General features: G+C 38.5%; 1 protein-coding gene and 1 pseudogene across 9 annotated transcripts; one reads left to right on the top strand and one right to left on the bottom strand.

Moving 5' to 3' along the window:
* Positions 1-36,503: 36,503 nt before the first annotated feature.
* Positions 36,504-133,262, bottom strand: TAB2 (TGF-beta activated kinase 1 (MAP3K7) binding protein 2). Of its 9 annotated transcripts, XM_078370281.1 has the most exons (10): positions 132,123-132,587; positions 107,917-108,065; positions 85,348-85,445; positions 84,344-84,486; positions 82,101-82,291; positions 72,323-73,823; positions 49,693-49,853; positions 49,388-49,481; positions 48,274-48,354; positions 36,504-38,534 (listed from the first exon to the last, which is right to left on the bottom strand). In XM_078370281.1, the coding sequence occupies exons 5-10, from the start codon at positions 82,200-82,202 to the stop codon at positions 38,392-38,394; spliced, it is 2,082 nt and encodes a 693-aa protein (XP_078226407.1). In that variant the 5' UTR covers positions 82,203-82,291; positions 84,344-84,486; positions 85,348-85,445; positions 107,917-108,065; positions 132,123-132,587; the 3' UTR covers positions 36,504-38,391. The 9 variants fall into 9 exon arrangements, with proteins under 9 accessions (XP_078226407.1, XP_078226408.1, XP_035152822.1 ...); XM_078370282.1 differs by lacking the exon at positions 84,344-84,486; XM_035296931.3 differs by lacking the exons at positions 84,344-84,486; positions 85,348-85,445; positions 132,123-132,587 and adding an exon at positions 132,790-133,262.
* On the top strand, positions 52,255-53,797 carry LOC118153015 (GA-binding protein alpha chain pseudogene; annotated as a pseudogene).
* Positions 133,263-144,179: the final 10,917 nt, after the last annotated feature.

Below are 144,179 nucleotides of genomic sequence, written 5' to 3'. Positions count from 1 at the left end.
AAACAAAATTAACCTCCAATTCCACCCCCCATCCAGCTTGAATCAGGAAGAAATAGAAATCCTGAACAGTTCAACCACAAGCAATGAGATCAAATCAGTAATAAAAAATCTCCCAACATTAAGAAGCCCAGGACCCAATGGAATCACAGCCGAATCCTACTAGACATTCAAAGAAGAATTACTACTAATCCTACTGGAATGATTCCAAAAGATTAAGGAGGAAACCCTCCCTAACTCATTCTACGAAGTCAGTATCACCCAGGTAACAAAGCCAGGAAAGAACATAAACTACAGACCAATATTTTTGATGAACACAGATACAAGAATCCTCAACAAAATACTAGCAAAGTGAATCCAACAGCACATCAAAGGCTAATTTACCATGATTGGGTGGGTTCCATCCCAGGGACGCAGGGATAGTTCAACACATGCAAGTCAATAAGTGTGATTCACCACATAAACAGAGTTAAAAACAAAACCGTATGACTATCTCGATAGACGCAGAAAGAGCATTTCATAAAATTCAGCATCACTTTATGATAAAAACCCTCAAAAACTAGGCATAGAAGGAACATAGCTCAAAATAATAAATGCCATATACAACAAACCCACAGCCAACATCATTCTGAATGGGGAAAAGTTGAAATCATTCCCCTGATGAACTGGAACAAGACCTGGATGCCCACTTTCACAACTTCTATTCAACGTAGTACTGAAGATCCTAGCTAGAGTAATCAGGCAAGAGAATGAAATAAAGGGCATCCAGATTGGAAAAGAGGAAGTCAAACAATCTGTTTGCCATAATATGAGCTTATGCCTAGAAAATCCCAAAGACTCATCCAAAAGTCACCTAGATTTGATAAATGAATTCAGAAGAGTCTCAGGTTACAAAATCAATGTACTGAAATGAGTAGCACTGCTATACACCAACAATACCAAGCTGAGAGTCAAATCAAGAATGCAATTCCTGAACATGATGGGGAGTGGGGGAGGATGGCGTGGTAGGAGCAACTCAGGATTGCAGCTCTCAGTGAAGGTGCAGAGGGTGAGTGCAAGCTGCATTTCCAGACGGATCTTTGTTGCCCACAGAATGGGGAAATTCCCAGGTGTAGGAGAGACATGGGACGCCAGTGCAGCTGTTTCAGCTGGCGCGGCCGTTTTGTCCAGTGCCGCAGTGCAGTGGCACTCCACACAAACTGCACTGGTCTGGGTGCCCTGTTAAACCGGCAATTTGAGATTTGGGAGGGCAGATTAGCATATCTATCTGAATAAATGGGACTTGGACAGTGAACCAGGCCAGAAGATTCCCGGGAAGTGATGTTTGAGCCGGTGCAGTGGGTCGCTGCATGGGAAATCACACAGGTCCCAGTGCCCTATCAGCAGGCGACTGAAACACCAGGGAGAGAGTCAACCGTTCAACTTAAAAAAAAAAAAGGGCTTTGAGGCAGGGAGCCAGGTTATCAGGCTTGGCGGGTCCCACCCCCACAGGGACAAACAAAATAGTGATTCGAAACGCTCGGGGTTGAGAGTTTCACTGCAGGCACAGCTGAACCCAGGATGGTGCAGCTTGGTGGGGGAGGGGCGTCCGCCATTACCGAGGCATACCGCCCCTACTGAGATACACTCCCATTGCTGACGCAGCCTGCCTTTGCCAAGGCAACCCGCCATAACAGAGAGAGTCCCCCAATACAGAGGCAGGCCACCATAACCACAGCAGTTTTAGCCACACCCATATAAACAGGACTACAGGGAATTACACTTGGCAGCAGGGCAGAGCCCATGGCAACAGGGCAGAGCCTGCGACAGCAGGGCGGAGCCCATGGCAGCAGGGCAGAGCCCATGGCAACAGGGCGGACCCCATGGCAACCCGGCGGAGGCTCAGCAGGCAAATAGTGACTAGACTGCCTCCTAGCTGAGCAGGACAGTGCAATGGATACTCATAAATAAAGCCCTAACTCCCTGAGACAGAGCACCTGAGGAAAAAAAGGGGTTTTATGAGTTCTGCTGCAGCAGACTTAAATGTACCTGCCTAACAGCCCTGAATGAACAACAGAGCTCACAGCTCAGCACTTGAGCTCCTATAAAGTACAGACCATCTCTTCAAGCAGCTTCCTGACCCCTGTATATCCAAAGAGTCACCTCAAAAAGGACTGATCAGACTGACATTTGGCGGGCATCATTCTGGGACAAAGATAGCAGAAGAAGAAACTGGAAGCATCCCTCACTGTTCCGTAGCTGCTACAGGTGTACCCCAGACAAGCAGGGCCTGGAGTGGACCTCAGCAGTCTTACAGCAGAGGCGCCAGACTGTTAGAAGGAAAACTAAGAAACAGAAATACTTCATCATCAACACTCTGGGCGTCCACTCAGAGACCCAATCGAAAAGTCAGCAACTACTCAGATGACAGGTGGATAAATCCACAAAGATGGGAAGAAACCAGTGCAAAAAGGAGGAAAACACCCGAAACCAGAACACCTCACCTCCTGGACCAAAACTTCTCACCAGCAAGGGAACAAAGCTGGACGGAGAATGAGTGTGATGAAATGATGGAATCAGACTTCAGAAGGTGGGAAATGAGAAACTTCCATGAGCTAAAAGAACATATTCTAAATCAATGCAAAGAAACTAAGAACCTTGAAAAAAGATTTGAAGAAAGATTCGAGGAAATGATAACAAGAATGGACAACTTAGAGAGGAATATGAATGAATTAAAGGAGCTGAAAAACACAACACGAGAACTTCATGAAGCATGCACAAGTTTCAACAGCTGAATTGACCAAGCAGAATAAAGAATATCAGAAGTTGATCAACTCAATGAAATAAAATGAGAAACCAAGATTAGAGAAAAAAACCGCAAAAAGGAATGAACAAAGTCTCCAAGAAATGTGGGCCTATGTGAGGAGACCTAATCTACGTTTGGTAGGTGTACCAGAATGTGATGAAGAGAATGAATCCAAGCTGGAAAATACTCTTCAGGATATTATCCAGGAAAATTTCCCCAACCTCGCAAGGCAGGCCAATATCCAAGTCCAGGAAATACAGAGAACACCACAAATATATTCCACAAGAAGAGCAACCCCAAGGCACATAATCGTCAGATTCAACAGGGTTGAAATGAAGGAGAAAATGCTAAGGGCAGCCAGAGAAAAAGGTCGGGTCACCCACAAAGGGAAGCCCATCAGACTCACAGCAGATCTCTCGGCAGAAACTCTACAAGTCAGAAGAGAGTGGGGGCCAATATTCAACATCCTTAAAGAAAAGAACTTTCAACCCAGAATTTCATATCCAGCCAAACTGAGCTTCATGAGTGAAGAAAAAATAAAATCCTTTGCAAACAAGCAAGTACTCAGAGATTTTTGTCACCAACAGGCCTGCTTTACAAGAGCTCCTGAAAGAGGCACTACACATAGAAAGGAACAACTAGTACCAGCCATTCCAAAAACATACCAAATGGTAAAGAGCATCAACAAAATGAAGAATCTGCATCAACTAACGGGAAAAACAGCCAGCTAGCATCAAAATGGCAGTATCAAATTCACACATAACAATATTAACCCTAAATGTAAATGGGCTAAATGCACCAATCAAAAGACACAGACTGGCAAATTGGATAAAAAACCAAAACCCATCAGTGTGCTGTATCCAGGAAACCCATCTCACATGCAAGGATACACAAAGGCTCAAAATAAAGGGATGGAGGAAGATTTACCAAGCAAATGGAGAGCAAAAAAAAAGCAGGAGTTGCAATTCTCATCTCTGATAAAATAGACTTTAAAGAAACAAAGATCAAAAGAGACAAAGAAGATCATTACATAATGGTAAAAGGATAGATATAACAAGAAGAGCTAACGATCCTAAATATATATGGACCCAATGCAGGAGCACCCAAATATATGACGCAAGTTCTTAATGACTTACAAGGAGACTTAGACTCCCACACAATAATAGTGGGAGACTTTAACACTCCACTGTCAATATTAGACAGATCAACCAGACAGAAAATTAACAAGGATATCCAGGACTTGAACTCAGACCTGGAACAAGCAAACCTGATAGACATTTACAGAACTCTCCACCCCAAAGCCACAGAATATACATTCTTCTCAGCACCACATCACACCTACTCTAAAATTGACCACGTAATTGGAAGTAAATCACTCCTCAGCAAATGCAAAACAACTGAAATCATAACAAACAGTCTCTCAGACCATAGTGCAATCAAGTTAGAACTCAGAATTCAGAAACTAACTCAGAACCACACAGCTTCATGTAAACTGAACAACTGGCTCTTGAATGTTGATTAGATAAACAATGAAATGAAGGCAGAAATAAAGAAGTTCTTCGAAACCAACGAGAATGAAGACACAGCATATCAGAATCTCTGGGACACATTTAAAGCAGTCTCTAGAGGAAAATATATAGCAATAAGTGCCCACACGAGAAGAGTGGAGAGATCCAAAATTGACACCCTATCGTCAAAATTGAAAGAGTTAGAGGAGCAAGATCAAAAAAACTCAAAACCTAGCAGAAGACAAGAAATAACTAAGATCAGAGCAGAACTGAAGGAGATAGAGACATAAAAAACCCTTCAATAAATCAATAAATCCAAGAACTGGTTTTTTGAAAATAGACAGAACACTAGCAAGAGTGATAAAAAAGAAAAGAGAGAACAACCAAATCGATGCAATTAAAAATGATAAAGGGGAAATCACCACAGATTCCACAGAAATTTAAACCATCATCAGAGAATATTACAAACAACTCTATGCACATAAACTACTAAACCTGGAAGAAATGGATAAGTTCCTGGACACCTGTGTCCTCCCAAGCCTAAACCAGGAGGAAGTCGAAACTATGAATAGACCAATAACAAGGTCTAAAGTTGAGGCAGCAATGAAGAGCCTACCACGCAAAAAAAAGCCCAGGTCCAGATGGGTTCACAGCCGAATTCTACCAGACACACAAAGAGGAGCTAGTACCACTCCTTCTGAAACTATTCCAAATAATCCAAAAAGAGGGAATCCTTCCCAAATCATTTTATGAGACCAACATCATCCTGATACCAAAACCCGGCAGAGACTCAACAAGAAAAGAAAACTTCAGGCCAATATCCATGATGAACATAGATGCAAAAATCTTCAATAAAATACTGGCAAGCCGATTGCAACAGCACATCAAAAAGCTTATCCATCATGATCAAGTAGGATTCATCCCGGGGATGCAAGGCTGGTTCAACCTACGCAAGCCTATAAATGTAATTCACCACATAAACAGAACCAAAAACAAAAACCACATGATTATCTCAATTGACGCAGAGAAGGCCTTTGACAAAATTCAACAGCCCTTTATGCTAAAAACCCTCAATAAACTCGGTATTGATGGAACGTATCTCAAAGTAATAAAGGCTATTTACGACAAACCAACAGCCAATATCATACTGAATGGGCAAAAACTGGAAGCATTTCCTTTGAAATCTGGCACTAGACAAGGATGCCCTCTCTCACCCCTCCTGTTCAATATAGTACTGGAAGTTCTAGCCAGAGCAATCAGGCAAGAAAAAGAAATAAAGGGTATTCAAATAGGAAAGAAGGAAGCCAAATTGTCTCTATTTGCAGACGACATGATAGTATACCTGGAAGACCCCATCGCCTCAGCCCAAAAATTCCTGAAACTGATAAGCAACTTCAGCAAAATCTCAGGATATAAAATCAATGTGCAAAAATCACAAGCATTCCTATACACCAATAACAGACTTAAAGAGAGCCAAATCAAGAACGAACTGCCATTCACAATTGCTGCAAAGAGAATAAAATACCTAGGAATACAACTTACAAGGAACGTAAGGGACCTCTTCAAGAAGAACTACAAACCACTGCTCAACGAAATAAGAGAGGAAACAAACAGATGGAGAAACATTCCATGCTCATGGTTAGGAAGAATCAATATCGTGAAAATGGCTATACTGTCCAAAGTAATTTACAGAATCAATGCTATCCCCATCAAGCTACCATTGACTTTCTTCACAGAACTGGAAAAAACCACCATGAACTTCATATGGAACCAAAAGAGAGCCCACATAGCCAAGTCAATTCTAAGCAAAAAGAACACAGCAGGAGGCATCACACTACCGGACTTCAAACTATACTACAAGGCTACAGTAATCAAAACAGCATGGTACTGGTACCCAAACAGAGATATAGACCAATGGAACAGAACAGAGGCATTGGAGGCAACACAACATATCTACAACCATACGATCTTTGATAAACCTGACAAAAACAAGCAATGGGGAAAGGATTCCCTGTTTAATAAATGGTGTTGGGAAAACTGGCTAGCCATGTGCAGAAAGCAGAAACTGGACCTGTTCCTGACACCTTACACTAAAGTTAACTCCAGATGGATTAAAGACTTAAACATAAGACCTAACATCATAAAAACCCTAGAAGAAAATCTCGGCAAAACCATTCAGGACATAAGAGTAGGCAAGGACTTCATGACCAAAACACCAAAAGCATTGGCAACAAAAGCCAAAATAGACAAATGGGACCTAATGAAACTCCACAGCTTCTGCACGGCAAAAGAAACAGTCACTAGAGTGAATCAGCAACCAACAGAATGGGAAAAAATTTTTGCAGTTTACCCATCTGACAAAGGGCTGATATCCAGAATTTACAAAGAACTCAAACAGATTTACAGGAAAAAGCAAACAAACCCATTCAAAAATGGGCAAAGGATATGAACAAACACTTTTCAAAAGAAGACATACATGAGGCCAACAAACATATGAAAAATGCTCATCATCACTGGTCATTAGAAAGATGCAAATCAAAACCACATTGAGATACCATTTCACGCCAGTTAGAATGGCGATCATTATAAAATCTGGAGACAACAGATGCTAGAGAGGATGTGGAGAAATAGGAAGACTTTTACACTGCTGGTGGGGGTGTAAATTAGTTCAACCATTGAAGTTGAACTAATGGTTCACTTCATTAGTTCAACTTCATTAGGGGAAGACAGTGTGGCGATTCCTCAAGGCCTTAGAAATAGAAATTCCATTTGACCCAGCAATCCCATTACTGGGTATATACCCAAAGGACTATAAATCGTTCTACTATAAGGACACATGCACACAAATGTTCATTGCAGCACTGTTTACAATAGCAAAGACCTGGAACCAACCCAAATGCCCATTGATGGTAGACTGGACTGGGAAAATGTGGCACATATACACCATGGAATATTATGCAGCCATAAGAAATGATGAGTTCATATCCTTTGTAGGGACATGGATGAATCTGGAGAACATCATTCTCAGCAAACTGACACAAGAACAGAAAATGAAATACCACATATTCTCACTCATAGGCGGGTGATGAACAATGAGAACACATGGACACAGGGAAGGGAGTACTACACACTGGGGTCAATTGGGGGGAATAGGGGAGGGACAGTGGAGGGGGAGCTGGGGAGGGATAGCCTGGGGAGAAATGCCAGATGTGGGTGAAGGGGAGGAAGGCAGCAAAACACACTGCTGTGTGTGTACCTATGCAACTATCTTGCATGTTCTGCATTTGTACCCCAAAACCTAAAATGCAATAAAAAAAAAGAACGCAATTCTTTTCATAATAGCTGCCAATTGAAAAAAAATAACCTAGGAATGTACTTAACCAAGAAGATGAAAGGTCTCTACAAGGAGAACTATGAAAGAAAGCAGATGGAATAAATCATAGATGACATAAACAAATGGAAAAACATCCCATGCTTATGGATTAGAAGAATCAATATTGTGAAAATGGCCCTACTGCCCAAAGCAATCTACAGATTCAATCCAATTCCTATCAAAATATCAAGGCCATTTTTCACAGAATCAGAAAAATCCTCAACCTAAAACTCACATGGAACCAAAAAAGAGCCCATATAGCCAAAGCAATCCTAATCGAAAAGAGCAAATCTGGAGGCATTACATTACCCAACTTCAAATTATATATTACAAGACTATCATAGCCAAAATAGCATGGTACTGATACAGAAATAGATACATAGACCAATGCAACAGAATAGAGAACCCAGAAATAAAGCCAAATGTTTATATCCAGCTAATCTTCAAAAAGCACACAAAAACACACACTGGGGAAGGAATATTCTGTTCAATAAATGCTGGTGGGAAAATTGGATTGCTACCTGTAGAGAATGAAACTGGATTCCCATCTCTCACTGTATACAGAAATCAACTCAAGATGGATAAAAGACTTGATCCTAAGACCTGAAACCATAAAAGTTCTAGAAGAAAACCTAGGAAAAACTCTTCTGGACAGGCCTAGGCAAAGAATTTATGACTAAGACCCCAAAGGCAAATGTAACAACAACCGCAATAAAAATAAATGGGACTTAATTAAACTAAAACGCTGCAAAGAAATAATCCAAAGAGTAAACAGACAACAGAATGAGAGAAACTATTTGCATACTATGCCTCTGACAAAGCACTAATATCCAGAATCTACAAGGAACTAAAACAAATCATCAAGAAAAAAACCCCTGAGTAATCACATTAAATAGTGGGCAAATAGCATGAACAGACATTTCTCAAAAACGACATGCAAGTGGCCAACAAATGCATGAAAAAATGTTCAACATCACTAATCATCAGATAAATGCAAATTAAAATCACAGTGAAATACCACTTTACCCCGGTCAGAACAGCCACTACCAAAACGTCAAAAAGCAATAGATGTTGGCACAGATGTGGTAAAAAAGGAATGGCCATCCCCTGCTGGTGGGAATGTAAATTAACACAGCCGCTAAGGAAAGCAGTATAGAGATTCTCAAATAACTGAAAGTAGATCTACATTCAATCCAGCAGTTCCACTACTGGGGATCTTCTCAAAGGAAAAGCAGTCATTAAAAAAAAAAAAAAAAAAAAAGACACCTGCACGTTTTTATGTTTATTGCAGCACAATTTGCAATTGCAAACACATGTAGTCAACCTAAGTGCCCAACAACTGATGAGTGGATTTAAAAAATGTGGTGTCTGGCTGGGAGTGGTAGCTCAGTGGTGGCTCACACCTGTAATCCCAGCACTTTGGGAGGCCGAGGTGGGTGGATCACTTGAGGCCAGGAGTTCAAGACCAGCCTGGGCAACATGGTGAAACCCTGTCTCTACTAACAATGCAAAAATTAGCTGGGCGTGGTAGCATGCACCTGTAATCCCAGCTCCCCTACTCTAGCCTGGGTAACAGAGTGAGACTGTTTAAAAAAAAAAAGTGGGTGTATAGTCCATGGAATACTACTTTGCCACAAAAAAGAATGAAATAACGTCTTTTGCAGCAACTTGGATGGAGGTGGAGGCCATTATTCTAAGTGAAGTAACAAAGGAAGGAAAAACCAAATACCATATGTTCTCACGCAAAAGTGAGAGCTAAGCTATAGGTATGCAAAGGCATGCAGAGTGGTATAATGGACGTTGGAGAAAGGGGGAAGGTGGGAGGAGGATGAGGGATTAAACATCACCTAGTGGGTACAATGTACCGTTCGGGTGATGGGTACAATCAAAGCCCAGACTTCACCACTATACAGTTCATCCACGTAACCAAAAACCACTGTATCCCTAAAGCTATCCAAATAAAACAGTTAAAAAAAAAATATTTTCAAGAGTACCCCCATCACAAAACCCCCAAATCCCATTTTTGCTTCTTTCTCAACTCCCTTTCCCTACTGCAACATGAATAAAGTGGCCACAGCCCAGCACTGCAGGGTCTCCACAGCCCGAAAGTGTGCTGAGCACACAGCTGCCTCCGAAGCTGCTTCTGTTAACCCATTTCTGGGAATGAGTAGAAGGTCCGACCCCCGAGCCAGGTGCATTGGGTCACGCCTGTAATCCTAGCACTTTGGGAGGCCAAAGCAGGCAGATCGCCTGAGGTCAGGAGTTCGAGACCAGCCTGACCAATGTGGGGAACCTCCATCTGTACCAAAATTACAAAATTAGCTGGGTGTGGTGACACATGCCCTGTGATCCCAGCTACTTGGAAGGCTGAGGCAGGAGAATCTTGAACCTGGGAGGCAGAGGTTACAGTGAGCTGAGATTGGGCCATTGCACTCCAGCCTGGGCCACAAGAATGAAACTAACTCTGTCTCAAAAAAAAGAAGACGGTTTGACCGCCTCCCCCACCCCCAACCCTCCAGCCACCCTTTCTGCTTCCACTGGAGCTTGGGTGTGGGGAAGGGAGGGGAAAAATTTAGGAAAGCCCAAGAGAAAAATAAAAGCAGATCATTAGTCATGTCTGCTCTAGTTCATTTTTATTTGCTGTTCTGACACCCCCCCTTACCCTCTCGAAGTCCAGGAGAGGGGGCAGACGAGGTAACAATACAGCACCAAAGTAGGAGCGTCTGGGTCCCTATTTATCCTTATTTTTTTTTTTTGTCCCTTTTCATAGAGCACAAGTGCTTGTTTTTGTTTTTTGTTTTTCAGACAAAGTTTCACTCTTGTCACCGAGGCTGGAGTGCAGTGGTGTGATCTCGGCTCACTTCAACCTCCACCTCTTGGGTTCAAGTGAGTCTCCTGCCTTGACCTCCTGAGTAGCTGAAATTACAGGTGTGTACCACCACACCCAGCTAATTTTTGTATTTTTAGTAGAGATAGGGTTTCACCATGTTGGCCAGGCTGTACTCGAACTCCTGACCTCAAGTGATCCACCTGCCTTGGCCTCTCAAAGTGCTGGGATTATGGGTGTGAGCCCTTGCGCCCAGCTTTTAGCACAGGTTTTTAAATTTATTTTATTTATTTATTTTTAAGATGGGGTTTCACCATGTTGGTCAGGCTGGTCTTGAACTCCCCACCTCAGGTGATCCACCCGACTTGGCCTCCAAAGTGCTTGGATCACAGGCATGAGCCACCACGCCCGGCCTAGCACAGGTTTTTAACCTTTATTTTTATTTTTGGGCACTGGTGATCTGTGGACGCACTCAAAGATTGCAAACAACTCTAATTAAATTGAAACCCAGTTATCGAAATGTTAAAATGACAAATTTTGGATCTCGTACTGTATTTGTTTTGTTGTTGGCACATTAAGTAACGAGATCTCGTAGGTGGTAATATCTCCTCATTATCAATGCCACATATAACTCCTCATGTAATTTCAAAGAGTTGATGAACATAAGTGACATGTGAGATGTATGCACCAACTATAATGTGATATGAAAGTATTTGTGATTTGGCAACAAAGCCACAGGCACTGCTAATAAATATCATGGTGGTTTGTTACCTACATTTATAATGGAAGAAAATGCTAAATTTCAGTTAGAAGCTCAAGTTTCTGAACTGTCACTGGCCAGGGGAAGGGAACGAGCGTGGCCGAGACCAAGTAACACCTGTCTTAGTGGGGATGTGGTCAGCTCCCCTGAGCCATGTGACAGCAAGCAGGAGAGAGGGATTTCTGAGGCGAGATTTGGGGGCAAGAAGACCTTTCCCGGGACCACGCCTGGGAATGGGGAGGCAGTTCTGTCTTCTCTGTCTCTATTCCCCGGGGCTGAGGTTCGAGCGCCTCGTGGGCTCCCCATCCCCTGCTCCCCACCCGCGTCCAGAGGACCTTCAGCAGCCCCAGTCATGACAAGAGGCCGGGCACAGTGGCTCACACCTGTCATCCCAGCACTTTGGGAGGCCAAGATGGGCGATCACCTGAGGTCAGGAGTTTGACCAGCCTGGCCAACATAGTGAAACCCCTATCTCTACCAAAAATACACACACACACGCACACAATTAGACAGGTATGGTGGTAGCTGTAGTCCTCCCTACTCAGGGGCAGAGGTAGGAGAATCACTTGAACCTGGGAGGTGGAGGTTGCAGTGAGCCAAGACTGCACCACTGCACTCCAGCCTTGGCAACAGAGTGAGATCCCAACTCAAAAAAACCAAAAACCAAAAAAACCCACAAGAGTACATGTCTTGCTTTTGTTTTACACTATGTCAGTTACAAAAATTCTATTACTTCACCTGTCATTTTTGTTACATACACTTTCCATAGTCACAGCCTCCTAGTGGGCCAGTATCATCATTTTATTCAGTTAAGGAGCTACTTAACCTTTTGTAAAGTTACAAGAAAAGACGATTGAATGTTAACGGAAAAGGTATGAAATAAACACCCAAATCTTTTCCATTAATTCCCCCTTCTTAATCTATCTAGATCCACATCATGGCACCCATTCAGAATGGCTCATAAAATCGAGATTCAGGACAAATCTTTTTTTTTTAACATTATATTTGGTAAAAATTAATTAAGAATGACTGACTTTTTTTTTTTGAGACAGAGTTTCACTCTTGTTGCCCAGGCTGGAGAGTAATGGCGCGATCTCGGCTTACTGTAACTTCTGCCTCCCAGGTTCAAGCAATTCTCCTGCCTCAGCGTCCAGAGTAGCTGGGATTACAGGCACACACCACCACACCTGGCTAATTTTGAATTTTTAGTAGAGACACGGTTTCTCCATGTTGGTCAGGCTGGTCTTGAAGTCCTGACCTCAGGTGATCTTGATCAGGCCCGCCTTGGCCTCTCGAAGTGCAGGGATTATAGGTGTGAGCCACCACAACTCAGTAGAATGGCTGATTTTGTATTTATTTATTTAATTTAAAATTGTAGATTTGGGGGCTCACGTGCCGCTTTGGTCCATGGATATATTGTGCGCTGCTGAGGTTTGGGCTTCAGTTAAATCATCCAAAGAGTGAACACAGCACACAAAACGTAGTTTTCAACCCTTGCCCATCTCTCTCCCTCCCTTCTTTCGGAAACCCCAGTGTCTATTGTTTCCATCTTTGTTTTTCGCTTTTTTGGAGACAGGGTCTTGCTCTGTTGACCAGGCTGGAGTGTCGTGGTGTGATCATAGCTGCCCGTGTACCCTTGAACTCCTGGGCTCAAGCAAACCTCCTTCTTCAGCCTCTTACGTAGCTAAGGCTACAGGTACATGCCACTATGTCTGGCTACATTTTTTGTTTTTATTTTTTGTAGGGACAGTGTCTCACTATGTTGCCCAGGCTGGTCTCAAACTCCTGGCCTCAAGCCATCCTCCCACCTCAGCTTCCCAAAGTGCTGGGATTGCAGGCATGAGCCACGTTGCCTGGCCTATTGTTTGCATCTTTTTTTTTTTTTAGATGGAGTTTCAGTCTGTCACTCAGGCTGGAGTGCAGTGGTGTGATCTTGGCTCACAGCAACCTCTGCCTCCTGGGTTCAAGCAATTCTCTGCCTCAGCCTTCTGAGTAGCTGGAATTACATGCATGTGCCACCACGCCTGGCTGATTTTGCATTTTTAGTAGAGACAGGGTTTTTCCATGTTGGTCAGGCTGGTCTCGAACTCCCAACCTCAGGTGATCCACCCACTTCGGCCTCCCAAAGTGCTGGGATTACAGGTGTGAGCTATGGTGCCCGGCCCATTATTTGCATCTTTAGGTCTGTGTGTGCCTATTGCTTTACTCCTGCTTGTAAGCGGTGTTCTGTTTCTGTGATAATTCTCTTAGGATAATGGTCTGCAGCCGCATCCATGTTGCTGCAAAGGGAAACCCCATTTCTCTATCCAGTCCTCCACTGACAGACACGGTGGATGCCGTGGCTCTGCTGTTGTGAATAGTGCTGCTATGAACATGTGAGTGCAGGTGTCTTTTTGGTAAAGCAATGTCTTTTCCTTTGGGTATATACCCAGGAGTGGGATTGCTGGGGTGAATGGTAGTTTTTAGTTCTTTGAGAAATCTCCAAACTGCTTCCCACAGGGCTGAGTAATTTACATTCCCACCAAGAATGTATGGGCATTCTCTGTTCTCTGCCATGTTGCCAACATCTTTTATTTTTTGACTTTTAAATAGTATCTAAGAATGACTGACTTTTTAGATGATCACACAGTGTGCACACAAACATTTCACAAGACCATAAATAAGCAACACTTCAGAAGCTTTTCTAAGTAAAGATAGTTATTGCTAAAAACAAGCTCCCAAAACTGGTGAACTAAAACTAGGAGGAAAATATGCTGCAGTACGGACAACTTGCATTTGTGCAGCAGGTTGGCCTGCACAAGCACATTTCCACCTACCGTATTCTGTGCTTTCCATATTAGTTCCTGGTGCTGTGAGGTAGGTTATAAGTCTCATTTTGTGGATAAACTCACGGGGTGACTTGCCCAGGGCCATTCAGCTGGTTAACATTGGGTTCCAACTGTGAAGGCCAGGGACCAATCCAGGGATGTCTCCATTACACCTGTGAGCATTGGTGGGACAGGGCTTTTTTGCTACCTGCCGCTCTGCTGCTAAGTGAACCCGCCTTGGCCTCAGGTAGCCTAGTGCTGATCTCAGCTCTACCTCCAGCCATCTGCTGCGTGTCCTTAGGAAAGTAACTTAGCTTCTGAACCTTAATTTTCTCATCAGTAAAAAGGATGCAAAGAGTATCTGACATATTGGATCATCAAGGAGACTAGACGAGGTGCTGTAAATAGAGCCCCAATACAGTGCTTGGCAGAACTACTGCACACAATGTTGGCAGTTATTATATTGTTATCCAAGTGAATGATAAAACCGATTGAAGGAAGTGAGGAGGGGATGCTCTGCAGCTTCTGCGACACAACTCTTGCTCCATGAAGATACTGATTTTCAGTAACTGATTTTAATTTTTATTATTTATTTTGTTTTATTTTATTTTTTGAGACTGAATCTCACTCTGTCTCCCAGGCTGGAGTATAGTGGTGCGATCTTGGCTTACTGCAACCTCTGTCTTCCAGGTTCATGTGATTTTCCTGCCTTAGCTTCCCGAGTAGCTGGGATTACAAGCATGTGCCACCACACCTGGCTGATTTTTGTATTTTTAGTATAGACGAGGTTTTGCCATGTTGCCCAGGCTGGTCTTGAACACTTGACCACAGGTGATCCTCCCACCTCGGCTTCCCAAAGTGCTGAAGTTACAGGTGTGAGCCACTGTGCCTGGTCTGATTTTCAGTAATTATGAAGCACAAAGTATTCAGGCTGTTGATGATTTCACCGTCAATACAAGTAAGCAGTCAGCTTCATTAGCGGTCTGTTGTGCAGATTTAGAGAACTAATAAATGGCGTGGGAGGAGAAAGGTATGCCTCATCGCATGCTGTGGTAACGTGTGTAGGGTTAGAAATACTAGTATTATTGGGTCAGTTTTGTTCTTAGTCACATGTACATTCTTGGACATTTCGACATTCAAATGCCTCTTGGGGAATTAGTAAAATATCTCTAAAGTCTTGTCCAGCCCTAACATTCCATGATTTCCAAAAACCACCCCAACACATTTACATAGCATCACTGACCGACTTGCTTTGAAATGGAAAAAAGTATGTTCCCACTCCGTGAGGTTTTTTCCTATCCAACGACAGAAATAGTTCTCGCCCTCAAATCTCACTTCCAATGTGGGTTTGAGACATTATTTTTAAGGAACTTCAAAGACTGCCTTAGTGTTGGCAAGGACACCGGGAGGGAGCCCTCCAGAACACAGGACTCCACTCCCTTAACTTCTGGAAGGCGGGGGGGGAAAGCACAGTGTAAATTCTCTGGCGTGGAAGGCGTTGGTCTGCTTCGCTCTTGGAGAAAGGAGCTAATCAACTGTAATCCGCTCCTTTATTCTCTTTACACAGAGTCGCTAGAAACAGGCTGCCCAACCCAACCGGTGTCCCTTCAGACCCAGGGACGCATGTCAGAACCTGAACCGACCATTAGGTGGCGCTGTTGTAGCACAACAGGCATTGACCTGGGTTGGCGACAATTCTGACCCGGCTCCCGGAGGAACTGCACTGGGTCGCCCCGCCGTCATGGGGTGTCCACAAGCCTAGCAGCTCGAAACCCCAGGCCAGTAACCAGTAAACAGCTGACTATGATGATTGATGATGATAAAATACAGGAAAAAACACCTACACTTGCACTCTGGCAGTCACGGCTCTTTGTGATGGAAGATGTAACAGCTGAGGCAAATTATATTTTTATTTAAAATTCATAATAAACTATTTCTAACATACATAACGTTTTATGTATGTATGAATGTTGTAACAAATGCCCAATTTATTATTTTATTATTTTTTATTTTAGACAGGTTCGTACTCTGTTGACCAGGCTGGAGTGCTGTGGCATGATTTTTGCTCACTGCAGCCTCCACTTCCTGGGTTCAAGTGATTCTCCTGCCTCAGCCTCTGAGTAGCTAGGACCACAGGCATGCACCATCACACATAATTTTTTGTATTTTTGGCCATGCTGCCCAGGCCTGTTTCAAACTCCTGAGCTCAAGTGATCCTCCTGCCTTGGCCTCCCAAAGTGGCTGGCTGCCTGACTTGAATTTTTTCTTTTGTTTTGAGACAGAGTTTCACTCTGTTGCCCAGGCTGGAGTGCAGTGACATGATCTTGGCTCACTGCAAGCTCCGCCTCCCGAGTTTGAGCAATTCTCCTGCCTCGGCCTCCTGAGTAGCTGGGACTACAGGTGTGTGCCCCCACGCCCAGCCAAGTTTTGTATTTTTAGTAGACACAGGGTTTTACCATGTTGGCCAGGATGGTCTGGATCTTCTGACCGCGTGATCCACCCACCTCGGCCTCCCAAAGTGCTGGGATTACAGGTGTGAGTCACCACACCTGTCCTCCTGACTCGAATTTTAACACCTTGCCATGTTTGCATTAGTGCTTTGCTCCTTTTAATAATGATTTGTAATTTTCTTTACAAATGTATGGGTGCATAGTTTATTAAAATTATTTCTGAGTGCCATGTAGATTTCTTACCACTATTGTTATTATGAATGGGTTCTTTTTTCTTCACAGTCTGTTACTGGTGTATTTATTTTTGTGTGAATAAACTTTGAGTTTCCCAAATGCTTTATCTACATCTGTTGATATCATTACATTTTTCTCTTTTATCTTTGCATATGGGATAAGCCAGATGATTTTCTCCTTTAGCGCTGACCAAAAAAATTCTGTTTTAAAAAATAATATTATGGCCGGACACGGTGGCTCATGCCAGTAATCCCAGCACTTTGGGAGGTCAAGGCAGGTGGATCACTTGAGGACAGAAGTTTGAGACCAGCCTGGTCGACATGGCAAAATTCTGTCTCTACTAAAAATACAAAAATTAGCTGGGCATGGTGGCAGGTGCCTATAATCCAAGCTACTTGGGAGGCTGAGGCAGGAGAATTACTTGAACCAGGAGGGCGGAGGTTGCAGTGAGCCGAGATTGCACCACTTCACTCCTGCCTGGGCAAAAGAGCGAAACTCTGTCTCAAAAAGAAAAATGTGTATATGCCCATCTATATATATGTGTATACACACACACACACACACACACACACACACACACACATACATATATATAAATAACATGAGCATTTCCTCATCTTCTTATAAACTCTGTAAGGATGATCTGTTGAAAGTACATTTTCCCCAGTGGAGAGGCTATACTTAACTTATTGCACATGATGTCTCTCTTTTTTTTTTTGCTATTATAAACAAAAATACCTTTGGCATAAATTGACCCATTCGGTGCAAGTAAAGTATGTGATATTTTAAGGCCTCTGATGCCTGTTCCCAGGCTGCTTTCGTGAAAGCTGTGCAAATGTGCACCATCGCCAGCAAGACTTCCGTCAAAACAATCCCCAAACCACTGTCATCAGCACACACCAGCAATGTGATAGGTGAAAGGCTTCAAGCTCATTTCTTCAACTCTTGTGCCCCACAGGATTGTTAACACGTTTAATTCCTCTTTGGAGAATCATCTATTCAAGTATTTTTCCTACTTGGTAGTCACATTCTTGGTGTGTTAAATTTACTCATGGCACGAACACCATACCTATTAAGAACAGCAATCTTTTGTCTGTTTTATTTGTTGTGAATGTTTTCCAATGTTCGCTTTTTAAAATTTGGCTGTTTTGATGCGGTGATGCTTCCATGGTCCCTTTTCCAGCGCTTTCTCCTGCTCTGCCTGGTTGTGAGTGCTGGTGCGGGCGCTTCTTGTCTGGCTCCCTCCCACTGGCCATTTCACTCTGTTGCTTGAACCATCATTGATGGGTGGCTGCCTCACCCTGGAACCACACCTCAGGGGCCCGCTGCCCCCGACGGCTCTATTGGATGTCCCCCTGGCATGTGCTGCTCCCATGTATTCACTGCTCTCTCTCTGTGTTCCCTAAACCCACAAATCATCAAGTGGGGCTTGAGATGAAAACACGAGGTCAGACAGGGGTAAATGACTTGCCCCAAACTCTCTTCCTTTTCAGACATCTACTTTTACTGCTTTCTCTGGATCCAGAACATTCCTAGGAATAGCCATCCAGCCAATGCTCTCCTGTGCCCTTATGAAGCCCTTTCTTCCTACTGCCCAGGCAGAATACAATTTAGGGCATGATCAGGCTATGGAGCTACTTGAAAGGCATGGGGACACAGCAGCTGCAGGGAGAGTGGAGCTGCTGTGACTGCTGAGCTGTACTGAACCGCGGGAGGGATAACAGAATGAATGAGCGATTTGAGGCTAGGTATGAGAACTGGGGGCCTCTCTGTAGCTTCCAAGGAGGCTTTTGTCTCCTGTAGTGAAGAGCTGACACAGCTGACCAGAGGACTGAGGATCTGGTGGTCACAGAACTTCGGGGATGTTTAAATATTCAGTCAAGGCTGCCCTGTTGTGCTGAGGTCATTCTTCTGGCTGGGAAAACATGGACTACAAGGAGGGGATGGGAGCATATACATGGATGCCTCAGAGGACCTGGGGTCTGCAGAGGCCTGGAGCCCTCAGAGCTTGCTGAGTTGGCCTGCCCTTCCCTCACAACAGGTGCCCTGTGCTGAGAGACACTGCAGAGGCCCCTGCTCTGCCACAGGTGCAGAGTTCGAGCTCATTTCTTCAACTCTTTTGCCCCACAGGATTGTTAACACGTTTAATTCCTGCTCTGCCACAGGTGCCTCCTCAGGCGCTGCACTCACATCCTCTCCTGGCTGCCAAGCTGCAGACAGTCATCAATCCCGGCACACACCTGCACCTGCACCTGCACCTGCACCTGCCCAGGGAGGACAGCAGCCGTCCTCTAAAGGGGCTGAAGGGTTAGCCAACCTTGCCTGTCTGCAGGAGCCAGGACCACCTCAGATTGCATTTCGAGGGGGCTTGATCAAGGAGGCCAGAATACAGGATTGGATAAGCAAGATTTCATTGATTTGGGGGTGTATGTGGAGAATATGGGATTTAACACCCTGGCAAGGACTGCAGAGCATGGGGCAAACTCCTGCTACAGTTGGTGCTGTTGGAAGCCTGGAAGTGTGACCGGTAACACAGAGCGAAGTGACAGTGCCTGAGTGGCTCTGACAGATGGACAGGAAGGAACAAAGAGCCTGAGGGGTCCACGCCTGCAATCCCAACACTTAGGAAGGCTGAGGTGGGAGGATTATTTGAGCCTGGGAATTTGAAGCTGCAGCAAGCTATGATTGTGCCATGACACTCCAGCCTGGGTGACAGAGTAATGCAGTCTCAAAAAAAAAAAAAAAAAGAGCCTGAGGGGAGTGGCCATGCTGGAAATCATCTTACTGAGGCCAGAAGACCCCTAGCTGTGTTCCAGAGAGGGCCTGGGGCACACTGAGGATGTCAGGAATACCCTGATGAGAGCGACACTGCTGTCACTAGGGTGATCTGTGGTGGCTTCCTCTGCAGCCCAGGGTGGGTGGTGGAGGGATGGTCGCAGAGCTGGGCTTGTTCGTGGTCAGGCCCCACCCTACGGCATAAATGAGCTGTGGCGGCCCAACACCAGGCTGCGGTGGCTCTGGCGGGCAGCCAGGCAGGAGTGGCGGAGGAGGTTATCAGAGCATGACGACTTTAGAGCCACACGGACGGGGGCCAGTGGGACGCTGCTTAACACCTACAACCAGAAAAAGGCAAGAGAGGAGGCACAGACAGCTCAGGGCAGCGGCAGCTGCCCAAATAAAGTCAGGAGCCTTTCCTTGGTCATGGACCAGCATCTCTTCTCAGATCTGGGACCAATTAACTGAGGAGGTGGCCACATTCCTAGGAAGGAGGATCCCGTAACACTGTGTTGCATGTGTCCCGTACTGATCCCGCAGTCCTTCCCCAAAGGGACCTAGGGCCATTGACTCAGGTGGCTGGATGCTGGGAAGGGGAAATGCCCAGACATTTTGAGGACTGGTGGACACACGGTCTCACTGACACTAACATGCATGGTCTCGAGTATCTTTGGGACCCTGTTGTTAGAGGCGACTTGCCGGGGTCGGGGTAGTAGGTGGAATCCCGGCTACAATTTGGCTCTCAGTAGCCCGCTGAGTCCTGGTGCCACCTGTGACCATCTCTGCGGTCCTTGAGTGTGCACTTGGAATGGATATATTTGGCAGTTGGTGTCACCACTACATGGGGTCCTTGGCCTGTGGGGCTCTTCGTTCCCACTCTCCCCAACCCCCAACCCCTGCCGAAAACATACATCAAAAACACCACTGCACCCCAGGAGAAATGGTGGAGATTAGCGACCCAGGGAAGATGGAGAGTAAAGAGGCGGTGCTCCTACCGTATCTCCCTCCGTTTAGCTGACCGGCCTGGCCCCTGTGGAAACTGGATAGATCCTGGCGAGACAGCCTGGACTCTGCAGGCTCAACCCACGAGTAGCCTGGGCTTCAACTGTAGTGGCAGGTACAGTATTGTTGAAGCAAAACAAGAAGGCCTGAGGGACATGGTATGTAGCCTTCGAGTTGGCAAAGGTTTCATTTCCTGTTCTAATTGGAAGAGAGGATCAGAAAGTTTGCATTCACGTTGGATGGACAACAATATTCATCTACAGTTTCGCCTCAGGGCCATGTGAACTCTCCTGCCCTCCGCCATCAACTAAGCCAGAGAAGTCTGAACTGCCTGGCCTTCCTGGAACAGCGCAGGGCCCAGGGCCCCGATGACTTCACGCATGCCCATCAGGTGGGAAGAGTTAAAGGCGAGTAAGCGAAGTGTAGGTAAGACGCAGGCCCACTGGCAGGTGGGGGGCAAACCCTGCGAAGATTCAAGGACCTGCCCCTTCAGGGAGCTGTTCGGAGGCCCAGCGGTCGGGGCATGCCCACATAGCTGCTCCCCACATTTAAAGACAAATTGTTGTATCCTGCATCAATGATCACACAGAAGAAAACAAAGTGCCTGGTTGGCCTCTTTGGGTTCTGGAGGCAACACATTCCACACCCAGGAACACTTCTGTGCACACATACCAGGTGACATGAAAGGCTGTCAGCCTCACGTGGGGTTAGGAGCAGAAGCGGGCTCCCTCACAGGCCCAGGCTCCCACTAAGCAGCCCGGCCAACCCTGTGGTGGTGGAAGGAGATGCTGGGTAGAGCTTACAGCACGCTCATGGGAGGATCCCAGCACAGAACTCTGAACTTTGGGGAAGGTAGTGCCAGCCACAGCCAAGAATTAGCCTCCTTTTGAAAAGTAGCTCCTGGCATGTTATGGGCCCTTCATCACAGGCTACCAAGTGTCCAGGCATCCAGAGTGTCTACTGTGAGCTGGGTTCTGCCAGATTCACAAATCATAAAGTTGAATGGCCCCATCAGTCTGCCTCAGGGTGGGGATGGTCCAGGCAGGGTCAAGCCCAGCAGAATCAGATGGCACAAGGCTGCATGAGTGGGGGGCCCCAACCCCGTCACTCCCAGCATCCCTTCCTCAGCTCACACCTGTGGCCGCTAAGAGGGTCCTCTATACAACCAGCCCAGGAGAGGGACAGAGCCCAAACCTGATTTAGGGGTGGGTCAGATCAGCATGTGGGTGCAAGCTGAAAATTCATGGTGACTACATTCCAGTGACATCCAGGGGTGGCTGTGTCAGTGGAGGGAACACCTTCTCTCTGGGTGGAACAGTGTGAGCAGTGCCCCTGGCCAGAAATAAATGGTCTGGCAGATGGAAGACGAGGAGGTGTCGGGTGGGTGCACATCATGGGCACAGGGGGGTGGGTAAGAATATGCCTATCAGAAAGCTTCTGGCACCGAAGAGCATGGAACAGCCAAGCTGATGAAATGCCGTGACATTTGTCACACTGGGCTACTGACCCCCTGGAACTGGCATGGAGGAGGGTGTGGCCCTGGGGGCAATGGCGGAGGTGACATCTATACCCAGCACGGACCCCTACTCACCAAGGCCAACTGAGCTACTCCTGCCTCTGACTTTCCAGTCCACCAGCACTAATGCCAAGCCTCTTGGTGGGACAGCTCTGCAAGGACAGCCACCTGAGACTCCATTTGGTTCACTCTGCCCTGCAAGGCCAGGAACCATTCCTTGGAAGGATCTATTTATTCTTGGGATGGATTTGTCTTTCCTGCCCATTCCCTGGGGCCTCCTGAGCGCCCTATCCATAGGCATGGACACCCTCACTGCCCAGCAAGGAACCACATCCCCTTCACTGTGACCTCAAAGGAGTGGGTGGTTCGTGGACCCCGGGACCCACTGGTCCTGTCCCATACTGCCCTGCCCAGCAGCAGAGATAGACGCAGAAGGGGCGTCTACAGCACAGCTGAAGCCCCGTATAGCAGTCGCATTCTGGAAAGACAGGCCGTCACCCTTCAAGCAGCCTGGGTGTTCATTCAGAAGCCTCCACAGGGCACTGTCTCCAGCAGGAATCCTGGGTCTAGGAGACAAGGGGTGGCCCTGAAGTGGCTCTCCTTCCTATGGCCACCAATGACCAAGGGCAAATGCACCTCTCGTCCTCCCAGCTCTGGGCTCTGCAGGTCCTGGCCAGAGGAAGGCTGTGCTCTGGCCAGAGTACACGGCGGGGCTGCATGGAGTCCAGGGCACAGAGGTGGCAGACTCTTTGACATCTCAGCCCCAGTGACCAGAAGGTGGAGCGGGAGACACTGTTATTATTGGTGGGAGGAGACAAGGCTGCTTTTAAAAATGAGGTCAAGAAGGAATGCCTGGAGCTCAGGTGACGCACCCGGCCACCCTGGTGCCTCACTGTTACTGCAAACGGATACTGGCAGGCAGCCTGTAGAGGCAGATTGCCAAGGGTTCAGACACCCCAGGAAAATTTGGGGAACATCACCAGATGCACCCTGAAGACCAGCTGAGGTGCAGGCTGAGGGTAAGCAGAATTTTGGACAGATAACAGGAGGAACAGGACTTGGACCTGCATGGCCCTGAGGCAACCTGTGCCACCAACCTCCCTCCTCTGGGGCCATGGAGGAACTGCTGCCCAAACCTAGGCGAGGAGATAAAGTAGACCTGGGAGCTTGAGGCTGGGTGGTGCCAGTTGTGAGAGTCACCGCTCAGGTGTCCTGCTGGGGGAGGACCCAGCACCATGTTTGTGCCCAGGCTTCCTGCAGGCTGCTTCTGGTCACGGACCAGCACAGTGGGTGCTGACACAGGCCACCCACGAAGACACTGGCCTCCTCTGACAGGCAGCTGTGGCTCGAGGGCTCCCACAGCCCTTTTTCATCCTGGCACAGCAGCCGGGAGTCTGTCTGCCTGGCCCTTCCCTCTCCCACTCGCCACGCATCCCTTCTCTCTTTGTCTCTAACCAGGCCTCGGTGGCTGCTGCAGCTGAGCTGCTCTTCAGATGTAAAAGGGCCACTGCCAGGCCATTTTTCAAGGGGTGTGGGTCTATAACAAAATTTGAAAATGTTAGAATAAAGGCAGCCTTAAAAAAGATCAATTTAGCTAGCTGGGTGTGGTGGCTCACACTTATAATCCCAGCAATTTGGGAGGCTGAGGCAGGAGAATTACCTGAGGTCAGGAGTTCAAGACCAGCCTGGCCAACCTGATGAAACCCCGCCTCTATTAAAAATACAAAAAAAATTAGCCTGGTATGGTGGCATGGGACTGTAATCCTAGCTACTTGGGAGGCCAAGGCAGGAGAATCGCTTGAACTGGGGAGGCGGGGATTGCAGTGAGCCGAGATCACACCATTGCACTCTAGCTTGGGCAACAAGAGCAAAACTCTGTCTCAAAAAAAAAAAAAAATCAATTTAGCTTTGTGAGAATTTGGTATATTGTTCTTTTTTTTTTTTTTTTTAATTTTGCTACAGATCACTGAAAAAAAATCAGTTCTGGATTGGGGATGATTTGAAGTCTGGCCTCTGAGAGCTGCAGGTATAAAACCTCCTGGGCACTCCTGGTTTCCCCAGCACACGTGGAAGTTTGCGCTTATGGGCACACGTAAGTGTAAATGCTCCTGCGCAGCGAACCGAGGTGGTGGGGAACTGCCTATTGTAGGCAGAGCTTCATTCTCATGCAGCGAGAGTGATGGCTTTGCTCTGGTTTTCAAACTGCCTCTTCTGAGACAGAGTTGGGAGAGGACAGAGGATGGCAGGAGGGCTTGGACCCCGACCGGTCCCTGCGGGGGCCCAGACGCCCCACTGTGAGCTGTTGCTTCCTCTGCTTGAGGAAGCGACTCATTTCCTATGATCAATAATCAGGCGCTTTGAAGTTGGCTGGACCTCGTTTGTGCTGTCTTTTAGAATTAATTGAAACCTTAGTCCTCTGCTCTAATAGTTCCTTTTGAACTATGGAAATAGCAACCCTGTAAGAAAATATTTCAGAAGGGACTGCTGCAAATAGCTTAACTTTTCTCTGTAGAGTTTTCCCCGGTGAGCAATGTTTTCAACTTAAAATGTTCCCTTGTAATTATGCCTCTGTCTGTATTTGTGCTTTTCTTTAGCTTGACTTCCATTCTGTTTATTCAGCAGTTAAGGGCCATGCCGCAGTGATCAGCTGACCGAAAGACAGCCTCGTGATGTGCTTAGAAAGCAAGAAAGTGGAGCCCAAATAAAGAAACCAGACGCGAGGCTTCCCTCCCCAACACAGCAGTTAACGTGGAGAGGAACGATCTTTTTGAGATGCCCTTCACTCTTCCTTCCCTATTAAAGATGGTAGACACACACACACACACACACACACACACACACACACACCGCGGGGGGAGGAGAGAGAGAGAGAGAGAGAGAGAGAGAGGAGAGAGAGAAAGTGATGTCAGATTTAGGAATCCATCCAACCTAAAAAAAACAGAAAATTATCAGATGCGGCTGAGGTGCCACAGTTGCAAGATGCCGCTAGTGCAGTATCTGGAGCAGAAGCCACCGGCCTTCAGGGAGTTGTGGCCCAAAGCTGTTACTTCCCATTTCCCTTTCCACCCACCTAACAACAGCAGCAACATCACAGGCAAAATCAGTACTGACTGCTTAAAAGCTATTTTTTTTTTTTCTTTTGCATTTAGCAACATCTCTTGACTAATGAGGTTTTTTTTTTTTTTTTTTTTTTTTTTTTTGAGACAGAGTCTCACTGTTGCCCAGGCTGGAGTGCACTGGCGTGATCTCGGCTCACTGCTGCAACTTTGGTCTCCCAGGTTCAATCCATTCTCCTGCCTCAGCCTCCTGAGTAGCTGGGACTATGGGTGCGTGCCACCACGCCCAGCTAATGTTTTGTAATTTTAGTAGACATGGGATTTCACCACGTTAGCCAGGATGGTCTGACTCCTGACCTCATGATCTGCCTGCCGTGGATTCCCAAAGTGCTGGGATTACAGATGTGAGCCACCGTGCCCAGCCCGAGTTTCTTTATTATATAATATCACAAAAAGCAGAAGCCAGGAAGGCATTAAGGTTTTATAGTTTTCTAGTAACATTCCCTTGCATATGGTTTTTATTTGTTTATTATTAAGATAGAGTCTCAGTCTGTCACTCAGGCTGGAGTGCAGTGGTGTGACCATGGCTCACTGCAACCTCAAACTCCCAGGCTCAAGGGATTGTCCCATGTTCCACCTCCTGAGCAGCTGGGGTGACAGGTGTATCACCACACCTGGCTAATATTTTTTTTTGTAGGGACAGGGTGCTGCCCAGGCTGGTCTCAAACTCCTGGCCTCAAGCCTCCCTCCTTGGCCTCTCAGTGTTGGGGTTATAGGTATGAGCCACCACAACTGCCTCCCTCACATTTCAGAATTTTCTTCTTCTGGATTTGAGCACATGCTACTACAGAGGGAATCTAAAATGAAAATAAAGAAGACCACTCTCAAAGCACATGGCAGCATGGGGAGCGGGGGCTTTGGTGTGCAGAGGGGCTGACTGCCAGTCCAGGCCGGGGAGCCGGGATGGTAGGTGAGCACGGGGGTCTTTGTGTCTTGTTCACTGTGATATCCCTAGAACGCAGGTCATGCTTGGCACATGGGATGGCACTCTGAGTGAAGCAAATAGGAAGATTTCTAAATCCAGGATTAACTCTGGAAAGCAGAGGTGTCTGATAGTTGTCTGGGATTTGTTAGGCAGCGTAAGATGCTGCATAGTGAATGTGACTAGAGTTAGTTTTATATACAAAAGAATCACTGGACATACAATCAGTCAACCTTCTGGATCTGCGGGTTCTGTATCCATGGATTCAAACAACTGTGGATCAAACATATTAGAAAAACAAACATATTAGGGAAAAAATACAATAATAAAAAATATGCCAGGTGTGGTGACTCACGCCTGTAATCCCAGCACTCTGGGGGAGGCTGAGGTGGGAGGATTGTTTGAGGCCGGGAGTTGGAGACCAGCCAGGGCAGCACAGGGAGACTACACCATTGCAAAAAAAAAAAAAAAGACATTAGCCGGTGTGGTAGCACGCACCTGTGGTCCCAGGTACCTGAGAGGCTGAGGAGGGAGGATCACTTGAGATGGGGAGGTTGAGGTTGCAGAGGCACGATCATGCTATTGCACTGCAGCCCGGGTGACACAGCAAGACCCCATCTCAAAAAAAAAAAAAAAAAAGAAAACAAATAAAGACCAATACAGTATAACAACTATTTACATTGGATTAGGTATTATAGGTAACCTAGAGCTGATTTAGGGCACAGGGGAGGATGTGCATAGATTACATGCAAATACAACACCAGTTTATATCAGGAACTTGCGCATCCGGAGGTCCTGGAGTAAAACCTCTATGGATTCCGAGGGATGAGCGAATATTTTGATGGAAAAGATACTTGAAAATAGAACTAGAGGTGGGCAGCTCCTTGGAGAACACTTCTTTGTAATTCAAGCTGTGAGGAGGCCAGAGGCCATGCCTGCAGGACGTCCTTCCCCGACACTGGCGTCCCTTTATCGACCATCAGATGGGGGTTGCACGGGTGTGGGCACCACTAGCACAAGGGAGCTGTTTCCTCCCTCAGAAGAGTGATCCTCAGCAAGGACCAGAAGACCAAAGTACCAGGATGGCATGGATCTTGGAGCACATATGGCAGCATTCACTTGGACGCTTCCAGTGGGAAGAAAATAACAGCAACCTGTTTACGTAAAGAAGTCACTCTCATACCTGTCTACTGTGTGGATTTCGGGTAAGTGGCCTGCATCAGTTTTCCAGGATTGTTCTTTTGTTTCTGGTTGCTTTTCTCCCTTCCTCCCCCTATTTTCTCTTCATAGGATACGAGACCTCACAACCTGTTAAAAATGAACTTTCCTAATAACTCAGGACCTATCTGTCTAGGAATAAACAATCCCAGGCATGAGAGATCACAAGAAACCTGAAACCAGAGACTCCAAAAGATTTTTTAAAAGAAGGGAGGGAAATGTGAAAGAAAAATAAATCTTGGGGCCCCAAAATCATTCAAGCTGGTAGCTCTTAGGGCAAACCTGCCTCTCATTCTATTCAGGCACCTTCTACTCACTGAGATAAATACATACCTGACTGCCTCTTTTGGAGAGGCTAACCAGAAACTCAAAAGAATGCAACCATTACCTCTTATCTACCTCTGACCTGGAAGCTCCCTTCCCACTTCAAGTCTTCCCACCTTTCCAGACCGAACTAATGTGCATCTTGCATATGTTGATTGATGTCTCATGTCTCCCTAAAATGTACAAAACCGAACTGTGCTCTGACTACTTTGGGCACATGCCGTCAGGACCTCCTAAGGTGTGTCACAGGCGCGTGTCCTCAACTTTGGCAAAATAAACTTTCTAAATTACCTGAGACCTGTCTCACATTTTGGGGGTTCACAAAATCTACTATTACTCTAAATTCCTCCCTCCCCCATCTCTCTACAACACAGTGCTCCGAGCAACACCGGGTGACCACAAGTAGTCATCTTTCTTAGCATTAATTCCGTAGTGTTATGGTTGGAGAAGAAAACCATGCAGATATGTGGTGATACATTATAGAGGAATTGGCATATATAGTACTAGTGTAAAGTGAGTTTTGAATAAAACTGAAGTTAGCAACAGTATGGGTAATGGCAACTATCACTCAGGAGGGTGTCTGTTAGCTTTGGCTTTAGATATGACGAGGTTGTTTCATATCTGATCATCACTAAGGGAGTACCTGGTGGGTAGCTTGTTTTGTGTTCTGCTTTTCCCCTTGTTTGCCTTTCTCATGGATGTAAACATAGTAAATGTTTCTTCTCCTAAAGATTTTAAAAAACATTATTTTTATTAATTCTCTTGAAACAGGATCTTACTCTGTCACCCAGGCTGGAGTGCAGTGGTGCAATCTCAGCTCACTGCAGCCTTGACCCCCCAGGCTTAAGCAATCCTCCTGCCTCAGCCTCCTGAGTAGTTGGGACTACAGGTGTGCACCATCATGCCTGGCTAATTTTTTAAATTTTTATTTTTTTGTAGAGATGAGGTTTCAACTTCAAATGCCAATTTCTGAATTTTCTAGAATATCCACAAAGATCTCTACTTCTTCATCCCCCTCTGGCACCACACAGAAAATACCAGAAACATTATTTCTTGTTACATTTTTTACAGTTTAACATTACTTACTGCTACATTTATCTATCCCAATAGTATGCTATGCCTTATTTCAGTTTTTCAAATGCAAAGCATTCCAGCTAATTAGTGGGCTGGTCTGAGAACCTACTGCTTGTAATACTAGTTCTAGTATTACTAGTTCTGTGTTAAAAATGGCTGTACCCATTGGTTAACTTGAATAAATGTTATAAATTAACGTGGCCTTCATGTTAAGAGTCGTCGTCATCAAGGCTGGGTGCAGTGGGGAGCATCTGTAGGCTGAGGCAGGAGGATAGTTTGAGCCCAGGAGTTCAAGTCCAGGCTGGGCAACATAGTGATACCCTATCTTTAGAACAAAATAAAATAAAAAAATCATCATCATCATCAACTACTGACCCTTTGCCATGCATGAAGGTATTTACCACGGGGAGACAAACACACACCTGCACTGACAGCCATACCCTGGAGATATTGCAGGTTTGGTTCCAGACCACCATAATCACAATACAGTGTGTCACATGAATTTTTTAGTTTCCCAGTATACATAAAATTATATTTATATCACACTGCAGCCTATTAAGTGTGCAATAGCATATCTAAAACCAAAAATGTACATTACTTAATTAAAAATACTTTATTGTTAAGAAATGTTAACAATCATCTGAGCCTTCAGCAAGTCATAATCTTGCTGGTGTAGGATCTTGATGGATGCTGACCAATCAGGGTGGTGGTTGCTGAAGGATGGGGTGATTGGGGCAGTTTTTATAAATAAGACAACAATGAAGCTTGCTGCATTGACTGACCCTTCCTTTCATGAAAGATTTCTCTGTAGAATGTGATGCTGTTCAGTAGCATTTTACCCACAGCAAATTGGAGTCAGTTCTGTCAAACCCTGTGGCTGCTTATCAACTAAGTTTATGTAATATTCTAAATCCTTTGTTGTCATGTCAACAATGTTTACAGCATCTTCACCAGGAGGAGATTCCATCTCAAGATACCACCTTCTTTGCTCACCAGTAAGCAGCAACTCCTTATTTGTTCAAGTTTGATCATGAGATTGCAGCAATTCAGTCCCATCTTCAGGCTCCAGTTAATTCTAGTAGTTTTGCTATTTCCACATCTGCAGTGACTTCCTCCACTGAAGTCTTGAAACCCTCAAAGTCATCATGAGGGTTGAAATCAACTTCTTTCAAACTCCTATTAGTGTTGATATTTTGACCTCCTCCCATGAATCACGAATGTTCTTAATGTCATCTAGAATGGTGAATTCTTTCCAGGTTTTCAGTTTACTCTCCCCATATCCTTTAGAAGAATCACTATCAATGACAGTGATTAGTGTCTAGCTAATCACTTTGTGGATTATGAAATGTATTTCTTAAGGGATAAGCTTTATGAAATGTATTTCTTAAGGGATAAGACTTGAAAGTCTAAATTATTCCTTCATCCACAGGCTACAACATGGATATATTAGTAGGCATGAAAACAGTAATTTCCTTGTACATCTCCATCAGAGCTCCTGGGTGACTGAGGATACTGTCAATGAACAGTAATATTTTGAAAGAAATATTTTTTTCTGAGCAGTAAGTCTCAACAGTGGGCTTAAAATATTCAGCAAACTGTGCTATAAACAGATGTGCTGCCAACCAGGCTCTGTTCTTCCATTTCTAGGGCACAGACAGCATATATTTAGCATAATTCTTAAGCGCCCTAGGATTTTTGGAATGGTCAGTGAGCACTGGCTTCAACTTCAAGTCACCATTTGCATTAGCCCCTAACAAGAGAGTCAGACTGTCCTTTGATGCCAGTCATTGATTTCCCTCTTTTAAAAAAATTATACTTTAAGTTCTGGGGTACATGTGCAGCTCATGCAGGATTGTTATGTAGGTATACACATTACCATGCTGGTTTGCTGCATCCATCCACCTGTCATCTACATTAGGCATTTCTCCTAATGTTATCCCATCCCCTGCTATCCCTCCCTTAGCCCCCCCAACAAACAGGCCCCAATGTGTGATGTTCATCTCCCTGTGCCCATGTATTCTCATTGTTTAACACCCACTTATAAGTAAGAACACACAGTGTTTGGGTTTTTGTGTCAGTTTGCTGAGAACGATGGTTTCCAGCTTCATCCATCCATGTCCCTGCAAAGGACACGAACTCATCCTTTTTTATGGCTGCAGAGCATTCCATGGTGTATATGTGCCACATTTTCTTTATCCAGTCTATCATTGATGGGCATTTGGGTTGGTTCCAAGTCTTTGCTATTGTTAACAGTGCTGCAATGAACAACATACATGTGCATGTGTCTTTATAATAGAATGATTTATCATCCTTTGGGTATATACCCAGTAATGAAATTGCTGGGTCAAATGGTATTTCTATTTCTAGATCCTTGAGGAATCACCACACTGTCTTCCACAATGGTTGAACTAATTTAAACTCCCACCAACAGTGTAAAAGCATTCCTATTTCTCCATATTCTCTCCAGCATCTGTTATCTCCAGATTTTTTAATGATCGCCATTCTAACTGGCATGAGATGGTATCTCAATGTGGTTTTGATTTACATTTCTCTAATGACCAGTGATGATGAGCTTTTTTTCACGTTTGTTGGCTGCATAAATGTATTCTTTTGAAAAGTGTCTGTTCATATCTTTTGCCCACTTTTTGATGGGGTTTTTTTTCTTGTAAATTTCAGTTCTCTGTAGATTCTGGATATTAGCCCTATGTCAGATGGGTAGACTGCAAATTTTTTCCCCTATTCTATTGGTTCACTCTAATGATAGTTTCTTTTGCTGTGCAGAAGCTCTTAAGTTTAGATCCCTTTTGTCTATTTTGGCTTTTGTTGCCATTGCTTTGGTGTTTTAATCATGAAGTCCGTGCCTATGCCTATGTTCTGAATCTTATTGGATAGGTTTTCTTCTAGTGTTTTTATGGTGTTAGGTGTTATATTTAAATCTATAATCCATCTGGAATTAATTTTTGTATAAGGGGTATACAAAATTATACATCTTATGAAATTGGAAGAGATCCACTTTCAGCTTTCTGCATATGCCTAGCCAGTTTTCCTAACGCCACTTATTAAATAGGGAATCCTTTTCCTATTGCTTGTTTTTGTCCAGTTTGTCAAAGATCAGATGATTGTAGATGTGTGGTGTTACTTCTGAGGCCTCTGTTCGGTTCCATTGGTCTATATCTCTGTTTTGGTACCAGTACCACACTGTTTTGATTACTGTAGCCTTGTAGTATACTTTGAGGTCAGGTAGTGTGATGCCTCCAGCTTTGTGTTTTTTTTGCAGGATTGTCTTAGCTATGCAAGCTTTTTGGTTCCATATGAAGTTTAAGGTGTTTTTTTTCCAGTTCTGTGAAGAAAGTCAAGGGTAGCCTGATGGGGATAGCATTGAATCTATAAATTACTTTGGGCAGTATGGCCATTTTCATGATATTGATTCTTCCTAACCATGAGCATGGACTGTTTTTCCATCTGTTTGTGTTCTCTCTTACCTCTTTGAGCAGTGGTTTGTAGTTCTCCTTGGAGAGGTCCTTCACATCCCTTGTCAGTTGTATTCCTAGGTATTTTATTCTCTTAGTAGCAATTGTGAATGGGATTTCACTTATGATTTGGCTGTTTGTCTTTTGTTGGTGTATAGAAATGCTTGTGATTTTTGCACAATGATTTTGTATCCTGAGACTTTGCTGAAATTGCTTATCAGCTTAAGGAGATTTTGGGCGGAGACAATGGGGTCTTCTAAATACACAATCATGTCGTCTGTAAATAGAGACAATTTGACTTCCTTTTTCCCTAACTGAATATCCTTTATTTCTTTTTCTTGCCTAATTGCTCTGGCCAGAACTTCCAATACTATGTTGAATAGGAGTGGCGATAGAGAGCACCCCTGTCTTGTGCCAGTTTTCAAAGGGAATGCTTCCAGTTTTTGCCCATTCAGTATATTCGCTGTGGGTTTGTCATAAATAGCTTTATTTTGAGATATGTTTTTGGTTGGTAGGCTATTAATTGCTGCCTCAACTTCAGACCTTGTTATTCGTCTATTCAGGGATTCAATTTCTTCCTGGTTTAGTCTTGGGAGGGTGTTAAGTGTCCAAGAATTTATCCATTTCTTTGAGATTTACTGGATTATGTGCATAGAGGTGTTTGTAGTAATCTCTGATGGTCGTTTGTATTTCTGTGGAATCAGTGGATATCTCCTTTACCATTTTTTATTGCATCTATTCAATTCTCTCTTTTTTATTAGTCTGGCTGTCTTATCTGTTTTATCTTCTCAAAAAACAAGTGCCTGGATTTATTTTTTGAAGGGTTTTTTGTGTCTCTATCTCCTTTAGTTCTGCTCTGATCTTAGTTCTATTTCTTGTCTTCTGCTAGCCTTTGAATGTTTGATCTTGCTCCTCTAGTTCTTTTGTGACTGATTTTTCTAGCTATGAAAGTCCTAGATGGTATCTCAACACCTTCTTCCACTTGAAGGCTATTTCATCCACATGGAAAATCTGCTGTTTCATGTAGCCACCTTCTTAGTTTGATCTTTGGGATAACTTGCTGCAGGTCTGTATTGGCACTTACTGCTTCACCTGGCACTTTTATGTTATGAAGATGGCTTCTTTCCTTGAATCTCATGAACCAACTTCTGTTATGGTCAAACTTTTCTTCTGCAGCTTCCTCATTTATGTCAGAACTGAAGAGAGTTAGGGCCTTTCTCTGGATTAAGCTTTGGCCTAAGGTAACGTGGCTGGTTTGACTTTCTACCAGACTGTTAAAACTCTCCATATCAGCAATAGGCTGTTTTTCTTATCAATTGTGTTCACTGAAGTAGCACTACTAGTTTCCTTTGAGAACATTTCCTTTGCATTCACAACTTGGCTGTTGGGTGCCAGAGGCCTAGCTTTCAGCCTATCTTGGCTTCATGCCTTCCTCACTAAGCTTAATAATTTCCAGTTTTTGATTTAGCATGAGAGATGTGACTTTTCCTTTCACTTAAAATTAGAAACCACTGTAGGGTTATTAATTGGCCTAATTTCAATGTTGTTGTGTCTCAGATTAGGCCCAAGGAGAGGGAGAAAGACAGGGGAATGACTGGTTGGCAAACAGAACCCACATATTATCAAGTATCAGTGTAAGTCTCACACAGACATGGTTCACGTATCAATTTAAGACTTACATGGACATGCTTTGTGGTGCCACAGAACAATTACAATTGTAATATCAAAGATCACTGATCACCAATCATAACAGATTTAACAGTAATGAAAGAGTTTGAAATATTGTGAGACTCACCAAAACGTAATACAAAAGACACAAAGAGGTACATGCTGTTGAAACAAATGGCATCAGTAACTTGCTCAATGCAGGGTTACCACAAATCTTGTTTGTAAAAAACACATCTGTGAATTGTAATAAAGTGACACACAATGAAACAGTCTATGTCTGCATATAAGTGGAGAGGTCAAGGTAGCAATGAATGCCAAGTAAGCAGAAAATATAGCAAGTGCTACTAAAAAAGGTAGTTTGTTAAGTTCTCATGATGGTGACCCTTGATCTGATTGATGAAAGGTTAAATTTAAGTACAGAGACAGAACAAATGGCATGGACAAAAGTACACTGGTGGGGATGTGCAAGGCCTATTAACGGAAGTGATGAGACCAAGACCAGTTTAGTTGTAAGAGGACTCTGTTGGAAAGTAATGATCCTGAAGAGACGGGTAAGGAACAAACAACAGTCTCACAAGTAGGACCAGCGAACGATGGGGAAATAATAAAGATTTCTGAACAGGAGCGTGTGGGTGTAGTATTTCTGTAATATGCTGTAATCCAGCTGCAGTGTGCAAGGAAAGGGTAAGAACTTGGAATTGATTAGGTCACAGTGTGAAAGGGAGGAGTCTATCAACAATCCATGGATGAGTTCAAAGGTGAAAATTATAAAAGAAAACAACATCTGGAGCCAGGTGCAGTGGCATGCATCTGTAGTCCCAGCTAGTTGGAAGGCCAAGGCGGGAGGATAGCTTGAACCCAGGAAGAGGCCAGTCCAGGTAACACAGCAAGACCTTGTCTCTAAACAAAACCGAAAACCACTGGAAAGCATTTCTATGGTGAAGATGCTGCAGTCTTTGTTCATGGTTATGAGGATCAATAAACACTTCTTGAGTAAGATCAGTAAGTTATAATGGTTCCACATCATGTCAGAGGAAGGCTGCCCTCAGAAGAGGAAGAAGAGGGTAAAGAAGGAGATCCATCACGAGGGAGGCGCTAGAGAAGTGTGCTTTGGATCCATTTTAGGCTTAAAACACATATGCAGACATGCAAACACTAAACTCTTTAAGTGTTTTCTTTGAGAAATAATTTGTTATATTGTCATAAAATGTACATTCTTAAGACAGTTGAACATATAATAGAAATATAAACATACCTGATCTTCAGGTCAGCCTTTGAAAGTTTTATAATCTTTGCAAAGCTACCAACCTTTGACATTAAGAGGGAAAAATTCAATCTCAGTGATTGACACATCAAATTCTGATCCATTGAGATATCCCTAGACCAATTCAGATAAATAGCAGACTCATCTGTTAATACTGTTGAGAGAAAAATACAAAGCCCATTCCTGTAAAAACATGACCCACTTTTAGGAAAATGCAGTTCCCAGTGACAGAGAAGGGGCTGGCTCAGATGAGTTTCACATTAATCCTGGCAACGCCTCTGTGAGGTGGGTTTAGCATTAATTACCTTCATTCAACAAGGAGAGGCAAAAAAAAGCAAGGAACTGTCCCAGGATTACAGAATAAATCTATAGACATCTAAAATCACAGCATTTTGGGAGGCTGAAGTGGGCATATCACTTGAGGTCACGAGTTGGAGGCCAGCCTGGCCAATATGGTGAAACCCTGTCTCTACTAAAAATACAAAAAAATTTAGCCAGGCATGGTGGCACGCACCTGTAATCCCAGCTACTGAAGAGGCTAAGGCAGGAGAATCACTTGAATCTGGGAGGTGGAGGTTGCAGTGAGCCGAGATTGTGCCACTGCACTCCAGCCTGGAGACAGAGCAAGACTGTCTTTTTAAAAAAAAAAAAAAAAAAAAAAAAAAAAAGATACTGGCTGATATTTTGTTAATATAAAAATTTTCTTGAGAAATCTAGTTTACATGAACTGCCAATTCCTCCACCCCTGACCTGAACCCCTTTAAACATACAAAGGATAATGTGTGTCAAAATAGTACTTTAAAGTCCATCTTTCCATTGGAGGTTCTTAAACCCGTAATTCTTAAAGTTCCCAAAGGTGGTCTCCAGATGACCAACATGTCCAGTCCTCATATTCACTGGCAAAGAGTATTTCCTTCCTACTAGGTTTAAAGGACCACTATAGGCAGACCTTTCTACAATTGCATCATGGGGAGATCAGCAAATGCTACTTTGTTCTTTTCAAGCTCAGAAAAACACCTGAGTTTTCATATTTTTTTAAAAACTGTAAATATAAAAGTTTTTTCAAGACAAGCACCACCATCCTCAGTACCTTCATTACATATCAAGGGATAGAGCAAATATTAATTAAATGTCTACTTCAGGTTAAATGGCCCAGTAACTCATATTTGTCTTTAACAATGGGGAAAATTCTGAAAAATCCAAAGGAAATAAAAGGGAAAGCTATCATAACCTATGAAAAAGAAGTCTAGGGAAATGGATAAAAATAGTCTAAGAAATGCAGCTGGATGTCATAATGTCACAAGGAGACTCTAGAGAATAAGTTTTCTCTGATTTCCATTAATGCTTAAATGATCCGCTGATGTATAAATTATCTCCTGTCCCACAAACTGAAAACAAGTCACAAAATCCACATTAGAATATAAGTTTTTTAATTTTTATAAATAACTTATCTGTTACAAAGAGTTTACCCAGCTAAATCACAAAACCATCAACTCAAGATATCCAAATTACGTTTTATTAATAAAACAAGTAAAAACTGATTTATCAATCTTCACATAGAACTGCAGATGAAGCTGAAAAACAAGGCCTATTTTTAAAACAAAATGCATCAAACATAAGGGCTTTGGGTCTATGGTTTAATTATCTAGGATTGTCATATTTCTTCCCATATACAAAATGCAAAGCCTGAAAGTTAAGGCTCTGACATTCATAGAGATCAACTGTAATAATCCTGTTTAAAACACAGCCACTGGCAAACATTTACAGTGGGTGATAGTCTATATTATCTTCCATCTTTTGCTCTATATCAGCACTTCTCTTAGCCCCATTCTAAGCACTCATATAATTTCTTAATTCTGTCTTTTTAAATGCATACTGTTATTTCTTTTTCTTGATTTATATACATTCCTGATCATCTGAATATTTATTTTCTTTACAAAAATATATCATCAAAATAAAGAGATGCTTGAGGTTGCTTCAGTGTTCAAGTTTGCTTTTCTTTTTTTCCAGCTTTTCTTCAGTTGTCCTACATATGACTAGCCTTGTTTTATAAATACACATGATACTGTCACCAAGTCAGGCTTAGAAATGGACTGCGCAACAGTAAAGCATTTAAAATTCTCTCAAAAAAAAAAGGGCTGTAGGTACTGCTGCAGTTGCTGGTTTTGAAACTGTACTTTCCCAATAACAATCACTTGTGAAAGTTCTGTGGGACACCAGGCAGATGAAGCAAGCTTAACTTTGTTGTTCTGTCAGTGGGTTAAAAATATCTTTTGTTTTAAGCTTCCCTGTGGAAGAAAAAACACTCTTGTGTCACTCGCTGCTCAAGTCAGTATTTACTGTGCCCTACAGACATCACTTCTGCAGTATCATCTGCAATTCACTGTGCAGCATCTGTCTTCACACAACATTGGAACTCATGAGGGCAAAGTACAGAAAAAGTAGAGGAAAGTCATTCTGTGCATAGTTTCATCTCATTAATGCTTTTTTATTTTAAGGCATTGTTCCTCTCAGGTAAGGCTTAAAAAGGGACATGATCGTGCTTAATTACTAAAAGGAAAAAAGAAAATTAGTTAACAAAAGGCTATTACACTATACATATAGAAATATAAGAAAATAATCAAGAAGAAAAGAAATCACTTAAAGCAGACTCGAGAGATCTGTACAGTAGGAAAAGCTTTGGGGTATTTCACTGCACATTTGTACAGACAATGCATGCTGCTTTCCTTTGCATCTTTAGCCCCTAGATGCTGGCTTCACAGAGTGGAGACATGTTTAGGGAAGACAAAGACAAGGCCAAGAGTACCACAGATTTCTGAAGTTCTTCCCCTATCCAATGGCACTATGTGGCAGCAAACAGTTTTTAAATAGTTAAACCTTGTTCCTTTTCTTCATGTATGTAGTGTTTCACTGAAAGCTTTACAAATAAAAGAAGCTATCATTCTATTCCTTCCTCCTGTCAAAATTCAGTAGTGACATGAGGGGAAAAAGGTATTGGGAACACCTAGGCATTAACATATGAGAATTATCCATAATGGGATACTGGTAACACTGTACACAGTTAGGCAGTGGGCAACCAAGTCTTTCAGCAGATTACTTTTCATGTGATGAATTTCAACTGCTCATGACATTATACTGAGGTATTATTAGCTCTGTAGGCTGACATTTAACATTAGCACAACACATCTTGTCACACCTTCAATTTGACAAAATCTTATGTAGCAGTGAAACTTTTTCCCGATGGCAGACTAGTTTCTGGAACTTTAGATGTGGTTTTAGAGAAGACACAGGGCCATTTGGCTCAGAAATGCCTTGGCATCTCACACTGTTCACAGCGAATTAAGGCTGGATGGTTCAAAAAAGTACAGGCAGTACAATTCCACTGAGCTCCCTCATCATCTTCTGTGTCTTGAGTCTTTGGTGTTTTGATGATGGACCTTTGATCTGTAAGAAAGAAAAAAAATTATTTTTTAAGTAAAAAAAAATCACAAAGTCTAAAAAATTACAGGCAACTTTAAACACCATTTGTACTGCACAGCCTGAAACAGTTTGCTCCCCAAATGAAGCATCTAGTGGGAACTGACACACATGCTTGATCACTACCAACCTCTATCTAGTTGGCACTTCTCCCTCTGGGAAATACAACATGAATATGATGTAATCACCTCTGTACCTCCTTAAAGGAGAAAACAGCATCATTTTCTCCAATTTACAGTAGAATAAATGGAATCTAATAGCAAAGATTCCCATAATAGCACTCAAGATTGTAAAAAGGTGTCCTACTGCAAAACAGTACTGTCAGTGCATGTAAGTCTCATTGAAGTTAGAGTTTCATTTCCCACTGGAGTAGAGTATTATTTGTTCTACCGGAAAGGGAAGTTTTTCTGTTAGTTCATGTTCTCTACCTCCCAAAAATGGAAGCCTTGGATGACACAAATAAAATATAAACTAATTTCTAACATCTTACCAACAGACTCTGGAAAAGTAAATCTGTACAAATTTTACCATATTATATTTAAAAATCACATTTAGTATGGTAGGGTAGAAAGAACATTAGAATTCAGAGTTGTGAGAATGAAGTTTTGTTTCAGGCTCTGCTACTAATTCCTGATTACTCTGCTCTGTAATCTCAGATAAATAATATACATTCTAGGTCTCATGCTTCTTACTTATAACATAAAGGTCACTGTAACTCTAAAAGACCAATGTTCTAAAATGTTTAAATGAATAGTGGTATCTTAAATACAGAGAATAATTATATTCCTCAAAGGTTATCTCTATTAAACAATTACACTTATGAAACTACTTTTAAAAATATGGGTCCCATAATGAAATTAGAACAGCATTCCTAAAAATTAATTTTGGGAGGTTTAAAGTAAAAGGTGCTTGCATGGCTGAATTTTTCCAGTGAAGGTTATTAACTTGAAGAATCAAAGCTATGTTAAAACAGTGTATATTAATATGCAAATTCTACCTACCCTACTAATACCTTTTCTGCTCTTTTAAAAGACAGACTATTATAACAAGTAGATGAAAATACAGTAGTCAAATTTTATGACAAATTTTAAATAATTAAGTGGTATCTGGTACTCTGTTCCCTTTTAGCAGTACCTTACTTATTCATCATATACAAATGTTCTTACTAAGTCCTCAACTTTAGGTGTTGGCTTTCCATTGTCATAATTTTTGCCACATGCATAACTTGAATAGTATTTATATAGTATTTCCCCCAAATTAAATAATTTTAAAACAAACACACTGAATAAGTCTTATCCCAAGTAAAAATATCTAAAAAAAATCAAGGATCTGACAGTACTAGTTACTATGCTCTGAGACACATGAAAAGAAATACAGTTAGAAAAAGTTTGACCTTTTATCATGTAAAATCATTTCACATTCCCTATCTGGGAAATACTTTATAGAATAATTGTTTTAATCTGGGGATCCATCCTACTTACTAGAATTTTGGTGTTAGGCATTAGAAAACATTTTCACCTGGAGCGTTTAGTAACACTTTGTTGACTATTTCTGCTTAACTGCAAAGGTTAAACTTTTAGGGAGAGTGACCATAAGGAAGTATCTTTTTACACTTCAACATATTATTAAATGTCAGCATATTTTTCATTATTTAAGTAAGGCAATCAATAAGGGATCTATAAATATTTTTAAATGAAAAATCTCCAGTGGTTTTCTTATAATCTCACTTGGTATTTAGAATTAGGAATTTTTTTCTTATTAGAGATATTTGTAACTAAACCAAAATTAGAAAAAAAAAGAAATCAGATCATAAAGAATTATCCAAATATATTTAACTTTAGCCATTAGAAAACTCTCTATATTGTGAAGCAGAATTGATTTCAAGGACTAAATACACTTCTATTCATGAAGTTAATGTGTATTTTAGCCTTACTGCAAAAGATTATTGATTCCTTATTTCTCCTAAAACAGCCAGCATACAAACTTCTATCTTTGATGTAAAAACTTTTAAGTAAAGGATTTTTTTCTTGGACCTTTCTTATTTTTTTATTATGGAAAATTTCAAACATATATAAAAGGAGAGAGGATAGCAAAACGAACCTTCAGGTACTCATCCTGCTACAACAACTGTCAAGACCAATTTAATCTCACTTACACAAAATAACAGGTTATTATTAATCTGAAGTAAAGGATTACGTTGAAGCAAAACAGAAATCTATTCATAAGAAAAAAGTCTTATTTTTCAAAAAGAGTAGGAAGATTATTTTAAGGAAACTCTTTCAGTGTCTGAAATACTCATCTTGCATATTTTAAAGAGTTGGTGCTTATACTGCTGTCATCTCTATTCCTTTATTCAATTACCATCCAAATAGCATCTAGTCTCTGAACACTTGCTTATTGGGCCAAATGCCTCAATCTCACTATGATCCTCTGTAATAACTGTTCATTGTATTCCAACTATGTTTAAAAATATTTAAATGAAATATGAGGACAGAGCGACACCTAATTATATATAAAAATGAAGGAGCAAAGAGAACACAATACTAAATGAGAATGTGAAAATTCTTGTAATCAACTGAAGAACCAGTAATATACTAGTTTCTTTCTTATTCTCATTTTTTTTTCAATAAAACTTTATTGACAAAAACAGATGGAAGGCTGAATTTGGCCCATGGGTCGCTGTTTGCCAGCTGCTAGTCTAAAACCCAATCTAACATGGTATTCCTACCAGTACGTAAGCATATGAAAAACTGCCTGATTCATAAAATGTTTTAATTTTTTCTTAACCTCTCTTTTTCCTCCCCTGTGTTAGGCACTGAATTTCTCAATAATAGTAACCATACATTTTTTTAGGGTGTCCTCAGCTTCACAGGAAGAACGTACGTTTTCCTACCCACAATTCGTACTTTCATATTTCTAAAAACCTTAATGTTTCTTATGAAGGAAGAAGTAACACAAATAATTTTTATCTCTGAAGACATTTGAAAATACAAACATGTGGAACAAATTTTAAGTTTTGAGCATTTGTTGCAGCACAACTGTGAGGAAGATATAACCCCAGGAGTGCTGACCTGATTCACCACGTGTGTTGACTTAATCAGAATCTGTATGAATGAAAACTGTTATTCTGCTGTCTTTGTTTTGTTCCCCCCATAACTTTATTGATATATAGTTGACAGATAAAATTGGAAGCTGTACAACTTGATGATTTATGTATACACTGTGAAATACTTATTACAATCAAGTTAATTAACATATTCAGCACCTCCTATAGCTTATCTTCCCCCCACCCCACTGTGGTGAGAACACTTAAGATCTCCTTTAGCAAATTTCAGTTATATGATAAACTACTGTTAACTATAGTCACATTGTTGTACACTAGATCTCCACAGTTTATCTTATATAGCTGAAACTCTGTACCCCTTTGACCACAATCTTCCATACCCTCTTCTCCCAGAACCACTGTTCTACTCTCTGTTTCTATAAGTTTGACATTTTTGAATTCTACCTGTAGGTGAGATCACGTAGTGTTTGTCCTTCTTTGTCTGGCTTATGTCTTTTAGCATGACATCCTCCTGGTTTACTCTTGTTATTGCAATCGACAGGATTTCCTTCTTTCTTAAGGCTGAGTAATATTCCACTGGGTGGTATGTATGAGTATGTATGTATGTACCTCTCATGTTTTCATTATCCATATACAGACATTTAGGCTGTTTTCATATTTTGGCTATTGTGAATAATGCTGAAAGCAACATGAGTGTAGATTAACTTTTTGAGATACTTATTTCACATTTCTTTTGGGTATATGCTCAGAATTGGGATTGCTAGACCATAAAATTTTAAATTATTTGAACCTCTTTTCATAATAGCTGCACCAACCTACATTCCCATGAAAGTGTATAAGGATCCTCTTTTCTCTATGTCTTCAACAATGCTCGTAATCTTTCACCTTTCTCATAATAACCATTCTCATAGGTTTGTAAGGTGGGATCTCACTGGGTTTTAATTTGCATTTCCCTGATGATTAGTGAGGTTGAGCATCTTTCAACAAACCTGTTGGCTATCTGCAGACCTTCTTTTCGGAAATGCCTATTCAGGTCCTTTGCCCATTTTAAAATCTGGTTATTGGTTTCTATGATTATTGATTTGCATGAGTTCCTTATACTTTTTGAATATAAACCCTTTAGAGGTTACATAGTTTGTGAATATTTTCTCGCTTTCTGTAGGCTGCCTTTTCACTGCTGATTATTTCCTTTGCTGTGTAGATGCGTTTTAGTTTGATGTAATCTCACTTGCCTATTTTTGCTTTTGCTACCTGTGCTTTTGGTGTCATATCCAAAATATCAACGCCCAGACCAGGTCAAGAAGCTTTTTACCTATGTTTTCTTCTAGGAGTTTTATGGTTTCAGGTCTTATGCTTACATTTTTAATCCATTTCGAGTTTATTTTTGTACACAGTGTGAGGTAATGTTTCAATTTCATTCATCTGCATGTGGATATCTATTTACTGAAGAGACTATCCTTTTCCCATTGTGTGTTCTTGGCACCCTTGTCAAAGATAAGTTAATCATAGATGCATGGATTTATTTCTTGGCTCTCTATTCTGTTCCATTGGTTAATATGTCTGTTTTTATGTTGGCACCATACTGTTTTGATCACTATAACTTTCTAGTATTATGTCGATACCACACTGTTTTGATCACTGTAACTTTGGCACCCTTGTCAAAGATAAGTTGGCCATGTGTGCACGGATTTATTTCTCAGCTCTCTACTCTATTCCATTGGTTAATGTGTCTATTTTTACATCAGCACCACACTGTTCTAATCACTGTAACTGTAATATTTTAAAAAAATTAGGAAATGTAATGTCTCCAGCTCTGTTGTTCTTATTCAAGACTGCTTTGGCTATTCAGGGTCTTTTCTGGTTCCACATAATTTTAGGATTTTTTTTTCTGTTTCTGTAAAGAATGCCATTGGTATTTTGATAGAGATTACACTGAATATGTAGAGTACTCTGGGTAGTAAGGGTGTTTTAATAACATTAATTCTTCCAATCCATGAACATGGCCTGTGTTTCTATTTATCTATTCTTTAATTTCCTTCATCAATGTTTTATCATTTTCAGTTATTCCTAAGTATTCTTTCTCTTGCTATTGTGAATGAGATTGTTATCTTGATCTACTTTTTTGATAGTTGCTTGTGTGTAGAGATACAATGGACTTTTGTAAATTGTTTTTGTGTCTTGCAGTTTTGCTAAATTCATTTATTAGTTTTAACAGTTAATTTTGGTTGAGTCTTTAAGGGTTTTCAACATATATGATCATGTCACTTGCAAACAGAGATAATTTTACTCCCTCCTTTCTGATTGGGATACCTTTATTTTTCTTGTCTAATTGCTCTGGCTAGGTGACATAGTTCAGATGTTTGTCCTCTCCAAATTGCATATTGAAATGTAAATCCCTAATGTTAGACGTAGGATTTGGTGGGAGGTGTCTAGGTTGTGGGGGTGGATCCAGCACCCATGCTTTTGTAGAGTTTTCACAATAATGACTGAGAGACTGCTCTGAGTTCATGCAATATCTAGTTGTTTGAAAGGTGAGGCACCTCCCACCTTCTTGCTCACAATGTGATATGCCTCTGCTTGCTTGCTTCACCTTCTGCCATGAGTAAAAGTTCCCTGAAGCCTCTTCAGAAGCTGAGCAGATGTTGGTGCCATGTTTCCTGTACAATCTGCAGAACTGTGAGCCAATTAAACTTTTTTTCTTTATAAATTACCCAGCTTTGGGTATTCCTTTATAGCAACACAAAAATGGATACCACAATAGGACTTCTAGTACTGTGTTGAAATAAGTGCAAAAATGGCTCCCTTGCTTGTGCCAAATCTTAGAGAGAAAGCTTTCAGTTTTCTCCATTGATTACATTACCTATGGGGTTTTTATACATGGCTTTTATTGTGTTAAGTTCTTTCTATACATATTTTGTTCAGAGTTTTAATTAAAACTGAACTTTTTCAAATGCTTTTTATACATCTATTAAGATGACTACATGGTTATTCCTTTCATTTCACTTCAGTGTTTGCTGTATCACATTAATTGATTCGTGTATGTTGAACCATCCTTAAGTCCCAGGGATAAACTCCACTTAGTCATGGTGTATGGTCCTTTTAATGCACCGAGTTCGGTTTGCCAGTATTTTACTGAGGATTTTTTGCATCTATGTTCATCAGGAATATTGGCCTGTAGTTTTCTTTATTTGTAGTGTCTTTGTCTGGTACCCGGGTGAGGCTGGCCTCAATGAATTTGGAAGTGTTCCCTCTTCTAATTTTTGGAAGAGCTTAAGAAGGGTTGGTATTAATTCTTGATGGAAATGTTTGACAGAATTCATTCATGAAGCCATCTGGTTCTGGGCTTTTCTTTGTTGGGAGTTTTAAAAAAAATTTCTAAATCTATGCTGGCTATTTGTTGGGAGATTTTTGATTACTGATTCAATCCGCTTGTTTGTTATTGGCCTAGTCAGGCTTTCTAATTCTTCTTGATTCAGCTTTAACAGGTGGTATGTTTCTAGGAATTAATCAACTTTTTCTAGGTTATCTAGTCTGTTGGCATAAAACTGTTCCTAATATTCCCTTATGATCCTTTTATTTCTACGGCATCTGTTGTAATGTTTCCATTTTTAGTTCTGATTTTGTCTTCTCTCTTTTTCTCCCAATTTATCTAGCTAAGGGTTTGTCAATCTTGTTGATTTAAAAACCTTAGTTTTGCTTTTTTTGTGTGTTGTTTTTTAATTCTCTGATTTATTTTTGCTCTAATCCTTATTATTTCCTTCATTATGCCAACATCAGGCTTAGCTTGTTGTTCTTCTACTAGTTCCTTAAGGTGTAATTGTTTGAGATTGCTCTTCTTTTTTAATGTACCTTTCATTTATTTCATAAACTTATCTTTTAGTACTGCTTCAGCTGTGTTCCCATAGATTCTGGTATGCTGTGTTTTCATTTTTGTCTGAAGATACTGTTACTGTTAAGACTCCCTTTTGATTTCCTTCTTGACTCAGTGATCGTTCGAGAGTGTAAGTTTCCACAATTTTTCCAGTTTTCTTGCTGTTACTGATTTCTAGTTTCATTCCACTGTGGTTAGAAAAAATAGCTGGTATGATTTCTCATCTTCTTTAGTTTGTTTAGACTTGTTTTGTGAACAACATATGATTTATCCTACAGAATGTTCTGTGTGTGCCTGAGAAGAATGTATATTTTTTTGCTGTTGGCAGAAAGTTCTGTGTTTGCTATATCTGCTTGGTTTAACATTATGTTGAAATTGGCTGTTTCTTTACTGATTTTCTGTCTGGATATTCTATTGTAAGGGGGGTACTGAAGTCTCCCATTGCTGTTAATTTCTGTCTTCGGATCTGTCAATATTTGCTTTACATATTAATGTAGTCTGCTGTGGGCTGTGCATTTATAATTTTTATATTTTCCTGAGGAATTGATCCTTTTACCATTATATAATAATCTTCTTTGTCTCAACAGTTTTAGACTTAAAAATCTATTGTGTCTGATATAAATATAGCCACTTTTGATTTCTTTTAGCTACCATTTATATAAAATCTTTTTTTACCCCTTCACTTTCTATGTGTGTCTTTAAATATAAAATGAGTCTCTCGTAGATAGTATATTATTGGGTCCTATTTTTATTTCTTATTTCATTTTAAATCAGAAGTTTATTTAAACAAGAAGCTTGACTTGAAGGGAAAACTATATAGAATTCTTTCTTTTTTTAAAAGTAATTTATCCCTACTTAAAGACAGATTGCCCTACATGTGACAGCTAAGTATAAAAAAGTTATAAAATTTTCCTCGGTTTCACGATGATAATGAAAAACATTAAAATCCTCCAATTGAACAAGGTAAGAGAGAATTTTTTTTTTTGTTAATAGTGAGAGCAAAATAACTTACTGGAATATAAAGATAAGAGCTGAATGAGCATGCCACAAATAGAGAACGGGGGTATTTTCACAGACTCAGTATTTTTCCCCATCCTGTCTCTACTTGATATAAATCAAAACATACCATTGGCTGTTTAGTTTGAAGAAAAAAATCAATATGCTTATGCACATATACCAGTAACTTAATGTATAATAAAGGAATGTGGAAGGGGGAAATGAAAGAGTAAACTATACTGTAGTAGTCAGGATGTGGTGGAACCAAATTGCAGTTTTCTAACGGAGAAAGTAATAATCCTGGTCTTTAAAGCGGCATTCTGGAGTAAAGAAGGTTTCCTTTTCAGTAGACACTTCCTGTCTGCTGTTAAAACACATCAATTGTATCTTCATCTTCTATTGACTGGCTGCCCGTCAAATCAGAATCTGATCTGCCTCACTGACAATCCCTGTTGCTCACAATAGGCTTTCATTAGTTTACTAAGTGGGGTATGCCACTTAATCTTAAACTGCACCACAAGAATCATCCTGTTCCACCACCTTCAAATTAATATGATCTTGTTCTCAGTCTTGACTCCTTCCATGGGCTTTTCAACGGCCATGGCGAGCACCGGAATCTCCTCAGCTGCCACTTCACAAAAAAGGTGGCAGGTCCACACCTAACGAGCACACAAGTAGCAGCAGGAGGTGGCAGTGGTGGATGAGGGAGAGGGTGTGTACACATCATGTGCTCCCCGCCACCCACTGTGTGCATGAGCATGAGCCACTGGGGCCTCCCATTGGCTGCTGTCAGATCCCGTTTTTAAAATCCATGCATACAACTCCTTGTGAGTGGTGAGTTTAATCCATTTACAGTTAAGGTAATTACTGATAAGTGAGGACTTACAATTGCCAGTTTGTTGCTTCCTATTTGACAACTGTTTTGCTCCTATTATCTTCGTTTGTTATTTGATTTTTAATCATGATCACTTCGATATTTGGTTATACTTTTCTAAGTTGATAACAACTTAACTTCAGTTGCATACAAAAATACTACCATATCTTTACAACCTCCACCTTTCCACACTTTTGGGTTCTTGCAGTTTGCTTCTTTTAATATTATGTATGCATTAATAAATTTTTACCTTTTAACCTTCTTATTAGAGTTGAAAGTAAATTATATACCACAATTAGTGTTAATCTGCATATATATCTATATCTTTACCTTTAGCAGTGATACTTAGGTACCTATTTCCATTTCTATATACATTTTGATGCCTGGATCAAAACACACAGATATATTTTGACATGTCTTAGTTTGTTGTGCATATATTCTGAGAATATCAATAATGTAAAATGATAGTAGGTAGAAAACCATTCATCTGGAATTTAGGGTATTTTGATTACTTAAAGTTATATATAAATTAAACAGAATATTCATGGGGGGAAAAAACACCTCCCTAAGGTATCTTCCTTATCAACTGGTCTAGTTTTAAATAATACAAATTTTTGTACTAATTTTCTTTTTAACCAAGACTTGCTATGATTGGTTGGGAGTATATAGTGATTCCTAAGCTCGTGCATATTACTCTTAAAAAGCTAAGTATATTACATTTTTGCATCCTCCCCAACCCCAAGCATGCAAATGAAAATAAATAAACATCTTCTTAGTGAATTCATTTAAGAATGCCAAAGTTTGAAGCAATTCTAGAGAGGGAGGTTGCTGAACAGGAAAAATTTTCTAAAATTTTGCTTTTCAAATTCTAGCAGTTTTCACACTTAATAGATACACTAACCTTTGGGTTTTGGTGGCACAGGACCTACAAATCCAATATTGTCATAAAAGTTATGAATAGCGCTGGGATTAAAATGTGGTCCTGAAATATATAAAAAGTAAATATATCAATGCTTATAGCTCAAAAACAACTTTACTTTTTAAAACAAGCATTTCTTTCTAAAAATAAAAATCATGCTATAAGAAATGCTTTTCATTTATTTTGCCCCTCTAATCTCAAATTACGTGTAAGATTTCAAAACATATTTCAAATATATTATATTGGGTATAATGTAGTATCATAAACACAGGTAAGTGGCAAATTGTGAAAGAAGTCAAATTAATGCTGGCAAGACATTAACAGAGGTATAAGTAGACCTTCTATGTGGCAAGTTAAAATAACTTAAATTTCACAATTTAAAATGTAATTTTAAATGTTCCAACATGGATTTAAGCAACTAAATAGCTCTACCTCAGTAAATATACAAATCTTGCACTAATGTAATAGAATGGTTAAAATTTTACACAAAAAGAGTAAGTTCCAGGATTGTGGTTTCTAGAACAGCACTGACCTTTTCTCTCCAGAGTTAAAATATGGTATTTTTCTATGAATGTTTAAAGATAAAACAGCTTAACCAACATTAAAAAAAATAAGATAAAAATAATCATCTTCCAGTTTAGTAGATTCTGAAACACAGTCCACAGTGTGATTAAAGACTTCTCTTATGGTTAGATTCCTTCCCCTTCCTGTCTTTTCCATTTTATATCTTTTTATTATTTATCCAACTTCAGAATTAGGTTTAAGTGACAAAATTCTTTTAGTTCTCTATGGAACTGAATTAAATTGTAAACACTATTTACTATAAGAAATCATTGCTTGTCATTAATAAATCAAGTATAAAAAACTATCATTGTCCAAGAATGTCTAAACCTTATTTTTATTATCTACTCTACTTTATCAATTAACACAGTGCCATTGAGATGGGTAACTTTTAAAATATATTCTTAAAAGTCTGGCTCCAAAGCCACATGTTCTGAGACAGTAAGATTATGACTGATGAGTCTGTTTTTAGCCACAAGAAAACTGCTGGTGAATTAATAAAATGAATTTCAGCTACGTATGTACTGAACTTTACCTCGGGCTTGAAAAAGATCAATTTCTTTGGTTAAGCAGTCAATGTCAATCTGGAGTTGTCTATTACAACTTCTCAACTGCTGCATTTCTTCGAGCTGAAAAATAATTCTATGTAAGTACGATTTGCACTGAATTCTTAGGCCATTAGTTAATCAAGAATGGAGTTTGGCAAGGGTAAGAAAGGACAGAAAAACAAATAAGAGTTAAGAACATCTGAAGAAAACTAGATCAAGACATTACACTTATGTTAGATGGCCTACTCTCATGTTCAAGCACAGAGATCACAACGGTTACATAAAGACTTACAGAAGGTATCTGGGATATAGAATTTGATCTTTTCAGGCGCCTTCGAGTTAGATTATTTTCCATTTCATTGACCTCAGATTTTAACTTATCCAACTTTTTCTTTTGAATCTCAAGTTCTCTTTGAAGTCGTTCCATTCTGGCCTTCTGGTGTACCAACAGAGCTGCAATACATATTAGTAAACATGAGGACTCACCCATTTTAATTAATTAACCTTTAAGCAGACTTGAAAAAACAAAATAAACAGGAATTTGTCAAAAATCCCAAAGCCACATTAAAACAAAATATTGTAAATTTAAGCATTTAAAATTTTAATTTTTTTTTGGTGGGGGGATGGATTATCACTCTTATTGCCCAGGCTGGTGTGCAGTGGCATGATCTCGGCTCACTACAACCTCCGCCTCCTGGATTCGAGTGATTCTCCTGCCTCAGCCTCCTAAGTAGCTGGGATTACAGGCAACCACCACCACACCTAGCTAATTTTGTTATTTTGTTGTTGTTACAGAAAGATGATTTTATTTAGGTAGAGAAAAGAGAAGGAAAGGAAAAGAAGAGAAAGACTTCCAGGAAGAGTGTGGAAGGGGATTCCAGAGAGTTGGAAATTCTCTAAATTTGCATTTTTAGTAGAGACAAGATTTCACCATCTTGGTTAGGCTGGTCTCAAACTCCTGACCTGCCTGCTTTGGCCTCCCAAAGTGCTGGGATTACAGGTGTGAGCCACTGTGCCTAGCCAAATTTTAAAAATTTTAACTTAAAAATCGTTTCAGTTATTTAAGCAAATGCCACTTTTAAAAAGTTTTTTAGGATTTGGAGAAATTCACTTTATGAATGAAGACAGCATTTTTAGGCTACAACTTCTCTACCGATTCTAGTCTTTTCAATTAACCTACTTAGTGTATCTAATTCACATCTAACACTTGGAAAGGACAAGCTCTCTTACTTCAGTGTCATGTTTTGGTCTGTGAATGATGCATTCTAATATGAAAATGTTACAGATACTCTAGAAGAGAATGTGGAATGGGTTGAATCCATTTTGATGTATGCAACAAATTAGATAGGCAGACTGACTGATTTCATACCACATCAATGTTAGCATTAAATTATCCCAACCACCACTTATATTTTTGTATATTCTGATTATATTTTGTGAAGAAATTTTCCAAGATTTAAAAAAAAACAAAATAAGCAATCAGTCTTGCAGCATGAATGATCTATTTGGGAAGCCATATTAAACTACAAATACTGTTATATGTTTTTGTGATCTATCCCTGGATACATCTTTGCCAATGGACCAAATATAGCCCACTGCCTGTTTCGTGAATCAAGTTTTACTGGAATACAGTCTTGCTCATTTGTTTACTTGCTGTCTATGGCTGTTTTCATTTTACAACAGCAGAATTAAATAGCTGTGACAGAGATTATGTGACCTACAAAATCCTAAATGATTTACTATCTGGACCTCTCCCAGATCATGTAGAGCCTTGCTGGCCGTATTAAGGATTCTGAATAAAATGGGGATTCATCATAGCACAGAAGAGTTTAAAATAAAAGGACCCAAGTAAAATAAATATCTTGCACTTCAGGCACCACTCTAAGAGGCATAAAGTAATAGCAGTCAATTGCGGAAAATATCTGAAGACTGTGGTACAGGCAACAACAAAACCCAAACCCAGCTCCACTTCTGACTAAATTGATGCAATGCCTCATAATAACAACCTGACGGAAAAAAGAGATGTCCTCATTTCTGGGTGTAAATACTATTTACTTCAGTCTCCTCTGTTCCTTTACACACAATGTATGACATTCAATAAAAAATTATGAAACGTATAGAAAAGCAAGAGAAAAATGAAATTCATCATCAAGAGATAAAGCAATCAATAGAACTATACTCAAAGATGATGCAGCTGGAATTACCTGACAAAAAACTTAAAAATAACTATGATGAATATGTTAAAGGATCTAGTTTAAAAGGTGGACAGCAAGCAGAAAAAGATTCACAATCTGAGGAGAGAGGTGAAAATCATGAAAGGGTCAAATGCCAGAAATAAAACATATGGCTAGAAATAAAAAAATTCTTTATCAGAGATAAAGAATTCCCTGGACACACTGAGCACACTGGACACAGAAGCATCAGTGAACTTGATGACAGAAATTACCCAAATGGGACATGCCAAGAAACAAGTTGAAAAAAGAACAAAAAAACTTAAGAGTTGCAGAACAATATCAAACAGTCTATGTGTAATTGGCAAAAGAGGAGAAAAAAAAAAAAGGCAGGAGAAATACCTGAGGTGATAAAGACCAAACATTTTCCAACATTAATGAAATACAACAGATTACAGATCTAAGAAGCCCACAGATTTGCCAAATAATGCTAAAACAAAACACCTAGACACATTATAGTCAAAGTGCTGAAAACCAAAGACAGAAAATCTTGAGGGCAGCTTCATATATCTATTTCAGAAAAAAATCTGACTTTAGGTCAAAATATAAGAGGTAAAGATGCACTTTACTTTATGATAAAAGGAAAAAATGCTAGTATACAACTCTCTGTATGGAAAGTCATAAAAATAATCTAGTTTATGGTCATCTGACGCTCACCAGACAGGAAGCGTCTCAGAGACAGTCTGCGATCAGATGGCTCTAGGTGAGACAGAAGCCAAACAGGAGGAGGAAGTGGAGGGACAGATCCTTTGAAATACTTCAGCCATGACTAAAAGAAAAGCAGAGGAGCTGACAGAAATTGAGATTAATGGAACAGAGAAACAAGAGTACACAGAAGAAGGCACTGTAGAACAAACCTACATACCAGCTGAATTGTGTAAGCCAGGTCACAGACATCAATGAACCAATAGGCGACTTAAAGAAACTGCTAGAACCAAGACTACAGTGTTCTCTGGATGCTCACGACATTTGCCTGCAAGATGCCTAGCTGGATCCAGAACAAAGTTTATTTGACCAAGGAATGAAGACAGATGGAACTGTACAGCTTAGTGTATGGGTAATTTCTTACCAAGGAATTGAACCAAAGTTAAACATCCTTGAAACTGTTAAACCTGTGGACACTGTTGAAGGTGTTACTGATCCAGATGCTCACCATGCTGAATCAGAAGCACACCTTGTTGAAGAAGCTCAAGTGATAACTCTTGATGGCACAGAACACATCACAAACATTTCAGATGAAACTTCAGAACAAGTAAAGAAGATGGGCTGCTGCACTGGAAGGCTATAGAAAAGAACAAGAATGCCTTGGGATATCCTATGATCCCATACAGTGGTCCACAGACCAAGTCCTGCATTGGATGGCTTGGGTAATGAAGGAATTCAGTATAACTGATATAGACCTCATCACACTCAACCTTTCCAGAAGAGAATTATGTAGTCTCAACCAAGATTTTTTTCAGTGGGTTCCTCTGGGAGAAATTCTCTGGAGTCATCTGTAACTTCTCTGAAAATATGTATTGACAAGAACAACAGATGAATGAAATAGTTACAACTGATCAACCTGTGCAAATTAATCCATCATCAGTGCAATTCACCACACCTACTACTGTTAAAAGTTATAAACAGTAGTGCAAAGGCAGCTAAAGTACAAAGAGCTCTGAGGATTTCAGGAGAAGACAGAAGTTCACCTGGGAACAGAACAGGAAAAAATGGTCAAATTCAACTATGGCAGTTTTTGCTAGAACTTCTTACTGATAAAAGATGCTGGAGACTCTTATTTCTTGGGTTGGTGATGAAGGTGAATTTAAGCTAAATCAGCCTGAACTGGTTGCACAAAAATGGGGACAATGTAAAAATAAGCCTATTATGAGCTATGAGAAACTCAGTCATGCATTAAGGTATTACTACAATGGGGGCATGATTTGTAAAGTTCAAGGCAAGAGATTTGTGTACACGTTTGTCTTTTACTTGAAGACTCTTACTGGATACAGTGTAGCAGAATGGTGAATAGAAGAAACTTGGAAAGATGCAGCTCCATGGAATTGCCCAGCCAGTCACAGCAGTAGCTCTGGCTGCTGCTTCTCTGCAAACGGAGAAGGATAATTGAGCCCCAGGACATTCTGGGACTCTAAAGTCTTTCTTAAAATGTTAAGAGAAAATAGTTCTTTTAGTACCGAATTTGAATCTTCTTTTATTTCTAGACTGTACAATCTGATGCATGATTTTTTAAATAAATACTTCATACTCTTGTGAATTTGGATCTTTTTACTTTGAGCATGTATTTTAGAATACGTATATGTTAAAGGATCTCCACAATGTCTGCAGTGTGAAGGAAGGTTCATTGTGGAAGTCTGTTAACAGTCAGGAAAGCTAAACTGGACAGTAGTAATGTGTAGCCCTACCAAAAAGAGCCAGCAGTATCTGAAAATGAAAAACAAATGAAATATCTCCAGGAAATAGTCTGGCTTAACTATTTTTGAAAATGTAACTGTTTTCCCTCTCTGCTGCTTTAGATGCTGCTTTATATAGAACCAGAAAATGGAATTTCTCGGCTAAAGCATGTGTGCCTGTTTCATCTAATCAAGCGGAGCTAAAATGTTCATATTGAATAAAATTATTTTGATAAATTACTAAACTAGGAGTAGGCTATTTATATACTTGCAAGCAAAGGACAGTAAGAAGTTGACTGGCAAAAGAGCAGTGCTGAAGGAGGAGATCCAGGTTTAAATCTGGCTTATTAACTCAAGCCAGTTTTAAGGATTTTCTGTACCAATTATTCATGTCAGACCAAGAATTTAAATTATTTTGAGAGAGGCATTTAATTCTAATTGCAAAAATTCTAAAATGATCTGTTTCTCCTGTCAGAGATTTAAAAAACTGAAAAGGTATATACTCAACCAAAAAATAAAGGTTTGGTTTGTTATAGCTTCCTTTTTTTAAAAAAATTATCCTATGGTGCCAATTTATTATGCAAAGCAGCTTATATTCCTGTGTTTCTGATTAGTAAAGACTTTAAATCAGTCAGCAGTACTTTACCTTTCAAGGAACTGCAAATTACTTGCAAACAGTTTTAAAAGGAAAATGTGACCTCTGTCATAGGCAGTCTTCTCTTTAAAACAATACTTTTCCACTTGTTTTTTCTCTTGTATATGTGTGTGTATATAGATATATATATCTATATACATATATAATTGATCATTTTATAATAAACATATATGAAGGCACAAATATATGCAGAAGAAAAATTATTAAATAACTCATGTTAAGGTTCAAATTAAATAATTTTTGCATATATGACATTGCTTACATAAGCTAACACTAAACGAAAATGGCTAGAAATGTGTTTTTCTTTACTCTTTTTGTTGTTTAAGGTATTAAGCACGAATTATTATATGAGACTAGCAGATAGCTATTAATCCTCTTACAGATTTGAGAAGGTTGATTCTCAAATATTTATGCACCTCCTTCACTGTTTTCTTTAAATCTGTCCCCTTAAAAAACGTGGTGGCTCATGCCTGTAATCCTAGCACTTTGGGAGGCCGAGGTTGGGGGCGGATCACAAGGTCAGGAGATGGAGACCATCCTAACACGGTAAATCCTGTCTCTACAAAAAATACAAAAATTAGCCAGGCATAGTGGTGTGCACCTGTAGTCCCAGGTACTCAGGAGGCTGAGGCAGGAGAATTGCTTGAACCTGGGAGGTGGAGGTTCCAGTGAGCTGAGATCACACCATTGCACTCCAGCCTGGGTGACAAAGGGCATGGTAATACAGGCAAGATGAACTTGTTAGTCATTCTGGTACTGGTTTGGAATGCATCATAAGAGACAGAAATCTTAAGGACAAGGAAGAGAGGAGAGAGAGAGAGAGGAGGGATCTTTGATCTCTTTCTCCCGTGATCTTAAAGCATAATTTTACTACAACACGTTCTTTTAATTCATTTATATTATTATATTAAGTCCTTTCTGCAATGAATATCTGAGCAGAGTAAAATTTATGTTCCCATTTTTACTTTTTTGAAAGTGAATATAGTGACAAATTATTAGTACAATTTGAACACTGTGGCTATAAGGGTAGCTGAGTAAAATAACAATATAAAATAATATACAGAAGCTCTAGCTTCAGATGACCAATAGCTAGGAAGGTTCTGCACCATTCTTTTATGGCCTAGGAAGTTGACAAGATGCTTGTAGTTTTAAAAATATAATAAAGTATACCCTTCTGGTATATCATCAAGAGCTGAGGAATCTTGGCTTTCATATTTAAAATGCTTTTAGGAAAATATATGTTAAAGTTTTAGCCAAGACGACAGATGTGTGTGTGGGTGTGTTTTTAAACCTAGAAACACATTTGTTTTAGATCCCTAGAATGAAAATGTTTTCTCATCTATGCGATTCCCATATGCTTTTAAAAAAATCATTTTATTCATTTTCTTTGGTAATTTTCATTTTATTTCTCATCATAATTTGAATAGAGACAGCCCTCATACATGATCAGATACTTTTTCTTTTATCTTCACTTATTATCATCATTTATGCATGACATAGGTAAAGTAATATGACTTTTTCCAGTTGATTCAAGAAACTCATTACTTTGCCTCAAATTATATATAAAATATTTGTTTTATTTACTGAGGTTACAGTTATCAGAAAGCCGGGTAGTTTTTTTCTTCTATTAAAAAAAACTTATATTGTAAAAGAAAATAAAATTCATGTTATTCATTCTTTGTTGTATTTTTACAAATGAATTTTTCATAGAATTTACAGTATTTTCAAAGGAAGAAATATAAAATTATTGGTCATCATTTGTACCTTAGAAGTTTAATGTTCCTTTTTGTTTTAAAACTTGTTTTCCATGTGAAGTTTCTATTGAGCCAACTTTCATACATATCTCGCTAGCCTAAAGTCTAAATATTTGTGTTGGCATCAGAAAATCAAACACATCAGGCAGAACTGCTATGTGTGGTTGATCTTCAGATACTGACTGATCACATTCATTTTTTATCAATCTATGCCATTTAATTAGGAAAAAATAATTTAGTTCTTTTCTCCCCTGATTAATGGTGATATGCAAGTATGATACAAAAAGAATTATACCACCAAATATTTTTATGAGGTCTGCTGTTTTCCATGTTCATGATTTCATGCTACTGCCTTTAAGTAAGAACTTGAAATAGCACAAAATGTTTTAAAATTCATAACTGCAAAACAAATCTGTGCCTAACTTAATGTCTTCAGATCTAAAGAGTGTAAAAATATTAGTACTTCAATATTTCACTTGCTGCCAGGAAAAAAAAATTCTCAATCTTTTGTAAAAGGGAGGAGGAATTTTGCATACATTTTTACTCTTTAAATAACGACATCGACGCTTATACTGTCGTAATGACAACCATGCATTTCTTTGTAGTTTTAATTTTATATAAAACTGTTATTTTCTATTTTCACACAGATAAAGAATATTTGTCCATAAAATGTAAAAATAGTAAAGTGAGAAAAATAAAACTATTATACAGTTTTAAAAAATCTAATTTATTTTCCAACTAATACATCATCAAGCATACATTCCAGGGTAAGGTTGAACATTCTCCCAGTCACAGCTTCACCAGCAATCCCCAATCCTATATTCCTAACGTTTCTATCAAAACAAGAAACTAAATCACAGAGTTTGAGAGATACACAGAAGGCCAATATCAGTAGGAGACCGACTTTAACAGCAGGCAGAAATCTGATTCAAAGATGATTTAGGAGACTTGAAGGAGCCACAGTTGCTACACATATGATTGTGAGGTGTTTTGAGGTTAAAGAGTAAATTCTTCAGAATATTTCCGAAATAAGTATTGCATCCTTAGAAATTCACAAAGAAAGGGGTTTTAGCAATGGCTGAAGATGTGGCTTACCTTTGGGAGTAAAGGCAAGGTATCTCTTATGATCAGTCTGAAAATCTAAAGTAAAATATTGCAAATCCACTTACAATTACTTACAACTTATTTCCAGTTTAAACAAAATTTTAGAGTTATAATGACTATTAGAAATGACATACCTAGTAGCTTGATCTGTCTAGGTATGACTGTTATAAACAAGCTAAAAATGCTATGAATATGCTAGCAAAGTAGTTCTCTATTTCTTAGCAATTTTTTCTTCTAAGTGGCTGAATTTTTATGTGTTTAGTTCACTTTTCATTTGCAGTTTGAGATTTTTAGATACGAATCTGAGAAAGATGAATTACACAGAAAAAAAGGGTCAAAGTCAATTTCTAAAAATCACTATAAAAATTCAGCTAAGTCTAAACTCTTCTGAGTTTTATCTGCAAATTTAACCTTGACTGTACAAAATAATACCTAATACCCATTATGAAACAACGTTATTAGACACATACTGAAGAAGGATAATTAAACAGCAAAGACAACTTTTGCTCTAATTAGCCTCGACTAAATTAAAAACTGTTTAGTGCTGATTAGAGAGAAAGAAAAGTGACAATTATACTTCAAGGGCCCAAAAGAAGATAGGTTGGAAAGAGAGGCAGGCTTACAAAGTAAGGGCCACTGTTATTAGGTGAAACTAGAAATTCATATCTAAGTTATAAAGAATGATTGTAAATAGTGAAGAGATAATCACTTATATTGGCTTTTTGGTTTTTGTTTGTATTGGCATGTAAAGAAAAAGTTATAAACAAAATCATACAAACCACACATATAGATGAACTAGGCTCATGCACAATCTAGTAACAGATACTCAGAGAGAGGGATGATTTGTTACACAGATTTCAATAAAAGAAAAAAAAATTCTCTAACTCTGTGATTTATTTACACATAGATAAATACTGACTTAATTACATTAGCCAGGCCTTTCATTTAAACATGGCTGACTGAGCATTATAGTGACAGAAACTTCTGTCTCCTGAAACCCCATAAAAATGAGGTATGCATGAAAAAGGTACAATCTACCAACAATTAAGAAGGCAATTAATTGACAACACATGTCAACAAGTTTCTGGAAGGCTAGAAGTAGATGAAGTGACAGCCAAATGAAGGAGTGGAGAAAGCTGAAGTCTCATGGACAAGGAGGGTGCTGCACACTAAATGGCAGCCCATCTGCCCTGCAGAAACCTAAAAAGGCTCTTGACTTTGGAAAGCGCAGGTAACAACAGAAGGCAGGAGTCAGGCCCGGGCCAGAACACAGACGCGTAATCAGCTATCTGTCTGGAACAGTCAACTTCTGCCAATCCTAAGGGGCCGGAAGCTGCAGGTTTATTTTTAAGTCTCTCCTCCACCCCCACACTTCCCACCCTGACCCCCTATACACAGAACACTAGGTGGTGATGAGGGAGTGTTCTTTTGTTGTAGCTGAGTCTTCACTTTCACACGCAGGGCTTTCAGCCAGCCTTCATAGTACTTCATCCTTAAAATATAAACTAACAGCCAAGGATCACCTCATACTTGAAGAAAATATGATATGAACGTGAAAGGGCTGCATAAACAAAGAAAAAAAAACTAAACCCAGATTAAGTGAAGACAATACAGTAGAGAGATGAGAACTTAAATTCTGATTAATACCATTAAGAGATTTAAGACATGATTGCACCCATAAAACAACAATCTTCTTTGAAAAAGAATCAAATTAGCTCTCGGAAATTAAAAACATCACTGCTAAAACGAAAATTTCATATGTGAGTTGGAAAAAATGTAAGGAAATCTCCTAAAATGTAGAATGGAAAGACAAAGAGGGGCCAGATATGGTGGCTCATGCCTGTAATGCCAGCACTTTGGGGAGGCCTAAGAGGGAGAGTCATTTGAGCCTAGGAGTTTCACCAGCCTGGGCAACAAAAGGAGATACTTTCTCTACAAAAAAATTAAAAAATTAGCCAGGCATGGTGGTACATGCCCGAAGTCCCAGTTACTTGAGAGGCCGAGGTGCAAGGATCACTTGAGCCTGGGAAGTCGAGGCTGCAGTGAGACGAGATAGCACCACTGTACTCCAGCTTGGGCAACAGTGACACCCTGTCCCAGACACCCTAAGAAAGACAAAGACATGAAATATACTGAAGATGTAATGAGAAACTGATAGCATTAAATAGCTGAACAAGAGAAGATCTAGAAAGAGACAATGGAAAAACCACAGCGGGGACCAGAAAAGAATTTCCCCAGGGCTGAAGGGAGATACTAGCCTCTAAAATGGAAGAGTCCACTAAATGTAGGACAGGATGATTAAAAAAAAGAAAACAACCTACACCATTGTAAAATTTCAGACTACTAAAGACAAAGAAAGATCTTAAAAATTTTCAGAAAGAAAAAAAGTAGATCACATACAAAGGTACAAGAATCGTACTGACATCAGATTTCCTCAGGGATAAAGAAATCACAACATTTTTCTGAGGAGAAATGATATTCAACCAAGAATTCTATATCAAGCTAAAAATATGAAGGGATTTCCAGATACTTAAAAACTTAAGAGAATTTATCTCCCAAGTCTCTACCAAAATGAAGGCAAAAACCAAGAAGGATGAAACTAAGATCCAAGAATGGTGACTCTAATTTATAACAGGGAAGAAAGGACTCCAGGAAAAAGGAATCTTGGATGTGCCGAAAGGATATGATAAAGGCAGAAAACAAGAACAACAAAAATTAAAAATTCCAAGGAAAACAGATAAATGACTGGGCTCTGCCGTGAACATTTAATAGTCCGACATACACACACGTATGTATGTATGTATGTGTATACACACACACCTCTATGCACCATTTATTAAGTTTCAGCTTTTATAATCAACCTACAAACCAAGCACAATATATAACTGCTATGGTCTAGGTGTTTGTGTTCCTCTGAAATTTGCATGTTGAAACATAACCCCCACTGTGATGGTGTTAAGAAGTTAAGGCCTTTGGGAAGTCATTAAGTAGGGAGGGCTCTGTGCCCTGGAAGGGGATTAGTGCCCTTATCAAAGAGGCCTGGGGTGGCCTGTTCTCCCCCTCTCCCCTTTCTGCCATAGGAGGACAGAGAGAAAATACCAACTATGAGGAAAGGGCCCTCACCAGACACCAAATCTGCTGGTGCCTTGATCTTGGACTTCCCAGCATCTGGAATTGTGAACAATACATTTCTGTTCATAAATTAGTGCTTTGTTACAACAGCCTGAACAGACTGAGACAAAAATTACAAACAAAATGTAAACATTATCTACTATGAATACATATTATGGAATTAAAAATAAAGATGACACAAGTTGGGAAGAGAAGTGAAGAGAAAATAAGAAGTGTTGGTAGTCTACGTGTTGTCAGTGAAAGCCTTATTTATCAAGCAAGAAGTTAGCAGAAAACAATTTAAAGGCGATAAAACAGCACAAATATATTTAAAAAGCTACACTGAAGCTTGATATAGATCTCTATATAATATGTTTTATAATACATATATAATTACATGCAGAAATATACTACAATATATATTGAGTATATATAAATGTATGTATAAAATATGTATACCCTGTTAAAATTAAAATATCTAATTATATACAAGTAGTTAAACAATAATAATAAGGCACAAAGGCTTGCTGCAATTTCATCTGTGATATTTACACTGTAATGATGTTTTAGTTATTCAGCCAAATATACATTAAGTTTTCACTATTCTGAAATTGAAGATAATTTGAAAAGTAATGAAGTTAAATTTTGTACCTTTTCAAAAGGCATTAAATAAAATTATTATGAGTGAAGTGTGAAGGACAGAAATAAAGTTAAGGAAACAATTTCAAGAGGTCACATATTATTACTTGTATTTATAAATCATCACCACATTAAAAGATAATCTTTTTTTGTTAGACTAGTTCATTTCATCTTGTGATCGGAAAAATTGAGCATTTCAGATTTTTCATTATCAAATATATTTTTCATTATCAAACATATTTTTCAATTAAACCTAAAGCTCTGAGGATAAAAATGGAATTCAACTTTATGCCACTTAACATCTAGTCTTACACCTTGAAAACTGTAGGCACTAAAGATCTATTAAATGTAAAATAATGACAATTTGGTTTTTAATGAACAGAGCAAAATATAAATTTTAAGTCCAAGAAATAGAAACTGATAAAACAAAAACTTGACATTTATTTTGAGGTCTCTTTAGCTTTACTGTTTTTCACTTAACAAGATTTAATGCATTACAAAATATGGCAAGACTTTTAAGATGCTGATGCTGCAGATAGGTGGCTTTTTATACAATGCTGGTTCTACCAAGGAAATAAAGTAAGTGGTGTATTTAATACCTTGATTATATTTTGCAGGTAAAGAAAAAAATATTCAGTATCTTTTAAATCTTTCAAAGTTAAATTTTAATGGATAAAGGTAATTCAAGCATGTAACGCTCTCTTGTGGTTGTTAAAATAAGTGAGTACTAAGCGAATTCAAGCACCAGGGCTCTTAAACCGCTGCTGCAAGCATTCAAAATGTTTTATACAGAAAGCTCAGTACTTACCCAACTTTTGTCAGCTCATGAACAATGGAGAAAATTTCTTACTGAATTTATTTGAAATTTAAAAAACACACTTGAAGTTCTAGATGGTGTTAGTTTTATTAATTTTATTCTTTACTGTAAATATCAAATTTCTCCAAAAGTTTTGAAAAACCTAATAGGTACTTACTTCTAGTATCTTTTTGTTTTTTGTCTGTGATGACAATTTTACATTATCTAAGTCAGACACAAGCCTAAGTCACGCCTAAGTCAGTGCACCTAGGAAAGTACAAAGTCAGCTTCTAAAATAAATTAAGATTTTTCTAGGCTGTAACTTCGTTGACAACAGGAATCATATCTGTTTTATATATCACTGTATTACCATAGTTACTTATTTGGTAATTGAGTCATAAAAGATTCAAAGATGGCAATTATAACTTTAAAGCAATCTGTTTTAATCTATTTTGTCTTTTTTTTTTGAGACGGAGTTTCACTCTTGTTACCCAGGCTGGAGTGCAATGGCGCCATCTCGGCTCACTGCAACCTCCGCCTCCTGGGTTCAGGCAATTCTCCTGCATCAGCTTCCAGAGTAGCTGGGATTACAGGCACGCGCCACCATGCCCAGCTAATTTTTTGTATTTTTAGTAGAGATGGGGTTTCACCATGTGGACCAGGATGGTCTCGATCTCTTGACCTCATGATCCACCCGCCTCGGCCTCCCAAAGTGCTGGGATTACAGGCTTGAGCCACCGCGCCCGGCCCTATTTTGTCATTTTTGAAGGCAGTTTGAAGTCAGATCTTGTTAACAGTGCTGCAACTAGGCCTGTAATTTGGGCAACAGATGTAAAACAAAAGTAAGAGGAATGATGCTTCATCTCTGCAATTATTTTTAAGAAACTTAAATTACAAAAAGGTATTAATAAGAGATGAATTTTTGTCATTTTAACATAACTGGTGAGATCTCTTGCTAATTAATAATTTGCTGGCCTTTATTTTACATAATTAAGACTGTGCATGTAATCTTACAGCATTAAGATATAGATAGTATCTAAAACTTTTGTTTTAGACAGAATGAAAACAGGATAGAGGTATCAGGAGCCTCAAAACAATGCAACAGGATGAACCATATGGAAAGTGGGAGTGTTTATGGCTGAGAAAGGGTTATGCTTTAAAAGAAGATACGGTAGCTGTTTCCAAGTTTCTGAAGGGATGCCATGAGACTGGTTCAATATGGTTTCAAGGTAATACTAAAGAGAAAGCATACCATAAGATTGGTATTCTTTTTTCAAAATCTTGGAATAGGGAAAGGCTTTCTAAACAGCACTCAAAACCCAGAAGCCATTAGAGTAAAAGACTGAGAAGACTGAATATGTAAAAGTAAAAAATTTATATGGCAGAAAAATTTTAGTGACTAAGTAAAAAGTAGTAACAAAGTAGAAAGAATAGACTAACCATTTGACAAAAATAGGCAAGTTCCCAAGATGAGAAATACAAATCATTGGAAAAAGAACACATGAAAAGATGTTCAACCTCAATCATATTTAAAGATGAAAATTTTATTTAAGCTCCCCCAAAAAAGATAAAAATTAAAAAAAAAACCCAAAGCAACAATACATTTTTATCTATTAAACTGACATATTTTTTTCAATCACCTTACAAACATGATGAGTGGGGAAGGGAAGGAGGAAAGAATATCCTTATATATATTACCAAAAATGTTCCCCATTTATAAGTACGGGAGCATAAACTGGTAAAATCTATAGAGAGCATCAACACTGAAATTGGCAACATTTATTGGCAGTTGTTAGTGTCCTTCCCCACATTGTTCTGGCTCTCTGTCTCCCAGGTATGTGGTAGAACTGTGCCTCCCTGTTTCCACTGAATTACGTGTGTGGCTATGTGCTTTGTTTTATCTACAGAGTAACATGCGTTGAAGCAGAGGCTTCCAGAGCCACTGCTTACCTGCTATGTTTCCTTGGTCATGGAAGTGCAGAGATGGAGCTTCCCTTAACCTGAGTCACTGGGTGAGAATGATGAAGAACAGAGGCCACCAGCTAATCTATATTGGACAAGAAATGGGAGCTAGAAATAAACCTTTGTTGTTTTTAAGACATGGCTTGCTACTGTAACATAACCAAGCCTAAATTATACATCTATCAAAATTAAAAAAACATATATCCTTGGACACAGCAGTTTCACTCCTAGTAATCTCACAGTCTGCCAAGATACTTGGATATGGGTAAAAATATGTATACACAAGGATTTTTATTGCAGCACTGTTTGTAAAAACAAGATTAGCAACTACTTAAGGCATATAGAACAATGGAAAAGAACTGAGAGTCCAGAAATGAACTCACATTTTTATGTTCAACTGTTTTTTTTCTTTTTCCTTTTTTTTTTGGGATGGAGTTTTGCTCTTTCGCCCTGGCTGGAGTGCAGTGGCATGATCTCGGCTCACTGTAACCTCCACCTTCTGGATTCAAGTGATTAACCTGCCTTAGCCTCCTGAGAAGCTGGGTAACAGGTGCCTGCCACCATGCCTGGCTAACTTTTATATTTTTAGTAGAGACTGTCTTTCACCATGTTGGCCAGGCTGGTCTCGAACTCCTGACCTCGTGATCCGCCTGCCTTGGCCTCCTAAAGTGCTAGGATTAGGGCGTAAGCCATTGCACCCAGCCCAATCAACTGGTTTTTAACAGGGGTGCCAAGATCACTCAATGAGGAGAAAAAGTCTTCAACAAATGGTGGATAGCCACATGCAAAAGAATGAATTTGGATCCTTACACCTCATGCCATGATATAGAAGTACATCAGAATGGATGAAAAATCAAAGACCAGAATATAAGAATTAAAACTATGTAACTCTTAGGAGAGAAAATAGGGGTAGAGATTTACCCTACTTTCCCTTCATGATCTTAGATTTAGAAACTGATTCTTAGGACACCAAAAGCAAGAGCAATAAAAGAAAAAAATGCATAGAGTTTGTACTTCAGCCAAAGAAAAAACTTGTGCTTAAAAGACACTATCAAGAAAGTGAGAAGACAACATACAGAATGGTAGAAAATTGCAAATCATTTAAGGTACTTAATTCTAGAATATATAAAAAATCATAGAAATTAACAATAAAGACAGAACTTAATAATAAAGAAAACCTAATTTAAAAATAGGCAAAAGCTATGAATAGGCATTTCTCCAAAGAAAATATGCAAATAGCCAATAAGCAGCACATGAAATGATGCCTGACATCATTAGCCAATAGGAAAATGCAAATCAACACCGTAATGAAATGCTTTGCAGCCACAAGGATGGCAAGTAACACAAAGTCAGATAAAAGTGGTGGTGAAAATGTAGAGAAATCAAAACCCTCATACACAGCTGGTGAGAACGCAAAATGATACAGTCACTTTGGAAAACAGTATGACAACAATTCCACTGCTGAAAAGGTGGAAGAAAAAAATGTCTGTCAACTGATGAATGAATAAACACAATGCAGTATATTTACATAATGGCATATTTGGCCATAGAAAAGGAACGAACATGCTGCTACACCATGGATGAGTCACAAAAGATCAGATTCCATTTTATATCAAGTGTACAGAATATGCAAATTTATAGAGACAGAAAGTAGATTATGGTTGCCTAGTGCTGAGGGTGGGGGGCAATGGGATAGGGAGGTTATAAGGTTTCCTTTGAGGAGATGGAGGTGTTCTACTGGCTTGGTGATGGAGATACATACCCGTGAATAAAAACTGACGTATACTGTAAGTCAACCGCACTGTATATTAACTATATCTCAATAAAGCTGTTAATGACTAAACATTTAAAAAATTAAAGAATAAAATAGATTTAAATATCTTAATATATTAAGCAAAATGTGTATTGTTCTCAAATTTGGTGAATGTCTGTCAGACATGTTGTAGAATATGTATAAAATGTATAATCCCACATGCTCACAGACCCATGGGCATAGTATGTTCCTGCTTTAAAAACTGTCTGTGTATACACATACATACATACACATACATATGTGTATGTGAATATAAGGGGAATGAATGCAACGGAAAGGAGAATATAACGGGAAGAGGACTGAGCGAATATAATGGGAAGGGGATAAACAACTGCCAATGGAGAAAACCTCTAATAGTTAAATAATGGAAAAGCTAGTGGAAGTAACAGGTCAAAGGTTGAAAGGAGACACATTTTTATTGTATTTCTGTTTTTAAAAATTTCTTTTACTATGTGTGTTATTTTCATAACATTTTTTAAAGGTATTGGTTTAATATAAGAAATAACTAGCTAGTAGGTAGAGCTCTCCAAACACAGAATATGCTACCTTAAGAGGCAGCTTGTGTCTCACAGGAATTAAAATATAGAATGGATTTACACTTGATAGGCTGCATGGGTACATGGAATGGATAAGCTCTGGACCAGAATTCTTCATGCCCTTTAAAGTCTCTTCCAGCCCTGACTTTTATCCCAAATTAAAAAGGTATTTAGTCTTAAGACTGGAAAGAACTTACAAGTACTAGGGATAATTTGAAAAAAAATATTCTGTAAGTGGTCCAATATCAACTAGTCTTAATTATTGAGTTTATTATTTTAGAGACAAAAGCTTGCTACATTGCCTCGGCTGGTCTTGAACTCATGTACTCAAGCAGTCTTCCTGCCTCAGACTCCTGAGTAGCTGGAATTACAGGCACATGCTTTTGAACCAGGCTGTTATTTAATAATGTGATTTCAGTGTCAACACAGAACAAAAAGGCATTTCCAATTGACAGATACATAAAGTATATGTTTTAGAATCTGAACTAAGTAAAATTCTTTTGAAAAGAGTATCTTGCTCACTGACTTTGTGCCATAATGAGCATTTTTTATTAAATCTCATTAAAAAAGAAACGTGTTGTGATTTGGAGAGATGTACTAGTGAAAAATAGTAAGGAAAGAGAAACACGAAGTCCAAGAAGCTAATTTTCAACTCATAATTTTTCTTACTTGTATTTGTAATTTAGGTTCAAAGTCAAGGCTACTGCTTAACACTATATGGTAGGACCTTAAACATAGCTAGGAAAAAAAATTAAAGTATCATTAAAAATATTTTTAATTTTATATATGTAATTTTTTTCTTTAAATAATAAAAACAGTTTACCAGCTAAGTCAATACCACAGATGGATATCTGTGGAAATCGTATTTGGCAGTAATGTTAGTTTTTTTAAGAGTTCCTGGCTCCTACAGCAAAATAAGAAAGTAGGCCTTTTTTCTCTCCACCATGAAAATTTGTTGAAATGCATAATGCACTTTGTCCTCCATACCTATAAAAGTTGCCAGTGTTATAACAGACATATCACTATGAAGAGATGATACTAGAATGTCTCAGAATATGCTGAATGATGGTTTTCAATATTTTTTAGAAGCTAGAGTTGGGGGTTATGACTCAAGGGGGGGAAAATGTAGCTATATGTGCCCACTGACTACCAGTAAGAAAATTTCACTTATATTTATGTTCTTAATGCATAAAATAAGAATTTTCTTCATATCTACAAACTTTAAACTGAAAATTTCTCTTTAACCTTAATGGTACTAATTTTTGTTTGATTTCTGTAGTACTCAATCCTTAAGGAATCAAGTTTAATTTATTTCCTTTAGGAGGGATAGTGGTGCTGATAGTCAGGCTTAGTGCTGAGATGAGTGGGATCTTGATGTTTCATTAATTTACTTTTTTTCCTTAGGCTCCCTCTATAGCAGAGGGTGTATCAAACTATTTCTTTCACCAACAGAAATTTTCATTTTTAACAATTTTTATCATAGTATTTTTATATTTCAAATGGTGGATTAAAAGAAAAAGAATGCATTTTGGTTACTAAATTTATGTATGTATGTTCCCTCCTCAATTTGGAAAAAATATTTTCCTATGATTCTACTACCTGGCTCAACTTATTTTTCTATTCTAAAACAGTATTTCCAGGAGAATTAGAAAGATCAGTTTCACTGCAGGAGACAGAGATACTTCTTTTCTCTTTCTTACCCATACCACTCAGAGTTTAGAAAAGATCCTTGCTTAAAGATCAGGATTATTCAGCCCACCCAATTTAATAACTGCTGAGAGTGTTTGTGAACTATGTAGGGTAAAAGCAGAAAAGACGTATTTTCCAGCGAAGGCCTCTTTTGTCTTGAATTAAGTGAATGAAACACTAGATCAAGACTGTGTCACTAAACCGGGCGAGTGGCTCACGCCTGTAATCCCAGCACTTTGGGAGGCTGAGGCAGGTGGATCACCTGAGGTCAGGAGTTTGAGACCAGCCTGGCCAACATGGCAAAACCCTGTCTCTACTAAAAATACAAAAACTAGCTGGGCGTGGTAGTGTGCGCCTGTAATCTCAGCTACTCAGGAGACTGAGGCAGGAGAATTGAACCTGGGAGGCAGAAGTTGCAGTGAGCCAAGATTGTGCCACTGTACTCCAGCCTGGGCAACAGTGAGGCTCCTTATAAAAAAAAAAAAAAAGATTTTTGTCACTGGGTGATAGGTCGATCTGGATCAATACCAGTTCCATAGTAAACAGAAACAAGGGGAAGAAAAATTGGAGAACAGCACCAACCCAAAACAGTGTGCACACACACAGATAACACAAGACTATGTAGTCATATAAATGTTATAAAATTCTGTATGTACGTTTAAAGAAGGTGATTATCAAGGTTTAGAGCTGTCTGAAGGCTGTTAGTTAAGAGAAGCAATTTGAGCGGCAGACTCTGGAGAAACCTGCTTTCTCGGTAGGCTTTAGGCTCTCAAACCAGAAACTTCTCTCAACAGAAAGTTTTCCTAATCTTTCCTTTCAAGTACCTTCTGAAGGTGCTCTCTAGTTCTATCCAGGTGTTACTTTACCGTTTCAAGTTATTTCTATTTGTTGTTAACTATTTACTGCCATATCTTTCCCTATGGTTGCCTGTTTTGTTTTCTTTTAATTAATGGATCTTTAGCTTTCAAATTGAGGCACATGTGGCCCCCACAGTGTTTGTTGTACATTGGCTATGCATGAAGCTACAAGATATACTTGAAGTATCTTTCCAGAGGGTGTATTTTGCAAATCGGTAAAGAAAGACATTATATTATAGTGGTTAAGGTTGTGGGCTTTGCTAACCTCCTAGTTAGAATTTTGACTATGCCACTTGTTCTTTGACAAGTTACTTAACATATCTGTTCTTCAATGTTTTAATCTAAAAAATAATACTAGTGCAAGTAAAAGAGCCCTAAGGTTTGCCTTCTATGTTTAAGAAAGAGAGTAACAAGGCCAGGAGGGTTGGAACACAGTGAGCAGGTGATGAGCAAAAGGAAAAGAGATGGGGAGAGAAGCCACTGATCCTGTAAGGCTTCATAGCTTTTACTCTGAATGAAATAGAAAGTGATTATGTGCAGAAAAGTGATATGATCTGATGCATGTTTTTAATAATATCTCCCTGGATGCTGAGTTGAAAGAAAACCACAGCAGGCAAGGGTGAGACCAGGTAGGTCACGGCAATAATCCATTTGAAAGGTGACGATGGCTCAGACCAGAGTAGTAATGATGTGTGTGGTAAGAAATCACAGACCAGGTATGGAGGTCACACCTCTAATCCTGGCACTTTGGAAGACTAAGGCAGGCACATCACTTGAGCCCAGGAGTTCAAGACCAGCCTGGGCAACATAGGGAAACACTGTCTCTGCAAAAAAATACAAAAAGTTAGTTGGATGTGGTGGTGTGCACCTGTAGTCCAGCCACTAGGGAGGCTAAGGTAAGAGGATCACTTGAGCCCCCGAGGCTGAGGCTGCAGGGAGCTGCGAACACATCACTGAATTCCAGTTTGGAAGTCAGAGCGAGACCCTGTCTCAAAAAAAAAAAAAAAAAAAAAAAAAAAAAAATAGGAATAGGAGGAGGGGAATTGGAGATAGGAAGTTTAAGAAACATTATACTTTCACATTCTAGTTAAATATGAATATCTTTTTAATATTATTAAATGTGAATGCCTACTTTACTTGAAAAATTTCCTTACCAAATTATCTTCATAAAAAAATTGCTACTTAAAAATCAGCAACTATCCAAACATAGGAAAACTGATGTTTTGATGGAAGGAGAGGAAGACGACTTTGGGAGAAGAGGAGAAATAAGTTATCGGTGAAAAAAACAATAGTATATTACATTTATAAACTGCTGAAACTACACAAAAATGTTCGTAGTTAATCACAGATATATGGAAAATGAAAGTTTTTTTTTTTTTTTTTTTTTTTTTTTTTGAGAGGAGTCTCACTCTGTCACCAGGCTGGAGTGCAACAACATGATCTTGGCTCACTGCAACCTCCGCCTCCCAGGTTCAAGCAATTCTCCTGCCTCAGCCTCTGGAGTAGCTGGGACTGCAGCCATGTGCCACCATGCCTGGCTAATTTTTGTATTTTTAGTAGAGATGGGGTTTCATCATGTTGCCCAGGCTAGTCTCTATCTCTTGACCTCATGATCCACCTGCCTTGGCCTCCCAAAGTGCTGGCAAGACAGGCGTGAGCCACTGTGCCTGGCCAGGAAAATGAAAGTTTTAACACAATTTCCAGAGCAATTCTGCCCATTGGCTATGGGCAGAAGACTATGGTATCACTCATGTACCCCTAACACGCGCACACACAAATAACATGCACATGCATACCTAGGCTTCACTTTAGTTAAGTTTGGGCTGAGCCCTGGTACTTTATTTTTGAGAGGGGGGGGTCTTAGTATGTTGCCCAGGCTGGAGTGCAGTGATGGCCTGCAACCTCAAACCTCTGGGCTCAAGCAGTCCTCTCACCTCAGCTTCCTGAGACGTAGGGACTACAGAGGGGGTATCACTGTACCCAGCTAATTTTTGTAAAGCTCCATGAATAATAATGGAATTTGAAAGCACCACAACAGAGCCTGGATTAACAATATATTTAAAACATAAAATAAGCTAAAACAATCAGGACCCCCTAAGAGACTCAGCAGTAAAATCACTGTATCAGAAATGTAAAAAAGGATGAGGATACTAGTGATAGTAGGGGCTGCATGCTGCCTGAGGGTGATGTGTTTTCCAACTTACATCTGATATATCAAACGATTCACTGCAGACACATAGATGACTAAGATATGCCCTTACTCTAAAAGACTGTTTATCTTCAGACTGACATAAATATTCAAAAAAATGAACAACTTCCACCTTCTCATCTAAATGAATTAAACAGTCCTACTGAAAATCATGTAACTTAAGAAGTCAGATAAAACACAAAGCAGAAATTTCTCTATTTGAATTAATATAGATATAATTTAATATTATGCCAATATCAACTAGTCTATTTCAGAAAAGGATAATCAATCAAAACAGATTTAAAAGTAATGTCCTTGTAATGCCAAATAAAAAGAAATATCTTAACCAGCATTTAAGGGAGGATGAAAGGGACAAATACAAGGAACAAGATTCAAATTTCTCTTTGAGGTAAATTATTCTAAGACTTAGCAGCAATAGACTTTAATAAAAAATAAGACTAAAATGTTGTATTAGAAAAATGAAAAATTCCCCACCCCCACCCCAGAAAAAGGGTCTCACTCTGTTGCCCAGGCTGGAGCACAGTGGTATGGTCTTGGCTCAACCTTTGAACTCCTGGGCTGAAGCTATCCTCCTACCTAAGTCTACTGAGTAACTGGGACTACAGGTGCGTGCCACCATGTCTGGCTAATTTCAAAACTTTTTTGTAGAGACAGAGTCTCCCTATGTTGCCCCAGTTGGTTTCAAATTCCTGGGCTCAAATGATCCTTCCATCTCGGCCTCCCAAAGTACTGGAATTACAGGTGTGAGCCACCATGGCCAGCCAAGAATTACTTATTCTTCAAATATCTGGTCAAAGAAGGCAAGTTTACCATACTAGTCAAGAGAGTTAACTAGTTGCTTATTAAAATGTGTTTCCAGAAATTTTTACAGAAAATTTAAAGGGAAAGTCAGCACTACCACAGGTATAAGATTAACTGAAAAGTGTTATAAATATTAACAAACCAACCAACCAGAGCTGATTACTCTGAAGAGCTGATAAGCCAATTATTCAAACTTCCAGTTTTATAATAAAACAAAATTAAAATGTACATGAATACTCTCAAATATTAAGAGAACATTATTTGGGGCAATATTTAAACAATGCAATAATAATGCTAATACCCATTTCTGCTGTGAAAAATGTACACCAACAAGCCCAGCATGGAAAACTATCCCACCTTCAGTATTTGTATTACCTTGTGTGTAGGCAGCATCATCAGATCCCATACTCAGTTTCCGTGTTTCACTTATTCTATCCACATGTGCTAATGTCGGGTCTGTGAGGTGCTGAATATTCTCTGTTTCTACATAATGATCAGGATGGTTTAGAAGATTTGTAAGTTCAAAGGTAGGGGACACCACCCCTGGTGAAACTGCAGGGGGTTTATTGGGAGAAACTGTAATTTTGAAAGTGTATTTCGTATTGGGCTGAGTGACTACCACTCGAGGAGAGGTTGCAGAGTTATTGCCTATTGCTCGACTTTTGGGAGGGTGGTGGTGAATAAAGGCAGGCCCCATGCTCACTTGCCCAGACATGTTCCTGGCAGCAGCAGATGCTCCAGAGTTTGTGGATATGAAGAGTGTGGGCTGATTCCGTATGACCTGTTCATCTCCTGTGGTGGCATTAGCTGAAATATAGACCTTAGGTTGACTACGGGACATCAGCTCATCCGTATTTGGGGGGCTGGCAGCTATGTAAACAGTGGGCTGATTTCTATTTAAGGTCTGGCTGTTGACTGAAGAGGAACTGCTAGAAGTTCGAGGTCCGGAAGAACGCAGTTTTGAAGAATTGTTTCTTTGTGGGGGTTCAAGTTTGATTTCAATCTGGTTTTTTCGAGGTCCTGTTGAAATATTCTGAATGTTATATTGGCTATGGGAAGAAGACTGTGAGCTACCAGATGAATGAATGGTTGGTGGTTGTGAAGTAGTAGGTGAACTGATTGGCATGTAGACATGAGAGGTCTGGTGGCCTTGCTGATTTGGCTGTTGAGATGAGGTATGTGACAGAGGATTAGATGCAGGACAAGTAGTCCAGGGACCAGGCTGCGAAGGTTGATAAACTTGCTGAGGGTTCATGGGGTTAAACTGAGATACCCAGCCAGAATGCTGTTGTGTCTGTCGAGTTGTACCACCAGGAGTTGTAATGTAAGGCCTAATATAGATAGAATTTCCCTGTGGACTGTTAAGTACAGGTGGAGGTACACCATGTATGTGCAAAGATGTAGGAGTATTACGACCAGTCTGGATATTTGGGGCTAATGTTACCATAATGGGATTAAATCTGGGAGTTTGTTGAGAAAGGCTAGATGTTCCTTTGCTGCCTAAGTGAAATCCAAGATGTGGTGCTGAATTTGAGGCACCAGAAGAACTGGACATTCCAAAAACATTAAAGCCTTGAGGAACTTGAGCTGGTGCTGTCTGTGGCTCCTGCTGAAATAGTTCACTATTGGACTGGCCACCTTGAAGTTGTCCATCACTAATGCTGTGCGTTAGAGTCCTACTTCCATTCATTCTATTTCCTTCTCTTCCATGGTGGTAAATGTTCTGTGATTGCAAGTCCAAGTTGAGAGAAGTCATGTGATTGCGTAGACCAGAAATTCCAGAATCATCCGAAAAATTCAAGTCTCCTTCACCATAAAGATATCTTGTACTCTCCTGAGAGAGAACAGCACAGCAGGCATCCAGGTTATTATTATTCTATGAAAACAAAATAAAAACAACCTTTACAATCAGGCATTAACAATCAGAAGCGAATGCTTACATTTGCATCTCTACAAATGTATGATTAATAAGTAACTGGCTAATACAATTATAACATATTTTTGGATATTTAAATTTGAGAAGTATTTTTATGTAAATAATTGAATTAAAAATTCTCACTACTAATGTAATAGAAAAGCTCTAACAAAATGAATCAAATCATGGTTCCTAAGCTACAAGGGATAAAAAGAGTAAAATGGTTTCAGACAGATAGAGTAAAATTATAACCTAACTAAAAAGGCGATTTTAATGTTGAACAAAATATAATCATTCAACTTAAGTATATAATACTATATAAACATTTTAAAAAGCTAAATGGAAAAAATAGTCTAATAATGCTTGCACATTCAAATGCTATACAAATTTGTTTAAACTAATAAATGTTTAAAGTTACATTTGTAACATTTAAAGTTCTGAAACTCATACAAAAGTCATCTCAATTCCTCACATGCTTCCTCTTAACCTGTGCAAACTCACTCTCACTCTGTCTCTGGAGGCTTAAGGTAGCCTCCAGAAGAACTAGTTCCTTTCTCTGCCTTTAGATAACATCATAAAAATCTACTCCAGAGAAATTTTAAAAACCCCAAAACTCAGATTGTTTTTAAAGAATTCTCAAAAGACATTGACTAACCAGTAGTCATAAATTATCCATGAAAATGTTTGCCAAACACCTACTATATGCATAGCACTGTGAGCCTGTGGAAAAATCAAAGACATATAAAACCAAACTTTTCCCCTAGAAGAGTCTGTAACTCAGGGAGACAAACCACAGATTTCTGAAAAGGTAACATGAGTACATTCCAAATATTAAGTGGTACTGAAGTTCAACAGAGAATTCATATTGTAGGCTACTAAAGAAGGGACTGGGTTAATGAGGAAGGTGTGGCCTGATGGTTTTCATAAAATATATAGAACTTGAACAACAAAAGCAACAACAACAATTCTTGGTGAAGAGAATGGCACAAGTAAACAAGAACATAAATGTGAGAGTTAGGTAAAAGCATGTTCCACACAAGGTGGCTGGAACAGATCTGGCTGGAGCTAAAGATTTGTACTGAAAATGTTGAACAAATTGTTACAAAAGCAGATTGGAAGTGAATAATGACAGAGTTTTGACAAATAAGTCACACTAGAGTTTGGACTGTATTATAAGCAATGAGGAGAGCTACTGAAAGTAGATGAACAGAGGAGTAAACACAAACGGTATTCAGGGAAGAGAAGCCTACTGATACCTATGATGAATAAAAAGATGAAAAATCTTTTGACAAAACGGCCAGTTAGGAGACATGAAGTAACGAGAGTTTGATGATGGAAATAAATTTTTAAAAAATATAAATTGTCAACATAATTTGGTCACAACAGATAAAGAATTCAAATAAGCCTGGAAGATTAAGAACCTGACAGAAAGGGGAGTTTTCGACTTAAGAGGAATAATCAAGTTAAAATGTTCAGAGGCAGTTTGATATGAGATAAAATCATATTAGGAAAGAAGCGGACAAAAAGACATCTTGATGCCTTGTTAAGGAAGTGACAGTTCACATTGTTTGAACAGGTAATAAAAAAGAAAAGGATAGTGAGCAAGGTTTGACTTCCTCCTTCCAAAACCAACAATTTAAATCTCACATGCTATTAAAAAATCCATTTATCCTACTCATAACTCTGAACTGATATTATACTAATTTTTCAAATAAAGTTGAAAAGCTAATCGCAATCTTTATTGACTAATGATTCCTTATTATATTTAGACCTTATCTTTTGCCAAACCTGATTGGTGCTTTTGCTTTAAGTTAAATTTATTGCCATTCCAAGTAAATTCTTCTTCCTTCTAAGCCAAAGCCTGGAGACTTTATCTTCCTCTCACCTCCTCTCTGTCATAATTCTCAGAATAAAATTTATATTCCCTATTAAATCCAATTCCACACTTCCTTTGTAAAAGCTTGATACTCATATTTAGTCTTCCTCTTTAATTCTCTTGAGCTCTCAAAAATCCCTTTAATCCTTTATAATCTCTGTAATTATTCAATATGTTCATATTAAAAAGCAATATTCTAGTTCTGCTATACGATAATTTATGTGCACTCACGTTATTTATGCTCTACAGATACTACTTATCAGCGAAACATAAAAGAACTTGCAGGGGAAGATTAAAATAGGACAAGAGGAAATGTATTTTTTAATTACAATTTTTATTTTAGAAAATTTTAAACATATATAAAAATAGAGAGGAAATACGATAAACTCCCACACACTTATCACCCATCTTTAACAATATCAACATATGGTGCGTCTTTTTTCATTCGATGTATATGCCTGAGGTACTCCCCCTACCAAACTAGATCAAGTCTCAGACTCATCTTTTCATCTGTAAATACTTCAATATGTACTGTAAGAGACAGGGACTTAAAAACCTAACCACAATGCCATGATCATACCTTAAAATAATTAATAGTTCTTAGTATCACCCAATACTCAAATAGTGTTAAATTTCCTGTCTCAAAAATGTCTTTGTACAGTTAGCTTCAATCAGGATCTAAATAAGGCCCACATATTTCATTTGGCTGATAAGCCTTTTAGGTTTCTTCTAATAATCCACCCCTTCCCTCTTTTAAAATTTTTTCTAGCCATTTGTTTGTTGAGAAAACTTGATATTTGTATAGAATCCCTATTCTTGACTGCACCCTGTGGTCAATCAATTTCCCCTGCATTTCACTGTAAGCAAGTTGATGTTTGAAGTTTTGGTAAGACCATTCATAGACGTCCACTGTCATATCACTCAAGGAGACACATCAATGTCTGCCTTTTTGTTATTTTAAAACTGACTGATAGATTCAGATGTTGTCAGCTTGGTCCAACTAATGATTTTTAGCAGCTATTGATGATCACTGCTTAGAAACACTATTTTATTAGGGGTGCTAAACAGTAATATTGGAATGTCCCAATTATAAGATTTTGGCCAGGCACAGTGGCTCACACCTGTAATCTCAGCACTTTGGGAGGCCAAGGTGGGACAATCACTGGGCCTGGAGTTTGACACCATCCTGGGCAACATAGTGAGATCCTGTCTCTAAAAAAATTGTGTTTTTAATTAGCTAGGCAGGGCAACAGACCTGCAGCCGCAGCTACTTGAAGCTGAGGCTGTCGTGAGCCACGATCATCCCATTGCTGCATTCCAGCCTGGGTGACAGTGAGACCCAGTCTCCTAAATAAATAAATAAATAAAAAGGATTTCATCTTCAATTCCTAGCAGCAGTTCCTCCTTAAACACTTGCCCTCTTCAACTATTTGGTTACATTCTGCACAGAAGAGGCAGGATAAAAAAATTCTTTTCTCCAGTTTTCAGAATAATAAATTTGGTCCCCAGCAATCTCCAAAGATGACTATGATTTATTTTTAGTACCATTATAAACTCATGTATTTTTAATATTTTGATATGTTTCAGTCAGTTTTGGTCATTATGATCCCTCTTTATGTTACTGGGAACAGCTTCAAGTTGGCTCCTGGGTATATAACATGAATCCAGTAGTTTTTCAAAGCTTCTCTGCTTTCTGATATGACAAGATGTTCCAGCTCATCATGTGCATCTACTCCAGACTTGGAATCAGCCATTTCTCAAAAGAGCCCTGGTTACTTTTAGTGAGAAAGGGTAGAGGACTCTCTTGAAGTATATCAAAAGGGATGGGATATGAGTTTTTAAAAGGTGGAAAAATCACTGCTTTTTGGCATACAGCCACAAATCTTCATTCTCTTCAAAGCTATAAAATGACTGCATCATTATTTCCAGTTCCTCTTTCATTTTTCTCCAAACTTCTGCACAGACACAGAAATTACAGATGGTATCAAAGTATATACCCCATATTGAGGGAATGTGTTCTCTTTCAGGGTCCACAAGGGGGCGTAGTTTTAAGAGCAAGAACTTCCTAGCGCCATGCCCCCTTCCCATCTCTCTTCATCTGGGAGATTTAACTGTTTATGTTTAGAAAGAGTCAAATCACTCCAGCGGAAGTTCTAAGGAACTCCTATCATTGGCCTGGGGTCTTAGAGAAGGTGGGGGTTCCTCCTAGGTTAAAAGTCCCCTTCTCCCACAGCCCTTTGGACTCCATGTTTGGGTCCCCTTCCACCAACACTCCCTTCGTGGAAGCCATCTTTCTCTCTCCTGGATTTCCCTCTGGAGTCCCCTTCCACACTCTCTCGTGGAAGCCTGTCTTCCCCTCCTAAACTCCACCTCCCTCTATTCCCTTCCACTCAGTGTGGAAGCTGCTTTCCTTACCTGGATTTCATCTTTCCACATTCTCTCTTTCAGTGTGAGAGTTAGCTGTTTCTCTCTCCTCCTCTGGTTTTTTTCTCTCTCTCTCTCTAAATAAATCACTTTCTATCCTCCTCTGGTTTTTTTTCTCTCTCTCTCTCTAAATAAATCACTTTCTACAAACATTTTTGAGTCCAGCATTTACTGCACACTGCGCCACGGTCCCCTCTCTCATTCTTGAGAGGACAGGAGACCAAAAACCTAGAGAAACGTCCTCTCAGGGGAGCTGCATCCAATAGGCAAGTGGAAAGGAATATGATCGCTGATCCCAAGAATCTCATGGTCTAGTGGAGGAGATTAATGTGAACACAAACGAAATGCAGCATGGTAGGTGTTATAATAGAAATATGGATAAGGATGATGGGTGAAGGTCATCTGGGAAGATTCCACTAAGTATATGGCACTAAAATATTAAGTGTTACATATACTGAATGAACAATACTTAACGCAGTACTTTGAAAAACAGTTATCAATTTTAAACTTACAGATTCAATTGTCAAATGAGGAGAATTTAAAAACAGTAAAAAATTCAGTTAAAAATCAAAGTGAAAACTATGCAACATTTTCATATTCTTCTAAGTTTTAAGATTTAACCACCAAATATAAAAATAAACTTTGAAGATACAAATTACACCTGCTGGTTATAAGCTATCTTAGAGAATCCACACAGAAGGAAAAGATATGAATAGTTCCAAAAAGAGGGAACTGTGCAACAGATAAGAAGAGAACAAGAGAGGATAGAAACTTCTGTTCTCTTTCTGAGAAGCAACATGTTTAAAAAGAACATGTACACAGCGTTGGTAGCATGTCATGATCCTTCACTAATTTTAAAAAGTTCTGAACCGGTCGCGTGCAGTGGCTCACACCTGTAATCCTAGCACTTTGGGAGGCTGAGGCAGGCGGATCACCTGAGGTCAGGAGTTCGAGGTAAGCCTGGCCAACACGGTAAATCCTGTCTCTACAAAAAATACAAAAATTAGCCAGGCATGGTGGTGGGTGCATGTAGTCCCAGCTACTCAGGAGGCTGAGGCAGGGGAATCGCTTGAACCCGGGAGGCGGAGGTTGCAGTGAGCCGAGATCATGCCACTGCACTCCAGCCTGGTGACAGAGCAAGACTTCATATCAAAAAAAAAAAAAAAAAAAAGGAAAATTTCTGAACCAGTATACTATAGGAAGGATCTGTCAAGAGAAAGAACAGAAACCCACTCAGTTGGGAAATGAAGAGCAGCCCCAAAAGAGATGCTGTCATTCAGTGGTAGCTTAATTTGTCTTTTCAGTTTAAAACTATTTCTCTAAATTTGGGAAAACTTGCACCCTAGTTGTAACCACAGAGGAAGAAGCCCCTCTTGTTCCTCTCTTGTCAGATTTCTTGTTATATCAGCTAAAAAGTATATTACCTGGATACCCTAATTTATTATCTACTAAGTTTTGAAAAGTGTGGTCTGTTTCATGCAAGCAAAACATTTCATTTTAGTTAACATCAGGTGCTGGGAAGCATGCTAAGTAGAGTTTGCTTTTGTAAAGCCAGATGAACATAGTGAAGGTGATATTACTAGATGCCCAAAAGAAATGCAAAACCATCAATTTTTAATTTTTGGGCAAAGCTGAACACATGCTTAATTATTTTATTTTTAAATAGGTAATTTACAGACACAGATCAAAACAATAAAAAGATACTTAAGTCTGAGTCCTAATTCTGTCCCATCTGGTCTGTTCCCTCTTGCCTACTATGGATAACCATCTTTTATTAATTTTGTTTTTAATTCTTCCAATATTTCTTTGTGCAAATAGGGACAAATACATGGATATGTAGATATTTATTTGCCTTGCTCTGTCTATATACTCTGCTCTGCCTCTTGTTTTTCTTAACACATACTGGAGATTATACTGTAAGAGTACATTAGAGCTCTTTATTATTATTATTTTGTAAATATTTTGAAGTAATTCTATGAAAGGCTCTGTTTTTCTCCCAGTTAAGGTATTTCAAAATCTCTATACCTGTGTCATATGTAGGGAAGTGTTCTGGACAGTTCTTTTAATAGGAAATCTACAGAATTTTATCAAAGAACTTACATCATCTTCCCGTTAGTTTTTTAATAACCCACTAAACAGCATAGCTTTATTTTAGCACTATATTTTCTTTTATTTGAAAAGTCAGGGAGAAGTACTTGGATTCTAGGGGGAGACTTTTCCCCCCACTATCTCTGCTCCTTTCCCACACTTTCTTTTAACTTCTGACTCCATCCTTATTACATTTTTTTAATTCTCTCATTTCTTCTTTCACATTCTATAGTAACAAATGTAAACTACTGTTTCATTTACCAAATATTTATTATGGGCCTTTTGCTGTTATTGTTCCTTTTAGTATAGGCTTTTATTGAATACTCATTATGAATCAGGTATCCTATTGGTTGTTTTACCTACATTGTCAAATTTAATTCTCTGTGAAGCCTTTTTTATTTCCACTGTACAGTTAAGGAAATGAAAGTCAGAAAATGAGTCAGGTAAGTTGATTAAATTACTGCTAATAACTGTCAAAACTTGAACTCAGTCTGGTTTTTCACCAGAAGATAGGCTCTTAACCATTATACTATAAGAAAAGGCACTACTGGTGGAAGAATTCCATGCAGCTCAGGATGACTAGAGCATAGGGTATGAAGGGGAAGGACTGGACAAAAGATCAGTGTGTAGAAGCAGCCAGGATTCTAGATCACAGATCTTGTATGCCCTCGTCAAGCTATATGAGCTTCATTCAGAAGGGTATAGGGAGCAATCAGCAGGTTTTAAATGTGTGAACAGCTCTGCACTACGGCAGAAGAGGACAGATAGGAGAGACCAAAACTGGGTTAAGTTAAAGGCAGGTAGACCAACTGAAAGGTGACAAAGGGGATAAGAGGGTGAACAAAATGTAGTCATTTTATAGATTTGATAAAGATTTCATACTTTAAAAATCACTTGTCCAGAGTAAATATGCTTGACTGAGCCCCAGATACTTTTTTTTTTTTTGAGATAGGGTTTTGCTCTATTGCTCAGGCTGGAGCACAGTGGCGCAATCCTGGCTCACTGCAACCTTTGCCTCCTGCGTTCAAGTGATTCTTGTGCTTCAGTCTTGGGAGTAGCTGGCCACCACGCCCAGCTAGTTTTGGTATTTTTAGTAGAGACAGGGTTTTGTCATGTTGGCCAGGCTGCTCTTGAATTCCTGGCCTCCCAAAGTACTGGGATTATAGGTGTGAGCCACAGCACGTGGCGCCAAATACCTTTTGATACAAAAATTTCCAGTTTAATAAAATAAGTGGGTACAACTATTACTTAATATTTGGAATTGTGAATTTGTAAAACTGTATGTACTAAGAACAATGTACAAATTAGAGGGTTAGTGATGGAAAACTTACAAATTAAATTAAAAATTATAAAAACAGATTTTTCCTCCCCTCTTTGGAATTGGGATCTTAGGCATTATCTAGTCAAACTCTTTCATTTTACAGATTAAAAAAGCCTAAAGCACAAAGAGGCCATATTCCATATCAGATATGCTCAGGATGCCCATTTAGGAATATAACCCAAGTTTCCTAACTCCTTAATCATTTTTCTCACTTTCATACTAAGATCTGAAATTAGCTCTCCTGGCAGAACAGGTGGGAGAAAAGTTAAGAAAGCTCTTATCTAGTAAATACAAATATAATCAATGCTTTACATTCATATCTCAGTTAACTCTCACATCTACTCTACAAGTATTATCCGTACTACAGATGGGTACAGAAAGCTCCACATGACTATCAGACGCCAAAGCCTATCTCTTTTCATCATAGTACACTAACGCCAACAAGAACATAACCTGTAAGGGTCTTCTTCCAATGTTTAAAGAAATACCAGGTTTGTATTAATAAATTCAGAAATCATTTAACACTGACCTGTAACATGCACCTGGATACAACAACTTCAGGTACTTCGGGGAATTTTTGTCGCAGGTCATGTAAAACCTGAAAATCAATTTGGTGGCTTCCTTGGGCCATTCGTATATTGCCAGATCAGGACTATTTGTACAGTAGGCAATTCTAGGCCTTAGTGGAAATAGTACTCATCTCTTCTGTCCAAGCATTTTCTGTGAAAGAAAGAAAAAAAATTTTAATGAGAACTGATTATAGAAGAAATATTGTTGTGGATTTAAAATTTCAGTACAAAAGAATATGTGCTTTAGCACTCAACATTACAAACTATAAAAATATTTAGACCTGAAATGCTTTCCATATAGTTATACTATTTTTTCAGTATAACCTCTGATGGTAAACTTTTATATTGTCTAATTCCTATGTTTTTATATGCTCCATAACGGCTGAGCCAAAAGGCATTCAAATAACAAACTACTGTCAAGGTTGTCTTCCCAGATTCTTTTAAAAAGGGAGAAGGAATAACATCACTGATATTTTTCTTAATGATTAGCCCGAGGTGAGTAATCTAAATTGGATGTTAATAAAATTTGGTTCTACAAATGACTCTGAATGTTTTGTCTAAAACTTAATGATTTAAAACCCAATACATTCAACATTTTGCTTTATCTTTCAGATATATTTAATCCTTATATTCACAATCAACTCATTCTCAGAAACTTAGTAGCATTTTATTCCCTCTGCTTCTGTTAAATCAGTATTTAAAAAATACTAGTATTTCCCTAGGGTTTTGATTTAATTGGCTGACGAGTGAGCAGCCTGGACATAGGAGTTTTATAAGATCCCCAGGTGATTCTAATGTGTGGTCAAAGTTGAAAACTATTTACCTTATTTTTATTGTTTCTAATGTAAACCATGTTTAATGTTGAAAAATGTTTTGGAGATATAAATAGGAAATAAGTACATTAACCTAAATAAAATATTAAGACATTTAAAATCATGCTATTTGAAAATACATTTCATTAGGACAAATTCCATAAGAAGGCAATCTCTTTAAAACTAATTTCTATTTGTGGTATTTCTCTTTTAACCTCGTTGATATAAGCCTAAAAAAATACAGGTCTACAAATTCCATAATGTAGGAATTGGGTCTCTTTTATTTATTATTGTGTATTTAGCACTTTATAAAAAGTCTTTGGCATAATAGTAGATATTCAAAACAGTTCTGAGTAGATGTAGTTGTAGAACTCCTGAGTGCTCAATTAAATGCTCACTTAGACATCACGTATAGTTATAATAAGTCTTTTGTTTTTTATTATCACTTGATTAAATTGTACTTAATTATTTTGTCTGTGTGGCTTTAGCTTACTTACATCTCATGAAGAAAATCACTGCCGAATCAAGTTATTTAATCAAATCAAGTTATCAAGCATTATAGATTTTCCAAAAGTATTTCTATGTAAACACATAATTTTAGCATTCAAAAGTAGTGATTCTATAAATGGGTTGCAGGAGAAAAAGTACTAGAAATTAGTAAATGATATTGTAAAATAATTTAAGTGGCGATAAACATGCTATAGAACTGCTCACCTTAAGGGAAGCCTCCCTTGACTCCTCTCTATCAGCTCATTTCTCCCCCTCCCCCCCAGTTTTGGGCTATAACTCCTGGAAAAGGTTGTTTATATGTAAATGTCTTCACTTTTTCCCTCCTAATCTCTTTTAAACCTACCCCAGTCGGGCTTTCATAGTTTTTCTCCACTGAATCTACATTTATCAAAGCCACTATACACTTACAGGTTATGAAACCCAATGGTGAATTTTCAGTCCTCAACTTACTAGATCTCTCTCTAGCTTAGGACCCATTCAACCACTACTCCCTCATTCTTTTTTTTTTTTTTTTTTTTTTTGAGATGGAGTTTCGCTCTTGTTACCCAGGCTGGAGTGCAATGGCGCTATCTCGGCTCACCGCAACCTCCGCCTCCTGGGTTCAGGCAATTCTCCTGCCTCAGCCTACTGAGTAGCTGGGATTACAGGCACGCGCCACCATGCCCAGCTGATTTTTTTTGTATTTTTAGTAGAAACAGGGTTTCACCATGTTGACCAGGATGGTCTTGATTTCTTGACCTCGTGATCCACCAGCCTCGGCCTCCCAAAGTGCTGGGATTACAGGCGTGAGCCACCGCGCCCGGCCCTACTCCCTCATTCTTTAAACAATTTCTTCATGCGGCTTCTGAGGTATATACACTTCTGGTTTTCCTTCTACTTACTGGCAGATTCTTCTCAGTTTACTTTGCTGGATCCTTTTCCTTTTCTGGACATCTGAATGTTGGTGGCTGGTAGAGTTCAGATCTATGGTTTCTTTTCAACTATATCTACATCCCCCTTCAAGGTAATTTCATTCGAATATTTGCTTTAAATAAAAGCAAATGATGCTTGGCAAATTATCATCTCCAACTCCAATCTCTTCCTAGAGACTAATATATCCAACTGGCTATATGACATCTCCTTTTGTATCTCACTCAATTCAAGCTCAGGCTGTCCGAAATCAAACTCTTAATTATCCCCCAACCAAATCAACCCTTTCCCAGTCTATTCCATGTCAGTAAATTGTACCATCATTCATCCAGTTGGTCTTTCTCTCATCTCACATCTAATCTATCATCAAGACTTCTTGGCTTATATACAAAAAGTATTCTGAATCTAACCAATTTTTCTCACCTGTTACTGCTCTTGCCCAAGCCACCATAATTCATCCAGACTACTACTGCAAAGGCCTCCTCAATTGGTCTCCTCCCCACCTTCCATTCTTTGCACCAACACACCACCCCTCCCCTTGTCCCCAGTCCTTTCTTTACTGAGCAGAGTGATCTTTGTGAAAAGTAAATCAGAGTCCTCACTTCCCCAGCTTAAAATGCAATGTAAGAAAGCCCCTGGCTATCTACCACCCCTCTAACTTCATCTTCTACCCTTCTTGTTCCCTCAATTCAAAATGGCACTCTGGTGATTTCTCCAAGAAGCCACTTTTATAATTAATTCCCTTAGGGCTTTTGGATTTACTGCTCCTTTACTATTGGAACAGTCTTCCCTTAGATCCACCCGAATGGCTCCCTTCTCTTATGTCACTAATAATGTTGATAAAATGCCACTTCTTCAGAGACAGTTTCCCTGACTAATCTCCTCCATCTAAAACAATGCTGTACCTCTTTCTCCATCTCCCACCATCGCATCCTCATACTGCTTTTTCTTCATACTTCATAGCATATATCAATACCTGAGATATATTATCTCTCCATCCCCAAAACATTAGCTCCACAGGATCAAGGGCACTGAAGTTCACTGCTGTATCTCCAGGCTCTACATTATTCCTGGCTGACAGAAGATGCAACATTTGTGGATATAATGATTATTTTATTATAAGGTTTCTTTATAGTTTCTTTCTATAAGGCGTCCAAAACATATTTCAAATAGTCTAGATTTGGGGAAAAAAATAATTTATACACAATTTGAGGGAAAGGCAAATAGTCTGATTGAGACACAATTTTATTAATTAAAGGAGGATGAATCATGAAAACAAATTCAACACATTATTAAAATATATACTGAAATCTCTCACCACACTTGCCTGCTTTTCTGATAAAGACTATTAAGTACACAAATGATAACATTCTTCACTTGTACAATTTTATTTTACGGGTTCTACTTCCTGTAATGACTGAGTAACTCCTACCAGACCAAATCTTTCCTGAATAACAACTATGAAGAGTAGAAATGCATTAAAAAAACTACCTGACAGCAGAAACAAATGGAAGAAGGAAACAAGAAGGGGTCAGCAATTGGAAGAAGCAAACAGCAAGGGTAACTCTCCATTTTTTTAAATGGCTTTTACTCAAACAGGCCCCAATTAGTTTGGGTAGCTAAAACTCATATAAAATACCTGCAGTCTTACTTGCTTGATGAACCAAAGGACAGATGATGGCATGATCACAACAGCTGAAAGCTTAGTGAGTAAATCAGAGAAAGGAGAGAACCACAGAAGGAAGCCCTAAATTCTGTGTATAAACTCTGTATGTATCTTTGATCTCCAAACTATACATATGTGTGACAGATTCCATTCAGGCTAAGGTTAAAATAACTGAACTGAGATTTCAGAGCTTATACTTTAAGTGTAGTCAAGTTACCTGGCTCAAAACAGCAACCAAACATCAATACTCATTAGAGGAATACAGAATGCAGAGTCTCTAAATGACATTCAGAATCTCCTAAATAAAATCCAAAACTGTTATACATAAACAGGAAAAATTGACCCATACTCAAGAGAAAAGGCAACCAATGGAGATCAAGCCCAAGATGAGCCAGCTGCTAGAATTAGCACATAAGTATTTTAAAGCAGCTATTTTAACTATGCTGAAGGATTTAAGTGCAAATATGCTTGGAACTCTCAGCAAAGAAATGGAAATATTTTATATATATAGAAAATAAATAAAAATTTAAGAACTAAAAATTAAAATATCTGTAAAAATTCACTGAGTAGATTTAACTATGGATGCGAAATGACAGAGTCAGTGAACTTGAAGACAAAGCAATAGAAATTATCCAATATGAAGGGCGGATAGAAAAATGACTGCGGGGAGGGAGAGAAATCGAACCTTAGGGACCTGTGGCAAGGTATCACAAGCTTTAATACACCTGTAATTGGAGATCCAGAAGGAAAGGGGAGGAAAGAATGAGGTAGAAAAAAGTATTAGAATAAATTGTGGCTAAACATTTTGTTAGTAAACTGTATACATTCACAGATTTAAAGTACCAGCAAATCCCAACAGAAAAAGCCAAAGACTACAATAGGCACAAGATAGCCAAACTGCTAAAAACCAAAAAGAAAATCTTGAAAACAACCAAAGAAACAGAATGACAATAATTCAAATGAATGCTGACTTTCATCAGGAACAATGTAGGCCAGAAGGTAATGAAATGACATAATGTAAGTACTGAAAGATGAAAAAACCAAGCTGTCAACCCACATACTATAGCCAGCAAAAGTAAACTTTACGAATGAAGGTAAGATAACCATTTGAAAATGTAGCCTTTGTGAAGCAATAGGTCATTTACACAGACAACCCAAACACATTACTGAAACAACTGGCATTTACTTAATTTCAAAATAAAAACCAAGAAATATCTTGTAAGCTTACTCTGTAAAATTATTTCTCATAATAAACAGACATATTTTCTATGTTAAAATGCAAAATATCTCCTCTCCTGAGAAACAGAATAAAGAAATCACACTTTATAAAATGTTTGGAGCAATAGTTATAAGGTTCAGCATCTAAACTTCCACCAGCTAAAATGATCTAGGAGGATTAATTCCTTAAGGATTCTAAATAGTAGCAGAGTATATACAGGACTACGAAACATAAGTAAACATATTAGAATGGTTTATAAAATGTGTTATATTATTTCCTTTCTTAAAGATTATGGAAACAATTTTTGATTTCTCAGTAACTATTACAGTGAAGAGTACTAAGCACTGGTTAATGGCTTACTCAGACTACAAGTTATGCTTTATATTCAGCAAGGTTTATCATGGTGGATGTTTCTAGGACTATAAGAGTATACAAAAGCTAACTGTTTAACACGAGACCACATCTCCAGATTAAAAAAACCAACAAACAAAAACAAAGAACGCAACTGAATATATAGGTCTGATGAAAATCTGAATATTTACAAGAAAACTAGGTAAGTGTTTAAAACAGGGACTATCATCTATTTATCTATCAACTGTACATTTAATGAGTGTATAGTACGCAGAGATACCATGCCGAAGACAGTGCAAGTATTAGAGTCAATGTCCTTGTCCTGCAGATCACAGAAATTGCTAGGTTAAAGGCATATAAATACAAGTTTACAATTTAGGTAACTATTTTAACTTGCCCATTATTTTATCTTCTGTCTACCTTCTTCTGCTCCTGGGTCTGCCATCTGTCATCTCTCTTGTGGCTACCAAAGACACTGTTTTCATCTTTCACATCATTCCAAAGTAGAGCATAGGAACATGGTACATTAGAAGAAATTGTAGAAAGCAAAGATCAAGAAAAATAGGTAGGGCCCAAATCATGAAGTGCCTCATAGGACATTAGAATTTGGGAAGCCACTGAAGGATTTAAAGCTCAGAGGTAGGAAAGGTGACATGATCAAGAAATCATGTGTATATAAAAAAATGGCTATTGTATGGAAAAAGGGCAAAAGAATATATGAGAAGACTAGTTAGAAAGCTACTGCTGTAGACCAGCCAGGAAAACGGTAATAGCTTGTACTGTGGATAGCAATGGAGACTAGGTAGAGAGAAGTGTAAAACCTTAAAGGGTATTTAGGAAGCAAAAATGTATAGAAATCCGATAACAGATTAGAAATTGGGGTAAAAGAGAAGGAGGTGTCAAGGTTGATTTCTGATTTGCTCAACTGGATTGTGGTCAGATATCCAATTAGGAAACAATGGGAAAAATCCAAGAATACAAACAAAGAGAAGGATTACTGGTTTGTTTCTGAAACTGTGGAATCTAGGATACCTTTAAAACATCCAAATAGAGATATCACGCAGGGAGTTGCAATATTTGGGTATAGAGCTCAAAGGACAGATCTGACCTGCAGATAAAAATGTGAGAGGCATCTTTAGTACTGGCGTTAATTAAAAACTAAGTGTGAACGAGATAATCCTTTCATATAATTTAAATATGTCATTAGTTATATTATAGATAAAACATTACATAGTAATTATTAAGTTTTTCAGAATGGTCAACATTCTTCCTATCCTCAAAAACTGAAGACTATGTTTAAAGATGGATTTTCAAGTATCTTAATGAATTTTTTTGTTTAGAAAATATTTTGATGTGGCATTATCCTGTAATGAAACTTTAAAAAATGCTTAAGAAAAAAAACATGTAAATAATTTAAAAAACTAGCAAGGGCTATGAAGCTCATCAAGGAAACTTCCCCTGCCTCATGCCTCTGCACCTTTGATTCCTACTCTATAGAGGTAACCATGGTCAAGACTGAGCTGTTTCGCCACATTCCTACCTATTGTTGGAGGTGGGGCCTGGTGGTGAATGAACCACAGGGGTAAATTTCTCATAAATGGTTTAGTGCCATTTACGAGAAAATAAAGATTTAGCTTTAGAACTCAGTACCTACCCTATATATACACCATACTTCTCCACTGCTATACTCTGCTGCCCAGTCACTTATTTTATAATTTTTGTTTAATCAATATTCAGCGTTCATATTACTTTTTTCCCCTATATATACTGTTAGCCTAGATACTTAGTCAATAATGACAGACTAAATCACCAAGGTCCCTTCCTGTAGTAGTATTTAGGGAAGAAAAGTATAATTTTAATTTAAAAAACTGTAGAATATTAATCATATGCGACCAAAGCTGGTATTCAACGAAGTCTGATAAAATAACAAAGCTCTTGAAATTCTAACACTAGGGAAAATGGGGAGAAATGGGAGGGAGGGATAAAGGAGAAATATTACTAGTCTACTTAAGTTGTAGATTATATTAGATGTATTATTTTCTAGAAAGCAAACTGCCCTGATACTAAAAACAAAACAAAAACCCAAAACAATGACTATAAAAATATGGCAAAGTCTGTCAAAGATTGAAGGTAACTGCTCTTGCCTAGTCTCCCCTTTCCCAGCACACCAAGCCAGACAGGACAGTTTTCTAAAACTTTCCAAAAAAAGGTAATTTTTATGTTGTTTAAATGGTTCCAGAGTCTAGAGAGATTTCAGTTTTCAATTTACTTTAAAAGGTTATAATATAGTTTTGGTACTATCCCCTCTAAATCCCACGCTGAAGTGTGATCTTGTGTTAGAGGTGCGGCCTGTGGTGAATGAATCATGGGGGTGGATTTCTCAGAAATGGTTTAGTGCCATCCCCTTGGCACTGTCCTCACAATAGTGAGTTATTGTGAGATATGGCTGCTCAAAAGTGTGTGGCACCTCCTGTCTCTTGCACTTGCTCTCTGTGATATTCAGGGTCCCCGCTTGCCTTCTGCCATGGTTGTAAGCTTCCTGAGGTCCCACCAGAAGCAGAGCAGATGATCAGCACTATGCTTCCTGTACAGCCTGCAGAGCCAGAGCTGATTAAACCTCTTTTCTTTCTGAATTACCTAATCTCAGGTATGTCTTTACAACAATGCAAGAATGGTCTCACACAGAGTACCGGTACTGGGAATGGGGCAACGCTATAAAGATAATTGAAAATGTGGAAGCAACCTGGGAACTGGGTAACAGGCAGAGGTTAGAAGAGTTTGCAGGACTCAGAAGACTGAAAGATGGGGGGAAATCTGAAAATTCTTAGAGACTGTTTAAATAGTTGTAATCAAAATCCTGATAGTGATAGGGGCAGGGAAGGCCAGGATGACAAAGTCTAAGATGGAAATGAAGAACTTATTAGGAACCAGAGCAGAGTCACCCTTGTTAAAGGTTGGAAGTTATATTTAAAGGGGAAGTAGAACTATAAAAGTCTGGAAAACGTGCAGCCTGGCCATGTGGCAGAGAAAGAAAAGGCTTTTTCAGGAGAGGAATTCAAGCAGGCTGTGGGGCAACCACTTGCTAGAGAGATTGGCATGACTAAAAAGGAGTCAAGTGCTAACAGCCAAGACAATGGGAAAAAGGCCTCGAGGGCATTTCAGAGATCTTTCCTCAGAGACCAGGAGGAAAGAATGGTTCTGGTGTCCATGCCCAGCCCTGCACAGCTCCAGCCCTGCACAGCTTGGGAGACTGCTCCCTGCATCCAGGCCACTCCAGCTCCAGGTGTGGCTCAAGGGACCAAGAACAACTTGGGCTGCTGCTGCTTTGGAGAATGCAAGCCACCTTAAGCCTCAGCAGCTTCCATATGGTGTTAAGCCTACAGGTGTGCAAATTGCCAAGAGTGAAGGAGGCTTCGCAGCCTCCACCTAGATTTCAGAGGATATATGAGAAAGTCTGGGTGGCCAGGCAGAGGCCTGCTGCAGGAGCAGAACCCTCACAGAAAACCTCTACTAGGGCTGTATGGAGGGAAAATGTGGAGTTGGAGTCCCCACAGAGTCTCCATGGGGGCACTGCCTAGAGGAGCTGGAGAAAAGGACAACCGTCCTCCAGACCCTAGACTGGTAGATCTACCAGCAGCTTTCACCTTGTGCCAGAAAAAACTGCAGACACTCAACTCCAACCTATGAGAACACCTGTAGCAGCTGAACTCTGCAGACACAGACAGGCAGGGCTGCCCAAATCCCTGGATGTGGGACATGGAATCAAAGGATATTATTTTGGACCTTTAAGATTTAATGACTGTCCTACTGGGTTTTAAATCTGTATGAAGCCTGTAGCCCCTTTCTTTTGGTCAATTTCCCCCTTTTGGAATGGCAATGTTTACCCAATGCTTGCACTCCCCACTGTATCCTGAAAGTAAGTAATTTGTTTTGATTTTACAGGCTCATAGGTGAAAGGGACTTGGTTTGTCTCAGATGATTCTTTGGACTTTTGAGTAAGGCTGAAATGAGTTGAGATTTTTGGAGGACTATTATGAAGGAATGATTATATCTTGGAAGGTGAGAAGAACATGAGATTTTGAGAGGCGAGGGTGGAATAATATAGTTTGGATGCTGTCTTCTCTAAACCTCATGTTTAATTATGATCCCCAATGTTGGATATGGGACCTAGTGGGAGGTGACTGGACCATGGGGGTATATTTCTTATGAATGGTTTAGTGCCACCTGCCTTGGCACTGTTCTCAGGATTGAGTTTTCATGAGGTCTAGAAGTTTAAAACTTCCTCCTCCATTGCTCCTCCTTTTGCCACGTGACACACTGGCTCTCCCTGTGCCTTGGCCATGACTGTAAACTTCCTGAAGTCTCGCCAAAAGGCAAGCAGATGCCGGGCAATATGCTTCCTGTACAGCCTGAAGAACCAGGAACCAAATAAACCCCTACTCTTTCTAAATTACCCAGTCTTGGGAACTTCTTTATAGCAATGCAAGAACAAACACAGGCTATCATAAAAAAAAGTTTCAGAAAAAAAAAAGCCTATCATCTTCTGATGTAAAAACCAAAATTCAAATAAAGCAAACAAAATACCTATATGCCAAGAGCATTTACTTTAAAAAACTGGCAAACATTTTGAATAAACGATTAGGAAACAAAGCATAAAAACTATAGGGCTGGATTTATTATAGGAATCCCAGTTTAAAAATGTAGTCTTATGTTCCAGAATGACAGTGTACTGAGCTAGTTCAGACCTCTTCTGTTCTGAACAACCAGAAATACTGAAAAAATGATTGATTTTGTTTGCTAACAGCAGAGCCTGCAAGAAAAAAATTCCCTGGTGCCAGAAACAAAGAATTAAAAACCACAGTAAGTGCTTGAGTTAAAATACTATGGTGATATGTGGGGGAGTTTGGAAGGAGAGAGAGAGTTATCAGAACTAGACATACTGAAACTGGAGTTTTAATGCTATGTGGAAAGGAGACACACTACAGGACCATACCAGGAAGATCTTTATTTAAATGAAATAGTTATGTAAGGCCTAGATTCTGCAAAGTCCTTCCTTTTTTTTGAGATGAAGTTTTGCTGTTGTTACCCAGACTGGAGGGCAATGGCACAATCTCGGCTCACTGCAACCTCCACCTTCTGGGTTCAAACAATTCTCTTGCCTCAGCCTCCCGAGTAGCTGGGACTACAGGCATGTGCCACTATGCCCAGCTACTCGGGAGGCTGAGGCAGGAGAATTGTTGTATTTTTAGAAAAATACAACAAAAATTAGGAGCTAATTTTTGTATTTTTAGTAGAGACGGGGGTTTCACCTTGTTGACCAGGATGGTCTCGATCTCTTGACCTCGTGACCACCCGCCTCAGCCTCCCAAAAGTTCTTCCTTACTAGGAAAAAGCAGCTAAACTTCTATCCATTGCAACACAGAAGCCACAAGAACAATGAAATTCACTAGAGCCATGAGTGGGAAGGAAACATCTCCCTTATAAAATTAAAAGACACAAGCCTGCACCATGCACAGGTGTGGAATCCAGATTTACACTACAGGTATAAAGTTTCTTTTTTCTATAAAAGAAACTCAAAATAGAAATTAACAAAAAAACTGGTTTGAGGCTGGTGATGCCATAGGATTTCTGGCAGAAACAAAAGCAAAACTGCTATGGAATCTTATTTCTTTAACCCAGGAAGCAAAGGAGTTCTAGAGGTAAAAAATGAAAAACAACATCATGTTGAAAATGAGCTCGTGTTGAGTAAAATTCAAAAGCACCAAGAAATAATCCATCATGAGTAAAGACCAGGAACACTAATTAGATTATTAAAATCTGAGAATGTAAGAGAACAGAACCTCAAACAAGCTATAAAATAAAAATATTTAAAATGATTGTGCAGATAAAAGGAAATCATAAGACTAAGATATAAAATGAAAAGGCAAAATTTGAAAAAGAATCAGTTAACACTTCTAGAAAATATATCATAAAATGTAAAAATCAATGAATAGGTTAAACAGCAGAAGGTACTTGAAACCAGAGAAAAGTGAACTGGAAGATGGGTAAGAGAATAGCAACTAGAAAGCAGCAGAGCTTATAAAGCAATGGAATAATACGTGGAAGGAAAAATGAGAAAGAGAATGAAAATATGTACTGCACCTAATAGAGGACTTGTACAAAGAAAGACGTGAAAGGATAAGGGAAAGGCGAAATTCAGAGATAATGGTTGAGACACTGACAATATGTTTCTTTATAATATACTGAAAACACACCCACACTCACACCCACACTAAGTTCTGAAGAGGAAAAATAAGAAATCAGCACCTAGATATAAGGTAATGAAATGGCAGAGTACCAAAGACAAAGATTTTATATTTAAAGCAATCAGAGAGAAGAGAGCCTTTACCTACAAAGGAATAACTAGATTGATGAACTTCTAATTAGTCACAGTAGATTTGAAAAGATAAAACAAGTTGAGCATCCCTAATCTGAAGATATAAAATACTCCAAAACCGGAAACTTTTTCAGTACAACAGGAGGCCACGAGTGGAAAATTTCACATAAGTACTTAAGACAACTTGGCTTCATGTACAGAATAATTTAAAATATTGTATAAAATTACCTTCAGGCTACGTGTATAAGGTGTGTATGAAATATAAATCAGTATCATGTTTAGACTTGGGTCCCATCCTAAAAATATTATGTATATATGAATATCCCAAAATCTGAAAAAAAATCCAAAATTGAAAACACTTCTGGTCCCAAGCATTTCTGACAAGGGATACTCAACTTGTATATATACATTTCTGAGAGAATATAACTGCAGATCTAATTTAATTTGCAGACCCTATGACCCAGCAACTTCACTTCTAGAAACTTACTTGACAAAACTGACAATCATGAAAAGATACATATGAAAAGGCCGGGTGTGGTGGCTCACCCCTGTAATCCTAGCACTTTGGGAAGCCAAGGTGGGCGAATTACTTGCGGTTAGGAGTTCGAAACCAGCCTGGCCAATATGATGAAACCTCCTCTCTATTAAAAATACAAATTAGCCAGGCGTGGGGGTGGATGCCTATAATCCCACCTACATGGGAGGCTGAGACAGAAGAATTGCTTGAACCCTGAGGGTGGAGGTTGCCGTGAGCCAAGATGGTGCCACTGTACTCCAGACTGGGCAACAGAGCAAGACTGTCTCAAAAAAAAAAAAAAAAAAGAAAAAAGATATATATGAAAAGATGTTTATTACAGTATAACTGATAATATGACAAATTTAGAAACAAGTTAAATGTTGTACAGTATTAAGTTCATCTAAATATACTGACATGGACAGATGTTCATTAAACACTGTTCAAGGGGGGAGAAGCATATGACTAAACAATGTACAATGTAATCCATATTCAGAGTAATAGAGTCTTTATATTACTTTATACCATCAAGGCTGTCTAAAATGTTTTACATTGAAAACATACTACTTTTGAAAAGTAAAAACAAAAGTAAATTCTATGGAAAGATGAGAGTCTGTAACAAATTAATCATATAAGAGATTTTTTTAAATGCTGGAATTCATTTCAAACCAAACAAAAACAAACTTCTCAACTCCACACCATAAGCGTGAATATTCAACATCTGATGTCAAGATCTACAGATGGTGTCTGGAAAAATGTTTTTTGCTTTAGATCCATCCTTGCCTGCTATGGTCTGAATGGTTATGTCCCCTCAAAATTCTATGTTTAAACCCTATCCTCCAAGATGACAGTATTAGAAGTGGGTCCTTTGGGAGGTGATCAGGGTTGAGTGTGGAATGCTCATAAATGGGATTAGTGGCCTTATAAAAGAGGCCTGAGGGAGCTCATCTGCCCTTTCTACCATGCAAGGACATAGCTAAAAGGTGTCACCTATGAGCCAGGGAGTGGGCACTCACTAGACATTCAATCTGCTGGTGCCTTGATATAGGACTTCCTAGCCTCTATAACTATAAGAAATAAACTTCTGTTGTTTATAAGCTACCTAGTTTATGGTACTTTGTTATAGCAGCCTGAATAAACTAAGATTATCATCTTATTTCTGTAACCTTAAGTTTAAGTATTGCTCAGTTTGACAATCCACATCTATGTGTATAAAATGAAGCTGAGTCTCACTTTCAGTTAATACCCAATTTTAGTCACAGCAGCACTGTGAAATCCCATCTTTAATAAGGCTATAGTAAGTTTTCTATTAATACATGTTGAATGGCAGTGTCCTACATTTTGATAGGCTTGAGTAGAACTACCATTATCTTTATTTAAAGGAAATAAAAATGTGGAATTCTCTAGGACATTAGGAAATATGATTAAATTAGGAGGTATTAGAACAGATTCAATAATTCCAATTTTAAGAAATCTATTAAGGAAACTCAATTAAGGGAGATTTACTCTTTATTTTACACTTTCTGGATCTAATAAAAAACAAATAATTTAAATTAAAATTACAGATTTTATTCAATATATTGTTTCTATAATCAAAAATATATTTAAAAGTGAAAATAATGTGTTTTATATCTCATCTTACAATTCAGATGGGGAAATAAAGGTGCTTCAAAGTGTTATGTATTCTAGGATGACTTCAAGTTCTGAAACTGAGATTACATTTTATGACATGATTTTGTGACATGATCTACTTTTCTAAAATAGTATTTATTTAATCAAAAGTTTCGAGATTTGCACAATCCAAAATGAGGCCCTAAAGAGTGCTTGTTTACCTACTTCTCCTTTGATTACAGGATCAAATAAACTGATACGGTAACATAAGAAGGGATACAGATGTACTAATTAAGGTAAGCAGGTGTTTGTGTTCAAAGGGCATGATTTCATTTTGGATAGCAGAAGCTGGGACCAATTAGATGCATACAATTGAGGTTTTGATGCATGTTATAAAAAAACCAATATCCAGTAAAGGACGTTGTGGAGAAATTTAGTTAAATTTTATCTAGACGGCTGCCAACATTGAGAAGAAAGCAAACAGAAGCAGTATTTAACTTTCATGCATAAACGTAATTTGAACTCCAAAAATTTTGGAGTTAAAAACCATGTATGTGTACGTATGTCTCCTTACATATGTACATACACAAATATATATATATATTTAATCTCTTGCTCTACATATATATAGAGAGAAATAAAATACACACCTATAGAAAAGTTAGAAAATAACATTGTTTTAACTGACTGCATAACAGTCCATCAGGTCAATATATTACTATTTAGACAGACTTGTAAACAAATAATTAGGTTCCTTCCAATTTTTCTCTAGAAAGCAACACAAAAAGTTTTTTGTACATGGAACATTTCCATATTTAAGTTATTTCCTCAGAACATGACTTTATATTCACAATGTCAAGGCAACGATATGAAGGTTAGCCTTTAGATTTCATCTTTATTTTATAAAGACTTAAAGGTGTCGTTCCCCATCTGATTTTTTCCTAATGCCTCTGTAATATCCTGCTTGCTAGCACTAAGTTAGTGTTTCTCCATTCTGGATGCACATCAAAATCACTTGGGGAAGAAACTGATAATAATTATCTGAGGAAGGAGAAGAGGGAATCTGGGAGAATAGCGGCTGGGGAGGAAGACTTAAGAGACTTCCTTTTCACTGTATACCTTTCTGTGCTTGTTGAATTCTGTATAGTTCTGTGTTATCTAGCAAAAGAGGGAAATAAGGGGAAGGAGTAAGGAGGAGAGAGGAGAAAGCATCAGCATCAGCATCAGCAAAAGCAGCTCACTACCAGCAGCAGCACCTATGGAGCTTTGAAAAGCACAGTAAAGTTGGGGCGGTAACTCAAAGCTAATGAGTGTTAGAATTTCTGGAGGTAGGGCTTACACACGCATCTCTGTTACTCCAAGCAAAAACAAGATACTCCACCAATAACTGTTACTGGAAGTCAAGGTAGAGAACCACGGAATCAGTAATTCCAATTCACGAGGCTGACAACGTTCAAAACAGGTAAATCTTAGAGCAAAGTTGAGTGTGTAAGTAGGAGAGGAAAAAGGTGCCAAACCTTAAAAGCTCCTTAAGATTTAAGATGGTACAAAAACGGCGACTTTCCTCATCAAGAAAAGGCTGTGTTTTCTAGGCCAGCATTTTTTAGCTTGGTCTGTGGACCATCTGAAACAAAATCACTGGGCTTCATCCTGGACTTACTGAATCAAAGTCCCCAGTCTAAAGCCCAAGTATGTTCCCTGATTCATATCTGAATTCACTGTGATGCACTCTCTCATGACAACTGCTCACCTGAATGTTTCTTCAAGTAAAGTTTACTCCAGTTCCTAAAAAACTTCTAGTTGATGTACAGTAAATGAAAGGCAGGGAAGGGACTAATCAAAAACCAAGATGACTGTGGTCAAAGGATCACATATAAGAGGAGCTTTTAGTAAAGTATTGGTTTAAGGGAGGAAAATAGAGACGAAAAGGGGTGTGGAATTTCATGAGTTTAAAAAAACGGGTGAAAGGCAATGAAATAAAAAGATTATTAAAATGAAGTCAATTACCAACAAGCCTATAACAGGAATGGTTAGAAACTTTTATGTAACTTGATTCAATGGGAAAGACACAACTGGGGGAAGAAAAAATTATCTCTATAAGTATACACAAACAGGTTCTAGAACGACTATATATTTAAGAGCAGAGGACAAATGTAGTGTACAATAAACACATATGGATTACCATAGGTCAGCTAAAAATGAAGCTTCTTTATTATAAAATAAGAACTGTTCTTGGCCAGGTCAATTTCTGAAAAATCTTTTATTATCAAGAAGGTACCATGCAAAGTAAATGGTGGAGCACAGCTAAATTCCAAGAGATCTAATTTTTACAAATAAAAAGAATAACTAGTAATGTATCTCACATAAACTACTTCATTTACATAATTTAAACTTGACAAAGTATTGGCCTTTACTATTAAAATCTTAACAAAGAAAAGGAACCAATGAATAAATAAAATGTTACTCTGAGACAGGAATAAACTTTCCCGGAGAGTAGAGTTTCCTAAGAGTAGAATGAAAAGAAACAGTATTCTACCTTAGCCATGCATGTTTCTAAAATTTTCTGATGAAAGAACTTGTTAATAGTTTAAAACAGAGATAACCTAATGTTGCTAAATATTTGAACCTCAATGTCATAAGTGCACTTTGTCACATCTAACTAGATGAGACAATTCTGATATAATGTATATAAAACAGTATTTGATACATAGTGATAGTTGGTTAAGTATAAATTCTAGAATTTCATGGGTTCATTTATGAAGTTTAATATGCTACTTACTTGCAGTAACTTCTTGGGCAAATAATTTAATTTCTCTGTTCCTCAGTTTCCTCATCTATAAAATGGTAGTGACAGAGTAGCTACTTCATAAGATTGTTATGAGAATTAAATGAGTAATCCATATAAGATAATAAAAAAGAGCACATAGTAAGTATACATCTAAATAAAATATCAATACTATTATTTCATTTTTTGTAAAATGGCAAAAACAACTCAAAGAGCTTCAAGGATTAGTGATAACATAATTAAAGTCAATTGCATTATATCTGTCCTGACTACAGCAAAAAGCACTTGTAGTAGTAGTAATTATTTATTCTAAATGTCCTGAACTTCCACAAAGTACAAAGAAACAAAACCTTACAAGGTTGCATATTATCCTGGCTGCAGAATAATGTAGGGGTGGATTAAACCTTTAAGGCCTTCCTTTTCAATGTGCATGGGACAAAAAACTTGCGGTTGGGGAATTCTGACAAAGCTACATGACAAACTCAACAGTACTAGGTTGTGCAAAGTGCTAGATAAGTGGCATAAACTGTGCTATAACAGGTGTTTAAAGAGATATCTCTGGGCTGAGAAGGAAATGGGGAAGTGTTGAAACATCAAAACTTAAAGTATAAAGGAAGACAAGTAAGGCAGATTCTGGGGATAGTGTCACCTGTCTTGCAGGAGAAAGAGAGGGACCAAGAGGAAAGAAGGGGATTATGCAGAAGGTACTCAGGATTCGGAGTACAGGAGAAGACAAGAAAGATGAATAAAGGTTTCTAGGTATAGTGGTCTTTATCAGAGAAGACCTTGAGATACACTAATGCTAAGGTTTTAATATATGTAAAACTACGTGTGTGTGTGTGTGCGCGCATATATATATATATATATATATATATATATATATATAAAAACACACACACACACATAATTTTATCTTTGCCCCATTCTTATATGATTATGAGCTTTGCTGGAACAAATTTAATTATGTTAACAAAGTAAGCTGGGCATGGTGGCACATGCCTCTAGTCCCAGCTATTCGGCAGGCCAAGGAAGGAGGATCCATTGAGCTCAGTTTAAAGATGCAGTGAGCTATGATTGTGTCACTGCACTCCAGCCTGGGTGACTGAGATCTTAAAAAAAAAAAAAAAAAAGACATGAAATATGGTTCATGTTGAATATCAAACAGTAGTAGGAAGCACTATATAAAATTTACTTCTTGCCGGGCGCGGTGGCTCACGCCTGTAATCCCAGCACTTTGGGAGGCTGAGGCGGGTGGATCATGAGGTCAAGAGATCGAGACCATCCTGGTCAACATGGTGAAACCCCGTCTCTACTAAAAATACAAAAATTAGCTGGGCATGGTGGCGTGCGCCTGTAGTCCCAGCTACTCGGGAGGCTGAGGCAGGAGAATTGCCTGAACCCAGGAGGTGGAGGTTGGTTGCAGTGAGCCGAGATCACGCCATTGCACTCCAGCCTTGGTAACAAGAGCAAAACTCCATCTCAAAAAAATAAAATAAATAAAATTTACTTCTCAACTGCATTAGGATTCTTCCTTAGCTTATGGACAAGAATGTAATGAAATGAAATGAATGAATAAAATTCTTCCATTTCAACATATGCCACAAGCAAGTAATGTTTTCCAAAGTCATCACTAGAGACAATAATTTTTTTCTATAAACCATAAAATTCTGAATTGGACTGAATTCTAGGAAGTTATCCTGTAAAAGTATAATTCATGAATTCTGAAAAATGCCTTGTGGTCCAGTCGTCTCCTTGTTAGACTTTCTCTTCTCCCAGTCAATCCAATTTACCTCTTAAAACCAAGCCCTGATCACAAACAAAATTCTTTACATGAGAAATGTTAGTTCCCAATGGGATGTGGTGGCTCACGCCTGTAATCCCAGCACTTCGGAAGGCTGAGGTGGATGGATCACCTGAAGTCGGGTTTGAGACCAGCCTGGCCAACATGGTGAAACGCTGTCTCTACTAAAAATACAAAAATTAGCCAGACGTGGTGGCAGGCACCTGTAATCCCAGCTACTCGGGAGGCTGAGGCAAGAGAATCACTTGAACCCAGGAGGCAGAGGTTGCAGTGAGTCTAGATCGCACCACTGCACTCCTGCCTGGGCGACAGAGTGAGACTCCATCTCATTCGTGAATGGATGAATGAATGGATGAATGAATGAATTAATGTCAGTTCCCAAGTAGAGAGACTATTTTGTTCACTGGTATAACCTAAGTACTTAGACAGTGTATGTCAAATGGATGCTCAGTAAATATTTGTTGCAGGAAGTCTCTAAATAAACATCAGAATACATACAGCTTTTGAAGACTACGGTTTTCTACACCCCCAAACTCAAGTGTTTCCCTTAACCTCACCCATAAGTCAGTGCTGCTGTATCTGTTTTCAAAATGTAAATATGTTCCATCATGATTGATATATGAGAGAACAATCTGAACATTAAGTGAATTTTGCTGTAATTTCATTTATAAGAAACACTAGGTAAACACAGAAAGCCATATTGAGCTGAAACAAACTGCATATGAATATACAAAAAATAAACATGAACACACCTGAAACATTTACCAGTTTAACATATCTCAGCTTAACACATCTATATGTCATTAATCATACCCAGCTACATTACTGATTTCAAAAAACCCTTTCTTGACTACTTTACGATAACTCACAAGCTGCAACTCTTCCTATGCTCCCCTTCCATAAGCAAACTTGAGGTCTTATTCAAGGAAAAGTACAATATTCATTATAGTATTTACATATTTCTTAACCATTTAACATGAATAAAAGTGTTATCTTTATTTTTTTTTTTTGGGGACAGAGTTTCGCTCTTGTTGCCCAGGCTGGAGGGCAATGGCACAATCTCGGCTCACCGCAACCTCCATCTCCTGGGTTCAAGCGATTCTCCTGCCTCAGGCTCCTGAGTAGCTCACATTACAGGCGTCCACCACCACCACGCCTGGCTAATGTTTTGTATTTTTAGCAGAGACAGGGTTTCATCACGTTGGCTAGGCTGATCTCGAACTCCTGATCTCAGGTGATCCATCCGCCCTGGCCTCCCAAAGTGCTGGGATTACAGGTATGCCCAGCCTTATCTTTTTTTTTAATGTTCACAGGTGACATTTCCAAGTGTTGTACCCATAATTCTAATTTATTTCCCCAGAAGCCGTGTGTGTATGTTTGCGTGATTTGAACAGCATGGTGATATTTAAGAACATGCCTCTGCCTCAACAACTGACTATTAAGATTTACCTCTCTAGGATGGCAGAATGTTTCAACCTATTTAGTCATCAATTTGATGCTAACAGTTTCTTTTCTTCCTTCTTTCTCCTTCTCTTTCCTTCTCTTTCTTTTTGAGATAGGGTCTTGCTCTGTCACCCAGGCTGGAGTGCAATGGCACAATCATGGCTCACTGCAGCCTCAACCTCCTGGGCTCAAAGGATCTTCTCTCCTCAGCTTCCTGAGTAGCAGGTACTATTGATGCATGCCACCACAACTGGCTAATTTTTATATATTTTTTTGTAGGGTCTCCCTATACTGCCAAGGTTGGTCTTGAACTCTTGGACTCAAGTGATCCTCCCACCTTGGCCTCCAAAGTGCTGACATTACAGTTGTGAGCCACTGTGCATGGCCCAGGTTTTTATTCTTAATTACAATTTCCATCTTTTCTGTGAATTGGCTGACATTATCATACTGTCATGAATTAGTCTTAAATAATATCTTTACCACAGAAAGAAGCATTGATAATGCAGTCAGAATAGCTGAATGATGCTATAATTTTTTAAATTAAAGCAAATTTTAAAAGCTTTTGACTTCAATGAGGATTTCAAAAATTAAACATAAAGAATCATATTACCTAAGTACATAAACGATTTAAGTATCTTTTACGTTATGACACATTACACAAGTATCATATGATATACCAGGTTAGGAAGTACTTAGTGCACTTCACATTTAATTAACTTTAAAATAATTTACAAATATTAACATAAAGTTTTAAAGCTTACTTTATATAGTAAATCACTGGAATTATATTTCTTAGAGCATGATGTTACAATTCTATCAAGGCAAAGCAAACTTTACTATCTCCATTTATGATAAAAATAGGATAACTACAATCAATCTTTACCATAAAACTTTATCACAGAAGTTATAATACTAAATCATTCCACACAGATAATAAGTTATCTGCAAAAATAATAGAAGCCAAATGCTACTTATTTTAAGTTAGCTATTATGTGGTGATTTAAATTTTAAAGGGAGCAAATGATTATGTTACGAAAAACTAGATTTCTTAACTTTGTAAGCCTATAATTTACTTTCCAAAGAATAACAACAAACATTAATAAAGTAGCATAATTCCTCTTAAAGAGAAAATTTCTCAATTTTCTCATTTAATGCATTGCCTCAAGGCATGAATGCTGACAACTTCTGATGGTTAACAGGCTAAGCAGTTATAAGTTCTTCTAAAAGGAATGTGCAAGTTGGCCACACTTGGCAATTTACGTATTGTGGTTTTGTGGTAGGTACTACATTTTCTAAGGATCAAGAAAAGTGCAATAAATCTAAGATAGAATGGTTATACTTCATCAAAACATATTATATAATTGACTACCTTTTGTGTATTTTACAATTCATATCTCATTATTGTTTTCCAATACGTTATCATTCATTGCCCTCTTTCACTCTAATTTTTGGATAATCTATCCTATGCATAAATATCATCTATAAAAGAAAACAGGAGCTAAGTATGGTAACAAGTTCCTATTTGTGGGTAAAAGAGTACAAGGAGAAAGAGTAAAAGCACTTGAAAGAACCAATTTTCATCCTACACCAACCATAAACATTTATAACAAACCAATTAACTCAATAATGTGTAGAAATTTTAATAATTTGGTTAAACATTAATTTAAAATGGCACCTTAAGATTCAGAGAAAGTTATAAGGCGTATCATTGGCTGGGTACAGTGGCTCACGTCTGTGATCCCAGCACTTTGGGAGGCCAAGGCGGTTGGATCACTTGAGGTCAGGAGTTCTAGACCAGCCTGACAAACATGGTGAAATCCCGTCTTTACTAAAAATACAAAAATTAGGGGGGCAGGGTGGCCGACGCCTGTAATCCCAGCTACTCAGGAGGCTGAGACAGGCAGGAATCGCTTGAACCCAGAGGCAGAGGTTGCAGTGACCTGGGCAATGAAAGTGAAACTGTGTGTGTGTGCGTGTATTAAAAAAAAAAACCAACTGGATCCCCATGTGTAGTTTCAATCCCTTACTTGGTCCCATTGTTTTTTCTGTTCATCTCATATAATTCTGCCCATTTTCTTTCTTTTTTTTTGAGATGGAGTCTCGCTCTGTCGCCCAGTCTAAAGTACAATGGTGCAATCTCGGCTCACTGCAACTTCTGCTTCCCGGGTTCAAGCCATTCTCCTAGAATGCCATTCTTGAATTCCTCCTGGGTTCAAGCCATTGTCTCCAAGTGTTGGGATTATAGGCGTGAGCCACGGTGCCCAGCCTGCTCATTTTCTTTCTAATATCATGGCCCTCAGCTGAATTTTTCCCATAGTGGAATACTTGCTAGTTGCTAAGGGAGATGGTATGTGTGCATGCGCAATAGCACTAGGAGTGTGATAATTAGTGTGATAATTAAGGTCTCAAATTCGACAAGGTGTACATGGATATTTGTTACTACTAATCAAGTACCAGAGTTCTAGCTTTCTATCCATCCATCCCTTCCTCCCTCTCTTCTTATCTAACCAGCTATTATGAATTAAAATATCTAATCTAGAAAAAAACACGTTTTTAAAGTGGAGTATACAAGGACGGTCACCCCACTGTGTGCCTCTAAAAACCTCAATGCCCATCTAAGGGGAATAAATAAGTAAATCAGTACATTATTGCATAGCCACACTAAGAAACATCATGCAGCTTTGTTGTTGTTGTTTTAGTGGAGTATGATATCCAAATAATTATATGGACAAATATGTCCAAATAATTATATGGACCTATAAGACATTGATTGAAAAAAAAATGCAGATTCCATATATAATACCCTTTGTGTAAAAATAAAGATACAAAGATGTATTTTATTTAAAATTGTTTTGTCCTTTCCTATGATGCTGAAAATAGACATATTTGAAACAGATATTTTTATATGATTGTATAGGAAAGATTCTGAAAGTATACACACACTAATTATTTTGGAGAGGAGGCTAAGTAGGAGGACACATGGATGGAAGGTAGTCCAAGGAGGTTTAGTCATTTGTCCTAATTTTCATAATACATATTCATGCATTACTAAAGTGATTCCTTATGTATTTCCCCATAACATGACTTGTATTCTGATATGCAGACAGAGTAAGAGTAGAACAGAATGAGTTATTTTAAAGTACCTGAATTAGCCAACCACAGGTACTTTCAAATAACTCAAAACCTGTATGGTCTATGCTGAAACTGTTATTGAGTGCAGTTAACAGCTGCAGCACTTACCAATTATCAAGATGCTTAATAGATGAAATTTACAGTTAATTTTTAATTTAAATGTCACTTATGAATTTGTATCTGTAGGTCCATCCATGATTAACCGTGTCTAAGCTTAGTCTCGTAATTTGTAATCCTTGGTTAAAACAAAGAAGCCAGGTAACTTTTTTTTTTTTTAACCAAAGGCTAACTCAAGGTGAACTATTTATTATTCAAGCACTCAAACTGACTAAGTATTACACATCCATCAATGAGATGGTTTAATTAATTAAAGGAAAGAGGTAAGGGGTGGTAGAAAAATAAGTAGGTTTATTGTTACTATTAAATGTAAGAGTCCCCCAATAAACATAATACCATTATGGAAAGTTACTGCACTATCATACACAAAGGTGGACAAGACACACCGTTTCCTCTGAGCCCGGAGTATAATCGCTTTGGTTCTATACTTACTATGAGCTAAGTCCTGTGCTAAATACCTTAAACATGTATTATTTCAATTACTGCTTAAAATATTCCTGTAGTGAGGATTAAGTGAGAAACTGCAGGTAAAACTCTTTACACAATACCTGACAAATAAAGTTTAGTCCTTTATTAGGCATTACTACTGCCTAATCTCTAACTTCATCAACTCAACCCTCACACTATATGGTAGTCAGTTTTTCAAAAGAGTCACTGACTTAACACGTACAAGTTCTAAGAAATCTTCAATGGATTCCCATTGACTACTGAAGTCCAAACTCTTTTTTTGACGTTCAAAAACATGACATAGCTTCATCTCCCATCATACCTCTCTCTATGCACATTGCACTGCTCACAATTTCTAATATATCATATACTTTCATCTCCATTACTTAAAAAATACTCTTGCCACTTTCTCTAAAGAATTCTATCTATCCTTCATGGTTCAGTAGAAACATTACCTTCTCCACAAAGTTGGTTCTCTCCAGTACTCTTATGTTGTATGCATTTCTATTACGATACTTTCATATTACTTGTCTATAAGCTCACTAAAACAAGGATTACTCATTTCTACATCCTTGCTGTGTCTAGCATACTGTTTTACACACAATTTACATTGAATAATGGAGAAAAATTTCACCATTACTAATAGCACCACTGAAAATAACTATCAAGACTTGATATTCATATGTAATTCCTTCTTTAATTTCCACTTCAATTCACGTAACAGTGATAATGACTCTAACTAGTAGCTCCCTTTACAGCTCTAATTCAACACTCAGTGACACATAATTCTTTCAACACCAAACAAACAATGTGGCACATAATCAGTGACCTAATGCTGACTATATATCGCCAGACATTAAATTCATTATGCATTAATACTGCAGAAAGGGATAAAAGGAAGGAGTTAAGCACATGCTAGAATATTAGGATTGCCTTTTAAATTCACAATTGGGATACAAAATTCCTCTCCAATTTTGGGTAATCTCTAACCTAGATGAACTGAACTTTAAAATCAAAAGACATATATGATTATCTACCCATTTAGTAAATAAACTCATCTTTCAAGGATTAATTCTGTTTCTAGGTCTATATAAATTGGTAAAATCAATAAATATCCTTAAAAGCTAACTGATCTTAGCCCTCTAGCCATTCATGAGTAGCTTTCTCTTGGTTAAAAATCTAAGGCATTAGGAAACCTCAGTTTCTGGTTTTGCTGTTATACTCCAGGATGATTTCGACTATTTATAACTTCCTTGGCTGGCTTCTTTTGGGTAATTAAGTAAAAAAAAAAAAAGCAAATGTTAGTTATACACTTAGTTTAAAAATATAATTAAATTCTTCAGGTAAAGTACTATAATACATTGCTAGGTTCTATCCAGAAATATTACTTATAATTTCCAATTATTGAAGAATGTATTAACTTTTTTTTTTTTTTTTTTTTGGAGACAGAGTCTTACTCTGTTGCCCAGGCTGGAGTGCAGTGGCACAGTCTCAGCTCACCGCAACCTCTGACTCCCCGAGTTCAAGTGATTCTTGTGCTTCAGGTTCCCAAGTAGCTGAGACTACAGGCACATGCCACCACAGCTGGCTAACTTTTTTGTATTTTTAGTGAAGATGGGGTTTCGCCATGTAAGAATATATTAACTCTTTAGGTAAAGGCATAAGTAGGGTAGAACAGTTGAAGATCTCAGGAAGAGGGAAGTAGTTTCATTAACTGAATTCCTTATACTGCTTGTATTCAATGTAACCTTTTAAAGGAAGGCAGTTTTGTTGTTTGTCTTTCAATGTTTGTTTTTCAATTTTTTTGAGGGCTTCACTCAATAGCATTTCAAATTTACTTTTCTTAAAATATGTTTGTATTAGTTTGCTATTTATTACTAGCAAACAAGTTAAATTAGAAATATTCAAGCAAAGGATTTGTTAAACTCAATACTAGCCGCACATTACCTAGATGTTAGAGATGTTACTATACTTTAAAGCAAGATGACTATAAGTTTTGAAAGTCAAGTTTTAGTTACTATAGATTTAATAATAAGGCAGTTACACAGGCTAAGCTTGACTGGTGCCATGGACTTTAGCATACCTGGAAATAGAAAAATTCAAACTGTAGCTGTTCTTGGTTGGCCCATTGCCATTTTTGCAGCTTACAAATTGTTAATTAAGTAACTGCAGTGAGCTCATCTCTACGGGATACTTCTTTTCCAGGGCAGGTCCAGGAACTGGGTCTGGAGCCTTGAAAGCAGAAGAGAAACTAGAGTAAACTAAAGGTAGGCAGAACAAGAAATGTGACCAGATAACATTATGAGATGTAATAGCAGTAAGGTAGTCCCCAAAGTCTCTCACATAAAATATTCTGAAGGGAAAATGGGTCCCTTAAATTGCAAGTTATCAAAGGATGCTGTTTACTTCAGTTAAGTCATTCTTTTAACCTACCAAACCCTATTCTGGACTCTCAATTCCAGAAACTCAAAACAGTAGTTTGTTTAAAATCTCGAATGGCTTTTAGCAACAGACTGTCCAACAGGAGACCACAGAGTAACTCTAACAGAAAGAGAAAAACAACAACAAAATCTAAAACTGGAATTGTAAAGTCCTCATTTTCAGGTCATTTTGCTCTTCCCTTTCACTATCATATTTCCAATCATCTTCTAACTGCTCCCCCAATTTCCTATGATCAATTCTCAGAGGTTTCTTAAGAAATGCTTTAAGATATATCCAAGCAATGAACTGAATGTCAAGTTCCAATTTTTAAAAATACTTGGTAATTCTTAAAGAGAGAGGCAAAGAACAGCTCATAAGATGTGGTTCTTAACCACACTGGAAAATCTTTTTTTCCATTACCAAAATAGATTCAATGATTTTTTTTTTAATTTTTTGTTAGGCCCATATAAAACAAAAACCAAGAACAAACTTGCAACTACGAAGGTTACAGAAATGATAGGATATTACGAATGGTAGAATGTTGTACTATTTTGATTATTAAAGCCTGGAAATGATGTCCTTATGCTTGTTAGGCTGGTACCCTTAGGAATTTCTCTATGAAACTAAGCCCACAGGAGTCAAAACAGAATTTTCTGCTGCTCTCAAATGATCATAGATATTGTGAAAATTGTAACAGGCCAAAAAAAAGTAGTGAAGACAAAAATCCAAAAACTGAACTCCCTGCATTTCCAGTAACTAACAATATAAAATGCAAAAATGTTTTGTGAAACATGTAAATCTTCCATCTTTTGTAAAGGCACATTGTAGGACAAAAAAATTCTGAAAGAGAGAAGTCTAAGTTCAGATCTGACTTCAGAACAGCATTAAATTTAAACTGCAGAAATCTCCCTTCTATTAAATGGGATATCACTACCCACCCCTAATGTCATGAGATTGAGCTAAAGTGTATGTAAAGAACCTAACTAACAGTGTGGCACATAAAGGCATTCAGTATATTTTTCTGCATTATTAAAAAATGAAACATATTTTCTTGTTCTAAACATGTGGGTATACTTAAAGTTTTCATTTTCACAAATGCTAAAGCAACAACTAGGTAATAGGATTTAGGTTTAAATAATTCATCTACATCATATTCTAAGACATGTAACTAATTATCTTCCAGAATAGCCACAAAGTGAGTATATGAGAGAGGTCAATTTTGAGAGCTGATGATAAATAAAGATATAACAATATATAAAAATAATTCTTCTTCAAGTAAAGTAGAAAATACTTCTGTCAACATACCTCTTGTTAAAAAGTTACATATAGCTCTGGTCTAATGCTTTTTAATAAAAAAAAACAAAAGCAATCAATGCATGATATAACTTGGTCTTTAAGTCAGAAAATGTTTTAAGGTTAAAAAAAAAAAGCCTTATATATGGGCAATAATTTTCCTCTTACTGATAGAACAGTGGGTTTCACACAAAATTATTATTTACCAAATATGGTTCAAAGATCAGATTACACCCTCTCTAACACTACCAAGTAATACAGCAAGTATCACAAACCACAAGGAATTTTAAAAAATGATTTCCTTATAGTCATTCTAAATGTGTTCTCTGCCACAACTTTATTTTAAAATAGTTTTAAAAAGTTAACATGGAAGTGTCTTATTCAAAATATACTAAAACTTAGATGATAAGATTTGAATTACTATACTCCTTAGAAAGAAGGGGAAAGGGTATTTAAGTTTAAGGATTTCCATTTAGTAACCCATATGGATGGGCTTTCAGTTTAAAGAACATCTAGGAAAAAAAATCACTTCAGATAAACCATTACTTTTTAAAATTTTATAACTAGCCATCATACTGAAATCTCATTACTGACAGTAATATTTCAGTTGATTCTCTTGGCTTTTCCAGCTATTCAATGTTATCTACAAATTATAATGAATCTGCCTTCACTCTTTAAAAAAAATGTGTTAAGTAATTTTTACTAATTATCAAAACTCCAATAAGCGGCAGAGTTAAAACCAGAAATGTATCTGTAGCTTTCTAACCTCATGTCCAAGCTTTCTTCTTTATTGTACTAACTCAACATTACTGATAATTTTCTTCTGAAAACTTCTCTTCCGGGCAACACTGTGCATTCTAGTTTCTTAGGCTTCTTATTTCTATGCCTCTTCTTAATGTTTGCCAAAAAGACATAGGTGCAAAGTTATAACATTCATTCTCTCACTTGTTCCTCTGGCATCTCATACTCAAAGCATACTCTAAGGAACATCTCCTTTAAACTGTAGTTTAAGCTTTTTATTTTATTTTATTTGATGAAACTTAAAATTCCAAATCATAGATCTGATGTTGAAAGGAGCCTTATACATTATCTAGTCCAACACCCTTATTTAACAGAAGAAAAACAAAGTTCAAAATAGTATCAGTAGAATCTGAATAAAATACAAAAAATTCGCCTTATTACTTATGAATCGTAAAATAAATGCATACATTTATATGAAACAAACAAAGCAATTAAATGAATTTTAAGAGTAATTACTGAGGCTAGCATGGTAGCTCACACCTGTAATCCTAGTGCTGTGGGAGGCCCAGATGGGTGGATCACTTGAGGTCAGGAGTTTAAGATCAGCCTGCCAACACGGCAAAACCCTGTCTACTAAAAATACAAAAATTAGCTGGGCTTGGTGGTGCACACTTGTAGTCCCAGCTCCTAGGGAGGCTGAGGCAGGAGAATCACTTGAACCCGGGAGGTGGAGGTTGCAGTTAGCCAAGATTGCGTCACTGCACTCCAGTCTGGGCAACAGAGACTCCATCTCAAAAAAAAAAAAAAAAAAAAAAAAAGTAATTATTGGGCCATGCTTCTTTTCTGTTAAAAAATACTTATCCCTATTTCTAAGGATTTTACTTATATAACAGTGTCAATGTATGAGTCCATTTATTAAAGTGAATCTAAAAATTACAGAATGGCAGATAAAAAAGTTAAAGCCTACTCAATCTTACATATTCATACATTAATTATATCCTAGATGTTCTAACAAAATTACACTGCTACCTGTGCTAATGCTTCCCAAGTGAGTTGATGTCCTGACCGGTCCAAAAGACAAAAAACAGCATGGACTGCTTGCTACAGCACTTAGAACAGGGCTGGCACATGGCAGCTCCCACTGCTGCTGAACAATTACTACTCTAAATATAGTCACATTATAATAAATATGGCCATAGGAATGGTTCAGCCATACAGAAAAGAATCCTGTTACAGCGTGAATTATCTCACTCCACCTTTTTAATTCTATTTTCCAGGTTTAGTTCCATGAGTAGGGTCACAACCCTCACTTATTTAGGCACACCTTTTCAACTGATAATTTCTGTTACCAATTCAGAAACAATTTAAGATCTGAACATCAGTCTGTTAGGCTCCAAAAGGAAATTTTACACTCCAACAATTTCCAAGCTTTCATGTGAAGTAAAAATATGTTGTTTCTTCTTAATTGTACTTATGTTTAAACTTACCCTCTTCCAAAACTAGTTTCCCCCCTCAACTTTCCATTTGTCAGAAGTAGCAGTTTTCTTTTCAGCCTGAAAAGTGAAGTTACCTTAACTCTTCTCTCTTCTCTTTTGTTACCTTTACCCAATTCCTTCAAATCTCATCCATTTTGTAATTAACATTCCTCAAAATACAACTCCTAAAACTCTCCTCACTGGTTATTAGTCAATACAGTCCACGGTCATTTCCACAGTACTGAGATCTAAACAGTTAGGACAAGATTTTTCCATGAAGCTTCATAGGGAAACTCATTTGGTGGTGGCAAAAATTTAACTTGAACTGATACAGGTTATTTATAGGCTTGAGTTAGCCCACTTACTGTGAATATTTTCACCTTCACTGCAGAAACAGTAGTGTCTATTAGAGGATGATCACTCAGACTTTGCCGGGTAAATTGTATGATATACGATATACATGTTACCTTTCCAAAATCCAAAAATATTTGAACTCTAAAACACAGCTGGCCTCAGGGTTTCAGATAAGGCATTGTGAATCTGTATAATATTATTCTAAGAATCCTAATGTAGGCACCCCATTCCTGATACTCTCCCTTACCTGACTCCATGCATCTCAGCTCCCATACCACCAAGTTCTATAATTTTTTCTTTCCAACATCTTCTGCAATTTTACTCTACTTCTACTATTTACCGTGCTATCCCTATCTTCTAAAATATAAATGACCAGACTCATTGCTTACCTCCCTGCCAGTCTTCCCACCTGCTATGTAAGTATAGTACAACAGATTGAGAAATTTTCCTATATAATCACTTTAAGTATTTCACTCAATTGCACAGGAATTTAATAAACAAATAAATAATAAAAGAGGGAGGATAGTGACTGTGGTATTACAAGATTAGTTTCTGTTATCTTTTTAAACAGTTTATCTACAGTTGTGAGCTAAGAAGAGTTTTGCCGTTTTTCTAAACTTGTTGAAACTTTGACATTTTCCACATTAACATATTTATTCTGTAATGGAAACAAAACAAACAAATGAACAAAACTGGGAAGGCTCCTTTCCTGCTTATCACTTCAGCTAAAACTCCTCAGTGTGGTTTTCATTGCCTTCTCCAGTTTGGTTCTACTAACTAGATCAGGGGTCACGAATCCCTTTGGCAGTCTGGAGGAAGCTATAGAGTTCCCTTCAGAAAGGTTTTAAATGCATAAAATACAATACCTAGGATTATAAAGAAAGCCAATTTTACTAAAATATAGTTAATTGTTTTTGAAAATATGGTTTTAAGTGCATAAAATATTACCAAGAAAACCAATTACACTGAAACACAGATATCAATTGTTTTTAAAAACCTTATATGTGATATACACATGCTTCTTTAGTAATAATACACTAAAATCTAGCAGGAGTCTAATAAAAACCATAATTCTGAAGTAGTAATATGCATAAATTATATTTGGAGATACCTGTAACTGTAATCTAAAAATATCTGTGCTTTTTCTATTAGTAATAAAAGACATAAGTACTGCTAATACTACTGTAGTCTGCTGCTTAAAATCTTATTAAAAGGACATGCTTAGTTTCAGTTCAAAGTTAATCAAAATATAAAGATATCATTTGTTTTCTCATCTAAATACATGCAACCCACTAAACTCTATCCCTGGATTCCTTTAGGGACATGTAGATTAAAACTGCTCTATTAAATTCACCTGCTTCTATTTCCCAGCAGTCCCCACACCCTTAGGAATCTGGGCAGGCCTGTCTGAACATGTTCAACCCATACTTTCCTTTCTTTGCTTACTATGTTACTGCCCTTGCTTAGAATGTTATGTCTTCACCTTGAGGCTTATCAAAATCTTAACCATCTCTTCAAAACCAATTCCAATTTCTCCTTCTACTTGAATCCTTTTTATCCTGCTTCAGCCCACACGGATCTTTTCCTAGAACTACTAATGTAGTCAATGGTTTATGATTCAACACTTAATTATTCTCTTACATAGTTCCACTTCTGTGTCTCTTCATCTAAGTTATAAGATCCCTGGAGACATGTGCTATGTGCTTAAGCATAGAACACTGCATATACATTAATGTAGGCACATAAAAAGTACTCAGCAAGTGCCCCCAATAAATCAAGCACTAGAAAATCAACTGCTTGGTAACTGGGAGTACCAGAAAACACATCAAGATAAAGCCAGAAGTTCCACTAAGCAGTTAAAATGGACATAAATTATGCTTAAAGTTCACCTCTATCAGAACCTAGATACTCCTCTTTAATTAAGAACCCAGAAACTTATTTACTAGGCAGCAATGAATTCCAAGTAATAAATCAAGGAAGGAGCACTAAACTCAGCACAAGACAATGATTCATTCCAAACATATTGGTTAAGCACTACTATATGCCAGGCACTGTTCTAGAGTCTATAATTCAGTTCTCATAGAACAACTTAGTGCCAGGCCTTGGACTGGAACCTGAGGTTCCTGACTCATTCTGAAGCTCTGAAACAAAGTTGTTTTTATCTTCCAGAAAAGGTTTACTAGGCAGGGTGAAAGGGGAGGAGGTGTTACTATTTCAGAAGGCAGCAAAGTATGTGAAACATTATAAAGAAATAGATTTGGAGCTATGAATATCTACTACACAAGATATATATTATAAAATCTCTAAAATAGATTAAGGGGTAAGTTTCAGTCCCCTTATATACTTATTAACTAAAGATACTAGATGAATGAGGTGTTACTCTGCTTATTAATATTTTAATCACAAACACTTCAAAAAATTTTATTTTTCTTCAAAGAGCCCTGCCGAGTTGCTTCATTTATTTGATATAAAACTAAAAAACTAGGCCAGGTGTAGTGGCTCATATTTTTAATACCAGCAGTTTGGGAGGCCAAAGCAGTAGGATTGTTTGAGCCTAGGAGTTCGAGACTAGCCTGTGCAACACAGCAAAACCATGCCTCTACAAAATATTCTTTAAAAAGTATTACACAGGCATGGTGGCTCGTGTCTGAAGTCCCAGCTACTTGGGAGACTAAGGTGGGAGGTTAAGGCTGAACCCAGGAAGTTAAGGCTGCAGTGAGCTATGACTGTACCAAAGCCCTCCAGCCTAGGTGACAGAGTAATATCTTGTCTCAAATATATGTATGAAAATACATATATAAACTTTTTTACCAATTTCCTAGAGGTGGGGTAGTGAGGTAGTAATGATGGCAGTAGATATTATTCTAAATATCTTAATCTTTTTCCCTGGGGGAATGGACCTAAAGAGGATAATGAGAATGTGGGTAGGAAATGGAGAATTGCTCTCCACACGTTTCAAGTTCTACTGCTGTGACTAAAAAAAAATAAAAATTACTTTTCCTAAGGGAAGTTCTTAGACTAACAGCAATGGAATTCAGTGAGTGAGTGAGTGAGGGGGAAGGGAAGGGTGGGGCTGGAGCAAGTAAACTAATCACCTGACAATACCATGCTAGCAACCTAAAGTCATCTTGTCCAAAACTGAACTCAATGCTTCCTACTCACTAATATATTTCTCTGTTAATTCCACTGATTACTCTCACAAAAATTTCTCTATTCCACCACCTCTATTCTCCATTCCTTGTTTAAGCACCTGGACAATCACCTAACACCATGATCTCTTGACTGCTTATTCTACTCTTAAGCTTTTCTTTTCTTTCTTTCTTTTTTTTTTTTTTAAGAGACCAGGTCTTACTCTGTTTTCCAGGTTGGAGTGCTGTGGTATAATCATAGGTATGCAGCCTCAAACTCTTGGGCTTAAGCGATTCTCTCAACTCAGCCTACTGAGTAGGTGGACTATACAGGTGTACCTTACCTGCCCAGCTAGCTTTTTATTTTGAGTAGAGATGGGGTCTTGCTATGTTGCCCAGGCTGTTCTCAAACTCTTGGCTTCAGCAATCCTCTTGCCTTGGCCTTTCAAGACGCTGGTATTATAGGCTTCATGCCTGGCTAAGCGTTTTTAAACTGTATTTCACAGTGGTAACAAACTTTGCTAGCTTCCTAAAATACTGGCTGAATCATGTTACTTTCCTCCCTAAGAAAGGCAAGAGATTTTGTAGAGATATGCTGTATTGAGTTTCAGCAGAAGATATTGACACTGATGTAGGGAATAACGAAAAACAGGCAAGAGAGAGGAGACCGGAGGATGAAGAATTTAGAATAAGTCAGAAAAATTAGGCAGAGAAAATGCAGGGAAGAATGGCATCAAGAAAGGCAAATGAAGAGTTGTAACAAAAATGATTATAAAGTTTAAAGTTTATTATTTTTGTAAAATTTTATAGCAATAAATTTTCTATTAATAGTTTATATTTACTAAGTGCTAGGTACTAGGTCAAATCATTTATAATGTATTCCCTCATTTAATGCTCCCAACAATCATGTGAGCAGGTACTTCTATATGAGACTTAGTTAACTAGATAGTTCTGTCCCACTAGAAAAAGGATTATTTTATACAGCTCCCTTTCCTTATTCCCCAAGAAACTTCAAACAGAGCACTTAAACATTCTGACTTTGTTGGTAACAATACCATAGAAAGCCACTCTTCTTACAAACGTTAGTAACTTGCCACGGACTAACACAATATATGTATCTGTATACACATATAGACATATTTATGTGTATGTACACACAACAGATCTGGAAATAAAAAAATATATGGTTTTAGAAATACCTAATCTGCTAATATTTAAATCTGCATTGAAATAGCAAGGGCTAAGGGTATTTCTGTCTTGTAAAGCTCAAAAGTGAAAAGGCATATAAAAATACTGAAAAGAAACTTGGCCTATACTTCTACCATCTACCTGAAAATGGGCAAAAGGACTGGGTAGAAGGTAGGCAGATGAACATTCCTTCTTTTTAAAACGTACACAAGAAATTTCCTATGAGACATGCTATTATGGAGTTAACTCTAAGTCTAGGCTACTATTTGCAGTGTGTACTCCGTTCAACACAAGAAGTCTGGGCCAAAGTTTAGATGAATTTGCAGATATCCATTACCACTAGAGAAAAGAGAAAAGAGAGCAAGAGGCAAAATGTATGCCTCACCAACCCTGGGTATGCTGCTATGCATGGGTACAATCTCTAGTGGTAGAATGCTTGTGTGGAAGCATCAGAAAGATATTCAACCACAACCTGTACTCCAGAATCCCAAAAACTCATTTACTTTTAAAAATAATCAAGTTTACTAGCTTTAAACTCTAGCAGTCTGTGTCCATTCATTCACAAATATTTACTGAGCACTCAAGTGCCAAGTATCATACTCATGCTATAAAATCTTAAATCTAGCGGGAGAAACTGAAAAGTAAACAGATAATTATAATACAACATGGCAATCTTGCAATGGGGTAAATAAAGCAAAGGGCTAGAAAGATACAAATTACCAATGAGGAAATATTATCAGAGTTAATAATCAGTTACAATAGAAAAACTTGTGGCATTTAAAATATATTTTCCAAAATACATTAATATAAAGTAAACATTATCAGAGTGGCACTCAGAAGATATGCCTTTCTACAAAATCTGTGACTGAGACTGACCTGTTTCCCTTTACTGATTTATTTCTGGCTCTAAGTCTCTCCTTGCTAGCTATTTCACATTCCTGTTTTTAATCTTTATTTTTTCATTTATCTCTCTGGCTGTTTTCATCTGTAAGACAAATGTTGCCACAGAAAGTCATCTGGCACTTAGTGTCAAAGCCTTTCCACAACACACTTACTTTATTTTATTAAAATTTAGAACAAAGCTCTAAGTTAGTAAGACACTATTAGATGACCACTATCACAGTCATCCACTTATCAAATAAGTATTATTAAGTACATATTAAAATATCCATCCCCAAATCACCTCCCAATCACATAATTTCTGTTGCATTTCATGTCACATACACAGCAGAACTAATCCAAATTTTCACAAAGTTCTTTCACATGTTAGAAGAGTCTGGCTTTTTGCTAATAAATCTTAAATTACAGTAACTAGTAAGCAGTTACAGGTATAGTTTTCAACAAATACCACTATAACTTCTTTCACATCAATTCCACTGATTACTCCCAAATTCATATTTCTAGTCTGAATCTCTTGCCTGAATTCCATTATACTGAATGAAATGCCTACTTGGTATCACCAGTTATATGTCTAAAAGGATTTCAAAGTTAACATGTCCAAAAAAAAAGAAAAAAGAAAAAAGGCTCCTGACTGCTCGGTCTAAACTTGCTACTTTAACACATTCCCAAACTCAGTCAATGGCAACTCCATACTCCAAGTGCTTGGGCCACAAATCTCTGTCATGCTTGAATTCTCTTCTATGCCTCAGATCCAATTTGTCAGCAATTCCTTCCCACACAGAGTTTGAAACCTATCCAAAATCTGATCTCTTCTCACCCTTTCCTATTAACATCCTGGTCCCAGCCACCATCATCTCTTATCCAGAGTATGACAATAATTTCTAATACAGTTTCCTTGTTTAAATCTTTGCTCTATCTCCAAAGTCTGCTCTACACAGAGCAGTCAGAGTGAATCTTTAAAAAGAGAAGTTACCACTAGTTACCAGCTTCAAGAAGAAAAGCCATATGATCACATCAATCAATGTAGAAAAAAAGCATTTGAAAAACTTTAAGACCCACTTGTGATAAAAACGCTTAACAAACTAGGAATAAAAAGGGAACTTTTTTAACTTGATAAACAGCATTTACAAAAAACCTCCAGCTAACATACACTTAATGGTGAAGGACTGAATGCTTTTCCACTAAGATCAGAAACAAGCTTGTCAGCTCCTACCACTATTATGAAATAGCACTGCAAGTAGAACAAGAAAAGGAAATAAAAGGCATACAGATTGGGAAGAAAAAAAAATCTAAAAAAACTGTATGCAATGCACATTAGAAAACCAGAAGAATCTACAAAATAAACCTCCTAAAACTGATAATTTAGTGAAGTCTCGGAATATAAGGTCCATCCACAGAAATCAACCAACCATACTGCCATATATTAGAAATGAACAATCGGAAATCAGAAGTAAAAACACAGTATCACTTACACTTGTTCCAAAAAATATACATCTGGGTATAAATCTAACAAAACATGTATGGGATTTTTATGCTAGAAACTAAAAAATGCTGATAAAAAATTAAAAGAATTAAATAAAAGACATACCATGTTCATGGACTGAAGATTCAACAAAATAAAAACGTCAATTTCCCTGAAACTGACATTTTTATAGATTCTAAGTCATACATGGAAAGGAACTAGAATAGCTAAAGCAATTCTGAAAAAGGAGAGTAAAGTTAGAGAAATTTCAATACCTAACTATATAGTAATCAAACAGTGTGGTACTGGTGGAGGGACAGACAAAAAGATCAGTGGAATAGAACAGAGAATCCAGAAATAGATCCTCACAATTATGGCAACCTGATTTTGGACAAAGGTACAAAAGTAATTCAATAAAGGAAGAATAGTCTTTTTTCTTTGAGACCTAAGATTAGCTAGAGTTCTTAAACTTGACAAGAAAGGCACAATCCATATAAGAAAAAATACATAAAATAAACTTCATCAAAACTAATTTTCTTTTTTTTTTTGCTCTGCAAAAGACTCTGTTAAGAGGATATGTAGACATGCCATGTACCAGGAGAAAGTATTTGTAACTCACATATTCAACAAAGGACTTGGATCTAGAATGTATAAAGAACTCTCTAAACTCAACAAGAAAACAAAACAAAAAAAAAGAATATGAGCAAAAGACTTGAACACACGTCACCACAGAAGATATGGAGACAGCAAAGAAGAACATAAACATATGTTCAATATCATTAGCCATTAGAGATATGCAAATTAATGGTCTACATACTATTAGACAGGCTGAAATAAGAAATACTGACAATACCAATGCTGGGGAGGATGCAGAGAAACCACAGATTTCTCACATATTGCTGGTGGGAACGTAAAATGGTACAGCCACTCTGAAAGTCTGGCAGTTTCTTATTTAAACATATATTTATCACTCAACCCAACAACTGCACTCTTGGGAATTTATCCTATAGAGATGAAAATGTATTTTCACATAAAATCCTGTAAAACCTGTTCACAGCAGCTTTATTTTTACAACCCAAAGCTGGAAATTCAAAAGTCAAATTGTGGTACATCCATACAAAGCTGGAAATTCAAAAGTCAAGTAAATTGTGGTACACCCATAATGCTAAAGAGTTTACATAATGGCAAACCCTTTAGCATTAAAAAGGAATGAACTATTGATACATGCAACAATTTGGAAGGATTACATAGGGATTATACTGAGTGAAAAAAAGCCCATCTCCAAAGTAAACATCATATATGATTTCATTTATGTAACATTCTTGAAGTGACATTTATAGTGATACAGAACAGAAACAGATGAGTGGTTAGCAGAAGTTAAGGCTGGAAGGAAAAGTGAAACTTAAGGGGTAACTCAAAGGAGTCTCTTTATGATGATGAAACATTTTTATAGCCTAATTGTGAAGGTCACATGAATTTATACATATAAATAATGTTATAGAACCAGAGACATATAAATTCCAATAAATAAATCATGTTCTAAGAAGTGAGGGGGGAAACACAAATTAGGTTTTATGTTAAAATCCTTTGTTGAGTTCCTACCCCATCCTGAGTAAAATCTAAAGTCCTTGTCACAATCTAAATACCCTACATGAACAGCATATACACAGTTGGATTTCATCTACCCTATTTCCACCTCCCCCAGCTCCCCGACTCAGCTCCAATTATATTGGCCTTCCTGCTCTTAGAAGATGGCAAGCCCGTCCCACCTAAAGTCCACTGCATTTGCTACTGCTTCTACTTTCATTCATGTACCTGCTCAAATGTTATCTAATAAGAGAAGCCTTCTCTGTCTCCCCCATATAAAGTGAAGTCTTTCTCTTTCTCCTTCCACAGAACCTTATAAAGAACAAACAGAACTTAAACATCTTCCTCACCTGTTGCAACCCTGGTCTGTTCTGTATTGGTGAACGTTACCATCACAACTATGTACCCAGGAACTCAAGGCAGGGCATGTGCAATCTTCACAGTTTTACTTCACACTCAATATTCCTTTCTCAAACACATTACCTACTCTTCTTAATGACTCCATTATCAGAGCCTTAATTTGGGTCCTAATCAACTCTCAAACAGATACTTAAATGCCTACCTCTTCCTCCCAAGCCTGGCTTTTTTCTAAAGTATTTTCTACATTACAGTCAGAGAATCTTTCTAGAATGTTAATTTAAGAACTGTCTTCCGTCATTTGAAAGATGCAGTCAAATCTCCTTTATGTAGTACACAGGCATCTTGATGCTCTTTTTTATTTTCCACCTTATTTCCAGCTAACCCCCCACTGGTACCTAATGCACCATAGAACCACTCACAGTTAGTACACACATGTGGACTTTCCTACCTCCATCCTTTATGCATGGTGTTTCTCTTTGTCTAAAAAGACCTCTCTATCTGCAACCTGTAACTTTATTCCTTGCCTATTTGATACACACTCAGATTGTCACTTTTCCTAGGAAGTTTTCCCTGTCATATCCTTTCAACCCTTGCTACATAGGAGATATTGCCTAATCCTCATCCATAGGAGATAACTACCTCCTATGGACTCCTATTTTGTTTAACCCTGTCACGGCATCTATCACAGTATATCACATGTGTTTGTATCTATATCTCTTAAGGACCAGAATTGTATCTTACACATCTGTCCACTCCTTTGACCTAGCAAAGTACTAGCACACAGCAGGAACTCAAATCTATTGGGTAAGTAAGGTAGTTTGAATAATAAAGAATGTAGAGGCCAGGTGAAGTGGTTCACGCCTGTAATCCCAGCACTTTGGGAGGCCGAGGCAGGTGGATCACGAAGTTAGGAGATAGAGACCATCCTTGCTAACACGGTGAAACCCTGTCTCTACTAATAATACAAAAAATTAGCCAGGCATGGTGACATGCACCTGTAGTCCCAGCGGAGCAGGAGAATCGCTTGAACATGGAAGTCAGAGGTTGCAGTGGACTGAGATTGCGCCACTGCACTCCAGCCTGGGCAACAGAGTGAGACCCTGTCTCACAAAAAAAAAAAAAAAAAAAAAAAGGCAGAGATGAGACACAATGGAATAATGAGTAAGGCAAGATTTCTTGGGTTAGCCAGCTATTCTGCACAGGCATGTCAGAGGGCATATGAAACACACACTATTGAGTTTTAACTTTTTTTTATCACGATAGTCTATAAAAGTTGATGTACTGATAGCTTGGTTTGGTTAAGATCACCACTTCAAACTTCCTGTGAACCAGTTATCTTCAACAAGAGTCCTTCTTGTTCCATTTAAATTACAGCAATGGCTCTGCCATCCTTTAAATGTATGCCACTGTTCATGAGGGGAAAAAAATCTCATGAAAAGAATGAGTATGTCTGATGCAGGCCAAACAATTACCTTAGCTAGACAAATCTCAAAGGGCATTCAATACGTGTCAATGCACATTTATATGCCAATAAGCAGAATCGCCATATGCGGAAGTGGAAATTTTCTTCTGAAATCCCCATTTCCATGTGCTTATTTTTCCATTTCCTGTAAAATCATCATAAAGGGGGCAAACAGTACTTTGGTCAAGTACAATTCAGGTACATGCTAATCATAAACAGTAACAGTTACTCTCAACGCAAATGATAAAATGTCTGTATTTCTAGCAACTTTTGACGTGGATCCCTTGGATGTTTTCTTGAGCATATTTTCTCACAATTCTAGTAACAACTGTGACACCTACGTACATCTGCAACATACAGCTGCTTAACTTCTGAAGAGCAGATGCTCATGTTTATCAGGTCACTAACTGCCTTTTAAAAATTAACCAAGTTGCGAGACTCAGTGGCATGTCATACTCCTACCTACTTGGTAAGCTGAGGCAAGAGAATGGCTTGGGCCTAAAAATCAAGACAAGCCTGGGCAACATAACAAAACCTCCATTTCTAAATAAATAACAAAACAATAAATAAATAAAATTAACCAAGCAACTATGCCACAATTTGTGCTAAATGAATTAAATGAAACATTTAATTTGTCCTAAATTTTTAAAAAACGACCATCTTCTTGCCTATATTTTATAATGATGACTAAACACTAACAGAAACCTACACTTAGGAAAGGCTAGTTTAAAAGAAAGGGATAAAAGACAAAATAGTCCATAGAATGTCAAGAAGCAAATATCTATATCATAGGCTTTATGCCATTGATCCGAATATTAATGTTTAAAGGGCAGTTTTTCCCACTTAAATTTTTATGCAATTATTAACTTTGCTGAAAATAAAAACTCTTGCAAACAACAAAAAGGCAAAATTAATTTGCTGATCTAATTATTACTGATACTAAGTAACCCATCAAAAAGATTTGAAAATGTTAGGTTTTCTAAATAATGGTATTTGATCAAAACAAAAATCAAACTTCTGTGCATAACACTTCACACTACATGTTGACTTTTGCAACAGCAAAAGCTAAAAACAGCTCTAAAAAAACAAGGCTAAAAAGACCAATATGTACCTTAAAATTCTTTCTGCCATAATAACATGTCATTTATCCTATGATTAATGGTTGGATCTCCTGACTATTTGTGCTTCTGGTTTTATTTTACAGATTGCACAAAAACTGCACATGTGTAAGACTAAAGGGTATTTATTACCTCTAGGCTAAGAGATTTCATGTATATACCTTACAGAATGTTCTAAGCCTATGAACTTAATAAAATGCAATGAGTTTTTTAAACTTTTTTTTTGAGATGGGGACTTGCTTTGTCATCCAGGATAAAAATTTTTCTTAATTTACTGAATAAACCAGTGTAATTGTTGTAGAATATTTTGCTGTAATAATCAGTATTGAATGCTGTTTGTATAACTAATATTTTAAAACATAATAACACCACTTGTTTATTCTTTCTGGTACTATATACAGATAACTTATTACCAAAATATAAATCCACTGCTGTAAGTGCTGTTAAAACAGGCTGGGTGTGGTAGCTCACATTTGTAATCCCAACACTTTGGTGGCAGGCCAAGGCAAGATGATTGCTTGAGCCTAGGAGCTTGAGACCAGCCTAAGCAAAATATGAAGACCACTTCTCTACAAAAAAATAACAAGTAAGCTGAGCATTGTGGTGCACATCTGTAATCCCAGCTACTCGGAAGGGTGAGGTGGGAGGATCGCTTGAGACTGGGAGGTCAAGGCTTCAGTGAGCTGTGGTTGTGCTACTGCACTCCAGCCTGGGCAACAGAGTGAGACACTGTCTTAAAAAAAGAAATATAAAAGTACAAAGATCATTATACAAAGATAAAGTGGCAGAAGTTTTGTAGTATTATATTGAATTTCATATTTGATGTGTTTTCAAAATCTTATCCATGTCAATTTTCTAATGCTTTTCCTACAAAAGAACTAAATTATAGATCTGTGAACTAATTTCAAATTGAAAATGCAGCACAGGCAAGAAAAATACAAAGAATTACCTGCATGTTTATTTTGTAGTTAAAAAATAATGGTGATGTTTTGTTTATTTCATCCTTGTTCTAAAGAGTTACAGTAAATTAAATAGTATAGAAATTCTTTTTCATTCTATTTGTTGGGAAAAATGAAGTGGATAGATATCCTGAAGAAAAAAATCTAACAAAGCAAAATTCCACATGTAAAATTACTTCCCATTATTGAAGCTACATATCCTAATGTAACTATGTAAGGTAGGTATTACTATATGTATTTTTCTAAAGAAACCTCCTTGGCTCAAAGAATACGAGTGATGCCTAAGACCACATAGCTGTAGTCAGCAAGAGAATTCAGATTTGAACTTGGGCTCATCTGATTTTAAAGCCCAGAACTTTTCTTATTATACTTCACTGACTCCCAACATGGTAAAATTAAGACATTTAGTTAAAGTGGTGGAGGCCAAGCAGTTGACAAATTAACAAGAGATCAACTTAAAATCAAAAGTAGTATTTTCCTAATTTGGGCAACAAAGTGAGATTCTGTCTCTACAAACAATTTTTTAAAATCAACTAGGCACAGTGGCACACGTTTGTAGTTACAGCTACTCCGGACGCTGAGGTGGGAGGAAGGCTTGTGCCCAGGAGTTTGAGATTGCAGTGAGCTATGATTGTGTGACTGTACTCCCCCCCACTCCCCCAAAAAAGAAGCAGTATTTTCCAGTTTAAAACCAGGTAAAGTCTCTTCTACCCCCATGGCCTCAGTTCACATCAGAATTATTGCTTTGGTTGATTTCTCTGACTAACCAAAGCTTGCCTGGCCTGAGGACAATGTTTTGCAAGGTCAGGTTGCTGAGTTCAAGTTTTCATTTGCATTAGCAAGTATTTCTCTCACTGATGAGGAATGGAAAGTCACTTCCCTGAATTGCCATTGGCTCTATACTGGTGAATCAAGCAATATCTTCGGCCTGCTTCACTGGCAAACTGACAGGTAGCAAACTTGTGATGTGTTCAATTTTGCTAACATTAAAAAGGTAAGCATTAAGATATTAAAGGTCAAAAATGATTTTCCTTAATATCAATAAGAGTAAAACTTTAAGCTAAAATTCAAAATAAATTAATAACATTAATGATTCAGATGATGGCTAATAAACTGGGGAACAAAAATTTACAGATCAAAAATTACTCTTTCACACACACTTTAATGGATTATTTTAGACAATTCTATTAATAACAATTGGCATTCACATATTTCTACCAAAATCTCTGCTTAAATCCCCAGTCGTATACTCTTGCTGCTTATCTCTCTCTCTCTCTGCAGGACTTTTCCAGCCTCTACTTTATTATCTGGCTTCTGTGACTTGTACTAGGAACACTGGTACTAGGCCGGTTTTTGTTTTTCTTCTTAAGTGGAACAAGAATTCCATCTTCTTTTAATAAGACAATTAAAATACTACAAATTCTTATACTGCTCTTGTCTGTTGTACTTGTTTGTAGGTAAATCAGACTTCCTTTCTGAAGCCACTCAACTGATACCTTGTAGGAATTATTTCTTTCCTGTAATAGACTGTTTATGTTCAAAACAAGCAAACAAAGAAATTACAAGAGTATAAAATATTCAGTTGTATGTATTTCTATCTCATTTCCCAAATAGACTGTGGCATACCAAATACTAGAATGAAATACTTTTCATCCTATTTATTCATATTCGAATAGAAAGCACACTATACATGCTTTGCGAGGAACTTTTTAAAAATCCAAGAAATATTTTGGGTAAATTACTAAAAGCCTCAGAACTTGTCAGAAGTCTTTAAGTTTGAAGAAATCTAAAATTATTATTGTTTAGGTATAGGATAACTTCCAACAAAACAGGAAGAAGTTGACTAGTACAAAGATTTAAGCATCTGAAGAATGGTTACTATGGAGATGGGAGGTGAGATGGTGGTGGGATGTTTTCACTTTTTAATGAAAACATCAATATTTCCTGTATCACAGAAATGTAAGTAAACGACCAAGCTATTTAATCCAAAAGCCAGGACAAATCTACACTTTCATTGAAATAATATTCAAAAGATAAGATAAACCTGTTCTTTAACAGTTAAGCAAATAACCATTGATGAATTTTCTTCTACTCTTTTAAAAACTGCTATATTACTTCTTCACTTTGATGCCATCATAGAAATAGTTCATTAATGAAGACTAATCTAGCTACAAATAATTGATCTCTTCCTCTCAATTTCTAGAATATTTTTTAAATTTTTGGCTAGATTCAAAAAATAGCATTTAAAAGACTGCATAATAATATCTTCATCAGTGCTTAAAATTAAAAGTAGAGATTCCAGTGCAGCCACCTTTCAGACTCAGGGGTTTATTACAAAAAGAGCTGTAATTCACAGAAACATTATCACTAAGAACCATTCAACATTTAACACATAGTAATTCTTGAGCTCTTAACTACAGGCCAACTACTGAAAATATTGTGAAGTAAAGACTGAAAAAGACATGCTCTGCCCTTGAGATGCTGTTTCGTGATCTTCCAATCTAAAAACCAGTATTGCAACTTTCATGGTTATTCCACTTTTTCCTCAAAAATCCCATTCACAATTTGAGTTATCTTTGCAAAAACTTTCCTTAATACTTCATATAATAGAATCTCTGAATTAACAAGTAAAATAAGGACAAAAGCAAACATTTACTCTGTGCTTACTATATGCCAGGCATATAGTACTGTACTGTTTTACAAGTATTTACATGAATTGGAATTTTGTACAATATTTATTGTTTACTTGTTAAAATGCTGAGATCTAGCTTATCAACCTATTCAACAAGCTATGACACAATGTTCCTTCACCAGAAAAAGATATCGTATCAATTTACACAGAACAAGCTCAGAGAAACTAACAATTGTAATCATCTCAAATCTAGTCCCAAAACTATTAAGTGGTAAAACCAGTATTCAAAATTCCAATTTTCTACCCAGCCATAAAACAGCTTTCTGAAGTACTAACAATAGAAAATAGCTGTTGAAACTCTGTAACTCTGAAGCACAAATACAATTGTGTTCTGAAATTTGAACTGTATTCTTAGAGGAATCATTTTATGTATGGGATAGGTTTTCCTTTTTGAAATCAAGGATAATACCCATTACAGAGATTTTAAAAAGATCAGTAAGCAATGTTTACTCCGTAATTCCCTTTTCTGTTTTTTCCTGCACAGTACTTTTTTCTCCCAGGCATATTACATTGCACTCATTTATTAAGTCTTTCACCACTAAATGTAAACTATATGAAAACAGCTATTTTTGTCTGTTCTTCAATACGGCACCTCCAGCATCTAGAAGAGTCCCTGGCACATAATAAGTGTTCGATAAATTTTTTTGAAATAAAGAAAAACTTGGCACACAGTAGGCACCCAATAACTATTAGTTGCTTTCTCTTTATTATGTAGGCCGTCACTCCCTGGGTATGATAATCTGAACTGGAATACATGATTAGAAATGAAATAAAATTAAAAATGAGTAAGGCAAATCAAAAAGTCATATTCTCAGCAAAGCCTCATTTATGAAGCATAAAGGTAAGGGGGTGTATGTAAATTAAATTTTGAACAAATGCACTTTTAAGTGCCAAAATTTTCATAGACATCTTTTATTAATACAAACATACATAATTGGCCGGGCGCGGTGGCTCACACCTGTAATCCCAGCACTTTGGGAGGCCAAGGTGGGCGGATCACCAGGTCAGGAGTTCAAGACCAGCCTGGCCAACACGGAAAAACCCTGTCTCTACTAAAAATTAGCTGGTCATGGTGGTGAGCACCTGTAATCCCAGCTACTCGAGAGGCTGAGGCAGGAGAACTGCAAGACCAGCCTGGCCAACATGGTGAAACCCCATCTCTACTAAAAATACAAAAATGAGCTGGGCATGGTGGTGAGCGCCTGTAATCCCAGCTACTCAAGAGGCTGAGGCAGGAGAATTGCTTGAACTAGGACCGGGGAAGCGGAGATTGCAGTGAGCCAAGACTGCACCACTGCACTCCAGTCTGGGATACAGAACAAGACTCTTGTCTCAAAAAAAAAAAAAAAAACAAACAGAAACAAAAACAAAAACAAAACAAAAAACCATACACAATCTACTTTGTGATAATTCTGACTTGGATGTCCTGAAACATCACTTGTCAGCTGACACTTCTCACTGTGCTCACTCCTTTTCTAAGGAACAGGAAAGCAAGCAAGCATGTTCTATAAAATGAGTCAATAAAAATCCAAGTGAAAATCTAAGTGAAACACATAACCTCAATATAGTAGCTGTGTTATCATTATTCTGGCATCTTTTTCTTATCCTAGGAGGCTGACTGAATGCAGGTAAAGTACCACTAACTAGCACACAGGCTGTTTTGAGAGATGGGATACTTAGAAAAAGATAGCACGCTCCTGCCAATCTCTAACTCTTTAGTTTTATCAAGATCAGTCAAGTTTAGTGATTAACTAAAGAAAACATAAAAAGTTTAACTCCTAAGAGTACTAAGTAAGCCACATCCTTGATTTTTTAGGACCGGAATCACAAGAAACAAAATGTTTAATAAGTATTTTGGAAATATCAGCTGGCGGCAAATACATATGAACATGCATACATTTAAATTTGATATAATTTCAATGTCTCCAAATCCTTCTCATTTTAATACAGAGGGTTTTAAATAAGATGACATATACAGAGTGTCAGAACCTATGAAACAGTTCAGAGACAATCTCCTTCATACAATTCAGCATGATCATCTTCCTGTGCTTGGCAGCCACTGCTACCCACATCTCCACGTTCCTAGCTGCCTAAAACTGCTCATCTAATTCTCTACTAGCATCTTATCTTCTGTCTCTCCTCCTCCTTATAGCTGTTTTGCCCAATCTTCACATGTGGCTCTATTATTACCTCATAGTCCTTCTATTCTAGAGAGACCCAATCTTAAATCAAATAAAGATGACATAAGTGAAACAAAGGAAAAGGGCTACTAGTGTTCTCAGGGTCATGGAAACCTGGCCAGAGATATAATGGAATTAAATTTTGATTTTTGAGTTACAGTTTAATTTATGAACTTTACATATTGTAAAGATTATCAGGAACTTTCCCCCAAAACATCTATAACAAGGCAAAAATTCTCTTCTAAAGTATGATGATAAAAAATACTTTAGAAGAGATCTGTTTATGTAAGTCAAAAAAATGCTGTTTTAGAAAACAGACATTCCTCAAGGACTTTCTCTGCATGTAACTCATAAAGTAAAACAGCTTACATTATACATATTTTTCAAAATGCAGTAGGTTCACAGATACATATATGTGCATTTCATTCTAAACAATATTTTGTGAAAAGAAATTTTCCTTACTGGGGAAATTATGGAAGTAGAATAAACTTTTATTTCCACCAAGACACAAATGTCATTAAGACATTTACCCAAGTGTAAGATGTTAATAATACTAATGAAGCAATTCTCAATACTAACCTAAGTGGGGGTCTGCCCACATAACTGCAGAGTTTAAAAACCTCCTCATTTCATTAGGTGTAAAAGCACTTTGGGAGGCTGATGCAGGTGGATTACCTATGGTCAGGAGTTTGAGACCAGCCTGGCCAACATGGTGAAACGCTCTCTCTACTAAAAATACAAAAATTAGCTGGGTGTGGTGGTGAGTGCCTTGCAATTCCAGCTACTGGGGAGGCTAGGGCAGAAAAATTGCTGGAACCCGGTAGGCGGAGGTTGCAGTGAGCCAAGACAGCATCACTGTACTCGAGCCTGAGCAACAGAGCAAGACTGTCTGGAAATAATAATAATAAATAAATAATTATATTTCAGTCTTAGTAATACCCTTAGCTGAAGGCAAGCACTTTTTTTCCAGTAAATAAAGGACCAAGTGTAGGTGCAATTTTAATCAAACAGGATTAGGTTAAAATTTATTTTTCAGAAAGTAGGTATTTGATGAGGTTCTGATCATCTTACTCACTTGTTAATGAGTCACTAAAGCACAGGTTCTACTATGAGACAGTTCCCTAAAGACAGTTCAATAGTAGCATTTCATCAGTGTCCTTAAGAAAATCCTTTTAAACTCAGGAAAAGTTACTCCATGCACACAAGAGAAAGAGAGAAAAAAAAATGGAGTACATTCAGTGACTTATTTATCTGTAATTGACATATTCAACTTTCAGTTTGATTCTTGAAAGACTTAAAACTTAAGCACCCTCTATTAGAAACTGATATAGACTTATGGGGGAAAAACCCAAACAGAAGTTCTGAATCACTGGAATTTTCGTTCTATTTCCTGTTAACACATTGACAGTACCATCCTTCAACATATTCCTTCCATACATGTTTTTTAAAAGCTGTAGAATCCTTAAACTAACTGTACCCTAATTTAGCCTAGAGCTCATTTGTCTAACAATTCTTCCCATTGTTTCTAATTAAAATGCTCAGCCAAAGCATATAATAAAAGAAAAGCAAGTCTTCCTTTATTAGAAACTACCATGGTTTCAAATTTTAAAGTTTCAAACCGTCAAAGTTTAAAATCGTGACTTCATTGTTACAAAGAATTTAAAGATATTTATGAAAAGGTGTCAATACTCTGCTACTGTATGTAGAGTGCGGTAAGCAGCAGAAGCGAAAAAAAACTGAAAGCAAATACCCTATTCTATGCCCACCAAAATTCCCGGCCAAATCAGTAATTGCATAATGATCATTATAATCTTTACCCTAAAGTGAAAACAAAATTCCCTTTCTAAAATGTGCATCAATCTGACCCCAAAATTTGACACTTTACAAACTTACCTAAAACAGACAAAATGGATGCAAAATTATATTGCCGTACAGTTGCTCTGAATACGATCTTAGTATTCAAGAACTTTCCAATGAATAAGGGCACTCAACAGCCTGCACTGGGGGCCTGAATTTCATGAACTACGGAGAAACCCCTGTGAAGCTGCAAATTCCCTCCACTCTCCTGGAAACTCCTCTTATCAGAAACATTTGAAGAATTTCTCCACAACAATTAAGCTGACTTGAAGAATGGAACCCTAACATCTCAAATATACTATATATGGAATGAGACATGGCCAAACACATAAATACAAACTCACACGGTCTCTGACACTTCGGTGTACAACTCTGCCTGAACATCCCACAGCATCAGCAACAGAAAGATCCACCTGTCACCTGTTCAGCAACGCCAAGAGACCCTTGCAGCCTCCCTGCCCCAACCAAAATCGTAGGGTTTGAGGTTGACGGGACAGAAAACTAGAAACATCCAGTGAGTTCTAAGGGGCCACATATTCATAGCAGGGCTTGCCCCCCACTTCAAAGTCGTCTGCAGAAAACCAAGATCGGCAAGGAAACGATGTTCTCCCCCACTCCGCCTCACCCCCACATAACTGACTTGTGTCTCTCCCCAAAACCCCCGCCCCTAAGTCATCTTTAACCAGACCTCGGCTCCCCAAAAGGAGATTTTCCTCCCCCGCCCCCACCTCACACACGCCTGGGGGCGGGTCGGGGGCGCCGGTGCAGGGAGGGGCCCTCCCCAGCCCCTGGCGCCCTCCCCCACTCGGGGCTCTCCCCAGCGCTCGACTCCAATGAAGCTCCCCCTCCCCTCTGCACGGACGCCCCGCTGCCCAGGCCCGGCCCGATGTTCCCCACCCCCACAGGACTGGGGGAGTTGGGGGGCCTCCCTCTCCGCCTCGCCAAAGAGGGAAGGAAAGAGGCGGAGGGAAAAAGAGTGCGAGTTAGAAGCGGGCGCCCCGCACGGGCCTCGCGAGGCGGCAGAGCCCCTTCCAGACCGAGTGGGGTGCGGGGCGATGAGGGGAGAGCCGGGCTGGGGATCCCGCCGAGGCCCCGCAGCGCTGTCCGCTTACCCTTCGCTGCCGCCGCTTCCCCCTCCTCCTCCTCGGCCGCCGCCGCCGCCTCTCCCACTAGGGCAGCCGTCTCCACCGTCGCCGCCGCCGCCTCCGCCACCGCGGCCACCGCCAGCGCCGCCGCCGCCTCCGGTTCCACCCGGCAGGGGGGACACCTCAGCCCTCCCTCCGTCCCCGCTCAGCCCCCTCCGCTCGCCCGCCGCCGCCAACTCCCTCCGGCCGCTGCCGCCGCCACCACTCGTGGCTGAGGGGGAGGGGAGGGGGTCGGGCTGGGTCGCCCAACCGGCGGCTGCAGCAGATCAAAAACCAAGGCTGGGCGGCGTCGCCGCTCCCCGATCCTCGGCTCCGGCTCCCTCGGCGTCCCCACCTCCCTCTGCCCCCACCCCCCTCGCGCTCGCCTGCCCTCCCCCCACCCCCCCAGCTCTCGCTCGCTCTCGCCGCGGCTCCGCCAGCCCAGTCCAAATCAAAATACTGTCACACAATATGGCGGCGCGGCGGCCGGCAAACACCGCGAGATCTGCGGCCGCGGCTGAGGCGGCGGCTGTGACTAGGCCTCCCCCGGCAGAGCCGCTGGGGAGCGGCCGGCGGCGGCGGCTGCGGCCGGGGGATGCTCTTCCTCCGCCCCGCACCCCTCCCCCGACATTCGCAGTCTCGACGCCCGTCTTACCAGGGCTGGAGGGAGGACGCGGGCCGCCGCCTGGCGGTGCAAGGGGACCGCCGGTGCCGGCAGCCCGGGGAGGGCTGGGACCCCTTTTCTCGACCGGGCCCCCATCCTTGGGGGTGGGGTGCGGGTCCCACCTCCCGCCACGGGGGCCGCTAGCAGTTTGGGTTGAGGGAAGAAAGGAACTGAACTCGAGTCCCAGTCGCACTTCGCGGAGGGGCTGGCCGGGTCCGGAAGCGGGTGGCGGGACCTGCCGGGCGGCCGGCGGCGCAGCGCTCGTGGGGTCCGGGGACCTGGCGGGACCCCGGGGCGCTGCGGCGGCCGAGGGGAGCAGGTGGGCCCGCGGCGGAGGCAAGCGCCCGGGCGCTGTGGGCCGGGACACACCCCCTTGGAGCCCGAACGCACAGAGGCCGCTAGCTAACGGAGGGACCCGTGCGGGAGACGTCTTGCGAGCCGCACAACTGGCAGCTTGTAGACTCGAAAAAAAGTATCGGCTTCTGACTTTTCTTGAGCAGTTCGGGGGGGAAAAAGAAATCTAAATGCTGCGAGGGTTTCTTTGCTTCGATTTTATTTTAATTGCACTTTCCTAGAAGTCCTAGAAACAGAGCCAAAGACACTTTAGCTTTGAGGGGAGACGGGACTTAAAGTTTCTGTCTCCTTAGAGATTTGTTTAGTTTTCCCCTAGGGGGAGAAAAAAACGTATTTAACACTCAAGACATTTCTCACAATGTAAAATATTTATTTAAAAATTCTAGCGCTTTTCGTGGTGTCCAAAACACTAGGGCATTTTTCTGCCCCTGTCCAAAATGTCCATATCCCTGCCAGTTCCTTCCTTGAGACAATCCTTACTCCCGAGAAAAATCCTAAAGGACCATTTTTATTCTTTTATTTCCAGTGTAAGCGGTGTAGCTACAGTGAGATTTTTTTTTTAATGTATCTTTTACGTAGTAGAGCGTTCCCCACAGTTAAAGTTCCTTCTCTCCATTTCCTTTTTTCTCACACATCCTTTAAAAATACCTGAAATCTAGGCTATAGCACCAATTCAAATACTTTGCCACCAAAAGCTGCAAGTGCTTATTGTTTACAGTATCAGTATTTAATTATTTCCTCTCCATTGGTGATATTAAGAGAAGTAAAAGTAGATTAGGATTTACAAAATTGGAAAGATTCTAGTTTTATTCACTGGCAATAAGAAATCATTAAACTTTAATACTTTCCATCAGTTGTCTGAGGAATTATTTCCATACTCAATGATAAAATAGTTGATTAAATAATTTTAGATTGAATCCATTAAGTAAATTTCACTTGTCTTTGAAACCATTATAAAGCACAGAGACAACAATTGCTTTTGAAATGGTAGGATTATGTATTTTACGCAAATTTGAAAAAGATTTATGGGATGTACATATTTTAATAGAAATATAGACTTATGAGTAGGTCAAGTCCAAAAACCAGTGTGGGGCAGAGAAGGTATGTATAACATATATCCTTTCACTAGCAGTGAAGAGTTTTAACTTAGATCTATCTAGTCATGGGGAGGCGTCAGACAAACCTAAGTAGAGGAAAATAAAATATAAAATAACTAGTCTGTATTCTTAAATCATGGGCAATGCCATAAAAGACAAAGACTGCAGACTAAAAGAAACTAAAGATGTGGCAACACAATCCAATATGTGACCTTGAACTGTATCCTTTACTGGAGGAGAAAAACGTTATATAGGACATTATTGGGATAATTGATGAAATTGGAATACGGACTGTAGATTAAATATATCAATGTTAAATTTCCTGAATATGTTTGCATGAGAATATCCTTGTTTATAAGAAAAAACACTGAGATATTAAGGGGTAAAAGAACATGATATATGTGATTTTTCTCCCAAATGATTCAGAAAAAATAAAATATATACATGTACATACAAACATTTCTCATGTATGTCATACACATATTTAGGAAGAGGATACTGATACAATTTAAAACTTGGTGTTGAATCTGGGTTATTTTTAAAGTAAAAAAACTAAAATTTGGTGGATCTGGATGTTTCTGTACTGTTTTTGCAATTTTTTGGTAAACATGAAATTATTGCTAAGTAAACAGTTTTTTTTTTTGAAACCCAAGAGTTTTTTTTGTTTGTTTTTGTTTTTTTTTGAGACGGAGTTTCACTCTTGTTACCCAGGCTGGAGTGCAATGGCGTGATCTCGGCTCACCACAACCTCCGCCTCCTGGGTTCAAGCAATTTTCCTGCCTCAGCCTCGCGAGTAGCTGGGACTACAGGCGCGCGCCACCATGCCCAGCTAATTTTTGTATTTTTAGTAGAGACGGGGTTTCACCATGTTGATCAGGATGGTCTCGATCTCTTGACCTCGTGATCCACCCGCCTCGGCCTCCCAAAGTGCTGGGATTATAGGCGTGAGCCACTGGGCCAGGCCAAAACCCAAGAGTTTTAAACCTCAGAGAGTTCTTATACCTCACTAAGAGGAGGAATTTTTTTTTTTTTTTTGAGACGGAGTTTTGCTCTTGTTACCCAGGCTGGAGTGCAATGGCGCAATCTCGGCTCACTGCAACCTCCGCCTCCTGGGTTCAGGCAATTCTCCTGCCTCAGCCTCCTGAGTGGCTGGGATTACAGGCACGCTCCACCATGCCCAGCTAATTTTTTGTATTTTTAGTAGAGACGGGGTTTCACCATGTTGACCAGGATGGTCTCGATCTCTTGACCTCGTGATCCACCCGCCTCGGCCTCCCAAAGTGCTGGGATTACAGGCTTGAGCCACCGCACCAGGCCCCAAGAGGAGGAATTTTATGAGATAGATGATAAATCTTTTTACAATGGAACTGTCCATCTGTTTCTGAGTATCTAACTGGGATTTTCGTCATTCGGCTTTTTCTTTTTCTTTAATCTATTTGAATTTGGGACAAAAATAGGAGTCCTTGTGTATTTGTTGGTAAATGTAATTTCTGTATTTATTGATTCAGTAAATATTCCGTGTCTTTTATTCTCAAAACTCTGGAGAAAAGAAGAAGGAAAAAAACAAAACTGGCTTTCAGGTGCTCTCTGCAGTTATTACAGGAGAAAGATAAAATATATACTACATTCAAGAGTTTTTTAGTCTAGTATGATCCTGATACAGTAGCCATTGCTACTTGGGGCTGTTTCAATTCAAATTAAACAAAATTAAAATTCAGGCCTTCAACTGCACTAGCCACATTTAAAGTGCTCAATAAACCATGTGTTCCATCTGTTCTATCAAACATGGCTTGTAGTAGAACAGACTGCTCTATATAAATAACACTGATACAAGGTAGCTGGCAATAAACACCATTGAAACAGGGGAAGAGGGATTACTTTGCACAGGGTGGAAGTGGGACAGTTACAAGAAGATTGCATATATACAGGTGAAAGTGAAGCAAGATTATTCCAGGCAGAGAAAACATGAACATTGCAGAAAAAGGAGAGAGATCCGTGAGAGATAGCACTTGAGTCTGTGTACCTGTAACAGGAGGTAGGTAAAGGAGGGTAGGGCTGTATAAAACCACATATGCTGAGCTGCTGAGCCTGGACGGTTCTCTAGGCAATAGGAAGTTTATAAAGGTCTTTGGACAAGACAACATGAATAAATCGTTCTTTAGAAAGGATAATCTAGCAGGTATATGAAATAGATTAGGTTTGAAGGCACAGAGACCAGATAGCACTGTAATAACCCAAATGAGGTATAATGGAGAGTTGGTATTATGTGGTCTATTTCATGTATTTAACTTTAAATTTAAATCCCAATCTGTAATGGCTTAATAAAGAATTTCATATCTCACAAATTTGGAAATTTCTAAGTAGCATAGACTCCAGGTCTGAAAGATTCAGAAACTCAGTAACATCATCAAGGACCAGGTCCTTTCCATTTCTGCTTTGTTATCTTGGGTGCAGGCATCATTGTCTGGTTAATTACAAGATGGAAGTTGGTAGTGGCCATTCCAAACATCCAAGCCATAATGTCCAGAAAAAGAGAGATCGTCTTAAGAGAGGGAAAATGTTTCCAGAACCGCTCCCCATACTTCCTGACTCAATTCCCTTCCCTTCCTCTCTCATGTCCTAGACCATAGTTGAATCGCATGCTCTTTCCTGAATCAGTCCCTGGTCTAATTAGTGGAACAAATGTCAAGGAGTCAAAGATGGAGAAGTAAGAGTTAAAGATGACTCTGAGGGTTTGAGTAAAATGACCAGGGAACAAGAGGAGGGAAGAAGTTATGGGAGGAAAGAAGATGATTTTTGTAATAGTCCAGATGTATAGCTGAATATGACCAGCAAATGAAAAGATGGGACTGGAGTTCTGAATGAAGATCAAACTTGGGGATGTACATTGGAAGTCATCTGCAGAAAGAAAATAAAGCCAGGAGATTTCTAAAGGAGAGGAAGGGTGAGGGCCCACAACACAACCCTGGAGGGAGAGGTGGAAACAGAAAAGGCATGGTCAGAGAGCTAGGCAGACCCGGGCCATGTATTGTACAGAAATCAAGGGCAGCAGATGGAGTTTCAGGAAGGCCAACAGTGTTAGGAGCTGTGGGGAGGGAGGCCAAGGTGGGAGGATCTCGTGAGGCTGAGGAGTTTAAGGCTGCAGTGAGTTTAAGGCTGCAGTGAGCCGTGATTGTACCACTGCATTCCAGCCTGGGTGACAGAGTGAGACCCTATCCCAAAAAATAAAAATAAAAAAGAAAATGTGCATATATTTAAAAATATTAGGTGGCAAAGACAGGTTGGTAATCTAGTGGAACTCTAAGGCTAAAAACGATCTGTTTAGTCAGAAAACAAGAAGCCCTTGCCATGTTTTTAGGCTTGGAGTAAAATTCAAACTAAGGTGAAAGATTGAGAGTACAAAAATGAGATAACAGATACAAAATTTCAGTTAAATAAGAGAAGTAATTTAAAAGAATTATTGTGCAATATGGTGACTGCAGTGAATACATATATTGTACTCTTGAGAATCGGAGAGAAGATGTTCAGTGTTCTCACAAAAAATAACTATGTGAGGTGATATGTTAATTAGCACAATTCAGTCATTCCTCAAGGTATACACTTCAAGACACCATGTTGTACATGATCAATATATAGAATTTTTCACCCAGTGGTACAGAGGTTGTGGTGGCCTCCATCCTCTCAAATATGTGAAAAGCAAAGAATCTTAGGAAGGGTCTTCAAAACACATGGAGGCTGGGCATGATGGCTTATGCCTGTAATCCCAGCTTTGGGAGGCTGAGGCAGGTGGATCACTTAAGATCAGAAGTTTCGAGGCCAGCCTGGCCAACATGGCAAACCCTGTCTCTACTGATAGTACAAAAATTAGCCAGATGTGATGACACACACCTGTAATCCCAGCTACTAAGGAGGCTGAGGCACAAGCATCGCTTGAACCCGGGAGGCTGAGGTTGCAGTGAGCCAAGGTCATGCCACTGCTCTCCAGCCTAGGTGACAAATGAGACTCTGTCTCAGTAAATAAATAAATAGATACAAAAAAAGAAAAACACATGGAAAAACGATATCAACAGATGTGATAAGAAGGAAGAATGTCATTCATCCATTTTTGTCTTATTTCTCTCAAATAAATGAAGTAATTTATGTGCACATGCTCTTATGTGCACAAAATGTGATGTGTATGTGTTGTGATGCCACTGTATGGAGAAGCACCTGAAGTTGTTATGAATGATTAAAAAATTTATTTCAGAGAATACTAGCAGTGAGGTCCATGAGAAATCAACAGTCTTGTTCACCTGCTCAGTTACCCTTTGCTTTAGGACTAGACTTGAAAACAGAAGGAATTAGAATAAGCTATCTTCTCATCTCTGCCTCTTCCTTTCTTGGCATATTTCATAAAAATATGTTTCATTCAGAATGGTTTTGGTCAGGATGATTGGCAGTTATTTACAATCTGTCATAACATCACCTATCTTTAAGCTGAACTTGGGTGCTGAATACATTTAAGATTCTTCCTCACCTTTGGATAGCTATCAAATTATTGTTTAAAAATTCTGTTATCTTCCTAACTGGCCAACAATGATGATTTCCATTTTTGAAACTAAATTCCAATATAAGACCTTAGAAAATATTGCTACAGTCTCATGTAGAACATGGCATATTGATGCATGGGTATAAAGCACAAATGTGATAGGAATCTGGGGCATACAATATTTACTAATTATAAACCAGTTACTACCACTAGCATTGATAGTGGTATCATTACTGCTACTACCACCAATTCACAACTAAAGATAGGTAGGTTTAAGAGGTTAAGTGACTTACATAATCTAAAATAACTAGTAAATGAAGAGCGGGGCTTCGAGTATATCTTCTGACCCCATACGTTGGGTCCTTTCACCATACCATTATGCAAGACATATTCTCCATGCTTTAACAGTTTTAAACAACTATAAATGGCAATAATACAATGGGTAGAGAGTTTAAGAGAAATTAGGTTACTTTGGGAGTTTCAAGAGACCACAGGAGAGGGTTACTGGAGATGATATTCTAGATGAACATTGAAGCAGAGTTGAAACTTCAATTGACAGAAAAAGTGGGAGGGCATTTCCAGTGTCTGTGATAGCTGGAAAAAAGATCAGACAAAAAAAATAGAGCATATTTAGGGAACATGAAGTGGTTGATTTTGCAGAACTGTAGGAAAAATGTAGGATATTGGTGGGAGACAAGACAAAGCAGGTAGCAATGTGAACTAAATTTGGTAGGTGGTGGTGTATCATTCATGTTTAATGAATGATGGAACATTATTAGATCTATGCTTGATCTATCCTCTATTGAGGTAGAGAAGGAAGAGCAAGGAATTGGGGAGACTGTGGTGTCAGTCATCACTAGGCAAAGGTATGGGGAACCCAAACACACTTGTGGCAATAAAAAGAGTGAGAAGCAAGAAAAATTTCTGTGGTAGATTTTTTCTTTTTATTACTTTAGGCAAATAAAGGAAAATGCAGGGCGAGGGAAAAAGATATCAAAGAAGACTGTTGATTTTGAGCCTGAATAAGGAAGAATTGTTATTCTATTAACAAAAACAATGAAGTGACGTAGAGATACTGCTTTGGATGGGAATGATGAGTTAGTTTTTTTAATGTATTGTACAATGATTTTAGTTCTTTGGGGACCTTCTTGAGCCTTCTCTGTCATTCAGATATAAAAGAATGACAGGCTGCACTTACAGAGAATGCAAATGGTCGATAAACCTACAAAGGACTTCAGCCTCCTTGGTAATTATGTAAATGCAATTTTTTTTTCTTTTTTCCCCCTCTTTTCTTAGTTTTTTTTTTTAAAGAATATATTATTTTCCAGCCTATCACATAAAGATTGAGAAAACAAACTAGACAAATTACTCAGAAGTAAACTTAAGAAAAATACAGGATTTATAAGAAGAAATCTAAAAAGCCTATTGAAAGAAAGTTGGAGAGAAATAGAAATAACATCTACTTGAATAGAAAGTTTTAATATTTTAAGGATGAAAATTGCGCCCACATTTATGCTTTTTGTTTTTGTTTTGAGATGGGGTCTCACTCTCACTCAAGCTGGAGTGCAGTGGCACAATCTCCCTTCACTGCAACCTGTCTCCCAGGCTCAAGGGATCCTCCCACCTTAGCCTCCTGAGTAGCTGGGACCACGGTGCCTGCTATCATGCCTGGCTAATTTTTTTTTGTATTTTTGGTGGAGACAAGGTTTCACCATGTTGCCCAGACTGTTCTTAAACTCCTGGGCTCAAGCGATCAGCCTGACTCAGCCTCCCAAAGTGCTGGGATTTCAGGGCGAGCCACCGCGCTCCACCCCACATTTATAAATTTAACTGTCAGTCAAAAGTTGGCCAAATGATTTTAAAAGCACCTGAATATTTTATTAAGTGAAATATAATAACCAGGTTGCAGAACAATGTGTATCGAATGCTATGAGTGGTGTAAAGAAAGAAAAAAATAATACACACACACACACACACACACACACACACAGACTGTGTACTGGGAAGGGAAATGGATAACTAAGATAAAGGAGAGAGAGATCTCATTTCATCCCCTTTCCTATTTCTGACTTATGTAATGTGTAAAATGTAAACACATTACATATCAAAATTAATGAAATCAATGAAGAAAAATAGACCATTTTTTTCTGAAGAGGAATAATTGGTGTTGGGGATGGAGAGGCACTGATATGACATACTTAACTACACAAAAGGCTTGTTACAAGGATTAAATGAATGAACACATGTAAAGGGTTTGTAACAGTTCTTTGCACATGAAGTATCACATAAATATTTGTTGCTTTTTTTTTTTACATTTTTTGCTTACATTGCCTCTAATTCTTTATATTTGTTACTATTATTGTCATAACCTTGAAATGTGAACTATATGATTTAAATGTCATCCATCACGAAAGAATATCTTGATAGATTTTTACTACATAAAGTTTAAAAACTTTTGGAAGGGAAAAAATAAAAAATAAGATGAAATGCAGCAAACGGGGAAAATAAACTTAGAGCATATCTAATGAGCAAGGTCAGTCATTCCACAAATACTTTTTTAATATTTGTTCTGGGTCAGGCGTTATGCTAGAGGCTGGTTATATATACTGTGATGAAAGAGATGGTCTGGCCCTCATGGAATTTATAGTCTACAGAAAATAAGAGTTAATATTCTTAATACACAAAAGGTTATTAAAAATCATAAGAGAAAAACCACACAGGGCACAGAGAAGTTTTTTTTAAAAAAAATCACTATTGTTTAAAAATATAGGGAAAATAAATTCAATCTCTGTAGTCAATTTCACTCTAACAAAACTAATAATATATATTTCTTTGTTTATTAATGGTAAAGTTTTTTTAAAAGAAAAACTTCAGTGTTGGCATGATGGAGACAGGCATTCTTGTATCCTGGGAATGGGCCTATAAAAAGTGTAAGCTGCCTGCAAGGCTGTTTGACAACATGTATTAGAATTTTAAATATGCAAATTGTTTGACCTCTTCCACTCCTAAGAAGAAATAATTGGATGTATATTTGAAGATGTATGTTAAAAGATGCTTACCTCAACATTCCTTATAATAGTTAAAAAAAAGAAAAAGAAAATAATACATCTTAATAGGTAATAAATTATGGTGCATTGGTACAATAGATTATGATATAGTGATTAAAAAGAATGTAGATCTATATACATTGACATGAAAAAAGGTCATAATATAATATTATGTGAAGGAGGTAGATTTCCTGGCAGATTGTCAAAAATACTATAATCCCATTTTAAAAATGTGGATATATGTCTGAATGTGGGTACGTATAGAAAAAAGTCTGGAGAGATAGATTCTAAAACATAACAGAGTGCTTTGGAGTGGTAAAATCTTTGTTTTATTCTTTATACCTTTTTGGTGGTATTTTCTGAATTTTTAGCAATGACTACATTACTAGTATGTCAAAATAAAATTGCTCAAAAGTTGTTTCTTAAATATTTCTGAAAAACTCTCTGGGAATAACTTTGGTTTAACCAAAGCCATGATAACTGAAATTTTTATTATTTGGACTCTCAGGTTTTACACATTCATATTTTTTCCTGTCCTAAGTCAGTAGGGAAACCTTTGTAAATAATAAAATATTTCAAGAATTTGGAACAAAATGACAATCACAGAGTACTGACCTCATTTCCACAACAGTTAAAAGTATTGAAGAAAAAGAAATCTTGAGAGGGCAGCAGACAAAAAAAATCTGAGCAGCATTGACCTTTCTGAAATAGATTCCTTGACTAGGGTGGGGGTGTGGTAGAATGGAAGATAAATGAGGATTTCATGTCTTCATTGGTTTGCTGTTGGCCTTACATTTCCCCAAGCTTCATAAATTTCCCTAAATAGTAGGCTTTAGGGTACAAGAGAACTACTCCCCATGTCCTTGTCACCCTTCTCCCGTCCTGGTTGAATGTCATCTTATTTGCCCTGTTATCTGGCCATAGAATTCTCTTGGCTTTGCAACTGTGCTAAGGTGGCAGAAAAATTCCCCAATTCAACCCAGTCTTTTGTGAGACTCAGGGGCCTAATGCTGATCATATTTGCAATAGAAATGTTCTGTGACTCACAACAGTACCCATCCATGAACAGACAACAAGGATGTCTCAGCCCCAGATCTGGGGGCTGGAGGAGCGGCAGCCTTTGGGGACTATGGGGTGATTGTAAAGAATCTGTGATTTTATATAGGACCCAATTTTCAAAATCGAAATAGACAAAAAGACAATTACTGTCATGTGGGGACCCACATTTTAAAACACAGATTAAAAAGGAGTTCTTATTTTCAAAAGTTTACTAACTACAAATTAAGATAATGAACTTAGTATGGCCTTTCCTGTATTTGTATCTCCGTACATGTGGTTTCCCTCTCCCCATCCCCACCTCCAACTTTCCTGCCCTGCTGAACCCAACAGGGGCATGATGCCCAGCACACAGCAAGTTTTCTTTTTTGAGATGAAGTCTCATTCTGTCACCCAGGCTGGAGTGCAGTGGCATGATCTCTGCTCACTGCAATCTCCAGCTCCCAGGTTCAAGTGATTCTCCTGCCTCAGCTTCCCAAGTATCTGGGACTACAGGCCTGCACCACCACACCCGGCTAATTTTTGTATTTTTAGTAGAGACAGGTTTTGCCATGTTGGCCAGGCTGGTCTCAAACTCCTGACCTCAAGTGATCCTCCCTCTTTGGCCTCCCAAAGTGCTGGGATTACAGGTGTGAAACACTGTGCCTGGCCACATAACAAGTTTTCAACAAGACTCTTCAGTCCAAATTGTATAGCACTGTAGAACAGCCCACCCACTTCTTTCCCTTCATTTTACTTCTCTTAGAACAAAATTCTCACACGAATTACAAAAAAAGGAAAACAAACTGTGATTGTGGCAATGCTTAAAGGTAGGGCAAAGGAGAGGCATTGGTCATCTTCATGTTGCTAGGCCTCATCATTGCTTTACCAAGGAGCAAAATTCACAAAATGTTCTAAACATTTCTTTTCCAAAATAAATGTGAAAATGCTTGCTATTGTAAAATGGAAAACATTATGCCTTCTGAAGAACTTTCTAATCATAAGTCTGTGTATCTGAATTGGAAGAAAAAATGACATGTGAAGGAAACATTTGTAGACTCCAGTTTCAGCTACTATAGCATTTCTTTAAATAAAAGTGAAAAGAATATTACCTCAGATTTATGAATAACTGCTTTGTCCACGTTACACTCAAAGTCAGCATTTCACTGAAGAACTTTGTGTTCTATTGTTTTTTTTTTTCTTTGAACTACTTTTCTTTCCATGTGATAATGTCAGGATTTTTAGTTTCTAACAACTCATCTATTAACAGCAAAGAACAGGCAGGTCATTTGAGATAAGGAAGTAATTAGGAGGTGCTTT

Source organism: Callithrix jacchus, chromosome 4 (genome assembly GCF_049354715.1).
Source record: "Callithrix jacchus isolate 240 chromosome 4, calJac240_pri, whole genome shotgun sequence".
NCBI classification, from domain to species: Eukaryota; Metazoa; Chordata; class Mammalia; order Primates; family Cebidae; genus Callithrix; species Callithrix jacchus.
The sequence above is the reverse complement of the archived record's forward strand: the minus strand, read 5'-3'. Positions and strand labels throughout refer to the sequence as shown.

Excerpts from the sequence above, each read along its gene's own strand:
- TAB2 (XM_035296931.3), bottom strand. The coding sequence starts at position 82,202 with ATGGCCCAAGGAAGCCACCAAATTGATTTTCAGGTTTTACATGACCTG. Across the intron at positions 73,824-82,100 it reads TATCCAGGTGCATGTTACAG|AATAATAATAACCTGGATGC; the intron begins GTCAGTGTTAAA and ends TTGTTTTCATAG. Across the intron at positions 49,854-72,322 it reads TGATGCTGCCTACACACAAG|CTCTGTTGGTACACCAGAAG; the intron begins GTAATACAAATA and ends TATGTATTGCAG.